This window comes from Lasioglossum baleicum, chromosome 4 (genome assembly GCF_051020765.1).
Source record: "Lasioglossum baleicum chromosome 4, iyLasBale1, whole genome shotgun sequence".
In the NCBI taxonomy this organism is placed as follows: Eukaryota; Metazoa; Arthropoda; class Insecta; order Hymenoptera; family Halictidae; genus Lasioglossum; species Lasioglossum baleicum.
This window is the reverse complement of record NC_134932.1, coordinates 1,026,449-1,170,627: the sequence shown is the minus strand read 5'-3', so window position 1 is coordinate 1,170,627 and position 144,179 is coordinate 1,026,449. Positions and strand designations below refer to the sequence as shown.

Sequence of the window (144,179 nt, the reverse complement as noted above, 5' to 3'; positions counted from 1 at the left end):
CCTTCAACCGGAAAAATGTTTGTTCCTCCGTAAAGAAGTTACCTATTTAGGCCACATCATTACTAGTGATGGTGTGAAACCTGATCCAGTAAAAATCGATGCTGTTAAACGGTTCCCCATACCTAAAACTAAGAAGAATATCAAACAGTTTTTGGGCCTCGTAGGTTATTATAGACGATTCATTCAGGATATGGCGAAAATCGCCAAACCTCTTACTCAGCTATTAAAAAAAGATGTTCATCTGGTATGGGACGATAAAGCTCAGACTGCCTTCGCAACCCTCCGGGACATTATCTGTTCTGAGCCACTCCTCCAGTTTCCAAATTTTTCACAACCCTTCGTAGTTACCACAGACGCTTCAAATTTCGCGTTAGGAGCCGTATTGAGCCAAGGGCCTATAGGGAAAGACCTCCCCATCGCGTATGCATCTAGGACCCTAAATGAAGCAGAATGCAATTATTCTACCATAGAAAAGGAACTATTAGCAGTTTGATTCGCAGTAGATCATTTTCGACCTTATCTCTACGGTCATCAATTCACTCTAGTAACCGACCATCGCCCGTTGGTTTGGTTACACAACGTCAAAGATCCCACATCAAAGATTATGAGATGGCGAATTAAATTAAATGAATACGATTACGACATCGTGTACAAACCCGGTAAGGTGAATTCCAACGCTGACGCATTGTCCCGAAACCCTGTTGACCTCCAAAATAATCCAACTCCCCAAACGAACTCAACCGATCCTTGTCCGGAGAATTCGGGGGTGGCCCTCGCAGGCGCCGGCGAGGTGCTGCTCACGAACCTTCAGACAAATCCAAACCCAGACAAAAGCTTAGAGTGGTACTGTGAAGAACGGGTTGCTTCTGTTTTCCTTGCGCGCGGGGAAGCAGTAGTTAGAAATGAGGTCGAAGACAGTTGCAGTAAATTCAATAATAAAGACAGTGATAATGACGACAGTGACGATTACCATACTGCTGACGAAGACGAGACGCCTTTGCCCTCAATGAAATTTCACGTAGGAGGGAAGGAACCACTCTCTGATCTGGACGAGGTCGTTGAAAGACACGGCAACCGTGAAGAGAGTGTAGATATTCGGATTCCGTCTCGGGCATCGTTGGCTTGCCGCGACTCGGGCGCCTGGAAAATCGGCTCCCCGGGAAACCCCCTGACCCCGTTCCAGGACCCGTTAGGGACAAGTCCGATGCTTTCTGATCAATGCTCTGGTTACCCTGAGAAAATCGGCTCTCCGGGAAACCCCCTGACCCCGTCTCAGGGAGCCATCGTTGGTGGTGTGTTGCGTGGTAAAGCGCTGGTTTATTGGGCTGACGAGCCGGTTGTAATAGGGACGCAATCCGGAATAGGGACGACCTCATTAGAACCTGAGATAGAAATGGAGAATATTTATGATACAACGCCAAAGGCGAATGAAGTATTACCTGTTAGAGTCACGGACAGTATACTCAACCCTCACCCCACTCCTCTCCCAACTTTGAAATATTCTAAGGATTACCTCTACATGCGTAAGGACAACCTTATACACTTCATCCCCACAGATTATTCATGTGCTACAGAAACTACCAAAGATATCATGAAACGGGAGAAATCGCTCATCCAAAGTTTAAAACAGTACAATGTCAATGTTGGAGACGCCTTAACCATACCCGGAGATAGATTTCACATATTTCACTTGTTCGTAAAAGCTACCTCTGAGGAAAGATCTGACCTTCAGAACATCGTAGCCTCATTAAAATCCCTCAAATGGCTCGTAGACAGGACAAACACAAAAACTCTCAGCATTTCTAGAAAATACAATGGACTCGAACCTATCGGCTGGGACCTTCTAGAACAGTCAATAAAATCCATATTTACTGACCCCCAATACGTCATAACCATTTGTTCCGGAGAAATAATCACCCCCGCAGTATCAGATAGATTAAAAATCATCGAGGAACACCACAATTCTACCATCGGTGGTCATCATGGCATGACCAAGGTACGTGACAGTATTAGGGAAAACTTCTATTGGCCTGGGATGGGAAAAGAAATCGAAGATTTTGTGAGATCTTGCCCTTCTTGTCAACAGAACAAAGTACTTTCCGCGAGAACTAGACAACCCATGCGCATCACTGATACCCCAAGTAGAGCTTTCGAAAAGGTACAAATGGATATCGTAGGTCCACTGCCCATTACCAACAAAGGCAATAAATATTTACTCACTCTACAGGATAATTTGACGAAGTATTCAGATGCCATTCCATTAGCCAGAATAGATTCAATAACCGTTGCCACTGCCCTGGCAGAACAATTTATTAGTAGATTTGGATGTCCCAGGACTATTCATACAGATCAGGGACGAAACTTCACGAGTGAAGTTATGAAGACCTTCTGCAAAATCTTCAAGATCCAAAGGATCACCTCCACCGCGTTTCATCCACAATCATTAGGGTCCCTCGAACGTGCCCATAGAGTCTTCGTAGAATACTTAAAACACTATTGCACAAAAACAGATTGGGATGATTGGATTAGATTTGGGATGTTCGCATATAATACTTCGGTACATGAAGCCACAGGATTTACCCCGCACGAATTAGTATTTGGGGTCAAGGCCTTGATCCCTTCTGAATTCAGCAAACAGAAAATCCCTCGTACATTCTTCCATTATTTGAACGAACTATTTACAAAGATTACTACTACTCAAGCGATGGCGGCAAACAATTTAAACCAAGCAAAAGAGAAAAGTAAACGATTGTATGATAAAAATGTTAACCCTCGTGAGTTTAATGTAGGAGAGTATGTTTATCTAGTTAGGGAACCAAAAACATCAAAATTCGACTCCGATTGGACAGGACCATACCGCATAACTAATGTATACAACGATTTAACAATAGAGATAGAAATAGGTAATAATAAATTTAAAACCGTACATGCGAACAAATTAAAACTAGCCTGCATACGATTAGATTAATAGAAATGATTGTATTTACGAATAAACTTAACCTCACCTAAATAATTGTAATGCAAACATACATAAATATATGTACACCAGGAATTCCGAGTCGTAGGTACACATGCATTCTCACACACACGTTCGTATGCAGTTTTCAAACGTAGGTTATTGGAAATTTTACAGTAGATTCAAATCACACGCCGTGTAATTAACTATTTATACAAATAGCATAGAGTAGTAAAAGCTGTTCCCATAGGAAACACCTTTTCAATAAGGGGGGAGGTGTAGCGTGACCCGTTGATCACGCGAACATAGCCGCGAATAGCGCTACTGCCCTGTATGTTCCATTAATGGCGCTGAGAGGGAAATTTGAATATAAAACGTAATGTTTCAAAACCGTATATTTCATATACATATATTTTATTCAGGCACGATAGCTTAGGCTTAGAATAAGTAAGGGAAACAAGGGGCTTCCACAGAGATCCTTGACGAAACCAGATGGGCGAGACTAATCGAGGAATTTGGGTAAAGTCACGTAACCTCTTGGAGGAGTTCTCCAATTTCGCATAAAGAGACAGTCGAAGTCTAGAATCGGTCGAGGACAGGAAGTCGTAAATTCACAGTCAAGGACCTCTTGGGACTCCCTCGGACCTCTCTCTCGCTCGGTCCCACGACCCTTGTTTTGGCGGGCTTTCACCCTCGCGCGTACCCCACTCTCGTGCGCGCGCTATTGGGGCACCTCCACCACCAATCACCATCGAGCTGCAACCGAGGACGAGCCACCCGACGAATCAACGTCCAGCTGGAAGATCCGAATTTTCCTATTGGCTAAGGAAAAGGAACCTGGAAGGAGAAAACTTCAGGACGAGAAAAATACGAAGCAGATACACGAGGATACGAGCAGATTCTTGTCTGAGATCTTAGAGTCAACAACGTTTCACTATTAAATAAAGTCTTTTTTTCGTTACATCTTCTTGCTAAGAGTTTGTTCTGAAAACCTTCCACGAGCAGAGTGCTTTAGCGCTCCACGGGCACCCGAACCCTGTAAATTCCCTAATCCCACCACACTGCGACGTAACAGTAGTATGTAATTTAAGGGGGTACTATACCCTCGATTTGTAACTAGAAAATAACTATTTATCAATGTTGCCAACCTCTGTGCATAAAAAAAATTTGGTAACACTGATAAACACGCAACTGCTTAACGAACACGAGATGGAGTTGCTTGCTATTTCCATATTCTGTTCAGCTCGGTCCTGAATCCTGCCTTCGTAAGAGGGCAGCACGGTCCCATTAATATGCCGAATGCCGTTCTACAGGGCAGGTCGCACTAAATTAGTGCCTAGAAAGCGATTGAAAGCGATACAAATGCGCGAACTGTACCCCACTGAAGTAACTAGAAAGTAAGTAGAATCTTACTAGATTTTTGGTCTAAACATGGGTTTGCGCGCCTCGGTCTTTTGTTCTTATTTGATCATATTTTGGGCTGTGTGAGGACTCATTCTATAGAGGAAGGTTAAATACAGACCGCTCTTCTATTAATTTAACTTGATTATGCTTATATCTAATAATATGAGGGCCCAAAGTATAGAAAAAATCTTGAAAAACAACCGTAGATTTCAATGTATTTTTCTGTCTCAAAGAGACTTTTTTGACTGATATGATGAGAAGAGCGCCTCGTGATGAACCTTCCTCTATCAAATGAACCTTTGTGCAGCTCAAAATATGCTCGTATAAGGACAAAAAGTCGAGGCGCGTGATTTCATTCACATTAGCATAAATTTCTCCATGAAGACAGAGGTCCTCTCTGATGCAGAGCCAGTCTAGAGCCAATTTTAGTTCAGTTCGCTTAGACGAGATGGCGCCTAGTCAGGAGTACTGTTTCTTTACTCTACAAGTACATATAGATGGCGTTGCAGAGCCGGAGCTCTATCTGCCCAACAGGAGGACTGTCAACGTTGAATCCATGACGTAAGAGGTGAAATAATCTGGAATAGTCATAGCAAAACTGAAGCGTTAGGATGATACATATGTATGCCACAGTGAAAGCTTGACGAAGTCAATGTATGCATACGATTGTAGGTTGGTTTGGTCATGGTTGGGTCAGCGGTTTCCAACATGGAAGGCGCGGACTATTACCAGGAGAGGCGCAAAAATTTCTGAATAAAAAATTAATTCTCATACCATGATATTTACAAATAGTTATCTTTAATATAAAATTTTAACACTAATGATAACAGAAATGATGACAATAATTTAATAAATATTAATAATATGCCCTCCTCTTCTCATCTGTCCTCGTCCACCTCTTCTTCTCTTTCCTCCTCCACCTCCTCTTCTCATCTGTCCTCCTCCACCTCCTCTTCTCATCTGTCCTCCTCCACCTCCTCTCCCCCTTCCCTGTCGGCCCCTCTGCCCGTATAAAATTTTCTTAAATTTATTATTAAGTTGTTGCAGCTGGAACACAAAAAATGAAAATTATATAATTTTTTATTTACTACTCTTTTTTTTTTTATTTGTGGTCGGGCCATTATATACGTACCTTTAATATTTGTAGCTGTCTGATATCTATTATTGACCTTCTACTATTGGTATTACCAATTGTTGGCGAACCCATAACGGCTCTTGTCGACCGATTTGTCGACCGTGATCGCCGGTGATGCCGCGGTGTCGATCGGGACGATCGGGACCGTGACGACGGCCGTCGGTGCGACCGCGATCGCCGATGAGACCGCGGTGTCGATCGGGACGATCGGGACCGTGACGACGGCCGTCGGTGCGACCGCGATCGCCGATGAGACCGCGGTGTCGATCGGGACGATCGGGTCGACGACCGTCGGTGCCACATCGATGGCGACTTACAATCATAGTACCAATTAGATACTGATGAGCGCCCGTGCGACCGCGAGCGTCCAATCTCCATGGATGCTAGATTTTTCGCTAATATGGTAGATGTCGACATCTGAAAACAATTTTTCAAATTATTATAATAATATCATAGTAATCTTGATAAAAAGACATCATGGTACTTACCACGCTTCCTCTGCAATGTACAATAATTACGTTATCTGACGATCGAGTTCTCCCGCCGCGAGCAGAGATATTGGTGCAAGACTTCACGCGTATGCGCGTATGTACTTATGTACTTTGTTTGGCCGCGCATGGCGGGATAATTAATATTATTTGAGAGGACTAATATTATTAATATAATTAATTGAGTAATATTTATATATAATTAATATTATTTGAGAGGATTAATATTATTTATATAAAAAAACAAAAACTGTGATTGTAAGAAATTAAAAACACGAAAACAATCTAGAAAATGCAGATTTCATATATAAATATAAAAGATACTATCACAAATTTAATTTAGCAATGAGATATTACCGTAAGTATTATGCTAAATTTTTTTCAAATTCCTGAGAGTGGTGCGTCATAGTAAAAAAATAAAAAAAATAAAAACCACATTTTTCGGCGTTTTTCCTAAGTTGTACTTATATCTTGCAGACTTTAAAACTTGCGTAGTACAAAAGATGAAACGATATTGTTTTATCTCTTTCTGCCAAGTGAAAAGGTTATTGTCATACATATTACAAAGGATATTATAAGATCGAGGTTTATGCATATTTCGAATATATCTGTCCTTCTTACAATCTCTTTTGTTCTGCCACCCACCCCCCAACATCTATAACAAATGCAATACAACGCTAGCTGATTTGTCATCACTGCTACGGTGAAAACGCATAGTTTACTTTTTTTTACGGAATTTCAATTTAATAGTTCGCGAATAGTTTGCGATTTGTGATAAGTGTGTGTTTGATGGTACGTTTGCATCCGTGGCGATGGAGATGGAAATTGAAAATTTAGTACAAGATCCAAAATTTAAACGCTACCTGAAGAGAAATTGTAAATGTAAGAAGACAGTGGTAGCTTCAAGGCGTATGTCTAAAAAGTGGAAGTGTCGCCAAAGGTAAGTTACGTTTTATGATACTAAACGCGACATATATATTTATACGAGAGTTCTATGTATAATAAACGAAATTTCGAGGCAGTTTATACTAATTTACATCTAATGGCCTCAACGCCCGCTGCTCGCTGCTGCTCGCTCTCGCAGCCGCTCGCGTTTGTTTTTTATTTGTCGTGGTTGCAAACGCAATACCGTCGGCGCTCACGCATACACACACGCTTGATCGTACGCAGGAGAGTTCAAGAACCTCGATCAGGTGTTTTTCTGTAATCTTCAACTCTCCTTTTCTACGCCTGCCTTCTACAAAATTGTCTCAAAATTTTTTTGCACATCATTTGCTGAAGTTCTTCTAATTGTTCTAATTGTTTATAAAACGCCAGGTCGTTTGGTCCGACTTTTCAAATGCTATACTTTCGTGTTTCAGTGTATGCATGGTTTATGTATAATTTAGTAAATTATAGAGGAAAGGGTGGTAACAAAGTTTCCCAATTATGTACAGTTACTCGAATTAATATTCGAACACTCTAAACAAGACGATAATTTTTTTAATATTTTTTTTTTAATCTAAGGACTCCCTGTCGTTTTTCCCGCATCAACAGATTTAGATGAAACTTCGCGTGCTTAGGTGAAAAAAAATGTGTATAGAATAGTATAGATATTCAGTGTAGCCATTTTCTGATTTAAACATTAATAAAATGGGTCATTCCATGCCAAATAGATCACTCATCGCCGATTTTGTCCTAAATGAAATATGTTGTAGCCCATGTGAAATTAAGGGGGAGGGTGTGGGTTAAGTCATCATTTTGCCGGTTTGAAATTCTTTAGAAATGGCAGGCTCTATAAAATTTAAATTTTTGCCCATTTTTGCGAAAACGGGCCTCACAAATTTTTATCTCAGGAACTGTTTGTCCGATTGAGCTACATTTTTTTTTTAATTTAAGGATTGGGCTATAATGTTGAAAAATTTAAACAAAATCACTTTTTACGTTTCTTTCGAAGAATGCCACTTTTTTGTAATCATTACAATTATTATTAATATATTTTTATTATTATTTTTTACGTGCAGACATTTTAAAAATACAGCGAATTTCACGGTAAGTCAAGGTACCGTGGCCGAGGCAAGTACCTCAGACAAAGTACTTTCATTTGTTAATGAAAATGATTCTCCGAGAGTCGATGAAGATAACTTGGAATACGCAGGACAAACTGTCAGAGAGCTGCTAGAAGTAGCAGATTTCAATTTAGACGAAAACCAGCTGACAGACTTCATCGAGGAGAAAAATGGAGACTTTGGAGACCAGGTAAATGAAGAAGAAGATAGTACAGATGAAGAAGAAGATAGTACAGATGAAGAAGAAAATAGTACAGATGAAGAAAACATGGAATACGTAGAAGGACAAACTGTCGGAGAGCTGCTAGAGGAATCCGATGCAGACGACGAAGACCAGCTGACAGACATCATCGAGGAGATAAATGAAGACTTTGAAAACCAGGTAAATGAAGAAGAAGATAGTACAGATGAAGAAAACGTGGAATACGTAGAAGGACAAACTGTCGGAGAGCTGCTAGAAGGATCCGATGCAGACGACGAAGTCCAGCCGACAGACATCATCGAACCACAACCGGGGAATAAAACAATTTGTAAGGGAATAGACTTCACCGATTTTGAGTATATTTTCAACAAGATACAGAAAATTGAAGTACATTCGAAAATAGGTTGTGGTATCCAACATTTCAAAATAGTTGGATATAAACGGAGAGGTTTAGAGAAAACCTATAAGGTGCAATGCCAGATGTGCATGTTCAAAACACGCATACGATGTCTTCCAAAAAATGACAACTTTATGAACATAAACCACAGCGCAGTTCTCTCAACAATACTCACAGGAGGCGGATATAATCAATTAGAAGACATTCTGTCTATCTTGAACGTGGAGTGCATGTCTTACAAATTGTACATGAAATGTGAAGACGTAATAAACGATGCCTTCGGAAAGACTGCTGAACGAGAGATGGAAGCTGCTGCAAAAGAAGAAAGAGATTTAGCCATTGCAAGAGGCGACGTTCATCGTGAATGGAATCTACCGATGATTGAAGTAGTCGCAGATGGTACCTGGATGAAAAGATCGTACCGTGGCGGAGCCTATAACTCCTCTTCCGGAGCAGTAGCCATCGTTGGAAATAAGACAAAGAAGGTCCTGTACGCCTGTGTTAAAAACAAGTTTTGCATAAAATGCAAAACAGCGGCTAAGAAGAACGAAGAGCCACGCGCCCATCGTTGTTTCAAGAACTGGAGTTATGAACAGAGTTCGACATCAATGGAAAGCACTGCTATCCTCGAAGGATTTCAATGCAGCGTACAAATGCACGGCCTAATATATTCGATATTAATTGCCGATGGCGATAGCAGTGTGTACAAAAAAATACTGGACAATAATCCGTATGCAGAGTTTCTGGTGTATGTGCTTAAAATTGAATGCGTGAACCATTTGCTACGCAATTTTAGCAAGAGAATCGACGAAATAGCTGCAAAAGGCCCCTTTAAGGAACTGAGAGCTATCGTGAAGAAAAATGCCTACCGTCTGCGCACCGGAATACTGGCAGCCGCAAAAAAAAGATTCGAAGAAGATCTGAGCAGACCTGATCAAGTCAGAAAATTGATAGGCGACTTGAAGAACGTGCCAAGTCACGTGTTCGGGGAACACAAAAAGTGTAGGCAGTTGGGATACTTTTGTAATAAATTTGATGACCCCGAAGAAATTAATTATGTCCCGCTATTGAAAGAAGCGGGCATATATCAAAGAATCGAAGATTTAATACAGCTGCTAATTGGTCATGCCGGAAGTCTGCTCCATAGGTACAACAACAACATTGTAGAATCTTTAAACAGCCTAATAGCCAAATTAAACGGTGGGAAACGGATAAACAATGGACGAAAAGGCTCATATCAAGCAAGAGTCAATGCTGCCGTCGTCCAATTCAATTCAAAGGAAGTGGTTAGTCGATTGTGCGCTGCAATGGATAAAGAACCAACAGCCATCGTGAAAAAGCTTGAACAGAAACGGAAACATAAAGCGGAAATGGCGAAGAAGTATAAAAAAGAAGCAAAAGCAGCGTCCTACCGACCAGAAGCACAGGGATGCGATAAGGACTATGGCCCCAATGCTCAGAAACCGGACATGGATGAAGCAGAGTATAATTTAAAGTTGGCGGAACACGTGGAATTACTCTACAATCAGCAAACGAATAGAGAAAAGATCCAAGCTGAAACTCATCATCAAGCGAGCAGCGAGAAATGGCTAGCATACCGAAAGAAATTATTAACGGCTTCTAATTTCGGCAAAGTATGCAAATTTCGAAGGAATACACTACGTTCAAGTGCTGTAGGAAGGATTATGTATCCAAAAGTATCGCGTATAGCATCCGTGGTATACGGAAAAGTAAACGAGATAAACGCCCTGAAGCAATTAAGAAAGGAATTAAAAGTCAAAAAAATTAAAACGTGTGGGCTCTTTATTGATTCCGTCATACCTTATTTAGGTGCTACACCAGATGGATTGATATATGACGATACTATCGTCGAAGTCAAATGTCCGTACTCGGCGAGGAATATGACTCCCGACGAAGCAATAGAGAAGCTTCCTAGGATAAAAAACATTTTCCGGGATGATGCACTGAATAAAAAACATGAGTATTATTATCAAGTGCAAGGACAGCTGCACATCACAAACAGGCAGTTAGCATATTTCTGTATGTGGACACCCAAAGGAATGAAGTTTGTCAAAGTCCCAAGAGACGACACATTCTGGAAAACAGAAATGGAAGACAAATTGATGAAGTTCTACGAGGATTGTATGCTACCAGAAATAATAGATAGTAGATATAATAGGACTATGTCGCTCAGAGATTAAATAACAAAAGGTTGTGCTAGAGAGCAAGGTACATCCAATGATAGCTATAAGGCCCATAGCGACTGCACCGGCGCGGCGAGTGCAACACAGCGCATATGAAGAGCTGTTCAGCGCACATGAAGAGCTGCCTTTTTTTGCCTATCACGATTGCACCGGCGAGTGCAACACAGCGCATATGAAGAGCTGTTCAGCGCACATGAAGAGCTGCCTTTTTTTGCCTATCACGATTGCACCGGCGAGTGCAACACAGCGCATATGAAGAGCTGTTCAGCGCACATGAAGAGCTGCCTTTTTTTGCCTATCACGATTGCACCGGCGAGTGCAACACAGCGCATATGAAGAGCTGTTTTATGGCCTAATGCGACAGCACCGGCGAGCGCAAGATCGTCTACATAAGACGGGACTCTTTACACTCTCCTAATAATATTTTTAATTGCAACTATAATCTTTCATGGATTCTTCAGGAAATGTAGGTATTAGTTTCGACATTCAATTGGTATAAACTCAAAAAGTAATTTTTACTAAACTCGTCCATTATTTTCTTTTAGATCAAACCAGGGTGTACAGGATGACTGAAGTATAGTCTATCGACAGTTCCGGTCACAGCCCCCATCAACGTGGAGAGGACAGTAAGTGTAGGGTGAGTTTTAGTGAGGTATACCCCGTGAAATCCTGTGTATTGCACTTTCCGCACAGATCTCACCTTTGGGCCTTGCACGAGCTCCTCGATGTTTTCGGGGTCTCAGCCGGGGAGAGTCCCACACACCCCGGGGTTGCGATGATCCCGGGGCACGTCATGAAGATTCAACACCCTATACTCAAAACAATAAAAAAAAAAAAGAAAAAAAGGTGTACTCATTTTCAATTTAACAACAAGGAATCTTTTTTGTAGATGTTTTTTTGCCGTGTCCAGATAATCTAATAGTCAATTTAAAGGAACGAAAGGAATTAGTCAGGGACTTGTTGACTCAGTTACCCACCAAATTCCAAGGACCGCACGATACTAACAGTGCTTTGGGCGCTGCACTGCAAGCTGCGTATAAACTTATGGTAATTTCTATTTCTTGACAAATTATTTTTTAATATCTTCGTAAATTTCACGAATTTTGAAATAAATTTTTAGTAGAGTGTAGTCTAAATGTAGTCCATAGTCTGGAATGTTATAAGCCAGAGAGGACCCTAATAGCAAAGCGAGCAAGGACGTACCACATTTGAACCCAGCTACGGACTTCTACAAGAGATTAGCACTGGACTGCAGAGGACAGCAGATTGCAGTCGATCTATTCCCACTAAATAGCCAATATGTATTGTGATTTAGCCACACTTTGTATGCAATTTAAACATTCTATTCACACGTTACTCTTAATTAAACTCCGGATTTTTATGTGTTAGATATTAAAAACAAATATATTTGTTTTATTTAGTTTTTTCATAATTGTATAAAGATCCGCAGTCGGGTACGTGTATGATTAATTATTATGTAAAGAGATCTTCTAGTTGCACAACAATTTTATTATTCTTTCCGGTATCTTTTTTATGTTCCAGAGCTGGTATGTGTAAATTCTCCGGTGGTTGCATATAGTAAGTTCGAGGATCGAAACCGCAGAACGCAGAAACTCTCGACAGAATACTCGGACGTTATCTCACTAGAAAAATCGGTTTCGAAGCGGTGATGAGAATACAATGCACGCGGGGCTTCAGTATTCACACTTTCCACGGATCTCCATAGTTTGCCTAATGTCAATCCGAACGCCGGTTTTGGAATGCAGATCTCCATCGAGGAGAATCTCTCGGACGTCCAGAACGTGTGTTTCCAATGTTTACATGCAGCTTTGCTTTACACGTCGAGTACAGGTATTTACAAATTCTAGAATTTATGAGTTTGACCACGGTATGAATAATGATTCGGATCTGTTCCAGGCGAGAGAAAAATCAGGGTACACACGCTGAGTTCGCCAGTCGCTAATATAGTTTATCAGACATTCTCCATTCCGCTAATCAACAATGCATAGTAGGCCTATTTTTGAAAATAAGTAAGATCGTTTCTCCAGGACGAAAAGTAATCCATTAGTCTCTCTCGACTCACATTTATAATGTATTTGGTACACTTTCGAGAGTTAACAGTTAACTGGGATTGTTATGAATATTTTCGCAGTTGTGGACAGGTCTCAACAGTCCTCCATTATCCAACGCGAGGGACGCTTTGATAAACGTGGGCATAGACGTGGTGTCAGCTTACAAGTTGTCTCAGTCAACGATGACTGGCGGTCTAATGGTTCCAGGAAGCTTGAAACTACTACCTCTTCATATTATTTCTCTGCTCAAATGTGTAAGTGTTCCTTAACACGCGATAATGATGAGATGTTACCGATTCAACACCGATTCAATTGATTTTCTGTTTTGTAGATTGCCTTCAGGTCGAGAATAAGTACGCGACTTGACGACCGTGTGTTCGCAATGTGCCAGTTGAAAACTCTACCCAACTCTACCGTTGTTCCAACTGATCCAGATGATCTATCCGGATCTGTAAGCGGTGCACGCGCTCGAGGATCGAAATGGATCGAAACGCGAAAGACGTTGATGGTAAACGTTGCCCGCAACCAGGCCTGGCCAGCAATCCAGCTGCATCTCTCTGCTGAAAACATATATGTACTCAAGAGAGCTTCATAAAATGAAGCAGTTTGCTCCAGTTTGCTCTTCCCACCATACGTGTGTGTGCGTGCGTCCTAAATACGTGCGATGCGTGCGCAATCTACTTCCTTATTCTTGCGAGCATGTGCTCTCTCATGTGCCGCGTGCTCAATGCTGCAATAAATGGATATGCACTTGATATGCACTCCATACCACGGAATCCTGATTATTTTACATAAAATGCTTGTCTCGGCACGAGAAAAATCTTCGAATTTACGAAACACTATTACCACGAAAAACTTCCGTCATGCCGTAGAAAAATTCGATTGCAAACTGAATCTGTAGAGATGTAGAAAAGTATTTACAGAAAAAAAGAGACAGAAATCTTTATAATATTCATTTTACCTAATTTGACAAACCTTAATTGTTATAATAATCATTGTGATAGAAAAATAATAATAATAAAATTAAATTCAATTTAAATGCTTCACAACACACTTTTCTTAAAACAATATATATAACATTCAGGAATATGCGCGTATATACGTATCAAGAATTATTCTAAACAAATGATTTTATTTACATATCTGATTACTTTCCAAATGTAAAAAAATTGAGGAAAATAAATATGTTTTTTCATACAATTACAAATCAATTTTATTAAAGATAATATGAAAATGACAGGATAATGCATTGTATTATACAAAACTTATTATAATATAATATAATAAGTATTATATTACTGCTTATTTTTATCTTATTACTTTTCTTTATAATATAATATAATACAATATCCCAGTAAACAAAATGCTCGATTTTGCGACCTGCCCTGTAGAACGGCATTCGGCACATTAGTGGGACTGTGCTGCCCTCTTACGAAGGCAGAATTCAGGACCGAGCTGGACCGAGCTGAATAGAATATGGAAGTAGCAAGCAACTCCATCTCGTGTTCATTAGGCAGTTGCGTGTTTATCGGTGTTACCAAATTTTTTTGCACAGAGGTTGGCAACACTGATAAATACCCAGAAACTGGGGGTACAGGTCCACCTCTTACGTCATGGATTCAACGTTCACAGTCCTTCTGTTAGGCAGATAGAGCTCCGGATCTGCAACGCCATCTCTATGTACTTGTAGAATAAAGAAACAGTCCTCCTGACTAGGCGCCATCTCGTCTAAACGAACTGAACTAAAATTGGCTCTAGACTGGCTCTGCATCCGGGAGGACCTCTGTCTTCATGGGGAAATCTATGCTAATGTGAATGAAATCACGCGCCTCGATTTTTTGACCTTATAAGAGTATATTTTGAGCTGCACAAAGGTTCATTTGATAGAGGAAGGTTCATTACAAGGCGCTCTTCTCGTCATATCAGTCAAAAAAGTCTCTTTGAGACAGAAAAATACATTGAAATCTGCGGTTATTTTTCTAGATTTTTTCTCTACTTTGGGCACTCATATTATTAGATATAAACATAATCTCGTTAAATCATGAGAAGACCGCCCTGTATTTAACCTTCCTCTACAGAATGAGTCCTCACCCAGCTCAAAATATGCTCAAATAACGCCAAAAAATCGAGGCGCGCAAACCCATGTTTCGACCAAAAATCTAGTAAGATTCTAGTTATTTTCTAGTTACAAATCGAGGGTATAGTACCCCCTTAAATAAAAATATTAATTTTTGTCAGTAAAAAGAAAGACTGCTGCTGCTGCTGCTACACATTTGTACAATAGACATTTACTTTACCGACATCTTAATGTGGAAGATCCACATCAGCGCGACCAGCTCTGTATCACCTTACCGTGGCGAGAGACCCCCTGCTCCCTAGTACAAGGCCTGTACGTGCCTGTATGGCGCTGCGTACGGCATTCGAAACATTGGCGCGACTGTGTTGCCCTCTTACGGTGAGGCAAAATCCCCCACCGTTTTCCGTGCAGCCTCGCGACAGCAGGGATCCAAAACGCGACATTGCTGCCCGGTGCAGCCCTGGTTGTCTGGGATGAATTGACAAATAAGGTTCTTCCGACCGACAAAAACTGTAAAGGGAAATGTTGTTCAGAATCATGGTCTTGACAACATATCCAAAGCTCATCCAAATCGGGGAGGATTCACATAATCTCGAGAAACTCTTGTTCGTTACGGCATCGCGGCGTTACACCACGCTCGTCTCCCGGCGCGCCGGGCTGAACGTGCCATCGCGCGTCTAGATCGCGCTCTGATTGGTCCGTGTTTTTCGTTAATAACTCCTAAACAAAGCCCCGGCTGACATTGGTGCAAAGGAAAATGTTGCTTCAAATGACCTAAGGAACCTCCCATTTCCCGGAGTCGAAGGGGTTTTGGGACACCCTGTATATGAAACAGCTTGATTTTTTCGATCACGCGGGTAAGCCGCATTTCGCGAAGAAGCAATATTTTTTTATGCTCTTTGTGTTGAAATATTCTCTGCATTATTGCGGGGTCCCGTACAGAGCACTTTTTTGGATTTGGCTCTTGGAACTTTGTAAACAACAAAAGTGTACATTTTTATGGAAGAACTTTTTTTCTGTACACTTTTTCCAAATGCTCTTTGCGTTGAAATACTCTCTGTATTATTGCGGATTAGCATGCAGAGCTCTTTTTTCGAAAAAGTGCACAGAAAAAAGTTCTTCCTTAGAAGCTGTATCCCCCTACTCCACCCCACTCTTTACCGGCGGCGTAGGAAAAACAACGTCTCCGGAAAATGTCTCTCAGTCGTCAAAAAGACATGATTATGGAGACGTCGCTTTTACGACTGAAATGAGACAGCTCAAAGACGTCACCCTCTGCTGTGAAAACGACGTCTCCATAAACATGTCTTTTTGACGTCTTAAAGACATCTCTTTGGGACATAAGACGTTCAGACGGGAAAACGACATGAAACAGACATCTATGAGACGATGTGTGCTGGTTGGGTACGTTGTGAGTTGCATTTCTTTAAAATATAACGTTACAAATAAAACATAATTTGTCAATTTATCGTGTAGAAGAAAAATGAGTGAATTTATTATCCCAGTCTCTTTTATGCAACTATTTTTGAGAAGCGTATGAGGGTTAACAGTGTTAAAATTGTAACGGTTACATCCTTACCGGCGCGAAACTATCCCCATCAGAGACCACCGCCGGAACCCCGCGCCCGCCGCACCGACAAACACGCCGCGAAACCGCGAGCGCAACTCGTGGCCGCGAGAGGGCCGCCGCGGCGAACCAGTTTCTCGCGAGAGAAACTGAGCACGCTCGGGGATAATTACCCCAAGCAATCAACGATAAGGCAAGTCAGTGCACCACCGTCTACCGACCAGTAGTCCTCCGTGACGAACACCGACCGACACCGTGTGCCAGACTTTGGAAGCGAGAGTGAGTGAGCGAATGAGCGAGCGACTCCCTAATCCTGTGATCATACCTTCACCCGACCAACCGTCCTTCCTGGCCCAAGTGGTGAAATACCGACGGGAGTCCCTCCACCTCAGTGGCGAAACGCCGAGTAGGAATCATCCGGCCCAAGTGGTGAAACACCGACGGGAGTCCCTCCACCTCAGTGGCGAAACGCCGAGTAGGAACCAACCCGGCCCAAGTGGTGAAATACCGACGGGAGTCCCTCCACCTCAGTGGCGAAACGCCGAGTAGGAACCAACCCGGCCCAAGTGGTGAAACACCGACGGGAGTCCCTCCACCTCAGTGGCGAAACGCCGAGCAGGTACCAATCCAGCCCCAGTGGCGAAAGCCGAGTGGGAATCCGCCGCGAACGCCGAGCCACAGCGCCTCCGCTACCCCGAGCGTCCGCCACACCGAACGTCCGCCACACCGAGGGTCCGCCACACCGAGCGTCCGCTAAACCGAGCGTTCCGCCAAACCGAGCGTCCGCTACACCGAGCAAGCGCTAGTACCGGCCGTCCACCGCGACGTAGGTCCACCTTGGCTCTTCGAGGTTCCGCGACCTTGGACAGCCGACTGACGCGGCAACGCCTTCCAACGCACCGAGTAACCGTCACAAATGGCGCCCGAACAGGTTTGACATTACGGAAGGGCCACGAATGAGCGATAAAGTAGGCTGGGTCTACCTGTTACGCAAAACAGAACTGATAGAGGAGGCAGAGAAGCGAGGAATCGACGCCACCGGAACCGTCGAAGAACTCCGAGCACGGATTACCGCACACCTCCGCACTGAGATGTCGAAACAGGAGGAGAAGAAACAGGAGACCGCCGACCCCACACACTCCATGATGGAAAAGATGCGGAAGTGGGGAATCCACTACGACGGTGGGAAAGGAGCTGAAGACTTCCTTGACCAATTGGAGAGCTTCCGGAAGGGGTACGGGGCAGATCCAGAGGAGGTCCTACCGGGGCTAGCTATAGTTTTCCGAGGAAATGCACTCCGGTGGTATTGGAACAAAAACGACCAATGGAAAACGTGGAAGGATTTCTGCCAGGACTTCCACCAGAGGTACCTACCACGGGAGCGGCTCCTAGATTTGGAGGACAGAATACGTGACCGACTCCAGAAGCCAGGAGAGGCGGTAGAGGAATACTTCGACGAGATGGAAACGATGATGCGTAGGCACGGAGGTTTAAGTCCGGAACAACGTCTGGAACGGACATACAGGAACCTACGGGCGGAGTTCAGGAAGTTCATCCGTAAGACAGATGTCCGCTCAGTAGACGAGCTCACGGATCGAGCACAGGAGCTCGAAAGAACGCTAAGGGAGGAACGCCAGCAGCAAGCAGCCTACCAAACAAGGAAAACGCCAGACAGCATCGACGAAGTCAGCAGCAGTTACGACCGCGCTACATGCTGTTGGAGGTGCGGCCAGCGAGGCCACAACCGAAGGGAATGTCGAAGGACACCACGGTTATTCTGCTCCTACTGCGGGAAGGAAGGCCGAACAACCGCTCGCTGTCCGTGCAATGACCTGCCGGGAAATGCCAACCAGACCGGAGGGAGAGGCACTGTCCGGTCATACCCCAGCTTTATGCCTCGCAAGGAACCGGCACCGACGACCGAATCTTCGTCAAGGTAGAGGCCTATGGCCAACGATTCACTGCGTTGGTAGACACCGGGGCCACCCGGTCATACATACGGCAGGACGTAGCAGAATGGTGCCGAAGCCAGGGCGCCTACGTCCGGGAAAAAAACCGGTCCGTCCGAATCGCCGATGGATCCTCCGTGGCCCTGAAGTACGAGCTCGAACTCACACTCAAGGTCAACGAGAGGACCATCAACCTCTTTTGCCCGGTCCTTCCCACGCTCTCCCAACCGGTGCTCCTAGGAGTCGATGCACTACAAACATTGGGAGCAACCCTCCTCATAGGAAAACAACGGTGGGCATTCCAAGAGGAATCGGACAACGTGGACAGGCCAAAAGGCCTCCTAGGATGCACCGAGGAACAGGAGAAACAACTCCAGGAACTCCTCGACCAGGAGTTACCCCGGTTTGGGGCCATCCGAGGCCCCACGCACCTCACCGAGCATCACATCCGGGTAGGCACCGCCGAACCCATCAAACATAGGTACACACCACGGAACCCGGCCACACAAGCAATCATCGACGAGGAAGTCGACAAAATGCTCAAGGAGGGAGTAATCGAACCGTCTACCAGCCCGTGGAGCTCCCCGGTGGTCATCGTCCGAAAAGCCAGTGGAAAGCCTCGGTTTTGTATCGACTTCCGAAAGGTAAACAGCGTTACCGAAAAGGACGCCTACCCGCTACCCCAGGTCCAGGCCACATTAGAGAAGCTGAGGGGAGCCCGATACCTCTCAACGATAGATTTGGCGAACGGGTACTGGCAGGTACCCCTGGCAAAAGACAGCCGCCCGGTAGCCGCCTTCACCGTACCGGGGCGCGGCCTCTACCAGTTCAAGGTAATGCCGTTCGGGCTACATTCCGCGCCGGCCACATTCCAGCGCTTGCTGGACTCCGTCATCGGCCCACGAATGGAGCCACGAGCCTTCACCTACCTGGATGACATCATAATACTGGGAGCCACATTCGAAGAACATCTAGCTAACCTGCGGGAAGTGCTACGATTGCTACGCCAAGCCAACCTCAGGATAAACCCTGAGAAATGTCACTTCTGCCGTACAGAGCTACGATACCTTGGCCACCTGGTCACCAGCAAAGGTGTCCGAACCGACCCCGACAAGGTGGAAGCTATACGTAGCATTCCACCACCGACCACCACAAAAGATCTCCGCCGATTTCTAGGGATGGTATCATGGTACCGCCGGTTCATCCCGCATTTTGCAGATACCGCCGAACCACTGCACCAGCTACTGCAAAAGCGCCACGGATGGCACTGGGGAGAGACCGAAAACCAGGCCTTCGAAGTTCTACGGACCCAGTTGGCCACCGCCCCCGTCCTGGCCTGTCCCGACTTCAGCCAGGCATTCACGCTACAAACCGACGCAAGCCAAAGCGGACTAGGCGCCGTTCTAACGCAGGAAGTTGACGGGGAAGAACGCGTCATTGCGTACGCCAGCCGAACGCTCAACGGAGCCGAACGAAATTACTCAGTTACCGAGCAGGAATGCCTGGCAGTGGTCTGGGGCATTAGGAAAATGAGGCCATACCTGGAGGGCTACAAGTTTACAGTGATTACCGACCACCAAGCCCTCAACTGGCTGCAGAAAATGGACAACCCCTCGGGGAGACTCGCCCGCTGGGGCTTAGAGCTCCAGCAATACGACTTCACCGTACAATACCGCCGGGGCGAGCAGAACCTAGTGGCGGATGCGCTATCACGCCGACCGGAAGAAGCCGGGCCCGTAGAGCCACCGACCGACACCTGGTACGAGCACCTCCGAGCTGCCGTACAGGAGAATCCGGGGAAACACCCAGAGTACCGGCTACATGAAGGCAAGCTGTACCGCCACATCCCCGACAATATCGGACTCCAGCCGGAGTGGGAGTGGAAGCGCTGCATTCCGAAGGGGGAACGCAACCGCATCCTCCAAGAAATGCACGACGACCCCACGGCCGGGCACCTGGGGCGAGCCAAGACCATAGCGAGGCTCGGGCAGCGGTACTTCTGGCCCCGGATGCGCCAAGACGCAGCCCGGCACATCCAAGGATGTCGCAGCTGTCTACAATACAAGGCTATCCAGCAAGCGCCAGCCGGGGAAATGTTCACCGCCCCGGCGATGGGCCCATGGGATATTGTCACCGCCGACCTAATAGGACCACTCCCACGAACCAACCAGGGATACACCACGCTCGCAGTATTCCAAGACAAGTTCACCAAGTGGGCAGAGGTACGACCCCTCCGGCAGGCGACCGCCCCGGCGGTCACAAGGGCGATGGAGGAACTAGTAATTCTCCGACACGGTTGCCCCCGCATGACCATTACCGACAACGGCCGACAATTCGTGAGCCGAGAGTTCAAAGCACTACTACAGCGATACGGGGTAGAACAGCGGACAACACCACCCTACACCCCACAGTGCAATCCAGTCGAAAGGACCAACCGGGTCCTCAAAACCACGATCGCCCAGCTGACCGCCGGTAACCACCGGACTTGGGACCAAAGCGTGGCGGCCGCCGTGTTCGCCTATAACACCGCCCGACACGAAGCCACCGGCCAGACACCGGCGTACTTAACGTACGGCCGGGAATTGGCAACCAACGGTACCGACCGAGCACCGACCGAGGCTCACAGAGAAGAGGCCACCACCGACGACTACCGAATCCGCAACGACACCATCTCCCGGCTCACCGAAGGTCACCAGTTCGCACGAACCGCGCAGGCACGGGCCACCGAGACGCAGAGAAAGCACTACAACCTCCGTCGCCGGAAGTGGACACCGCGGATAGGAGAATCAGTGATGCGCCGAGAGCACCCGCTATCGTCAGCAACGGCAGGGTTCTGCGCCAAACTCGCGCCAAAATTCTCCGGCCCGTACCAAGTCCGCGAAATCCGCGGGCCAACGGTAGTCGTCGTACAAGCCGGGAGAGGAACTCGCCACAAGGTACACCTACAAGACCTGAAACAGTGCCACCAAGAAGGGGACAACCAGGTATCGACAAGTACCACGCACGACCACCAGAGGGCCACCGCAACGAAACAGGTGCTCGAAAGTAAAGTAAACAACACCGATCATATAATGAGCACCGAATCAGCCGAAAGGATCAACTCAGTAACAATGAGAATCAAAGAGTCTCACGTACGGAGCAAATCCTCGGCAACCCCTCTGAGAGGGGACCATGCCCGCCGTCCGCTTGAAGAGCGGACACGATACCGGCCATCCGCCGGAAACAAAAACACGCCAGCAACCCTACCAACCCGGCGAGGACCGCCGGAGCGTATGCGGCCACCACCGAGAGACCCCGACGAGGTCACCGGGAGACATCGGGTCGCACACCAACCCAAAACGGGGTCCCCATTAGCACCACCAGCAGCGACACTGGCAGCGCCACCACCGGCGCCACCACCAGTACCACCACCGGCGACACAGGACGAGTACCTGCATGACCTCAGGGAGCTCGATGAGATAATCGCCCTCTACGAGGCAAACCCCCTCGGGGCACCCGAACACCGTGCTACACCCGTGGTAGAAACGCCACCAAAGCCCACCACCAGCCCGGTAACGGCAACGCCGGTAACGGCCCGCCCGGCCCCCACCACCGTCACACCACCCACAACCGGCCACCGACCACTACCAGCAGCAGCAATGGCGGTGGAAGACAGCCCAGGCGGGTTCAACATCAGGTTGGACCAGCTGCGCCCAGGACGCCGACACCGCATCCCACACCGGGGGGGCTGGCTCCACCTACGGGTCACCCAGGAGGGGATCCTGAACATCCAGTTCAAAAACCTGTAAAAGATTCCACGGAAAAAAAAAAAAAAAAAAAAAAAAGAAAGTTTGTCTGCCAAAGTATGAGAACACATTACTCACAACCGCACACACCCAACACTAGGGAAAGTTTCGCGCCCCGAAGTAAGAGGGGGATGTAACGGTTACATCCTTACCGGCGCGAAACTATCCCCATCAGAGACCACCGCCGGAACCCCGCGCCCGCCGCACCGACAAACACGCCGCGAAACCGCGAGCGCAACTCGCGGCCGCGAGAGGGCCGCCGCGGCGAACCAGTTTCTCGCGAGAGAAACTGAGCACGCTCGGGGATAATTACCCCAAGCAATCAACGATAAGGCAAGTCAGTGCACCACCGTCTACCGACCAGTAGTCCTCCGTGACGAACACCGACCGACACCGTGTGCCAGACTTTGGAAGCGAGAGTGAGTGAGCGAATGAGCGAGCGACTCCCTAATCCTGTGATCATACCTTCACCCGACCAACCGTCCTTCCTGGCCCAAGTGGTGAAATACCGACGGGAGTCCCTCCACCTCAGTGGCGAAACGCCGAGTAGGAATCATCCGGCCCAAGTGGTGAAACACCGACGGGAGTCCCTCCACCTCAGTGGCGAAACGCCGAGTAGGAACCAACCCGGCCCAAGTGGTGAAATACCGACGGGAGTCCCTCCACCTCAGTGGCGAAACGCCGAGTAGGAACCAACCCGGCCCAAGTGGTGAAACACCGACGGGAGTCCCTCCACCTCAGTGGCGAAACGCCGAGCAGGTACCAATCCAGCCCCAGTGGCGAAAGCCGAGTGGGATTCCGCCGCGAACGCCGAGCCACAGCGCCTCCGCTACCCCGAGCGTCCGCCACACCGAACGTCCGCCACACCGAGGGTCCGCCACACCGAGCGTCCGCTAAACCGAGCGTTCCGCCAAACCGAGCGTCCGCTACACCGAGCAAGCGCTAGTACCGGCCGTCCACCGCGACGTAGGTCCACCTTGGCTCTTCGAGGTTCCGCGACCTTGGACAGCCGACTGACGCGGCAACGCCTTCCAACGCACCGAGTAACCGTCACAAAATATATTATGATTTATTGATTTTACTGGAATGTAACTCAGTACCACATAAATACATACAGATTTCAAGATTTTTCAATTGTACATATATTTAGTAAGCATTCATACTTCGCTTCACGACTGAAACTCCCACCTGTTACAATTCATTTTATTTATAATAAAGAATGTTTACAATGTCTATTTAGAACGATTCATACGATTTATTTCATTAAGTACGTATATGTACACGAGTACGATACGATACGCGGCAATAACCTAAAACCTGCGAAATGTCATGTCATCTCATCTGTCATCGTTGCGTCCCCATCGCGCACGCGCAACGTGTCTCCCATTTGCCCCACTCAATCCTAAAGCGATGGAATAGGATAGTGGAAGGGGAAAAGGAGGAGAGTACCTGGTTGCAATCTTACAACCATCTGGCACAGAGTTGGGCAGGAATTAATTACATGAGTAATTAATTACATCTTCAATTACAATTACATGTAATTGTATTTCTGCAATTCCAATTCCAATTACATGTAATTGTAACTGTAACTGTTAGTAGCAGTTACAAGTAATTGTAGCCGGTAGCTGCAATTACTTGTAAGTCTTGTAACTGCTACTAACAATTACAGTTACAGTTACATGTAATTGGAATTGGAATTGCAATTTGTAATTGCGGACCACAATTACAATTACAGTGATTCGTCAAGTAATTGCAATTACCAATTACAATTACATGTAATTGTAATTGTATTTCTGCAATTCCAAATTACAGTAATTGGCAAGTAATTGTAATTGTAATTGAAATTACATTTTGCCCAACTCTGATCTGGCAGCACTGCTGTGGTACTAAACCATACCCCCACCATAGCCTACTATTGCCCCTACGTTGTTTTCCAACACGCCCGCGCGCTACACTCACCAGCGTACCTCTATGGATACAGTAGAGGTAAGCTGGTGCAGTTATGCCAGAGCTGTGGTACTGTGGTACTAAACCATACCCCCACCATAGCCTACTATTGCCCCTCCGTTGTTTTCCAACGCGCCCGCGCGCTACACTCACCAGTGTATCACTCTATTGTATCCGTAGAGGTACGCTGGTGAGTGTAGCGCGCGGGCGCGTTGGAAAACAACGGAGGGGCAATAGTAGGCTATGGTGGGGGTATGGTATAGTACCACAGTAGCACAGCTCTGGCATCACTGCGCTGGTGAGTGTAGCGCGCGGGCACGTTGGAAAACAACGTAGGGGCAATAGTAGGCTATGGTGGGGGTATGGTATAGTACCACAGTAGCACAGCTCTGGCATCACTGCGCTGGTGAGTGTAGCGCGCGGGCACGTTGGAAAACAACGTAGGGGCAATAGTAGGCTATGGTGGGGGTATGGTTTAGTACCACAGTACCACAGCCTTGGCATCAGTGATTCCAGACGGGTCACCTTTTTTCGCGCATGCGCAGCGTTTTCAGCCTCAGTAAAGTGTGCTTCTCGAGGAAATGTGGCACCTTGAGCGCCACACAGAACGTTAAGAAATTGATATAATCTGATTTTGAAAAACGAATGTATGACAAGTGTATTTGTATATATAACCGTATATACATATGAAATATTGAAATGTGATATATCATATATATCATATATATTATATATACTATTTCCTACAACAAACTTAAAAAATAAATTTCTTAATATTTCCTTGAGAAGCGTTATTTAAACAGTCCCTAAAAATCGTTTTATTTTATTTTTATATCTATAGCTATTATAATTAAAATCAATATTAACGTTCTAAACAATAAATTACAGGTGAAAAGGATGTCCTTTATTTCGATACAATTTTTCATACTGCTATTTTCAACGCTTGTCACGTTTAACAATAATTGATTTGAGAAGTAAAATTGTCGATAACTTCTACAGACATGCGTGTTGATATAAGAAATCGTATTAAATGCCTACTTCATGCTTGATTCTTTGACTTTTGCAATCCTAAGTCGTCCATTTGGACCACTGTGCGTCCCGTCAATTATATCGGTACATTCCCTAACTGCCTCAGGGTTCTGCTACATCGTCGCCTGGTCGCCTCATCATAGGTACGTTACTGTTTTGGACGCGCATGCGCGAAAAAAGGTGACCCGTCTGGAATCACTGCACGTATGAGGTGCTACGGGCAGTGATGCCAGAGTTGTGGTACTGTGGTACTAAACCATACCCCCACCATAGCCTACTATTGCCCCTACGTTGTTTTCCAACGCGCCCGCGCACTACACTCACCAGCGTATCACTCTACTGTATTCGTAGAGGTACGCTGGTGAGTGTAGCGCGCGGGCGCGTTGGAAAACAACGTAGGGGCAATAGTAGGCTATGCCCTAGTAGCATTTACGGTTGGCCAACGGTGGCCAACGGTTGGGAGTTTGTTGGGGAATGGTGGGGCATGGTTAGTGGTTTTGCCGACAAATCCCCAACCTAGGGCCAACGAAGAAAAATTACGTCAGTTTGCCGACGAATACCCAACCTTGGGCCAACGACGAATAACCAACATAGGGCCAACGACGAATACCCAACATAAGGCCAACGAAGAAAAATTACCGTCAGTTTGCCGACGAATACCCAACGTTGGGCCAACGACGAATAACCAACATAGGGCCAACGACGAATACCCAACATAAGGCCAACGAAGAAAAATTACCGTCAGTTTGCCGACGAATACCCAACGTTGGGCCAACGACGAATAACCAACATAGGGTCAACGACGAATACCCAACATAAGGCCAACGAAGAAAAATTACCGTCAGTTTGCCGACGAATACCCAACGTTGGGCCAACGACGAATAACCAACATAGGGCCAACGACGAATACCCAACATAAGGCCAACGAAGAAAAATTACCGTCAGTTTGCCGACGAATACCCAACGTTGGGCCAACGACGAATACCCAACATAGGGCCAACGACGAATACCCAACATCCCAGACAACCAAGCGGGTCGAAGCCACAAATGCGCGTGTGGGCTCGTAGTGTTCCCCTGGACACAATCTTGGCACATGATGTCGTTGCCACAATCCGGGATATCGTGTCCAGATTAACGATCGGGCCGTTGTAAGATGGCAGCACATAGCCGCACTAACTCTTCCTTTTTACTTATTTTGTACGCATTCGAGGCGGGAAAATTAAATGATAGATTTTATTTATTGTAGTATTTGTAGTAGTTTTCCTAGACTGCGGATCTTTATGCAAAATAAAAATTGTCTGCATCGATTGCAAGAGATAGAAACTAAATTGAATGTTACTTTTTATGCAAAAAAAGAGTTCTCGTCACAAAAGCTACATTTATTTTATAATGCTCATATAAATATTCATTAGAAACGAATCAAATTTTATTTCATTTAAAAAGGAAGGCGTGACAATCTTATTTGTTAGCACAGCACAGTCGCACTAATGTGCCGAATGCCGTGAGTTATACAGGGCACTCTCTTCCTTTTTGTTATCTCTTCCTTATGTTACTTCTTCCCCCCTCGCCGTTCCATTATCTTTACAGTTACATTAAGAGTAAACCTACACATAAATCAATAAACTAGTAATACATTAATTATCCCCTAATACGTACAGTTACACGAATTAATATTCGGACGATCTAAAAAAGATGATAACTTTTTTAATATTGTACTATACGATTCGAACTTTTTTGGGGAGCTAGAGCAATTAGTTTACTACATCATGTGAAAAGAAATTTTTTCAAAAATTGCATTTGGTCGGAATTGCAGAGAAAATACTAAATCTTACATTTTACAACTTTTTCGTGCGGGCCTATATTGAAAATTTAAAAAGTACGTTTTCTAGGCCTGCGTAAATAATATGCACTGTGAAAGTTTCATCGAAATCGGTTGATGCGGGAAAAACACGACAGGCCTTGAAAGATGTAAGAATTCTTCGATATAGGCTGAAAATCTGCGATTTTTACCATTTTTAAACGTTTTAAACGTAGCTCATTGCAACGTTAACCGATTTTGACGAAATTTTCAAAATATGTTTAGTCGACACAGACCCAGACAGCCAAAATCCTTGATTGTGTCCAGGCCACAAATGCGCGTGTGGGCTCGTAGTGTTCCCCTGAACACAATCTTGGCACATGATGTCGTTGCCACAATCCGGGATATCGTGCCCAGATTAACGATCGGGCCGTTGTAAGATGGCAGCACATAGCCGCACTAACTCTTCCTTTTTACTTATTTTGTACGCATTCGAGGCGGGAAAATTAAATAATAGATTTTGTTTATTGTAGTATTTGTAGTAGTTTTCCTAGACTGCGGATCTTTATGCAAAATAAAAATTGTCTGCATCGATTGCAAGAGATAGAAACTAAATTGAATGTGACTCAGGGGAACGACCCACGGCCCACGAATATACCATCACTGGTCCCAAGTCCCAAACAGTCCCAAACCTTCGCGGAAAAAACCGTTACGTTTATTACTCAGGTATAGATCGTGGGGGAGAAGTAAAAGAACGACTGGCGACGAGAGCCCTTGACGAAGGCTAAATAGGCATAGTGGCTCTGGAAGTCAATGCGAGCAGATCGAACTGCACAGCGTGGAACAGCTTAGTACCGAGTGGACTTTTCTTTTCGATATAGTTAGTTTAGGTTAGCTTAGTATCGTTAGATCTTAAATAAAGTATATTTAATTTTACGTTATCTTACCCTTGCAATCCTGGAAAAAGGAGATACTGGAACTGCAGTTACTCGAATTAATATTCGGACGTTCTAAAACAGACGAGAACTTTTTTAATATTGTACTAAACGATTTGAACTTTTTGGGGAGCTAGAGCAATTAGTTTCCTACAAGATGTGAAAAGAAATTTTTTCAAAAATTGCAATTGATCGGAATTGTATGGAAAAATACTAAGAGTTGCATTTTACAACTTTTTTATGTGGGCCCATATTGAAAAATTGAAAAATACGCTTCGTAGATCTGTGTCGACTAAACATATTTTGAAAATTTCGTCAAAATCGGTTAACGTTGCAATGAGTTACGTTTAAAACGTTTAAAAATGGTAAAAATCGCAGATTTTCAGCCTATATCGAAGAATTCTTACATCTTTCAAGGCCTGTCGTGTTTTTCCCGCATCAACCGATTTCGATGAAACTTTCACAGTGCATATTATTTACGCAGGCCTAGAAAACGTACTTTTTCAATTTTCAATATAGGCCCGCACGAAAAAGTTGTAAAATGTAAGATTTAGTATTTTCTCTGCAATTCCGACCAAATGCAATTTTTGAAAAAATTTCTTTCCACATGATGTAGTAAACTAATTGCTCTAGCTCCCCAAAAAAGTTCGAATCGTATAGTACAATATTAAAAAAGTTATCATCTTTTTTAGATCGTCCGAATATTAATTCGTGTAACTGTACGTATTAGGGGATAATTAATGTATTACTAGTTTATTGATTTATGTGTAGGTTTACTCTTAATGTAACTGTAAAGATAATGTAACGGCGAGGGGGGAAGAAGTAACATAAGGAAGAGATAACAAAAAGGAAGAGAGTGCCCTGTATAACTCACGGCATTCGGCACATTAGTGCGACTGTGCTGTGCTAACAAATAAGATTGTCACGCCTTCCTTTTTAAATGAAATAAAATTTGATTCGTTTCTAATGAATATTTATGTGAGCATTATAAAATAAATGTAGCTTTTATATGACGTGAATTTTTTTTTGCATAAAAAAGTAACATTCAATTTAGTTTCTATCTCTTGCAATCGATGCAGACAATTTTTATTTTGCATAAAGATCCGCAGTCTAGGAAAACTACTACAAATACTACAATAAATAAAATCTATCATTTAATTTTCCCGCCTCGAATGCGTACAAAATAAGTAAAAAGGAAGAGTTAGTTGTAGGGATTATGGCGCTCGTGTCGCCATTCCCCTAGGTCGCGCCTAGGGAGATCACCGATAGGGAGTTGGCGGTCCTACTCCCAACCGTCTCTCGTAGCGACCGTTACGCTAGGCATCCCTAGCAGTTCAAAATAGTCAGTTCGTAGAGTCAGACGTATTGAACACCAATATCCAGTCGTACTGTGTTTTGAGGCTTACCTCTTTTTGTAATATATTCTCCGTCGTACGGTTACGACGGACGTCACTACCGGGTGAATAAAATATTATTAAATGGTTCTCGTTGAACTACAAATTCTGCAGTGAATTTTATCTCCAAGTCCTAACCACGTGTTGCAAGTAAAACGTAGAGTAGGCTACGTTCTTCGGTACCTTCCCCGAAGCTTCTGATTCTCTCCGAGAGTATCCATCTACATCCATCCTACAATTGGTGACCCCGACGTGATCTGAATCCGTCGGCCGTCGTGATCTCGCCGATCACCAGAAGGAAGGACGTCAGCACGCGGTCTTGGGGACATCCCGTGCCTGCAGCTATTCTGGCTGGCACGCACCTTCATCGAGGAGCGTCGAGGATCCAGCCAAGCAGAGTGCAGCGTCACGCCGACGCCACGATCTCTCGAGGAGGACGCACTCGAGTACCGGTTTGCTGTTTTGCCAGGCCACGCGGTCGGAAGGACGTTTCCTGTCCGCCATCTTTGCTGCTGCACGAGGCACGCCGCTGTGAAGCCGCCATCTTGGTCCTCGAAGGAGCTGTTCCACAGTTGGATTCCGGCGTGCATAGAAGATTGCGAGCGACTTCCGTAAGTGCGAGCGTCTAGTTTAGCCGTTAACATTCGTTATCGCGATTCCGGTAGAGTCCATGGCACATTGCATCTCCGACGCGCGTTCAGTTCCGTCGTGATAGCGTAAGACCCATCGCCGCGGGTCCTGTGAATTAGCATCGCGTGCGCGCGCAGATAATCAAAATGACCGCGCCGGCACCACTTCCGGGTACTGAGGAAATCTTGAAATCGCTTCTCGAGAAGCACGTCGATACATATCGCGTACCAAAGGTACCTTCGTTCTTTCGGGAGGATCCTTCACTATGGTTCATGCAAGTTGAATCGTCCCTCTCCGCTGCCCGCATAACCACACAAAAGACGATGGCTGACATTGTTATATCCGCGTTAACGTTTGAAGAAATAGCCGCGATAAAAGATATTCTCTCTTTGTCACCGCAGCCTCAGAATCTTTACGATCAGGTAAAAGCGCGTATAATTTCAAACTTCTCCACGTCGGCGGAAGCGCGTTTACGCCGACTTCTAAAGGGCGAGGTGCTAACGGAAGGAAAACCTTCACAAATATTGATGCGACTTCGCAACTTAAACGACGGGTCGTGTTCGGATGACATAATTCGCACGATTTTCATGGAGCAGCTTCCTGCTCAAATCAGGACAGTCTTGGCCATGTCCAAGATTACCGACCCGCAAGAATTCGCTGAATTGGCCGACAAAGTTGTCGAAGCATCGGGTTCCGTCGCGATTTCATCAATTTCGCCGCGAGACTCTTCTAGACGCGATGTCGAGGCATCGGATGCCGTCGCATCCGCAGTTTCTTCTCGAGGTTCTTCAAATCGCGAGCTTGGAGCAAAAGTCGACCGTCTCGCGAATCAATTGGCCGAACTGACCAGTATCTTGAGAAGCAGTTCCCGCGACGGGCGCCGTAGAACTACTTCCCGTGGGAGACAAAGTTCACGTTCCAAGTCGCGCGGTTCCGCATTGTGCCGTCTGCACCGGAAATACGGAAGCGATGCACGTCATTGCATACAAACCTGCTCGTGGCAGGCGGGAAACTAATATGCACTAGCCGCGTGGAGGCGAGCGCGCTGAGTGCTACATCACATCGTCTCCATGTCCGTGACCGCGACCTCGGTCTTACGTTTCTGATCGACACGGGAGCGGATATCTCTCTGTTACCGGCTGATGAGGCCGCGAAAAAACGTGCGACCGGTTTAAAATTGTTCGCGGCAAACGAGACAACGATCAATACATACGGAGAGAAGCGACTCAATTTGAATCTAGGCCTTCGCCGTGCCTTCTCTTGGAACTTCTGCGTCGCCGCGGTACCGTACCCGATTCTAGGCGCGGATTTTCTCAATCATTTTAGCTTGTTGGTCGATCTGCGTCATCGTAAATTGATCGATCCATTGACGCGAATTTCCACTGTCTGCACAGTCAGAACCTCGCCGGTGTTCAACGTGAAATCGATCGATCCCGCATCTCCGTTCGCGGGAATACTCTCCGAGTTTCCGGGAGTTATAGGACCATCGCAATCGAATTGCGATTCGCCGCGCGACGTCTTACATCATATTGTGACCGAGGGTCCCACCGTAGCCGAGCGTGCGCGACGACTGACGCACGATAAACTGCAGGTGGCTAAGGCCGAATTCCGACGGCTCGTTGCTGAAGGAACATGTCGTCCATCGAGTAGCCCGTGGGCTAGCCCCATCCATCTTGTTCCTAAGAAAGATGGGGGTTGGCGGGTATGTGGCGACTATCGTCGTTTGAATTCGGTGACTGTTCCCGACATGTACCCAGTTCCTCATTTACATGACTACTCAGTCAATTTACACAACAAAACGATCTTCACCAAGCTCGATCTTCAGAGAGCGTATCAGCAGATTCCGGTTGCGCCGTCGCACATCGCGAAAACTGCTGTGATAACACCTTTTGGGCTCTTCGAGTATACCGTGATGCCTTTCGGCCTCCGTAACGCCGGGCAGACATTTCAACGGTACATCCATCGTGCCCTCGGAGACCTCGACTTCGTCTTTGCCTACATCGACGACATCCTCATCGCTTCTTCGAACCTCGAAGAGCATGAGCGTCACCTCCGCATTGTTCTGCAACGTTTGCAGGAACACGCGCTGCACCTGAATCTTGCCAAATGCGAATTCGGCAAGTCCCGTCTCGAGTTTCTGGGACACGTAGTTGATCGGAACGGGTCTGCACCTATTCCCGAAAAAGTCAAGGCCATTCAGGACTTTCCGAAGCCCAAAACAGTCTCTGACCTACGCAGATTTCTGGGTATGGTCAACTTTTACCGACGCAGTCTTCGTCGCGCCGCTGACGTGCAAGCACCCTTGCACGAATATCTTTGCGAGTCGAAGAAAAATGACAAACGTGAGATAGTCTGGACTTCTCAAGCCGAGGAAGCGTTTGCACGAGTCAAATCTGACCTCGCCAACGCGACCTTGCTAAATCACCCTGGTCCTGATGCAGTAACGCGTCTCGTTACCGATGCGTCCGATTTTGGAATGGGAGCGTCGTTAGAACAAAAATTCCAAAATTCGTGGAAACCTTTGGCATTCTTTTCTCGCAAGTTTACTCCATCTCAAAGAAACTACAGTGCGTACGATCGCGAGTTAACCGCTGTTCACGAAGCGCTCAAATATTTCAGGCATTTCCTCGAAGGTAGAAATTTCGTAATTGTGACTGATCACAAACCACTCGTGTACGCGTTCCGGCAACGCGCCGATAAAGCATCGCCTCGCCAACTTCGGCAATTATCATTCATATCACAGTTTACTACTCATATCGAGCATCTCCCTGGCTCCGAAAACGTCGTCGCCGACTCGCTGTCGCGTGTAGATACCTTGCACCTTGCCGCAGATATCTCCTTGGAGGAGCTCGCGAGATTGCAGGAATCCGACGACGAATTGAAAAGTTTATTGGCCTCTACCGATCACTCGTTAGCTTTACGGCGAATTCGGTGGGGACCCTCTCACATTGCGATTGTATGCGATTTAGAAGGAGAAGTATTGCGTCCATACATTCCGGGCCCGTCACGCAAGGCCATTTTTGATAAATTTCACAAACCCGCGCACCCGAGCGCGAAAATTACCGATCGCGTGATCCGAAAGCGGTATGTTTGGCCGCGAATGCATCACGACATCGCGAAATGGTCGAAAGAGTGTCTAGATTGTCAACAATCTAAGATAACGCGCCATAACCATGTAAAGCCAGCGGAATTCGTTGCTCCCGATGAGCGTTTTAGTCATGTCCACATGGACATTATCGGCCCGTTGCCGATATCGGAAGGCTATCGTTACTGCCTGACCATGATAGATCGTTTCTTGAGATGGCCAGAGGCGGTTCCGCTCGCGAATATTGAAGCTACTACCGTATGTAGAGCGTTCGTAGATCACTGGATCTCACGTTTCGGCGCCCCTGAAACTCTCACGACCGATCAGGGCAGCCAATTCGAATCGAGACTTTTCACCGCGCTGCTACAATTATCCGGATGCCACCGTATTCGGACGACCGCTTTTCATCCAGCGTCGAATGGAATGATCGAACGATGGCACCGATGCCTCAAAACTGCGATTATGTGTCACGCAAACCCTACGTGGTCACGCGTGTTATCTACCGTAATGCTTGGTCTTCGAAATAACGTTATGGATTCGGGCTCGTCGCCCGCCGAATATCTATACGGCACCTCGTTGCGAATTCCGGGCGAGTTCGTACTCCCCGATGACGGTCCCGCGGATCCGCAAATGTTTATTGAAGAATTTCGAGACCACATGCGCAGTGTTAAACCTGTTCCCGTAGGACAGCGTCATAAAAAGCGTGTTTTCTTATTTAAAGACATAGACACCTGTTCACATGTATTCTTGCGCGCCGGTACGAATAAAAAGGCGCTCGAACGGCCATACTCAGGCCCGTACAAAGTAATAAGCCGCCCTACCGACCGCGTTCTAGAGATCGATGTCAACGGAAAACCGCGTTCCGTCTCGATAGAAAATGTGAAACCAGCGTATCACTTCCGAGAGGAATTAGCAACCTCGTCTAGCGAACCCTCCGACTCGAATCAACGGAATGCGCTGCGAACATATTCACGGGCGAAAACTGTGCAAACAGTCCCGCCGAGTTAATATCGCCGATTTAGTTGTAAGCCTGTTGTATATATGTAAATAGCAATCGCGTAGTTTGTAAGAACAACTTGTATAGTAGATGTAGTGCGCACTCATTGTAAATAGTTTATAGTTATAATATTGTTATATTGTTGCTGTATCCCCAGCGTGGCGAGCTTGTATATCGTTGTGTAGCGTCATAAGTTTGCACGTACACACTCGGGGGGGAGTGTGTAGGGATTATGGCGCTCGTGTCGCCATTCCTCTAGGTCGCGCCTAGGGAGATCACCGATAGGGAGTTGGCGGTCCTACTCCCAACCGTCTCTCGTAGCGACCGTTACGCTAGGCATCCCTAGCAGTTCAAAATAGTCAGTTCGTAGAGTCAGACGTATTGAACACCAATATCCAGTCGTACTGTGTTTTGAGGCTTACCTCTTTTTGTAATATATTCTCCGTCGTACGGTTACGACGGACGTCACTACCGGGTGAATAAAATATTATTAAATGGTTCTCGTTGAACTACAAATTCTGCAGTGAATTTTATCTCCAAGTCCTAACCACGTGTTGCAAGTAAAACGTAGAGTAGGCTACGTTCTTCGGTACCTTCCCCGAAGCTTCTGATTCTCTCCGAGAGTATCCATCTACATCCATCCTACATAGTGCGGCTATGTGCTGCCATCTTACAACGGCCCGATCGTTAATCTGGGCACGATATCCCGGATTGTGGCAACGACATCATGTGCCAAGATTGTGTCCAGGGGAACACTACGAGCCCACACGCGCATTTGTGGCTTCGACCCGCTTGGTTGTCTGGGTATAACTGCGAAAAACAGTTGTATTTTAAGTACGTCGTTATCCGATTCTTGTTTCACCATTTGCTATTTACTAGGATCTTACTAGATTTTGGGTCGAAAACATGGGTTTCCTGGTTTTCACTTAGTGTCCTCATTTGAGCAAATTTTGGGCTGGGTGAGGGCTCATTCGAAAGAGGAAGGTTCACCGTATGGGGCTCTGGTCATCCCATCAGTCAAAAAGTCTTTTGGAGACAGAAAAATGCATTGAAATCTGCTGGTTTTTTTTCCTAGATTTTTACTCTACTTTGGACACTAATATTATTAGATATAAACACATTCTCGTTAACCTCATGACCAGAGCCCCCTGCGGTGAACCTTCCTCTTTCGAATGAGCCCTCACCCAGCCCAAAATTTGCTCAAATAAGGACACTAACTGAAAACCAGCAAACGCATGTTTCGAGCCATTTTTCTAGTAATATTCTAGGTATTTTCTAGTTACAAATCGAGGGTATACTACCCCCTTAAGCGGAACTGTTGTAATTACACTGTCCAACAAATTTCAACTTTTTTTGTGATTTCAATATACTGTTGGGTCCTTCTTATAGAGTTTTTTGCGCTGATTCCGAATCTGGTTTTAATTTTTTTCCTATACGTCCAGTTTTTGAAAATCATGGCTTTGAAAAAAAAACATATTTTTCAACTTTAAACAAATATTGTGATGTTATTATAAAAGATATTGAATTGTTGTTTACAGCAAACGATTCTGTAGACTTTCCTGAATACAGTGATATCCAATATTAATACATTATGATTGTTTAAACATGTTTAAACAATGATTAAAGACGGAGATGCACCACTTTTGCACCAATCTTTGCGGATATTTTCAAATTTATCTCAAAAAATAAGGGTCCAGCGAAAAATTGAACTATACCACGCGAAAGAGCAGACTTTTATCTTGAGAAACCCCCCTGTGAAGTTTGCATGGTCGACGTTTTTACCGAACCAGAAAGCAAAATATCTTCGCCCGACATGCGTTGACGCCAGTGGTGCTCTTCCACTAGCGCGGTCGTTCGTCGGGATACGGCGCGGCGCGCTGCGGTGAAACGGCGCGTGGCTATAAGCGCGCAATTATGTCAGCTTACTTAAATGTAATACTTTATTAAATGTTATATTATTGTTATTTATTATTTATTAGTATATTTATTCTGTATAAATTATTTTATGTATTTTTTAATGTTAGTCTCTCGTTTATAGTATATTTAATACAAAAAATACCTTTTGTAACAAAAAAATAATTTATTCACACACTACACTATTACACTATTTACAATTGTTGCGGATCGCGCGAGCTCCGCGACGGCACGCGACTTATTATTGGCCAGGGGAGAGAGAGGTGACGGGGTTGCCAAAAATCATAACATTGATTCTCTACCATAGAGGCCCCTCTTCACCGCTCCTCCCATCGTTCTGACTCCTCGGGCACAGCTGATTACCCGAAGAGTCAGTTGCTTTTCGAACTCCCGCTTCGCTTGAGCGGTTAACACTTTCGCTACTGGAAAACAATCGCTTTGCTTGAGCTATTAAAATACTAAGGCCTTTGCGCTTCTCGGGTCTTCTAGTTTCCAGCCTACACTGGATTCTAGCTTCTCTTGTTTAAAGTTCTTTACGTTCTAGTTTAAGTTAGTTCTAAGTGGTGACGGTTCCTTTGATTTCCATTTAAATAAACTGGACAATGACTTGTGCTTTATACACTTAACCAACAGTGCTAGTGACATTGATTTTCATATCCTTCCACGACCCTTCTATTCCTTTACATAAATTAGTGGTCCTTCGAGCCGGATTTTGGTGCTAAACGTCTAAAAACGTGTCGTGGAAGTGCTACATTTTGAATTTAACGGTCACTAGTTCGGTTCGTGCTATTCGACCTCGTACCAAAACAGTCGTGTGAACGGTTCTCGGTGTACTTGACCCAACGCTTACATTCGAAACCAAAGATGGATGTTGTGCTCAAAAAGCAGGAAACGTTGGCGACACGAATCTCTCGTATTATCGATAACCTGAAGAAAAAAGGAGCGGACAACATCAATCGGGAGACCGTCGAAGTTCGACTAGAATTGCTGGAGTCGTACTGGCTAGAATTTACTGCAAACGATGACAAGCTTCGCGCTAAAGAAGACGCCGCGCTTCTTAAATCAAATTATTTTGCGAACAACCTCTACGACGAGACGGAGGAAGCCTACGTCATGGAGAAGGCTGATTTGAAGAAGCTACTGAGATCAACCGCTGTGCCACAGGGAACATTTGCTGCACCGCCACAACTAAAAAGGCAATCTCTGCCCAAAATTGCCCTCGTACCTTTCGATGGCAACTTTACGCAATGGACCAGCTTCCGAGACCTCTTCCGATCGTTGGTTATTAATAACCCGAACTTAACCGATGTCGAACGTCTACACTACCTAAAAACGAACGTTTCTGGGGAGCCTGCTGAACTATTAAACCACATTCCCGTCACCGATGAGGACTTTCCTCGGGCTTGGAAGTTGCTCGAAAAGGAATATGAGAACATTCCAATTCTGGTAAATGCACAACTTGGCGTGCTTTTGTCGCTACCCGGGATGAAAACGGAGTCGGCTGCCGAGCTAAAAACGTTGCTGCACGGAACGAAAAACGCCGTTGAAGCGTTAGCTGCTCTCAAACGTCCTGTGGAACATTGGAACGATTGGCTCAACTTTATCACCGTGCAACGGCTGGACCGAGAGACGAGACTGAGCTGGGAGACATCGCTGGAGGGGAAAGAGGAAATGCCTACTTTTTCCAAGTTATCCGAATTTCTGGGGGCACGATTGCGGTCTTTGACTGTATCCTCGCTGCCCGCTTGCAACTTGCTTGCCACCGCTGCTGCATCGCGCCTTGCTGGTTCATCTGCTGAGAAACTACCGCCTGACCCCCGTGTCGACTAAATACTGGGCGAACTACTCGTACAATCTTGCTGGGATTACGGCTGTCAGGCTACCTCGCTGGGGGGGGGGGGAGAAATTGAAGTAAAATATATTTGTTGATCTTTGCGTCGATCAACAAAGGCGGGCGGAATGTTGCGGATCGCGCGAGCTCCGCGACGGCACGCGACTTATTATTGGCCAGGGGAGAGAGAGGTGACGGGGTTGCCAAAAATCATAACATTGATTCTCTACCATAGAGGCCCCTCTTCACCGCTCCTCCCATCGTTCTGACTCCTCGGGCACAGCTGATTACCCGAAGAGTCAGTTGCTTTTCGAACTCCCGCTTCGCTTGAGCGGTTAACACTTTCGCTACTGGAAAACAATCGCTTTGCTTGAGCTATTAAAATACTAAGGCCTTTGCGCTTCTCGGGTCTTCTAGTTTCCAGCCTACACTGGATTCTAGCTTCTCTTGTTTAAAGTTCTTTACGTTCTAGTTTAAGTTAGTTCTAAGTGGTGACGGTTCCTTTGATTTCCATTTAAATAAACTGGACAATGACTTGTGCTTTATACACTTAACCAACAGTGCTAGTGACATTGATTTTCATATCCTTCCACGACCCTTCTATTCCTTTACAACAATGCTAATATATATGTGTACACTATTCAGATATAATACACTACTAAAATACATATATTATATACACAACAACTAAAATACTATAAATAACTATAAATGTTTTTTATGAAGTTTTATACGTAGCAATGCAGATTTGAAATGCTTGACACGACTGATTTCAACAAACACAAAGCCGAAACTGAACTCTGGCATCAGTTTTCTTAAGAACCAACACGATACATATTTTGAAATAAATGACGGTCTACGGACAACGGAATACATACAATGTAAGTCTGCAATGCGGTGACTGAAAAATTCTATTTTCAGTAATTGTCGTCTTATCTATGTATTGTAATTATAGTGCCAATGAACACTCGAGATTCTTCCGAGTAAAATAAGTCCAAACACAATATAAACGGGACTATTTTTATTGACTAAAATACATAATTAAAATAGTTTGCTCCATATTAAATCGATATAGTGTATTATATCTGAATAGTGTACACATATATATTAGCATTGTAAATAGTGTAATAGTGTAGTGTGTGAATAAATTATTTTTTTGTTACAAAAGGTATTTTTTGTATTAAATATACTATAAACGAGAGACTAACATTAAAAAATACATAAAATAATTTATACAGAATAAATATACTAATAAATAATAAATAACAATAATATAACATTTAATAAAGTATTACATTTAAGTAAGCTGACATAATTGCGCGCTTATAGCCACGCGCCGTTTCACCGCAGCGCGCCGCGCCGTATCCCGACGAACGACCGCGCTAGTGGAAGAGCACCACTGGCGTCAACGCATGTCGGGCGAAGATATTTTGCTTTCTGGTTCGGTAAAAACGTCGACCATGCAAACTTCACAGGGGGGTTTCTCAAGATAAAAGTCTGCTCTTTCGCGTGGTATAGTTCAATTTTTCGCTGGACCCTTATTTTTTGAGATAAATTCGAAAATATCCGCAAAAATTGGTGCAAAAGTGGTGCATCTCCGTCTTTAATCATTGTTTAAACATGTTTAAACAATCATAATGTATTAATATTGGATATCACTGTATTCAGGAAAGTCTACAGAATCGTTTGCTGTAAACAACAATTCAATATCTTTTATAATAACATCACAATATTTGTTTAAAGTTGAAAAATATGTCTTTTTTTAAAACTCAATTTTCTCAAAAACTGGACGTATAGGAAAAAAATTAAAACCAGATTCGGAATCAGCGTAAATGCTACTAGGGAATTCAGCTTTGACCCATTCAGATTAGAATTACTTCAATTACTTCTTCACTTGCTTCTCATCATGGAATTTTTTCATTTCTGGTAGTACATTCTTTTGTTTGTCGTTCAACTTTAATCGATTTTTTATTAATATCATTGCTATATTTGAATCAGTTAGATATATTAGTTGATGAAAAACATCAGAAGACCTTTTGTAATTGTAGCACCAGAAATTAGAAAATTCGTTGAGATGAGAAATAAGCGAAGAAGAAATACTCACATTTACTCACTGTGTAACTGAAAATCTAATTTACAGAACGGAGGAAAAATATAATGTGCTATCCAAGGAAGGAGGAGAAGGAAGCTGCGGCAACCGGGGAAGAGGAAGACCTCTAATTTTTCGCGTGGTACGTATATCTAATTATGCCATTCAACGCACATACATATATTGTACATTACTGATTTTCTTTGTATTTTTGAGGTATCCCGCCTATGCCAGAACGTACTACGGGCCACAAGTTTGGGGAAGCAGAGGCAACAACGTGTAATAATCACAATATATCCAGGATGAGTCACCTAACGTTTGTACCTCAAATATCTTTGTTGTTTCTAAAGATACGTAAAATATGGTAAGGACAAAGTTGAATGGTACAATGGGGCTGACACGATGCCAAAAAAATTTTGTTTTATGTCATTTTTTTAGAGATATCAAGGTCATCTTGACTTTTTTAAATGGTATGAGGTAATTTTTAATACATCAATCGATCCAGCTGGACATTTGTTGTAAAAAAAAGTACTAACCTATGTATGTCGAAAAGTTAGTAGTTCACGAGATATTTCAATTTAAATAACTCTAAAACACCATTACTGTCGTACTAAGACGTTAGCGTTTACATACTTGTGTAACGTTTACAAAATATTAAAAAATGATGTTTTGTCAACTTTTTTATCTGGGCATGTAACGATAATTTAAAAAATGCGTTTTATAGATTTCGGTAACTTATATGCATACTGAAAATTTCATCGAAATCGGTCAACATTGCAATGAGCTACAAACGTTTAAAGATGATCACGTAAGGGCGAAATGCCCTGGCAAGGCTGAAAATCTGCGACTTTCACCCTTAAGCTCTCATCTTTAAACGTATGTAGCTCATTGCAATGTTGACCGATTTCAATGAAATTTTCAGTATGCATATAAGTTACCGAAATCTATAAAACGCATTTTTTAAATTATCGTTACAGGCCCAGATAAAAAATTTGTCAAAACATCATTTTTTAATATTTTGTATAATTACTAACAATTGCAATCGTAATAAATTTTTGTTTACTTATTCTCTAGCGAACTAGCCGGTCTAACATCTTAAAAGAATTCAAGTCCTTTGGACCAATTTCTAAAAAGTTGTGCGATTTTTAAGGGTGTCCATTTATTATTGCCGCTGACTGTACATAGGTTAGTACTCTTTTATAACGAATGTCCAGCTGCATCGATTGATGTATTAAAAAATACCTCATTCCATTTAAAAAAGTCAAGATGACCTTGATATCTCTAAAAAAATGACATAAAAACAAAATTTTTTTAGCATCGTGTCAGCCCCAATGTACCATTCAACTTTGTCTTTACCATATTTTACGTATCTTTCGAAACAACAAAGATATTTGAGGTGCAAACGTTAGGTGACTCACTCTGTAGATTTAGGTCCATGTAAAGATTGTAAATTTTTGTAATTTCCAATAATAAAGCATAGTATATAATAATAAAAAATTATAATATTTATTATTCCTTATGTCATTGTCCCTATCACAGTCCCTATGTCTTCACCAACTCCCCCTGCGGCGTATTAAAAAATAAAAAAATATCAATTTTCTTTTCCCTTATACGGGGGGTAGTATACCCTCGATTTGTAACTAGAAAATACCTAGAATCTTACTAGAAAAATGGCTCGAAACATGGGTTTGCTGGTTTTCAGTTAGTGTCCTTATTTGAGCAAATTTTGGGCTGGGTGAGGGCTCATTCGAAAGAGGAAGGTTCACCGCAGGGGGCTCTGGTCATGAGGTTAACGAGAATATGTTTATATCTAATAATATTAGTGTCCAAAGTAGAGAAAAAATCTAGGAAAAAAAACCAGCACATTTCAATGCATTTTTCTGTCTCCAAAAGACTTTATGACTTATGAGATGACCAGGGCGCAGCGCGTTGGACCTTCCTCTTTAGAATGAGCCCTCACACAGCCCAAACTTTGCTCAAATAAGAACAAAAACCGACAGCGCGCAGACCCACTTTTTCGGACCCAAAATCTAGTAAGATCCTAGTAAATAGCAAATATCTAGCAAATAACTAGAATCTTACCAGATTTTCGATCGAAAAAGTGGGTCTGCGCGCTGTCGGTTTTTGTCCTTATTTGAGCAAAGTTTGGACTGTGTGAGGGCTCATTCTAAAGAGGAAGGTTCAACGCGCTGCGCCCTGGTCATCTCATAAGTCATAAAGTCTTTTGGAGACAGAAAAATGCATTGAAATGTGCTGGTTTTTTTTCCTAGATTTTTTCTCTACTTTGGGCCCTCATATTATTAGTTATAAACATAATCTCGTTAACCTCGTAACCAGGGCGCAGTGTGTTTAACCTTCCTCTTTAGAATAAGCCCTCACTCAGCCCAACATTTTCTGAAATAAGGACGAAAACCGACAGCGCGCAAACCCATGTTTCGAGCCATTTTTCTAGTAAGATTCTAGGTATTTTCTAGTTACAAATCGAGGGTATACTACCCCCTTAAGAGGGAAGAAGTAACATTCAATTTAGTTTCTATCTCTTGCAATCGATGCAGACAATTTTTATGTTGCATAAAGTCTAGGAAGTCTAATACACACAAGCAGTCTAGGAATACTACAATAAATAAAATCTATAATTTAATTTTCCCGCCTTGAATGTGTACAAAATAAGTAAAAAGTAAGAGTTAGTGCGGCTGTGCTGCCCTCTTACAACGGCCCGATCGTTAAACCAGACACGATCGGCCCGGATTGTGGCAACGACATCATGTGCCAAGATCGTGTCCAGGGAACACTACGAGCCCTCACGCGCATTTGTGGCCTGGACAGAATCAAGGATTTTGGCTGTCTGGGTATCTTTTTATCACTGATAGAGTGATTTCCTCTCTGCTACTTACTATTATGGAAATTTACCAATCACGTAATCAATGAACTTATTATTACTAATCGAAATAAGGATATAGCTTTATATTCTTACACTTTATTAAGCTTGATATTACAAATTTTGTCAACATATAAAAGAAACAAAAACTGCATACATTTATAGAAAAAATTAATTTAACTTGTATGAAGTACTCTTTACATACAATACTATATATATATATGTATATATATATATAATTTTATGCTGCTTCAATTTGTTATATCTTTTCTTTGCTTATACAAGAACTTAAAAAGTACAGAACATCTTTTCAACAACATATTACACGTCTACATTTAATTACACACATTCCATTTTATCATCTGCCTGCTTACTTTCTTTAAGTACATTAGGATTAGTTGTTTCTTCGTCTTTTATTTCAGAATTCTTTTCTTCGTCAATGCTCTTATTATCTTGTGCACAACTTCCTCCTTCAGGTTGTGTCTGATCTTTTGAAATATCACAGTTTTCTGACTCGGCATTGCATGCTGCAGATTGAGCAGCTTGTGCTTGCGGAGATGTATCGAATTTCAAAATTTCTCGCAATGCCATTGTCGCGTATGTAGATGATTTTAAAGACATTTCAACAATTAAAGCTTTATACTGCCCTTCTGTAAATAAAAAAGAAATCGTTAGACCTTATTTATTTTCCTCTCAGATTAAAAATAATTTAATACATCTTTTAAATTTCTAATTGCAAAGAAGCTGTATACCTGGGTTATCCTTCGGAGCTGCCAGCTTTCTCATTTCATCGATATCACATGAAATAAGATCACTATGTTTTTCTTTATAATGCATAATTTTCCAAGATAAATTTGTAGGGATTTGCAATATTTTTCTATAAGCACCACCTAAACTATATTTCCTGAAATAAAGTAAATGTAATATTGAGCACCTGCAATAATACTTTCAAATATTATCTATGTATGTAAGTATATAGATTTCTTCCAAAGCTTACTTATTTTTTTGTCTAAGGTCTGTAGTCAATCCGTCTTTTGCTAAAACTGCGTCATACCATGGTTTAGCGTAAGGTGGGTATGTGACTTTCCAACCAACTTGAGGCATTAATACATCTGCCAATGTATAGTTGGGCAAATCTTCTTCTTTGAGAATCTTTACTGTTGGAAGGTTGGGCGAATCCTCGACTTCATCTTTCTCATTGACAGTACTATCTTTTTCAATATTTTCATTTATTTTTAGACAGCACTCTGTAGCATCTGTTACTTCTTTAATTGGACTGTGTGTTGCATTCGCAGATACTTCGCTAACTTCTTCTTCTTCTTTGCCCACATTTGTAGTCTCATGTCTAAGTTCATTGACTTTTTCATCAGACACTGCATTATTTTCAGTTTGAACTACATTTTCATTGAGAACAAGCTCCTCATTTTCATCATCACCTTGCCTGCTATTACTTTCATATACTAAATCTCCCACGATAGGTTTTTTTCCGAATTCTTTTATTCGTTTTGATACCATCTGATTCCATACCAAACTTTGATATGCATGGATATACATTAAGCGCGCATTTCTTGGTAAGGCATCTAAGGCTCCTTGAGGATTACTACTGCCAGATATACAAATACCTTTCAACAGTGATGCCTCTATTTTATCGCATCTCTTAATGTTCCTGTAAGCAGCATCTGCATTTTTGGTTGTTGCATATATCCTTCTAGCTTCTGCTAAATCTACATCTTGTTCCCCTTCTCTAGGTTTCAAAATTAATTCAATTGCTTCATCCCATTTACCTATATTTCATAAATAAAAAATAAACATTGAGAAATATTTCAATAAGCGTTTCAAAAGATAGAGTACTTATAACATTTAAAAGGAATAATTACTCTGAAGTAAAGCTTTCCCTATTTCATGAGTTGGAATTTCAACCACAGAACCAAACCTCTGTAGACCATAATAATTAATGAAACCATTGTCCCTCAACGAAACCATTGTATTTTCAATTTGTTCATCTGTTCCATTTACATTCCTTATAGCAATCCTAAAATGATTGCCACTGAGTAGGCCTAGTTTTAATTGTTCTTTCATAAATTTAAAGTTGCCCGCATATGCTCCACGTACATTTTTTGCTGCTCTCAATATGTCTGATGGTTCGGTCTTTCGCAAACTAACCCATTGACTAGTCCATGCTCTACGATCTTTTGTTCCAGCATAATTGAAATTATTTGCTTTCATACGTAAGTTTATAGCTAACTGATTTAAAGCATCCATTGTATCCATATTCACTTTGTGTAATACAAAGTAACAATATTCACCATTTTTTTTCCAATCTATCCGGTTATCTCTCCGTAAATAACGATCTAGTAAAAGAATGCAATATATTAAAACAATTAAAGAAACTATGTTTCAAGAATTATTTGAAACATACTAATTCTATTGTCCTGTTTATCTGGTAAAATCATCATAATCTTCTTATTGTCTTTGTCTATTGTCTGACTAATGACATTTGTTATCTTTTTGGTAATTGTATGAATCGCTCTACGTTGATCCTTATCTATATTTGTTACGTCTATCTCTATAGGAGAGGACTCTGAGTTTTTTAGTGTTTGCAGTTGATCCCATATTGTATCTGATATTGTGTGCCTCAAGTCTTCTACATTCTGATTTTCTGTCGGATCTTCTGGAATGTCTTGATTAGTCAACTTAACTATTTCTCCATCGAGGGTAATTTCATTAACATGGAAATCTGTGTATCTTTCTTTGATTACGCCAAAAAATCCTTTATCGCCGATAAATTCTGTGATACCAACTTCGTGTTCTTTTAGTCGTCTTCCGACATCTAATCTTTTCCTTTTTCCATCATTCTGAGTATTTGACCAGTTGCGTTTGAAAGGTTTCTTACTAAAACTATCTTTCTGATGCCCTTGAAAAATGTATACAATATAAAGTCAGATACATTTTCATAGAGTAAATATTAAATAAATTTCATTTCACATTTTACTAAATACCATAGCGTGAATCTCGATTGTGTCTGAAATGATTATTCTTTCTGAAGCCTTTTTCATATCTACCACGAGAAGTATTGCCTGAGTTGTCACTTTGTTTCTCCATGTCCGGTATGATCGTTTATCTAAATAATAATTAAATTTGAAATGCAGCGAATGTTTATTTCACATTTATAAAACATTCTATTATTTACTGAAAATCATATTTGGTGGGCCCTGAAGATTGGAAAATCACCTCAAGTATTCGTAAATAGTTGCTCTTCAATTACTTCCAAAATCGTATTATTGTCAATAGATTCCCGTGGATTCCCGAATGACAACACGTGCTTTAGACTGTATTTAGACCGGTGTCCGTGTCCACCAGTGTCCACCGCCGGTGTCTCCCAAATGCTCCAAACAACCAAAGTTTCTACTGTATATACATACAGGGTGTTCCAGGAAGACTGTACTTGACTACTGACTCAGCAGTAGACTGACTGTAGTCCACTGTAGTCATGTAGGAAAAAGAAATGGGTGATTCCTACGGTAATTCTGTAGCAGCAAATTATAAAGGTAATTCTCGGCTCGGCGACAGACAGCAACAGATTCCTTTGAACGTGGCGTTGCCGTTGGACTAGCCGGAATCCGCCCACTGTAGCTGCGCTTTGATTGGTCCGTGTTTTTCGTTAATAATTGTTCGCAAACAAAGCGTTTTGACGTGAATTGGCAAATGAATAAAGTGCTTTGAATTACCTCGAGAATCACCCATTATGTTTTCTTACACTCTTTCTGGGACACCCTGTAGCTACTTTAGTAAGGAAGTTTGATATGTATCCATAATAAATAATGCTATACTATATTAGTAAAATAATATAAACAATTTTGCTGAAACTACTTTCGATTGGAACAATATTCGATTTATTCATTTTTTAAATTGTAATAAATTCTTTTTCTTTCAAGAATTATAAAATTTTTGTTATTTATTCAGTGTGACGCAGGTATTAGAACCTTGACAAAGTAAATTTTTATACATGTAGCGTAGGTATTATTTTAAATATATGTACATACAGAGAGGAAATACATGTAGATTTTTTATATCATACGACATACGATTTGTAAAATTAAATTAATTGATTCGACGTTCGAGAATAATCGACTTTGGTATAGTGCAATGTAGTCGATACTCAAAACATTCATTTGCAATCGTATTTTTACCTGTATGTGACTATAATTGTAAAAATTTTCTGTCACGAGAATTAGTAGGAACTTTATTGTTCCTTCATAAAAAAGCACTCATTTTGATAAATTCAGCAGCCGAGAATTAACAAAATGATTTTCGAAAGGGTAATTAGCGGAAACATTTTCAGAAAGGTTAGACAATTAGGTAAGTACATTTATAATTTGCGGAAATGTTTAAATCCTCTCTCTTCTCGTTTACATAATCTTACCAGAATTCATATGTATATAATTGTATACTGGCAAGATCTTTTTATACTTCTCATTTAACCTAACATTACACGTTACTATAAAATTAGCATTCAATAAATATCAAATAATATTTAACTTATTATTATATGAGAAAAATAGTGTAAAATAAAAATGTTAATTCTAATTTTCGATGTATTTTAAAAGTTTTGAAAATTACTTTATTTTTAGTTTTTTATTTTTATGAAATTTTAATTATATTATGTTTACATTTCCAGAATCTCTTTCAAAATCTAGTGTATTCTCAAACTCATGTAAAGCTCCTCAGTTTACTAGAACATCAACAAGTTTATCTGGTATAAATCGATGTTTAAATTCTAATACATTAAATAACGGTGGCAATCGTTTTCTGGCAAAGGTAAATAAACTTTTGTAGAATGTGAGTATAATTAGTGAGTAAAACATGATTAATTTATAAATATGCGCAGCCATCAATGGTATATATATATATATAATATAATATGAAAATAAATATTAATTTCACTTGTAGTTTCCAAAGACTACAACTATTGGCTTACAACAAAATCGTAATGCAGCCACACCCACAGGTGATCATGTACGACTGTGGGTTATGGAAAGAGCTGTGGCTCTGGCACTGCCCTTCGTAATTCCTGCTGCTTTAATAACAGAAAATGCAGTCCTTGATGGAGCTATGTCTCTTTTAATTGTTATGCATACTCATTGGTAAATAACACATTGTATAGTTTTGCTTTACACACATAGTTCAAACACTTTTCTGATAACTTTAATAATTACTTAAATATTGTTAAATAGGGGTCTGGAGGCTATTATCGTAGACTACGCTCGTCCCAGTGTTGTCGGAACAATACTACCAAAGGTCTTACATGTTACATTGATTTTGCTTTCTGCAGCTACTTTGGCAGGTTTACTCGTACTGATAAATAGTGGCCCAGGTGTTTCAAAGTCTATTAAGAATTTCTGGGCAATTGGAAAGGAGAATTCCCCGGAAGTAAAGACCTCGGAAGAATGAGACCCACAGTAATTTTCATTATCTGCTTTATTTAGGATAATTTAGGACTCCATAATTTAATATCATGTAAAATATACAAAAATAAATTATATATCTCTCTAAATCTCATACTGTACTATTTAAAAACACATTATGAAACACAAATAGAATTTATTACATAATACATCTTCAACAAGTGTGAAACATTCAATAGGTAGATTTAAGTAAAGAAACATGACTTACACAAGCTTGCGGATATTAATTATTATATAAGTTTTAATTTTGATCCAATTTAGCAACATTATCAATAAATGTTGCAAGTTTAACATCCCTTTGTGATAAACCATTCACATCATGGGAGGAGAGAGTGATATTCACTTCATTGTAAACATTAAACCATTCTGGATGATGATCCATTTTTTCTGCTTGCATTGCCACTCTAGTCATAAATCCGAAAGCCTACCAATGAAATTGTACAAATAATATAATAATTCCATAATAGTAACTGTTCTCAGCAATATTAAATATAATATTATTTTACGACAAACCTGATTGAAATTTTTAAATAAAAACTCCTTGTAAATGGCATCCCTATCTGCTTGAACAGACCAACCATTAGTCAATAATGGTTTTAAATTTTTTTCTCTTTCTTCTTCAGTGAGTTTTCCCTAAACAATAATAGATTATTAAAAAATTAAGTTACAAAAAGAAACATCATTTCTTAACGAGTGTCAGTGGATAGTGTTTAAAAAAAGGTACGAGGAAACTTTGTTCAAGGATCATGGTGACGGGAAAACTTTATCAACACGATCAGAGGAAATATTTAGTTCGATCGTCCTTCAGTGTGTAACATATGATACGAAAAAATGAACATTATTTCATAAGTATTCATTATCTCGATTTTCCACAAATACATTAAAGAAATCCGTTATGACTTTCGTCTAAGTTTGATTGTTTTTATACAATACGAACAGGATAATTCGGGTAATAAGCAACATAGAATTTCAACCACTTGTTACGCCCAAACAGCACGCAATTGTGTCGAAACACACGATATTATTTCACATATCATTTTTCTATCGTAAACGATGAACATTTATCAAGTATCAACGATAACAATCATAATAATAATTTAAACACAAAAATATTTAACGTTAAACAATTTGTAAAAAGTAATTTTTTTACGTTTAAACACACAATAAATTAAATACTTTGTTCTTTATCTAATAAACTATTTTCAACGTGTATGTCTTCTCTAAATTCACAATAAAAAACGTACCATTTTGCTTCTTTTCAAAGCAGGAGCAGATATTCCTCTTTCACTAAAATTATGGAATATTTTTCCCTGAAGAATCCCCCCACCATTTATAAAACGCATGCGCGCTAACATCGACATGGTTTTAGATTTCTTGTTTTCCGATTACAATTCGTCTGCCGTTGTAAAAAATAAAAGAACATATCATTATTATGTAACTGTTCATTACTGAAAAAGAATATTTTATGATTAACATATGACAAACAAACTACATAAGTATAATATGATCGTACGTAATGTATGCATTAGAATCTGTTGAATATTTAGTTAATGAAGTATTTTAAATGTATATACGTTATCAGAATAATTTCAGGATTTTTAACATCCTATAAAGCCAGCTGATACTCTATTAATGTGTGTGATACGAATCACCATTGAGAGATTATGTATATTTTGCACAGTGAGTCCATAACCTTACCGGTGAATATGTGTCTCCTTTTCCGAGACGAAGAAAGCGCATATACAATTTTAGTATTAGTATTACAACATATATATTAAAAAGTGTAATACCTTTATAATTATTTGAACTATATTTAGATAGTTCTACATAGTATTTTACTAGCGTCGTTTGAGAAGCACTATTTACATTGATGAAATACTTGTTTTGAGCGACTAAATGTGGCGGTTTATTTGAAATTATTTTCTATTGCATTTTCATTTTCACACATTTTTTCAGATAAAATTTATAGTATCTAGTCAAAGTTTGTTCCTGTACATAAACGGTTAAATTTACACTAGTTTATTTTTATGTAGTTTCTATAATAGCCATTACTATATAGACAGCGGATTTTATGCACTTATGAGAAAAATTAAAATAGTGAAAACATTAGAAGAATTTAAAACGACTGTTATATTGTTTTCAACCTATTAAACATGTTTTGAAAAAAATAAATTTCTAATTCACTCCACTTTGTTACAATGCAGGTAGAATATTTTGCATAAAGATCCGCTGTGTAGCCATTACACTTTTTATCAGATTTCCTAATTGCTAAATTAATGTTCGTCACAAATTTTCTTTAGTAAGGAAGTTTGACATCCATAATAAATCATGCTACTATGTTAGTAAAATAATATAAACAATTTTGCTGAAACTACTTTCGATTGGAACAATATTCAATCGATTCATTTTAAATATTGTAATAAATTCCTTTTCTTTCAAGAATTATTAAATTTTTGTTTCAAAGATTGATCCTTTCATGTATTCAGCGTGACGCGCGCAGGATGTTGGCAACATTTTAATCCATTAACAATATATTAAATAATAAATTCTATTCATTGCAACTCTTACTTTCATGTATACTAGAAATGCGTTTGTGGTTATATACATTTTGTTGTACAATGATAAAACGCGTATACAAAAGATGAACTTCGCGAATCTCTGTATTCTATAAAATCGTTTGGTTGCAATTAGGGATTGCAATACCGGTACCGAATACCGGTATTTCGTTCTATTTTGCAATTTCGTGAAACCGGTATTTGCTAAGGTAAACTACCGGTATTTTCGGTATTAGCAATAAATAATAAATATTTTTTTGGGGCATCTACTCTTATTTGAAATACACGTTCGCCGCTGAAATCTGGATTTAGAAACTTCTGATTTTGATTTCGAAGAGAGTGACAATGAAGAAAATAATAATACAATTGTTGAAAGTACCTCATTTGAATATGACGAAGATAATGGTAACGAGGACGAAAATTAACTTACCAAGGATTGCTTCCTATAATTAAGAAAATTCGAAAGTTTCCTGCAGTTGAAAATGCTCTTTCCGCATCCACGCTGGTTGGTGGTACTGTTAATAAATGAGCGATATGCTTTCTCTAAATATTTTGCCTCGATGTCCTTCATCTTCTAACAACTCGGTCTCTCGTCTGACGGTTTTGGATAAATCTATTTTTTGTATTATTGTTCGTGGCAATTTTTTTATTTATAGCTAATTGTAATTTCTTCTCGGGAGACAATTCTTTTTCCATATTAACATCAACATCATCTTCAACAAATTCTTCTGGATAGGTTTGTGTTTGGCTTTCAGAAATGTTTCTGTGGAAATTGACGACGAACTTAATTAAATTTGACTTTGTTAGCTTCTTTTCTTCCTTTCCGTTTCCTTTTTTAAAGTCTTTATAATTATGTAAATACTATGATTTACGTATTTACCAGAAAAAAGTATATGTGACATGTGGCGTTCTGCCTGACAACTACAGATATAATATTATAATATAGTAAATAATATTAAAATATACATTATAAAATATAGTACATATATTATTATAATAAACTATTTGTTCGTTTACTTTAAAATATTATCGTAAATTGATTTTTCCCTCCCACTCCCTTTTCGCATAAATACGTCTCTCTAACAAGCTCAAGAGACATCTGAAAGTCGCCTAAAAGATGCCCGACAGAGTCGTGGAACATGTCTCTACAATGCCTGAAACACGACTAACAGTCGTTCTAAAGACCACTTTAAGACAGGCAAATTTGTAACAAACGACCTTCCGGAGCCCCTGTAGAGACTTTCCGGAGACATTCGCAGACATCTTTCAGACATCTGAATGTCTAGCGGCAGACATCTTTCTGCCATCTTTGAGCTGTATCTGTGCTGGTTGGGTAGTATTTACATAATTATAAAGACTTTAAAAAAGGAAACGGAAAGGAAGAAAAGAAGCTAACAAAGTCAAATTTAATTAAGTTCGTCGTCAATTTCCACAGAAACATTTCTGAAAGCCAAACACAAACCTATCCAGAAGAATTTGTTGAAGATGATGTTGATGTTAATATGGAAAAAGAATTGTCTCCCGAGAAGAAATTACAATTAGCTATAAATAAAAAAATTGCCACGAACAATAATACAAAAAATAGATTTATCCAAAACCGTCAGACGAGAGACCGAGTTGTTAGAAGATGAAGGACATCGAGGCAAATATTTAGAGAAAGCATATCGCTCATTTATTAACAGTACCACCAACCAGCGTGGATGCGGAAAGAGCATTTTCAACTGCAGGAAATTTGTGCAGAAAAATACGTTCAAGGCTTAATCACAGTTCAATATTGAAGTGTGTTGCATCTATAGATGCATTATGTTTTTTACAATCACATTTCAAAAGTATGAATTCAATAAATTAGTTAATGTTTTTTTCTATTAAACAACTGTGTTTTTGTTAATACAGGTATACATACCGGTACAACGTTTAAAAAAATACCGAATACCGGTATTGCAATCCCTAGTTGCAATTAAACGGTTTGAAATTTAATTATGTATTCGTTTCATCATTCAAATATGTTTGCCATCTTCACGGGGGTAATACACGTTACAAGATGCTCGGAATTGGCTTTTAATAAAACCTCTCGATTCTTCGTTTCACGCATACCGTTTCCCACAAGGACTTTCATTCTCGCACGTGCTTCACTTCTAGGATAACGATCGCGATTACGATCCTTTTACTCACTCTCACTCATCGTGATCACCCGTTTTACGTTCACATCGTCGAGGAGGGAATGTTACGTTAAATGCTATAATCTGTTTACAGATATAGTTATCAAATATTTCACATAAGCAATAAGCCTTGATAATAAATTCATCATTACCCGAGGTCGTGCGTAATCTGCGGATTATAATTGCAATACATTCAAATATAAAAATTGTAAGAAATTCTTTGGTATTTCTCATATTCTTTGTAAAAAATGTCTTCGCTTCACTCCGCAAAATAAAAATATTTCTCTCTTTCGGTCTATAAAATAATTTGTAAGCTGGAAAGAAATAGAGTTCTTAAACTCTTTGAATTTTTTACTGTCTGAAATTTTATTCACCCGATTTTTGTGATAAATGCATTAAATCCGTAGTCTATTAATGATGTACATACTTGATGCATGAACCAACATGGGTAAAGAATGAATTTCAACAATTTTTATTTCGCATAAAAACCCGCAGTATAGTAATATACGGAACAACATACGTGAATATTATTATCCTTAACATGAATCGTACTTGTACGACCAGTCATGCAGTTTCGAATTTTTTATTTCATAATTATTAAAATTACAAAGATATTTCAATTAGAAATGACTAAATAAATTTCTTGATACAAGCACATGTTGTTTATAAAGATTACGAGCAATCGAAATACATAAATTCATTCTTGTAATTTTTATAAAACAACGAATATCGGTTACATTTTGTGCTCGGCACGTTTAGTGTTAACTCTAAACCTACCGAACATTGAAAGCGATTAAAATCTGTTCCATCTGATAAAAATGACAAGACTCTATTTATTTAGATTTTGTGCAATTTCATCGAAATCAATTTCCCTGTAAGCAACGTCATCGTTTCAATAATTATAAAATTAAAAATCTAAGATCGGTTATTTGACTGGCAGTGGTAGGTTTAGTGTTAATATATAAAATATAAACCATGCCAAAGAGTATTTTCTTGTGGTAGCTAGAGCAGTTCGGTGTTTCCCGAGCGAAGAACAAAAGTTATAGGTCGCCCGTCCAATTTCTGCATAACTTTCTGATTAGAACTCGAGCTGTCTCGTCTTCGAAAATCGATGAATTTCATTTCACTTATCCGTGTCAGCGTCGAAGCGATCCACGATCGGGCAACAGTCGGCTACCGCTTCAGATTTACTCTCTCCTGTCACGGATATCCAGTCGCCGTGCCGACACATTCTGCCGTTGTCTGCGCGGCAACGTTGTTAACATGGTATATTTCTGCAATATATTTTCAGATTGGAGACTGCATCCTCGGAGCCGGCTTGCTCGGGTTATTCTGGCCCCGATGAAAAATAAGATTGCGCAGTCCTTACGCTCGAATATTAGCTCATCGAACGATCCCGATGCTACCGTTTCTCCGATCCGTGATCTCTGCAGCGTATCCGGATACGCTGATTGTCGCTGATACAAATCTAAAAAAATAGATTATGCTAGTCCTCTGATTTACATAGTCGACGAACACATACTTTCTGCAATTGTACACATTACAGTTGTATAATATATTATTTTACTAAATCGGTCGACAACTTTGAAAAGAATTCAAGCTCCAATGCGTTATAATTATAATAAATAGGCTGTGGCAGGGCCGGCCTTCTCTATGAAGGAGCCTGGGTGCAAGAAACCATTTGGGGCCCTACATTTTTTGTACAGTAAAAAAAAATGTACAAACACGAACATACAGGGTGAGTCCGAAGAAACAGAACACCTAAATATCTCCGTTACTTTTCGTTGTACAAAAAAACTTCTTAGGACAAAGTTACACTGTTTGAACTAGTTTGAAGGGCCTCATGTAACGACGTAAGGGAACAAATTTTCAAGGTCATTTTTAAATGGAATGAGGTATTTTTTAATACATCAATCGATGCAGCTGGACATTCGTTATAAAAAAGTACTAACCCATGTATGTCGAAAAGTTAGTAGTTCAGGAGATATTTCAATTTAAATAACTCTAAAACACCATTACTGTCGTACTAAAACGTTAGCGTTTACTTGCTGGTGTAAATTGAAGAGTTGAAATTGAAAAATTGAAGTTGAAAATGAAGTTGAAGAGTTGATATTAAAATTGAAGTTGAAATTGAAAAATTGACATTGATATTGAAATTGATGTTAGCGTTTGCTTACTTGTGTAACGTCTTACAATTAGTACTACAGTAATGATGTTTTAGAGTTATTTAAATTGAAATATCTCCTGAACTACTAACTTTTCGACATACATAGGTTAGTACTTTTTTATAACGAATGTCCAGTTGCATCGTTTGATGTATTACAAAATACCTCATTCGATTAAAAAAAATATCGATGACCTTAAAATCTCATTAAAAAATGACCTCGAAAATTTTTTCCCTTACACCGTTACATGTGGCCCTTTAAAAAGTGTAACTTTGCCCTGAGAAGTTTTTTTGTACAACGAAAAGTAACGTAGACATTTACGTGTTCTGTTTCTTCGGACTCACGCTGTATATTACCAATGCATGTTTGTTTAATGCGTGATTTTGTTTTTGCTAATACATTAATTACTTCAGAATAATTACATTATTTTAGTTCTTGATCGTGTTGGGGCCCTCTCAATCGCGGGGCCCCGGTGCATAGCATCCGCCGCACCCCCCAGATGGCCGGCCCTGGGCTGCGGATCTTTATGCAATAGAAACCAAATCTATTCTAATGCTATTTCCTCCCTAAATAATTTTAATAGATGAGAAATCATATATTGACATTAACAATTTTCAAAATTTTCCTACAATTTTAAATTTCATCTACTCCATTTTCCTACAAATGAATAAAGATCCGCAGTCTAATAATTAATTATGATTTACTTAATGATTTATTTTGTTATTGTATAGTCTTCCGAATTCATTCGTGTTTTGTTTTAAGCATTTTCATAGAACATTTTTACATTATATCAAATGTGTATGTGTATAATATATCTATCATTCATACCGTTATTTTACCGAGATAACTATAATAAGATTGTTACAAGCGATGATATCTACGACTACGAAAATTATAATTAGCAGCGTAGAATGATAACCGCTCTATTTCCGCATTGATATAATTTATGCTTAGCGTAACATTGAAAATCGTTTCCGGTCGCTTTGCGATTACTAATATCAATTTTTATATAAATTTAACAATACTTGTAAATGTACGATCGAGTATTCTGTTAATGATTGAATTGTGTACATTAATGCATACCTATGCATTAATATGTACTTAAACAAATGAAATCATATAATAGTTTTGCCATGTTAGAAATAAAATGTATCGTATATAGTTTAAATTTGTAGATATAACTGTGTTTTAGACATTAAGAACCACTGTTCAATTACAAATAATAATCCTCTGTATTCTTCTATGGTATTTTTATTTAATAAAAACTTTGAAGGACACTTAATTAAATTTTGTTATTACTATAATTACTAGAATCGTAACAACAGTTACTGTAGGCATTTAATGTATCGAATACAACAAGAATAAGATATGTTAAAAAATTTGTATTTCTATAGTATTTAGTAATTAAATTATTAAAATGTTTTTACTATATTTGATAAATTCAAAAGACTATTTTATTCGGCAAAAATATTTTTTAACACATTCATTCGTGGATATCAAAACTATAGTTTCAGTTTCAATATTACACTGTTCAACAAATTTCAACTTTTTTTATGATTTCAATATACTGTTGGGTCCATCTTATAGAGTTCTTCGCGCTGATTCCGAATCTGTTCTTAATTTTTCTCCTATACAGTTTTTGAGAAACATGGCTTTGAAAAAAAAATTTTTCAACTTTAAACAAATATTGTGATGTTATTATAAAAGATATTGAATTGTTCTTTACAGCAAAAGATTCTGTAGACTTTCCCGAATACAGTGATATCCAATATTAATACATTATGATTGTTTAATCATGTTTAAACAATGATTAAAGACGGAGAGACACCACTTTTGCAGCAACTTTTCAGGATATTTTTGAATTTATCTCAAAAAATAAGGGTTCAGCGGAAAATCTAACTATACCACGCGATAGAGCAGACTTTTGTCTTGAGAAATCACCCTTTGAAGTTTGCTAGGTCGACGTTTTTTCCCGAACCAGAAAGCAAAATATCATGTCGGCAAAAAGCGGCAACTGTTGTCGGGCGAAGATATTTTGCTTTCTGCTTCGAAAAAAACGTCGACGTTTCAAACTTCAAAGGGGGGTTTCTCTAGATAAAAGTCTGCTCTATCGCGGTGGTGGTATACTTCGATCTTCCGCTTGACCCTTACTTTTTGAGGTAAATTTGAAAATATCCTCAAAAATTTTAGTGCAAAAGTGGTGTCTCTCCGACTTTAGTGATTGTTTACACATGTTTAAACAATCATAATGTATTAATATTGGATATCACTGTATTTGGGAAAGTCTACAGAATCTTTTGCTGTAAAGAACAATTCAATATCTTTTATAATAACATCACAATATTTGTTTAAAGTTGAAAAATGTGTTTTTTTTTCAAAGCCATGTTTCTCAAAAATTGTGCGTATAGGAGAAAAATTAAGGACAGATTCGGAAGCAGCGCAAAAAAACTCTATAAGAAGGACCCAACAGTATGTTGAAAACAAGTTTGGTGTTGGACAGAATACTATTATAATACTGCAAGAGTGATTATGCTAATGTAGGAGGCTTACATGGACGGAAAGGATGCACTTATGGACACTCGTGCAAATATTGATACAAAATGCGTATTATCAGCAGCTTCAGGGTCCTTCCGTTTTACATAAATATGAAATCACTACTGGTTGTGATTTGTTCTTCACTCTATACGCAGGAAGATTGCGCGTTCTTTCCGTAGCGAAGTGTCATATTTTATGTGCTACTGAAATGACACGAATCGTATGGATACTGTAAGCGAAATTATTCGTCTTTTATCGTTTAAGTCGGCGCTCCCAAAGTATTTCGTTAATAATTGTGTTTATAGGACACTTGTCGGCGTCCTTACCGGCGCGACTGCCTTTATGAAGGACCATCCTCGCAATTTAGGAAGGTTGTTCAGCGCGGATGGTACATCAGATATGAAAAAATCGACAGAACGCTCACTTTGTGAAACTGCAGAATGCGTTGCACTTGGTAAGGGAATAAATGTATCTTCATTTTATTATGCGATGAAATTGTCAGTTACATAACTCACAAGTAACCAATTGAGGTCAGTTTGACTATTATTCAGCCATTAAATAACCGGTTTCGCGTAATGAATTCAGTAGTAAAAATATTGATGGTTGAATATGGTTGTCACTTTTGGGAACAGAAGACAACTCTAACGTCTTCATTATGCTCCATATTTCTGAATTTTGTCGCTATAATTACACTACCACAATTTGTTCAATAAATTGTTTTTATTATTTCACGCGGTAGAATTTTATTGTTAGAGTAAAACGTACGCCGACGTTTCGTTAATGGTTTTATATCGCACGTTTTTCAATATTTACACATACTATAAATACAGAAATTTCCTCTACTGAAGTGTATGAATAATAAATGTTCGGTGTAATGGAGATTCTTCTGCGTACAGATTTGTAGTTTCAAACCTGTTTACCGTGCTCGTTCTGTAACTTCAGGTGCTCGTAACAGAATAGTTCTGATTTGCATAAAATCATATTGTTCCTGTAATTTCGACAGCAAAAATAATGACCGAGAGCATGAACCCAGACGTGGATCCGTGTGAAAACTTTTACGAGTACGCGTGTGGGAATTGGGAAAAACAGAATCCCCTCCCCGAAGGCAAAGATGCTTGGAGTCCATTGAATAAGGCGAATGCTGTAGTAGAGCAGCGTCTTCTAGGTTTGTTAATTTTTGCTTAAGCTATTCATTAAAACTAATTAATACAATCGTTTTCTTTGAAACATTACAAAGATATGAAATGTTCGTAAGAGATTTTACCTTTAAAAATATATTAAATGCAAAATTCATTTTATATGTGATTTTACACACTTTTTTCATTATTAATGTCTATTTCCATAGTAATTTGTTATTATTAGCAAATAACGAAATTGAGAGAGCAAAGAATATCTACTTCTGATAAGTAGAAACGCTGAGCAATGACCAGACATTGCGTCAAGTAGTATAAACGTATATACAGTGGATAACAAAAGTAAGTTATTACTCACATTTTCAATAATCAAATCACGATAACAGTAGTATTTATTCACTTATAAAAATAAACAAGGTGATTACATATTTAATGGTAATGTTGAAAACAGTTTATCATGATATTGATCTTTCTAACTAAATATACAGGTGTGCCAAAAGTAAGTTAAAGTATCGTTTAATAACACTGGCCAACATCAAATTTGTTTCACCATTACATTGTGATGGTGGTACTTATAGACTTTTATGCCCTGATTCCGAATCTGCCCTTAATTTTTCTCCTAGACGAACAGTTCTTGAGAAACAAGACTTCGAAAAAAAAATATTTTTCATCTTTGAACAAATATTGTGATGGTATTATAAAAGTTATTGAATTGTTCTTTACAGCATAAGATTCTGTAGACTTTGCCGAATACAGTGATATCTAATACTAATACATTATGAATGTTTAAACATGTTTAAACAATCATTAAAGACGGAGAGACACCACTTCTGCAGCAACTTTTCAGGATATTTTTGAATTTATCTCAAAAAATAAGGGTTCAGCGGGAAATCGAACTATACCACGCGATAGAGCAGACTTTTATCTTGAGAAATCACCCTTTGAAGTTTGCAACGTCGACGTTTTTTCCCGAATCAGAAAGCAAGATATCTTCACCCGGCATGAGTTGGCCAATTTATGTTGAGATCGCGCTAGTGGTGAGCGCCACTGTGGCGACAACTTATTGTTAATGTTGTAATGGCGATGATATTTTGCTTTCTGATTCGGGAAAAAACGTCGACGTAGCAAACTTCAGAGGGTGATTTCTCAAGATAAAAGCCTGCTCTATAGCGTGGTATACTTCGATTTTCCGCTGAACCCTTATTTGAGATAAATTCAAAAATATCCTGCAAAGTTGTTGCAAAAGTGGTGTCTCTCCGTCTTTAATGATTGTTTAAACATGTTTAAACATTCATAATGTATTAGTATTGGATATCACTGTATTCGGGAAAGTCTACAGAATCTTTTGCTGTAAAGAACAATTCAATATCTTTTATAATACCATCACAATATTTGTTTAAAGTTGAAAAATATATTTTTTTTTCGAAGTCATGTTTCTCAAGAACTGTTCGTCTAGGAGAAAAATTAAGGGCAGATTCGGAATCAGCGCATAAAATTCTATAAGTACCACCGTCACATGTAATTGTGAAACAAATTTGGTGTTGGACAGTGTTATTAAACGATATTTTAACTTACTTTTGGCAAACCAAATTTTGTATATTTAGTATAGAAAGATCAATATCTTGATAAATCTTCAGATCACTGTGATTATCGTGATAAATTTTATTTTCAACATTACCATTAAATATGTAATCAACTTGTTTATTTTTATAAGTGAATAAATACTACTGTTATCGTGATTTGATTATTGAAAATTTGAGTATTGACTTACTTTTGTTATCCACTGTATATTCATGTATAAAAGAATAAATATGATTATGAGGTTGATTTTTGAAGTGAATTTTATATTTATAATATGATTAATAAAATTTTTTACATTCATAGATATATTACAAGAAAAATCGAAGCCTGACGATCTCCTGGGCTTGAAACTGTCTAGGCGAGCGTTCAAAGCTTGTATGGACACAGGTAAAAAATATAGTTAATGTTTTTTGTTATCATTTTCTAAGGTAATTAAAATATATTTGCGAATGCAATATTCTGATTTACCGAACTGTCTAAATTGCAGACGAGGTGGAAAGAGTAGGACTTGATCCGCTCATTACTTCGCTATGGAGAATCGGTGGCTGGCCACTAATAATGGAGGACGACGAATGGGATGATGAATTGTACACCTGGCAATACGTGGATGATTATTATGCTAGTTTAATTGGTTTGAATAGTTTACACGATGTGAATGTTGACGTTCCACGAAATTGGGATAGTAATTATACGTACTTAACGGTGATTATATTTATATGCATAATTTATTCTGTTTTTAGGAAACGAATGTTTCAAAATAATTTATTCTATCGATACAACACTAATATCATCAATCGTTTGTGAAATGATTGGAGTGGCAAGAAAGTAATTCCGGTATTTTAATAGGTGTGAAATAGAGAGCCCCATTATTTCATTCAAGCAATCGACTTTAATGAATTAGATATTTTCCCTTTTGTTCGATGATCTTTTGCAAAAACGAATATGCCAACGAAGAAGAATATTGATAAGAATATTGCCAAACCAATGATAAATACCAATATTTATAAGAATATTGCCAACCCAATACTATAACAAGCAATGCTGTTTCAGATCTCCATACCGGACTTACCATACAAAATGTACAGGCTTGTCACCAGCGACGAAATCACTCCACCAGACTACAATGAGAACGAAGGTAAAGATGGCAGTCAAGAACATGGCAGCGAAGAGAGGCCAGAAGATAACGACCATAGCGAGGACGATGACGAAGAGGACGAGGACGATGAGGAAAATGACGAAGATAACGAAATTCCGCAAGATAAAAGGATAATTAAGAGAATTAACAAACGATTAGGTCGCAAAATGAAAAAGTACAGCAACGCTAAACTGAGTGATAAGAAGAAGCATGCTAGCAAGAAAAGAACGAGAAGAGCTGTGTCTCTATCAAAGGCTCATTACAAGTCAAACCGTAAACAGAGGAAAGCTAATAACCAGAGAATTGTTGATAATAAGAGGACTATTAACAGACCATCGCATCATTCAAAAATGCCTGCACGTCATCATGTCAAAATACATTCGAGAAAGGGCAAAGGCGATGAGAAAATGAATAGGTACATATACATCGATGATGACGATGATGATGATGATGATGATGATGATGATGATGACACTGAAGATGAAAACGTTGAAAACGATCTTGGTAATTCTGGTGATTATGGGAATTATGATGACGACTCTGAGGATAGCGGCAGTGGTAGCGGCGATGCTGACGATGACACCGAGCAGGATGATGAAGAGGGTAGTGGTGATTATGAGGATGAAGAAGAACGAGAAAAGGAGGAAAACAGAAGACGATGGAAGGAAGAAGAAAGGGAAGAAGCTGAGAAGTTGAAAAAAATATATAAAGAATATATGTTCAACGTTACAATGGCGCTTATCGAATCCAGAAATGTCGAAATACCAAGGGAGAGGATACAGAAAGATATTGACGATGTACTTGAATTTCAGCTGAGGATTATAAAGGTAAATATACATTTTTTCTAAATTTATTAAAGGATTTATATATATATATATATATTAGTTGTTTCTTACAGCTCCTATATCAAGATTACGACGTGTCGAATAGTACACTCAAAGCTATGCAGAAGAAATATGATGATTTGGAACCAACCACAATGGATGGCCAAGTGAGCAAATTTTGAACTTTTATATTGTTCGAGGTATTTTTTGATGTTCGAAATATTTTATTGTTAATCTCGCTAAGCAACAAGATATTTGAAGTTGATGGAAGTCGATGGTATATGCAATTGCTAATTAGCAATCATTGCTATATTAAATGTTTCACTTTCGAAATATTCTTAAATTAGCTGTATTTGTAAAATTACATGCTAGCTATTTTAAACTAAGAATTATTATTTTGTGTTAGGAATTATTAAGTGCATGGTTTATTTTTCTCGTAGATAAATTGGGCCAAGAAGGTAGGAAACCTACTTGCAACGGCGGGAATGCAAATTGATAGCGATGCGATGATCATAATTCCGTCTGATCCTTATTTAATAGGACTTCGAAAATTACTGGATGAAACATCGAGTAGAACTATCGGTATGCAAATAGAAATAATACACATATTGCGTAGATAATAAATATTTCAATAATAGCAATCAGTTATTAATAGACTGCGGATCTTTTTATGCAAAATAAAAATTGTTTGCATCGATTACAAGTCACAAGGTCGAAATAAAAATTTCTTTCTTCGTTTAATTATCTAATTAAATTGAAACCAATACGCTGATGTCGTTAAATAACTGTTTACATTGATTGCAAGACACAAGAGCGATATAAATATTTCTTCCTTCGTTTACACATAATTATCTAATTAAACTGAAACCAATACGCTGACGTCTTTAAATAACTGTTTGCATTGATTGCAAGACACAAGAGCGATATAAACATTTCTTCCTTCGTTTAATTATCTAATTAAACTGAATCCAATACGCTGATGTCTTTAAATCTTTTTAATATGTCCACTGCTTTAAATGGTGCTTACCCATTTTTCTCATAAATGCATAAAATCCGCAGTCTAGTTATTAAGAATATTTGGATAATGTATTTCAGTGAATTACGTTCATTGGAACTTCATCAGATTAACGATAAAAGCCACTACTGCAGACATGAGAGAGCTTTATTTCGAGTGGAATACTTATGAGCGAGAATCCGATAAGAGGTATTGCAGATTGTATCATAGAATTTTTTTATTGTAAAAAATTTAAAGAAAATGTGTAATAGGTGTATCGTTTGTTAATTTAATTTCATAGTAACGATTTTACAAATAATTGCATTTCTTCACAGGTCCATGCAATGCATCGACGAATTAGAGGCGAAGTACTATTTAGGATATGAATACGTAAAACGACATTTCTCTGATGATTGGTTGAAAACGGTATTATGTATTTATATATCTTTGATTAAGAAGTCCATAATTTCTTGTCTTTTACGGTGGAATTTCCATTAGTAATACTTATTTGAAGAGAAGCGCATCTGCACACAACGAGTAAAACTAATAAACTCTTATTAATTATTCGAGGCTTCGGATATGATCGATGATATTCAAAAGGAAGTCGAACATCAGATCGAGGAATCGACTTGGATGGACGATACCACCAGAGAATTTATATTGAGCAAATTGGTGTTTATGGATAAGTTAATTGGTTATCCGCCTGTCTACCGAAACCATACGGCCATGAAAAAACATTTTAAAGGAGTAAGTACAGTTCAAATTATATATTTCATTGTTCACGCGTTTATATGAAGAGATTTAGGTACCGCGAACATCCCTCCTCGTATAACTTTATTTGTGAATATTTCGTCGATCTGGTAAGCATTTTGAATCTCATTTTACAAGCTACTTTTTCCGGCCTCAACTGCTTTCTAGCAAAGTATTCTTGTTAAAGTGCTTTTAGATATTACTCATTATTTTTCGAAATTACGTATTAAACGAGAAAATAAACTTGTTTGAATGATCCTCTAGCTCACTATCAGCAAGTCTCATTTCGAGAATATGTTGGCTGTAATGCGATATTTGAAAAGAGTAAATCTGAAAAGCCTTCACGACGATGGAAACCCTACCGAAAAGTAAGTTACTTGTGAACTGGCTTATTTCTTGAACAGTTTATCGTTCGCAAAACAGAAGTAAACGTTTTGAAATCGCGCTCGTTTTATAATTACAAGAAATGTTTATTTGTAGATATTATATAGATCCTTTGGTCGTGAACGCCTTTTACATACCCAGTCAAAATACTTTTGGTAAGTTCTGAGATCATAAGCAAATCTGTCGATTGTGCTAAATCACTATACTTTTTACAGAAATAACAGCGGCAGACTTCCAAAGCCCATTTTATAGCCCTAAACAACCATGGTGAGCATGAATTATTTCTTTTTAGTGTAACATGACTGCAGCCCGAAACGTATCATAGTAAAAGTAAAACCATTAAAAAATGATAATCTTTTTATTAAACACAGGTACACTAACTTTGGTATCATAGGATTCATAATGGCTCACGAAGTAAATCACGGATTCGACGATATGGGTAAATCAATTACGAAATGGTATTTTTTTGTAAAATAAATATTAATCTACAACCGTTCATTTTTAGGTCGCTTGTTCGATAGACATGGCGAATACTCGTCATGGTTGTCTGCCATGGCAGACGAAGCATACGAAAAACGGGCTGACTGTTTCAGAGAACAGTATACCAAATACAGCGTGGTGGAAAATAGAACGGCGAATATTCCGATAAAGGTAGAATTCCTAATTTGCCTTCAGCAATCAACTTACAGATTGCTTATTACGGTACACTGTCCAACAGCCAAAAAGTATTTCGATTCCCACTATACGATTCTTGTGGAGTTTTTCGCGCTGATTCCAAATCTGTCCTTAATTTTACTCCTAGACGTACAGTTTTTGAGAAAATTGAGTTTAAAAAAAAGACATATTTTTCAACTTTGAACAAATATTGTGATGTTATTATAAAAGATATTGAATTATTCTTTACAGCAAAAGATTCTGTAGACTTTCCCGAATACAGTGATATCCAATATTAATACATCATGATTGCTTAATCATGTTTAAACGATCATTAATGACGGAGCGACACACCACTTTTGCACCAATTTTTGAGGATATTTTTGAATTTATCTGAAAAAATAAGGGTCTAGCGGAAAATCGAACTATACCACGCGATAGAGCAGACTTTTATCTTGACAAATCACCATTTTAAGTTTGCGACATCGACGGTTTTCACTCGACGAAGATATTTTACTTTCTGGTTCGAAAAAAACGTCGACCATGCAAACTTGTTAGGGAGGCTTCGCAAGATAAAAGTCTGCTCTTTCGCGTGGTATAGTTCGATTTTCCGCTGGACCCTTATTTTTTCAGATAAATTCAAAAATATCCTCAAAACTTTTTTAGTGCAAAAGTGGTGTCTCTCCGTCTTCAATGATCGTTTAAACATGTTTAAACAATCATAATGTATTAATATTGAATATCACTGTATTTGGGAAAGTCTAAAGAATCTTTTGCTGCAAAGAGAACAATTCAATATCTTTTATAATAACATCACACAATATTTGTTCAAAGTTGATAAATATGTATTTTTTACAAACTCAATTTTCTCAAAAACCGTACGTCTAGGAGAAAAATTAAGGACACATTTAGAATCAGCGCGAAAAATGCTAGAAGAATCGCGTAGCGGGAATCGAAATACAAAAAAAAAGTTGAAATTTGTTAGACAGTGTTATTAGACTGCGGATGTTTATGCATTTTTCAATTTTTATTGACAAATTTTAAGAAAGAAGAATGAAATAAAATTCAATTTTTAATGGGAACGGCCTTTGCAGATCCAAAACAAAATTCTATGATATTTTATATTCTAGCCTTTTTTGCGTAAAGATCCGCATTCTACTTATTATACAGTTGTTACGCGAATAATATATAATTATATGTTACAAACTCTTCTCCAAAAATATGCACAAAGTTTCAGGAGTTCTAAGATCGACAAGTTTCTGTCATTATTTACCAATCCTTTAATTTTGTAGAGTAGTGTAAAACCGAAGATATATACATAGATCGAAATGTAATTGTGATTCATACATGATTTTACATATATGTAATTATAGAATTATGGGGAACAAACGTCGGGTGAAAACATCGCGGATTCAATGGGCTTGCAAGCTGTATTCGGAGCGTATCAACGAAGGCAAAGAAATTGCGAAGTCCCGGACCCAATGTTACCTGGTTTACAGAATTTCACTAACAATCAACTGTTTTTCCTATCCGCTGCTAATGTAACGATATTACCATTTTACTCAAGTTATTTCATGAATTTTTCTATTTCTCAGAAGAGTATAACGTTTCTCTTTCTTTTTGAATTATAGGTGTGGTGTTCAATTTATGATGTAAACAAAATCAAGTCGCGATTAGAGCGTGATCCGCATAGTCTTGGTCCATTAAGAGTAATCGGATCTTTATCCAACTCCGAAGACTTCGCGAAAGCTTACGGATGCCCAGCAGGAAGCCCCATGAACCCCAAAAAGAAATGTAGCATATGGAAGTAACGAAGCTAATTTCGAGATTAATAGCTTTCGATATCTTTAATCCTCCGAAGCCTGTGTTTCCTTTGCAGTAGTAAAATTGCAGTAGTATGTATTCGCATTAGTATTCCACGATTAAGTTGATAATGAAAATGTGCGTGTGCAAAAAAAAAGAAATAAAGAACATTAATAATATTCATCATCTGTTAAATTAAATATTTACCTGTACTCTCGCGTCATTCATATGTTTCTTTTAAATGAACAATGTTCAGTTCATGTCTATTAAAAGTTTATAAGTGAATTAATAATGAAGTATTATAGTATTAGTATTATAATAAATGAAGTATTACCGATGTATAATTTGCACGAATATTAGAACAAAATAAACTCGTTTTCGAGAAAATCGAGTTTGAAAATGCAACGAATACACGTGCTATTGCAGGCCTGGCCAACCCAAATGGTTTCACGGGCCACTTTGATGACGCGTAACGTTACAGCGCAGCGGGCCGCACTTTAGGTAAACATGCTTTTAAAAAATGTAATACAAATACAAAATGAATAAAACTTTATTGTTATACTATGATTCAATATAATTAACTCTCGAGTCTTAATTAATGAGATATTCGTTTATCCTTTCTTTCACTTAATTTTGGTAAATCTATATTTATGTTCGACGTTGCACATCTTTTGTTAGCTGATTTTCTAAATTGGCATCAGTTAATGAAGTGATGAACTCTTTGTAAATTTCATCTTCGAAAAAAATATTTCACAGACATGTGTGGATTCAAAAGTAGCTACAACTTGTTGTAAGTTGTGCAAAATATCTTAAGTTGGAATATCTCTCGGATGTAATATAGGTATTGTAAAAATTAAATTTTGATGTGGACGCACAAAAGTTTGTTTCATTTCATTGTTGCACTGTAACTCAATTATATCAAAGATATCAAATGTAGAACTGAAGTTCATAGTCGCACTTGCGCATTATAACAATGACACTTCGTTTATTTAATATGTTTTGTATACATACAGTGGTCGAAATTTCTATAAAGTCATCTTCTTTTTCATAGATATTTTAAAAATATCACCATTTTTGTTGATTTATCGTATCTGGTCTTGTGCCTTGTAGACACTCGGATAGAGGGACTGCGTACTCTAGACCGCTATGTTTACTATTTACGTTTGTTTTGATTTTTTTCTGTGTGGTGCAGAACACACGTGCGAAGTTTCTATAAAGTCACTTAGTGTTTCTCTGTATTCTGAGCAGAGAACTACGGAAAACTGCGAATATTCTAAAAGTATGTATTAGTTTTAGAACTCACAGAAATCCTGTTTGTTATAATTTGATTCACGTGTATGAGAATGCCGAGAGGAAAAGTACTAACAAGTAAAGAAAAAGCATCAATCGATGCTTATAAAGATATGGGCTGCTCTAATCGCGCAATTGCTAAGAAAACTAATCGGTCATATACTGTGATTAATAATTATATCAATTTACGTGAAAATTACGGAAAAAATCATCTTAAAGGTAGTAATAAAAAATAGTCAAAGAGACAACATTCAATATTAATGGGGTCTGCAGCTAAGGAAAGGAAAAATGCAGCACAATTTCGAGCTGAATTGGAGCTCCCAGTAACAACAAGACGTATGCAACAACTTTCAAATTCTTCTGGACAAAAATACAACGTAAACCAGGCCTTAAAGAAGTACACAAACCGGCCCGTATTGATTTCGCACGGGCACAAAACACAGTGACTTTATAGAAATTTCGACCACTGTATACAACAAGAAACAAAAGTTTCAATAGAAATATAAAATCGCATGGCGGGCCGCACAATTTAACATGGCGGGCCACATGCGGCCCGCGGGCCGCGCGTTGGCCAGGCCTGTGCTATTGCATAGGAATCGTTTGACGCGACTGACCATGATCAACCAATTCTACTTTGTGCATATGTATACTAAAGCGCGCGAGAACCTGGCCGAACTTTTAATTTCCCAAAATTTCTATCACACGGGATATCTCTTTATCCATCATATTGAGATACAAATACTTCCACTGAAATATCTATGGGTTTGAAAGCTCTATAGAAAGGTGCATTTTTTAAATATTTTATTCGACGTGTTGAAGGTCATTTTACGGTAAGTTCACTTTTTTAAATGGAAATATATAATTCTTTTATTACGCCAACTTATTTTATGAGAAAAAAGTAAGTAAGTTTTATTGGAAACGTTTTTTAATTGGACATCAGCTTTTTCAGTTATTCAATGATAAAGACACCAGAAGAGGTGCCTCTGGGCCAGCGCGCTCTCCTGATTTGACGACATTAGACGATTAGACTCTATGCACTTCTTATGATTTTATCATTGAATAACTTATAAAGCTGATGTCGAAAAAACGTTTCGAATGAAACTTACTTGTTTTTTCTCATAGAATAAGTTGGTGTAATAAAAACATTATGTTTGCATTTAAAAAAGTGAACTTGACCTTAAAATGACCTTCAACACGTCGAATACAAAATTAAAAAATTGCACCTTTCTATACAGCTTTGAAAACTATACAAATTTCATTGGATGTATTTTTTCTCAAGTACGATGGATAAAGAGATATTCCGTGGAATAGAAATGTTGGGACACCCTGTGTCCCATACATACATACAGGGTGGTCCACGCAACTTGCACACCTACATATAATAACTTCCAAAGCGTGCGTTGCACGAAAAAGTTTTGTATACAGAAGTTGCATGGTCTGAAGGGGTACATTATGTGGTCTTAATTGTTTTCTTATGGGTGGAGTGGTGGAGGAGATCTGAAGGTCAACTTTCTTTTTTTAAATGGAATGAGGTATTTTTGGTAAATCTTACGTTTTGGGAGGCAACTCCGATGACCTTGACCTCGACATATGTGATCGAGGACAACATTCTGAACAACTTTTGTCATTACAACTACCCGGTGCTCGCTCTTAGTTTTCGAGATATTTGCGAAAAATGATTGCAAATACTGTATTGAATTTAACGTATTCTTGCATGCTACGTGGCAACGTAAGCCTGTTCCTGGGCGGCATCTGTTTATTTTCTGTTTGTAAACACGTTGTGGGGATCAGAACAGAGTGTCACTCTATATAGGGTGAATTTTCAATTTTGAAATATGTACTACTTCTGGATTTTCGCATGCGTGGTTGGGCCGGCCCTCTCCGCCTCCCACCACCTAACCCTAACTAATTCTGATCGCATAATTTTTGCATTCTTCAGGGTGAATTCGATAAAGCAGGACACCTAAATATCTCCGTTACTTTTCGTTGTACAAAAAAACTTCGTAGGACAAAGTTACACTGTTTGAAGGGCCACATATAACGGTGTAAGGGAAAAAACAATTTCAAGGTCATTTTTATGAGATTTCAAGGATATCGATGTTTTTTTAAATGGAATGATATATTTTCGTTAACGTAATGTTGTAGCTGACAAAATAACGAATTCATGCATGTAACACAATATGACCTTCAAATGACCTTCAACCCAGAAAAATGGTATAAATAAAATTCAACGTGTAAGATTCATTTAATGTATTTCTGTTACGCCAAATGTTCAAAAATATTCCCTTGAGCTGCTATACATTCATTCAGCCGTGAAGTTACAGAACGTACTGCTGCGTAATTCATTTCTGAGGAAATCGACGCACAAGCCTGGACGATTCTTTCTTTCATGTCGTCTATAGTCGTTGGTGGTTCACTATAAACATCGTCTATCAGTTTTCCCCATAGATAAAAATCAAGGGGTGTAATGTCTGGTGAGCGAGCTGGCCATAATACGAGTCCGTTACGTCCAATCCAACGATTTGGAAACTTGTTATTTAAGAATTGTTACGACACGGGAAGAATGGGCCGGACATCCGTCATGTTGATACCACATATTTTCACGAATGTTCAAGGGTGTATTTTCCAGGAGAATTAGTAACGATTCTCGTAAAAATGCAATGTATTTTTCTGAATTTAATGTTCCGGTAATAAAGTGAGGCCCAATTATTTGGTTATCTAAAATTCCGCACCAAACATTGATGGACCATGGTCTTTGTTTGTCCACTGTCCGTAACCACCGCGGATTTTCAGATGACCAATAATGCAGAGGTTTTTTAAATTTATTTGCCCGTGATTTGTAAACGAAGCTTCATCGGTAAATAATACATTATTAAAAAATGCTCCATCGTTTATCAATTGTCTCAATCCCCACTGGCAAAAGTTTACACGATTTACAAAGTCTCTACCATGAAGTTCTTGATGAATTGATAGGTGAAAGGGGTGAAATTTGTGTTCCTGGAGTATTTGCACTACACATTTTTGACTAATGCCACTTCCTCGTGCGATTTGCCTCGTACTAGCATGAGGGTTTGTATTCACTGCTGCCAGAACATTAATTGTGTTTGCTTCATTCCTTACAGTCCTCACCTTTGTACGTTTTTTATTTTCGACACTACCAGTTTCACGGAATTTATTTAACAAATTGGAGTAAACGGAAACTGATGGACAACTACACGGTTTCACTTAAACACTGTTGACTTTCTCCATAAATGAAAATCATATCAATCTTATCTTTCTTCGAGTAACGCATAGTGAAACGTTCATCGATAAACTGATCGAGAAATCTTAGAAACTGTGGAAATCTGATAGCAAGAAGGTCTTCTGAGTAATTAGTAGTGAATAAACACGATTCTGTACGAACGTATAGGTGAAGGTATATCATAATTGTCCTCCTGTCAACACCGAATCTGTTATTATGGTGTGTATTGCGATACATTTGAATGTATAGCAGCTCAAGGGAATATTTTTGAACAATTTGGCGTAACAGAAATACATCAAATGAATCTTACACGTTGAATTTTATTTATACCATTTTTCCGGGTTGAAGGTCATATTGTGTTACATGCGTGAATTCGTTATTTTGTCAGCTACAACATTACGTTAACGAAAATATATCATTCCATTTAAAAAAACATCGATAACCTTGAAAACTCATAAAAATGACCTTGAAAATTTTTTTCCCTTACACCGTTATATGTGGCCCTTCAAACAGTGTAACTTTGTCCTACGAAGTTTTTTTGTACAACGAAAAGTAACGGAGATATTTAGGTGTCCTGTCTTATTAGTCCAGTCACCAGGTACTTTTACCTGGAAAGTATTCCGAACTTAATGAAATTTTGACACGTCATTTAGGGGTACTCTGGGGTGTCGAATCTGAGTTTTCGACCTCGAGGACCCTGTGCTAACTTGGGGAGGGGGAAAAAACCACGATTTTTGTTACCTGTTCTTGGTATTTCGCCTATAACTCAAAAACTATGGGTCCTACAAACGTTGTTTTTTCATTTTTGGAAAGAGCATTAAATTTACTTCAAATTTCACTAGTCAAACGTATTTTTTTATCCAATAGGTACCGAGAAACAGGCGTTCAAAATTAGGAAATGTTTCTCAAAATGTCATTTTGAGCCACACATTGTGACATTTAGCAGGAAATTGCAGGTTTTTGGCTCACAAATTTAGTTTTTCAACATATCTACATATAATCTACATACTATGTAGACTCTTATTTTTTTTTTTTAAATTGAAAAATATCCTCAAAAATGTGTACAAAAGTGATGCCTCTCCGTCTTTAATGATCATTTAAACATGTTTAAACAACATAATGTATTACTATTGCACATCACTGGATTCGGGAAAGTCTAGAGAATCTTTTGCTGTAAAGAATAATACAATATCTTTTATACTATCATCATAATATCTGTTCAAAGTCGAAAAACGTGTTTTTTTTTTGAAACTCAAATTTCTCAAAAACTGTGCGTGTAGGAGAAAAATTAAGACCAGATTCGGAATCAGCGCTAAAAACTGTATAGGATACACCCAACAGTTATATGGAAACATTTTTGTTGTTGGACAGTGTAATTTGCTCCGTCTTTCCCTATATTCGTCAGTTGTCACTTAATTTCCTAATTTTGAACGCCTGTCTCTCGGTGCCTATTTGGTCAAAAAAAAGATTGACCAGTAAAATTTGAAGTAAATTTAATGCTCTTTCCAAAAATGGAAGACAAAAGTTCATAGGACCCACAGTTTTTGAGTAATAGGCGAAAAACCAAAACAAGGTAATAAAAATCGTGGTTTTTTCCCCCTCCCCAAGTTAGCACAGGGTCCTCGAGGTCGAAAACTCAGATTCGACATCCCAGAGTACCCCTAAATGACGTGTCAAAATTTCATTAAGTTCGGAATACTTTCCAAGTAGACGTCTTTTTTTCGACCTGCCGCCTGGACTATATCGAATTCACCCTGTATATTTATAGCCTGCATACAGAATTTGAACTAGTAATGGAGGAAAAACATGCAATCAGAATTAGTTAGGGTTAGGTGGCGGAGGGGGGGGGGGAGAGGGCTGGCCGTAAGGTCGGCCCGACCGCGCAGACGAAATTGTGAATATTTCGAAAACTATCTATGTCAAAATGAGAATTTTATTCAGCATTTAAATGGTCTAATGGATACATAGAATTCATTATTTCGAATTATAAACAAAAATTAAACCGACTTCGAAAAACTCACTAAAAAGTATAAAATAATTTCCATTTAATTTATGTGAATACACACGAACTTAAATAAAATACAATCTTTGCGGAGGTGGCGCAAAATTGAAAATTTTCGACACTGGAAATTACGAAATCAGCAACATCTGTCATTTGGAAAATTTTTTAATTTTTGCGCCGCCTTCGAAAAGGTTGTTGTTACAGTTATATGGAACTGGGTAAGGAAAGTAAATACATTAGAGCTTCACGTGAAAGATACGATGTGTTTATTAGCTCATCTGATCTTGTACTGGCTAATAAGACGGAGAATCCGTGGCCACACGGGCCAGGTTGTGTGTTGTGTGTACATAAACATTCAGACTGGTGTGCTACACCATACATACAATATCCTCTGTGTGCACACATGCTTGAGGCACGTGTCGCACTCCTGTACATTCTAGAACAGTTGTATTGTATTTAAGTTCGTGTGTATTCGCATAAATTAAATGGAAATTATTTTATACTTTTTAGTGCGTTTTTTCGAAGTCGGTTTAATTTTTATTTATACAATTTTTTTTATTTCACACTTTTTATCTCTGTCAGTCGGCATATCCCAAATCGTAATTTATAAATATCTGAAAGCCGCAATCGATAACGGTAACGGCGACGCGACGCGACGCCGCTGTTTCTATCTAACATTCAGTGGAGTTCACAACGGCATCTCCACCATACATTTTCGCAAATAAAATCGTAATTAATAAAAAAAAAGTAAAATCTTTTTTGCACGGGACCATCCCGGGAACATACTCTACAAGATGTAAAAGGTTTCGTTCCGATTGGTCCATCCATCTTGGCGTAATCGGTGAACATACATAGAAAAAAAAGCGAAAAAAAATAAAAAAAGGCACATACAGATCGAAATGAGTAACCTCCTCCTTTTTCGAAGTCGGTTAAAAAAGCATCAGTGCGTTTATCAAAATTGTACGTTCTTTTAAATAAAAATTCGGCAATATAATTAGTACATATAATGATAGTCACTAGTCACGTATGCCATAGCGAGGAATGCTGTCTCTCAGATCTCTCCACAATCTTTCAATATTTTGTGTATGAACTCCAGTTTGGGGATCAACAAAATTAGTCGAATGATTCACTGTTTTATGTATATAATTTTCATTCGCCAGATATTTATTTATCTGAGGTGTAGCTCATTCGAAACTATGGCAGCCTTACGTTGCCACGGAGCGTGGAAGAATACGTAAAATTCAATATAGTATTAGCAATAGTTTTTCGCATATATCTCGAAAACTAAGACCCAGCACCGGGTAGTTGTAATGACAAAAGTTGTTCAGAATGTTGTCCTCGACAACATATGTCAAGGTCAAGGACATCGGAGCTGCCTCCCGTAAACGTAAGTTTTACCGTATTTTTTAATATATCAATCGATGCAGCTGGACATTCGTTATAAAACAGTACTAACCTATGTATGTTGAAAAGTTAGTAGTTCAGTAGATATTTCAATTTAAATAACTCTAAAATACCATTACTGTCGTGTGTGTGTACTAAGACGTTACACAAGTAAGTAAACACTAACGTCTAGCACACACACACACGACAGTAATGGTATTTTAGAGTTATTTAAATTGGAATATCTCCTGAACTACTAACTTTTCGACATACATGGGTTAGTACTTTTTTATAACGAATGTCCTGCTGCATCGCTTGATGTATTAAAAAATACCTCATTCCGTTTAAAAAAATGAAGTTGACCTTCATATGTCCTTTACGCGTCCATCTGTAAAAAAAATAAATACACTACATAATGTACCCCTTCAGACCATGCAACTTCTGTATACAAAACTTTTTCGTGCAACGCATACTTTGGAAGTTATTATAGGTGTGCAAGCTGCGTGGGCCACCCTGTATATTATATGTATTCAATTGAAATATATGTATAATAAATTGCAATATGTTGTCAAGGTCATTCTAAACAACTTTTTCCTATACATATAAAAGACGGTATCAAGTAAAAATATCAAATAAAAATACAAATAACAGTAGGATTTTAACACATTACCGACCGGTGATTATTGCATAATTTTGAAAAATCTATGGTACATGGCTAAACACTTTTTAATGGAACTTTCAATGGCAACAGAAATTTTCATTGTGAAGTAGCAAGTACACCCTGAATAACGTTATCTAATAGTTTCATTTAAGATTGCAATGTAAAAGAAAATTTCTATGCTTTCTTTTGGTACAGCAAAATTATTGAAAATCCTATTAATTGGCTTCCGGTAGGTAAAGTGTTAATAAAGTAACGTGGTTGGTAACTATTACAAAAAAAGGACCAAAGATTAATACGAATTGATTTCACAATAAGAACTAATTATGATGAGAATTGGTCTGACTTAAATATATAATGTGAATAACTATGAAATATTTAAAACTCTCATTATTTTATTACAAACATTACTGATCTCGTAAGACTACGGATTTTTATGCGAAATAAAAATTGTGTCCATTAATTGCAGGACACAGGAACCATACGGGAGTTGATTACTCTTCTTTAGAATTTTATTAGAAATAGGTTGTAAACAATGTGTGTGGATTGATATTCTGAAATTCTTCTAATCCTTCTTCTGTTTCGAATAACGCCCCTTTTATTTTTCTATCATAAATGCATAATATCCATAGTCTACTGATAACATACATGCTTTACCTTTGTTTTGATGATATAATGTATTCGTTATCATTTCATTGAATCCTTGGTAATGGACATAACCATCTTTATCAAAGCGGACGGAAGTAGCATTTCACTAACGGACAAAGGTGTTGGGTGGCAACATTGATATACTAGAATAAATTATTTATGGAATCCCCAAGGGCAGAGGATGCATTTTTTCTGTCTAGTTCGATGTGTTTGCATTATCAGAGTATATTGTTAACACTATCAAATCTTCTCCCCCGTATTTCACGCTTATAAAACGACCGCACACAATTGTCCCTGAAACACTTCACAAAAAGTACGACTGGTTGGTTCTTCGTTGAACCGACTTTGCTTTTGCGAAGATCGGCCTCAGTTACGTTCCGAAAATGATTCGGATTTTGATCTTGTAAGTAGAAGTTCTAATTATTATTAAATCCGGCCCTTCGAAATGTTCTTTCAATTCTCTATAATTTTTATAATTATAATTCGATCACTTTCAATCACCTTTGAAAGTAAGCTAACAAGTCGATAAGTTGTCAGCTAAAAATTCTAAGAACGGAACGATTAAAAATGCATTACTTAGAGTAAATGTTATGGTTTAAAAAATTTAAGAATGATAGAGCGTGAAGTGTTCGAAGAGCTGTAAATTTACTAATATTTTTCGCGAAGAGAGAGACTGCATGAAATTAATAATATAATTATTGTTTAACGTAAGTTTGTAATATTCTTTTTCTAGAGCGTCCCTAGGCGCTGTTGTAAGTGCTACTCCGTTTTTCTCACACTACCCTCTTGGTTTGGAAAGTTTGTTCGCCAGAAAACGCGAAGCTATCGGCGCAAATGAGGAGAAGCAGAGCACAGTATGCGACTCCGAAGCGTGCAAGTTGATCGGTAAGTTCTTTCGAGTCCGTCAAAAAGTAAGATAATGATACTTTCATTATTTTCTTGATATGTTATTTATTTATATTTCTTTGTACTCGGAAGTTTTATATATAATGTTTTCTTCGAAACAGCTAATTTAATCAAGGAAGGTATTGACGACTCTGTTGATCCTTGTGACGATTTTTACCAATATGCATGTGGGAAGTGGGATCAGAAAAATCCTGTTCCGGAAAATGAAACTACTTGGAGTTTGTGGGACATGGTCGACAATAAAATTCGTAATCAAGTTAAAGGTTTGTGTCTCCGTTTCAATCAAATATTGGTGCTCAACTGTGTGTGAGTTTAATATCCTGTGAAGAAGTTTTACGAATTTTACTTACACTGGTATTAAACTCTATCTGCTGTTAGTCCAGTCAACGAAAAGTTGTAGAGGGAAATGGAAAAAACACAATTTTTAACTTTGGATCTTTGTTTGGACTAGTGAGGAGGTAAACATACTAAAAGTTCCTACTAGTAGGAGGTGAGCGGGGTGCAGGGGGGCACGTAGAAGGTCCCCTTTTTCGGTTTCCGCTTATATCTCGGAAACTATGCGTTCTACCGATAAGACCATTCCATACAAAATTAAAGCTGACAAAATGTGCCACAATATTGATTGTATTCAGTTTTTCGCTATCTCGCATAGTTTCCGAGATATCCGCGCTCAAAGTTCACTAATTGTGAAAAAGAACTCTTCAGCACCCAAAGTTAAAAATTGTGTTCCTTCCATTTCCCTCTACACCCCCCTTATGAGCATTCATCGACTGGACTATGTATGCAATGCACACTTTTTCGAGGCAATCTGCAGACAATACACCACAATGTTATTATGAATATTTAACATTTTCAGGCCTTATTGAATCTCCAGTTGAACCAAATGACCTATTTGCCGTGAAACTGGCAAAGAAGTGGTACCAGACTTGCAAAAACGAAGGTATTCAATCAAATGTCATTAGTTATATTTGTACAACTTTGTATTTTGGATACGTTGAATACATATACCGCGCAAAGGCAAACGTTATCGTTAAGTTATTGTCTTTATAGAAAGAGGCGGAACCGAAGAACTTGAGCCAATCGTAGCAACATTGTGGAGGCATGGGGGTTGGCCGCTGATAATGGAGCAAGGGGAATGGGACGATCGCATATACAACTGGCAAATAGTTGACGATCACTTTGCTCGTTTAACGGGAATGAGTTCTTTCTACGACATATTCTTCGCTCAGCTAGATTATGACGCCAACGAAACATTAATCGTATGATCACAGTTCATGTATAGAACAATGTTAACACTTTACCTACCGGAAGCCTATTAATAGGATTTTCAACAATTTTGCTGTGCCAAAAGAAAGCATAGAAATTTTCTTTTACATTCCAATCTTAAAGGAAACTATTAGATGACGTTATTGACGGTGTCTTGTTAGTTCATAATGAAAATTGCTGTTACTATTGATGGTTCCATTAAAAAGTGTTTAGCCATGAACCACAGATTTTTAAGAATTAAGCAATAATCACCGGTCGGTAATGTGTTAACCATTTGCACTTTTTCAGGATTGCAAGGATGCGGGATGCGCCTTCTTATTTCTCGATAATGCAGAGTTTCTCAGTAGTCAAAAGCGCTAGATAAAAGATCAATCTAGACCGCGATCGCCCTCAAAAGTCCTATTTTTTCGTTTACGAGGCGTAATTTTCATCATTCGACGGCATGTAGCTATCGCAGCTTTATGAAAATAGGTACATGTGCAGCTTCATGCTTCCAAACAATGCAAATTACGACTTGTAAACGTAAAAATGGGACTTTTAAAGGCGACTACGGCCTAGATTGATCTTTTATCTAGCGTTTTTCACTACTGAAAACTAACTCAACACTACTGAGAAATAAGAAAGCGCATCTCGCACTCTTGCTATCCTGGAAACGAGAGTCTACCCCCTTAAATCTACACTAATTATACACTCATTATTTCTTAACATTTCAGTTGGATACACCCCATTTGCTAGTCGGTATATACAAACTTCTGCCGGAGCCCTACGAAGGCGCGGACGCCAGCGACGAGAACAACGAGAGTGGCGAGGGTAGTCAAGAGAATGGTAGCAAAGAGAAGATCCCTAAAACTGGCGAAGACGAGGAGGATGACGACGAGGACGAAGGGATCGAGGAAGACAATGAACCAGAAGACGAGGAAAAAGAAGAATCGCAGGCGAGAAGAGTGTCGAGAAGAAGGAACCACAAGAGCAGTAAGCACAGTGTAGGAAGGAAACACCATGGAATTCACCTTGGAAGAAGGCCGAAGAGAAACGTTATTCAGGAGATTGTTTTCCATAAGGTACGAAGCGTGAAGAAACGCGCTAAACACGGAGTTCATCAAAAGTCACGGAAGACCGGCAGAAAATCATCGAGGCACAGACACTTACCTATGGCTGTCCAGAAGAAGTCTTCTATGGGAAAGAATGATATGAAACGTAGTGAAAAAATCAATAACGGAAATTTGAAATCGGTGAACAAGAAGAAGCATGTGGTACACAAGCAGAGGGCGACGAACGATGAAGAGAATGAAGGGGTGCGAAGGAAGAACAGAAACCATCATCACGGACATGAAAGGAGGTCTATCCACGGAAGTCATCAACATAAGCAGAGGAGACTCGGTCATCACGCAGCGAGGAAGATGGAAGATAAGGAGACCGACGAAGCTCCGAATGATAATGACAATGAAAACGAAGATAATATCAGCGGCAATGAAGTTGACACTGGCAATAACGAGGATGATGATAATACCAACGATGAAGAGAGTGGCAACGATGATGATAACGAAAACGAAGAAGGGAATGACGATGGCGAAGGCGATGAAGACGAGGAAGAGGATGATGAAGAAGAGGATGAAAAGACTGTAGAAGAACTTACGGAGATATACCGGAAATATGTTGTTTCGGTGGCGGAAGCATTCGCGAAGGTCAGAGGCGTAGAAATTTCGCGTAATAAGTTGGAGAAAGATGTGGACGACCTCATCAAATTCGCGATTAAAGTGGGCGAGGTAAATAAATTGATTAACTTCGATTCATAGATGACTGTTTTCTCAGAAACTGACCGAAATTGTTTATCATTACTTCTTAGGCTTCAACAAGTGACTTTGGACTGGAAAACATGACACTTAGCGAATTCCAGGAATGGTATGACAGTTTAGGACATACTAAAAAGAACAGCAAGGTGAGAATCTCGCAATGAAACGCGCGTATAAAATGGCGGCGTGCCGCTTGTAGCAAACGAAACTTTCTTTATTTAAATATTCAGGTAAACTGGGAAAGGAAGATGTTGAAACTGTTTTCCGAAGCAGGATTGGAGCCCGAGGGTGATTTAAATGTTACGATACCCCGTACCGCGTATTTCGAAAAACTTCACGATATACTCGAGGAAACACCGGCTAATGTAATCGGTAAAATCATGAAAGATTGATCTACTATTGGCCATCCACCCGATTTATTCACTGTAAGCAGCGTCGTCAAATAACATCGTTGTTTGTTTGCTATAGTTAATTACATTCACTGGAGCTACGTCAATACAATAGGATACCTTTCATCTTCAGTAATACAAGAATTAGCGGAAGATTGGGACCCCATGCGTGCATCAGACAAGTAAATTCTAATAACTAGACTGCGGATTGCGGATCTTCATGCAAAATAAACATTGTCTGCATCGATTACAAACCAAAGGAACCAAATACAAAATTCTTTCTTCTTTCAATTATCTTATTAAGCTAATGCATAAAATCCGCAGTTTGTTAATAATATTTCAAAAAATCAGAAAAATATTACAAAGTTATTTGTATTTCACCTTTTCACAGGGAGAATATGTGCATGAATGTGGAGCTGTCTGACGTAATAGGGTACGAATATACCAAAAAACATTTCCCGGCAAAGCTGGAGAGAATGGTAAATGATCACAGACATAAATATTTTTCCATATTTTTTTCGTAACTCTCATATTCTTCGAAGAATTCTTATTCACTGAATTTGCAAATAATTAAAATCCGGCAGATAGATCATTACTAGACTGCGGATCTTTATGTAAAAAAAAATATTTTGCATTGATTGTGAGAGAAGCAGGATTAAAATAAAATCGACTTCATCTCTTAATAACTTTGTTACGTTAAAAACAACATTACAATATTCTTGAATTTTTCTAAACTATTGTTCTGTTTTTGTGAAAATACTGTTTCATATTTCACCCAACTAATTTCTTCATAAAAGCATAAAGATCCGCAGTCTAACCATTACACATATGTATATTATTTGTTGATGCTGTAGGCCAGGGACATGATTGACGACATTCAAAAGGAAGTTGAATACCAGATCAAGGAGTCCACATGGTTGGATGACAATACGAAGCATTTCATTTTGGATAAACTGGTGCATTTGGTACATCTTGTTGGTTCTCCCGATTGGTACCAAAATGCTACAATGGTTCAACGATACTTCCAAGGGGTAGCTAACTTGCCTTTCCAATAACAATTCATTTCATGAGAACTATCCACCGCAATTAAACTAAATTTTCATTCTCGTATACTACGTAAAAATAAATTACTCTCGGAGAATCTATTTGTTATTCATTAATGCTTTATTAATATGAGATTGAAGCTTGTTTGACAAGCAATAGTTACTTTATTAAGATAAAATACAGCAGATTAGTTGTTGATTTAATGTCGCAGCTCACGATTGGTACATCTTACTATGAAAATATAGTGAACTATATCAGATACAAGAGGTGGAAACAATTTCGAAGAGCATTCTTCCCAGAGGAGTATCCATCGTAAGATTTAATTTAGCAATTTGAACAACCATATTGTGATTGAATATTTTATAACTATATATTTTTGTAGACTATCTATGGATCCGCTAATGGTAAACGCGTTTTTCATGCCAACAGAAAATGTTATAGGTTTGTACACTTTACTATTACATATGTACGTACAGTGGCTCACGAAAGTATTCGAACGCCCTTTAAAACAGAATAACTTTTTTTTATGATCGTAACAAACGACCTGATTTTTTATATTCAATTAGAAGCACTGGTTTATGAAATGATATGCAAAAAAGATTATCCAAAAAATTATAATTTACAAAGTTACATGCAAAAATAAAAGCGTCATTTTTTTTAGCTTTTTTATTATATAGGGCCCTTAAAGAAAATTTGAAATATATGTTTTGTAGATCTATGTTTAGTTATACACATGCTGAAAATTTCATCGAAATCGGTTGACGCAGGAAAACACGACACGCATCGAAAGATGTACGATTTTGTGGATTTTAAGCAGAAACTGATCAAAAATCGTGTATAACTACGATTTTCAACATTTTTAATCGCTTGTAGCTCGTGTGTATGTTAATCGATTTTTACGAAATTTTCAGCATGTGTATAACTAAACATAGATCTACAAAACATATATTTCAAATTTTCTTTAAGGGCCCTATATAATAAAAAAGCTAAAAAAAATGACGCTTTTATTTTTGCATGTAACTTTGTACATTATAATTTTTTGGAAAATCTATTTTGCATATCATTTCATAAACCAGTGCTTCTAATTGATTATAACAAATCAGGTCGTTTGTTATAATTATAAAAAAGTTATTCTGTTTTAAAGGGCGTTCGAAGACTTTCGTGAGCTACGGTATATTTATGAAAAGTCTGGTATATACATATACAATCAGTCACAAAAATGCTACTTACATCAATCACATTGTCAGTTGAAATTCAATAAATTCTGAAAAAATAATTCTCAGTAAGTAAGGTATCACATATTTCATTATTTGAAAGTAAAATAAATTATTTTGTTTAATGCAGCAATATCTGCAGCTGATCTCCAAAACCCCTTCTTCGATGCGAACAGACCATGGTAAATAATTTGCGCATGTAGTTTCTATATTCTGGTATTTATGGCTTTTACAATCTCACTTCTATATTGTTTTACTATACATATATTTGATAGTAGAATGTAATTAAAATAATGAAATGTTAACAATGACACTTTTAACGCAGGAATGCAAACTTCGGCATCATTGGGAGCATAATAGCCCACGAAGTAAATCATGGCTTCGACGATAGTGGCAAGTTAAATTTCTTTTAGAACACATATATGTTGCATGGAACATTTATAATGTACAATCAATTAATGTATTGTTTCGTAGGCCATTTATATGATCGCACAGGCAAGCCTACGGAATGGTTATCTGCAATGGCGTCGGCTTACGATAAAAGAGCAGAATGCTTCGTTCGTCAATTTAACAATTATGATATCGTAAAGGGGGACAGTTTTAGAGTTGAGGTAAATGTTTCAGCATTTATTTTATAGAAGCCACGTCGTCCTTTCCTTCTTTTCCTGAATAAATTTAATAGTATATTATTAACACTAAACCTACCAGGAGGGGTGGTCAATTGACCCATTTTAGATTTTTTATTTGACAATTATTGAAATTGTAAAGGTATTTTCATAGAAATTTATTGAATATATTTTTTGACTCCAGTATATATTACAGTGTGTGTGTGTGTGTGTGTGTGTGTGTGTGAACATCGCACAAAATATAAATAAATTTAATCTTGTTATTTTTATAATACTATACACATCAGTCACTTTTGATGGTCGGTAGGTTTAGTGTTAATGAATGCATAAAATCCGCGATCTAGTTATTGTATAAGTTATTAATATCTTATATGTGTTTCGATAATTTTTAGAATTACGGTAACCAAACAGCAGGCGAAAATATCGCTGACACAATGGGTATGGAGGCTGTATTTAGAGCTTATCATCGAAGATTAAGAGCATGCAAGAATCCAGATCCGGCATTACCAGGACTAGAGAAATACAACAACAACCAAACCTTCTTCCTGTCTTATGCAAGCGTAAGACTTTGATATTTTTTAAATAATAGTTTAAATAACAGTAAGTTTCTTTCTCAATTACTATATGTTTAAAATTGATTTACAGTTGTGGTGTGAAGCCCAGGACCCAGAAAACTTGAAGAGAAGCGCAAAGTATGATGTACACAGTCCCGGACGTCTTAGGGTGATCGGTTCAGTATCAAATATGGACGGTTTCGCTAAATCCTTCAATTGCCCTGCAGGTAGTCCTATGAATCCCGAAAAGAAATGCAACATATGGCAGTAGTTGAAATAATTTCGAAACTGTCGATTAAAGCCATATCCGCGATTTGCCCTTATTATCGTTATGATTAGACTGCGAACTTTATACATTTATGACAAAAATGAGTAGATAAAATCTAAACAGTCTGTGATCGCAGTCTAGTGATGACGAATTTATCCACAAAAAAGAAAATATGTAGAGGAATTACAACTCTGAATTATAAATACTAATAATTGAGGTTAATCGAAAAATAAATTTTAAATATAATAAAACTTGAGAGAGAGAGAGAGAGAGAGAGAGAGAGAGAGAGACACTCATAGCCTACTCTGTTGTTTATTACCTATTCCCCCATTACAAACTGGTACTTACAAATAGTTCATCGCTGTAGGAAGTTATTTATGATACGAAGTATCCGCATAATTTATAATTAAGATCAAATTGTATTTTATAAGATACACGATTTTCAAGAGCTTATCATGGATTTTTCAATGAATCCGACGAAGCATAGATTGTGCATTACCGCAGAAATTGGATTTATACCATATTCGACAGTGATTCAAGTTCTCAATGTCAAGCTCTTCAATCGATAAATTGGTCTCGACCTTAGTTTTTCCAATCTCAAGTGTATCCCTTTCTATTCGCCACAATCACTTTTTATCGAACGAAACCGCTTGGAATTCAATATTACAAGAATGACGAAGGATTTGTAACATCAACTTCAAGGTAACTTCGATTTGCTTCATAAGTAGATGGTACAAACAATTTGTAAACCTTCGCGCAGGTAAAAGTAAGAAGAATCCTGTTGTTTGTTCTCCTTAATTGTACCTACGTGTCACTGGTACATATAACTTCACTGTAGAAAAGTCAGTGAAAGACCCTCGTCGAGATGTTGCTCAACGTGTGATTATAGAAATTAACAGTTCTGCACTCGAAACTGCAGCGGACGCATTAATAGGAATAGTCTCATTTCTTCATCGGCAAGTATGCTATCGATGCCCCCAGCAACGCCGATTCCATAGGAGGCTACGGTGTCCACGGCATGGGAATGTGTACTATGTATTAGTCCTAACAAGGGAACATATTCAGATTCAGATGCGAAAATCCGATTTTGATGAAACTTGTGGGAGTTTATAGTTCTTTGAAAAATATTTGATACGTATTTTTTTTATCGGCAACCATCCACTTTGAAGGGGTGAAAACAGCCCTCAAAGTTGGGGGTCAAAACCATATTTTTTGAGATATCTCGGAAACCAGAGGTCGAAAAAATTTGAATTTTTTTTTAAATTGTGTGTTTTCCAATGGGAAATGTATTCGCCCAAGAAAATTTTAACAAGAGTTTAACAAAAAAGTTTAACAAAAAAATCAAATTTTTAATATATTGTTTAAACAAAACACTTTTGTTAAAATTTTCCTGCGCGAATACATTTCCCATTGAAAAACACAATTAAAAAAAAAATTCAAATTTTTTCGACCTCTGGTTTCCGAGATATCTCAAAAAATATGGTTTTGACCCCAACTTTGACGGCTGTTTTCACCCCTTTAAAGTGGATTGTTGCCGATAAAAAAAAATACGTGTCAAATATTTTTCAAAGAACTATAAACTCCCATAAGTTTCATCAAAATCGGAATTTCGCATCTGAATATGTTCCCTTGTAAGATTAATTGTTCGGGAAGAAGCATCGCATAGACGAAATTCTTCAGAGTTTCATGAACAGACTGCGGATCTTTATGCAAAATAAAAATTGTCTTCATCAATTGCAAGACACGGAAGCCATATAAAACTTTCTTTCTATTTTCAACAATTTTAATAAATTGAGAATAACATACGGGCGTTGTTAAATTGTCTTAATATTTTTACTGTTTTAAATTATATTCACTACATTATTCATGAAAGTTTAAGTATGTTAAAAGATGTGCTATTTATTATATATACTCTCATGAGTATTTGATGGTCACATATGTCTGATACACAATAAATGCACGTTTGTTTCGTGAAAGAATTACAAATAGATGCTTGAATATTTAATACCAATTAATTTAAATTTCGTGTTAACGTATAATCATTATCATTTCTTCCAGTCATACAAGAATCATTCGAATAATATTATTTTAATGTTCCTAGCGTAAAATCAACGGTTGTTTGACAGTGATCCCATGCGTTCATAGTTTACGTGCAATGATCGACCAATTTCTTGAACCATAAGAGATATCGGGATGAAATTTGCACTAAAATTCATTTAAAAGTAGTCAATTTTAACTGTTAACAAATAAAACTTTTTCTATTTTGTTAGACCATAATTGTTAATTAATTTTCATTGTGATTTTTTGTATTAAAATAAAATTGTTTAAGTATAATCTTCCAAACTATTTTTTACTTACTAAATATGTATTTTATATTTACATTTCATACATGTAATGTTTTATAGAATACGTAAAATATAAATTCGAGAAATCTTTTTATAATCAACGCATACAAAATGTACCGGGGAGGTAAAAACGCCTCACAAGCGTATCAAAAGATATTTTTTTATAATAATTTTATCAATTTAATTGTTTTAAAATCATGTTCATTCTATATATTACAACCTTTGTTATTTCGTATTATTTCATGTATGTGTAATGGGTTTATAAAAGATAAAAATATGAACAAAAATATAACAAATATAAAAGATAAGCCAATTAATCCTAGCAAAACGTTTCTAAATTGATGTTAACAGGTAAACTTTTGGTTAATTTGTTTAGTTTAATTAATTATTAAATCTGCAGCTTCTGGATATCTGCAGGCATAAAAACTGAGATTAAAATTATTACATTCAACAAATATTGTCAGATATAAAATGTAATCTAAATAACATACTACTTTATCTGCATAGATAAAGTAGCATAAACATCTCGCGTCTCGTTAATCTAAACAGTTCGCTAGAAGAATCTCTTAATTGTTAACTATGATTCAATGACAGATATACTTACCCAAAAATAGTGATACTCACTAAGAAAAACTAAGAAACTCTTACTTAGTCCAGTTATATTATTACCGTTCATTATATTTTTAACAATAAAATTAACAGATTACTTATATTATTGTTAAAAATTACATACAACAATTGCAAAAATATTCATATTTGGATGGTACTTAAGTACTATATGTGAGTTGCTATGCGTCAGGTGATACGTCCCGATAACTTTAAACAATCATAATTTCCAAGATCGGATCGGTTCGGATATGATTTTTGTGGGGATACGTAGAGGAAGGTCTAATGAAAATGATCTGATTTATCCGATTATGTCCAGTTAGGTCCGCTAAAAGATACACCTTGCAAATTCTAAGAAAGTATATAGATTTTATTCATTTCATTAAATATTAATTTTTAATACATTGCGAGCAACCAACCTAAACTAACAGCGTTAATTGTTACCGCAAAGGACTGTTTTTCATTTACACAAAAGACCCAGAAGAAATATTAAATAGGGTAATCAGGACACCTTGATGAAAAGAAGCATTTTTTGGCTGAAAAATACTGCATCCCAAATGTCTATCTTTGTGAATTTATATTAACTGCAGTTTTTGTGAACGAACATTAATTTTTTCAGCTTCGATGTTGATGGACATTTAGGAAGCAATACAAATTTATTAGAAATCGATATGAGAAGGCGACTCTTTCGTGAAATGTCACTCTCGATCCAGCCCACGCTGCGGCGGCAGTTGAGCGTTAAATGGCGTGTAAAAGTAAGAATTCCGATAAAATCCCGGCGGTCTAATAATTGCAATTATCGTCGTCATCATCATCATCATCATCATCATCATCATCATTATCATCGTATTTGCGAGCACGTGAAAAACGATTCTCGTATCATCGGACCGCGGAAAACGAAACGAGACGAAACGGGACGAAATGAAGAGGAGCGCGTAGCCAGAGCTCGCCGGCAATAAGTTACCGGCGTTATATCAAAAGCGTAAGCGCCTAACCGCGCATTGCATCGTTAACGGCGCGGATGTTGCAACTCTGTGAGACAGTTGTAGATCGATGTAGGGACAGTAAATTAGATCGGGCAAAAGAACATTACCTAACTGTAGCACGAGCGCTCATCTTCAGGCCACCAACACTTTCACAGATCAAATAGGGAGAGAGAGAGAGAGAGAGAGAGAGAGAGAGAGAGAGAGAGAGAGAGAGGGGGACAAGTGGTGAAACTCCTCCGATTATGCCGGCGCAGCGTATCGGACAGGTATACATCGCGGCGTCTGCTCGGCCAGAGAAAGCACGCTCTGATTCATCGGAATAAATGGCCGCCGTTTAGAACGGATGCACCCCATTATAATGTACATATCCACCGATAAAACTATCACTCTCGACGATCGCTCGTGATATCGTGATAACGTGCGCGGAATTGCTAAATTTGTAGCGCGCGGCTGCATCGTTTCGGTCTTGCGAGACCTCCTCTTCTTCAGCCGCCATCTTGATTTTCGTCGCGTAAATAGCGCATGCTATTCCTCCAAAAAATGTCCCACAGATTTCTCAATTCGGTAGAATTCGGTATTTTACAATTCGATCGAAGCGAACGAATCGATTATGCTTATAGATACAGTGGCTGCGAAGTGTATTTAAAAATTAAATTTCAGATTTTTGAAAAATTTTTAGTATTTAAGCTATTATGATTTTGTAGAAAGGGGGAGCGCATGACAATACACCTGGGCTCATTATAAAGATTGAAACCTTTATCTTTACACGCCATCGTTTAGTTTTGCATAATATAGCGGGTGGGAAACTGACGACACGTTGTTTCTTGGGAACGTTACAGATTTGAACGTCTCGAAAAGCATTGGAAACTTTTTCTTGTGACCGAATCTATCATAGGCTTGAAGAGATTGAGGGATCCTCTTTGCAACGACTCCCCAAGCCCTAAAACTTGATAGACGATCTTGTTTAGTCGTTTTATCGAGCTTCGAATGAAAGGTGCAACGCCATTTTTACAATAATTAAGTACACCACGAGGGCTCCGTACGATCGAATTTATTCCTTATTTTGTTCTGTAAAAAAGCAAAAAAGAATTACGCGAAACATTGTAAAGGGGAAGCTCCACCCTTCGGATCTATGTATGGTAGATTATTATCAGTTATGAAAAAATTTTCTGAACAATATAAATAGGAAAAACAGAAAATATTAGCTAATAAACATATAGACAGCAATATTATTTACGGAAGTGCAGTATGAAATTTTAGCGCGTACGAATTAACTTCGATTGCAAACAATTAATCATACAGATAAAGTAAATATAAGGTTAGAGCCAAATTATTTCATTAACCTGGGAAGTATTTATTATAGCGAATCAATCACAGCACGAGAGAAAGATGAAATTCATGGTGAATTTAAGAGATAGAAACGATTAGGGGAATTGCGTTTTGCGGAGGAAAGCATGCACGATATAATGAGCATAATAAATTGCTTGTTTGAGGCGAGCCGAGATGTCACGGTGAAATAATCGAACTGCATAAAACTGCAAAAGCTGTGCACGCACGTAAGGCAGAGCAATAGCTTTACGCAACGGTTATCTCCGAAACTAATTTGCTATCTTTCCTCGTTGACACTCCGCCGAGGAGATAATCATCGGAAAAACTATTAAGTAAGCCCCCTCGAGTTAATTTAGCCATTCGTAATTTCATTTACTCTCGCTCATTTACTTTTCTCTTGGGCATGCTTGTTGTCTTTCTACGGCAAGCCCGATAAGCATTTATCTCTCGGTGTGTCGTAAAATACGTCACAAAAGTAATGAATCAACCTTTATTTCATAATACCTTAAGTGAAATCTAATACTATGTAAATTTTGAACTGCAGAGAGCAAATTTCTTATAGTCCACAAATATAATTAACCTTTTAGGAACGAACGTTATCACATCGACGGCATCGTAACTATGCTATTTTTCTATGATTCAATTCCTAACGTTGCAAGCAAATTATGTAATCTCGGGTACATGATAAAATATTAGTGTACATGTTCCATTTTTCCCAGCACTCAAGACTTTGATGCATGATCTCCTTCTCCGAGTAATATATTCTTTAATGTTTTAAGAAAACCTTTGTCCGCAACGGGTTAACCTCACACCACTACTTCGTGTTAAAGTTTATTGAAACCTCGAAGTGAGAGACATCCTCTAATTATAATCACGAAATCACAGTCTACCGACAGGTAATCGACGGTCATCGGTGATTTGTCGGGCGACAAGCGAATATTAATTTCACTCGAAATTTCGAGGAAATTCCGGTCCAGGTTTTCCCGGGACGCGATGCATCAACGTCGTCGTCCGAAGAGAATCGTCTTTATCAAGTGTAAACCAGAGTGTTCGCCTCCGGTCATTTATATTAAATCTGAATGCTTTCGCGGCGGCGCACAGTGGTCTGAAAGCGGCAAAAACCCCATATTTTCAAGTTTCTTAAAAAACCAAATTTTTTATATTTTTGACTAGTAGGTGAGTAAAACTTTGTTGTAGAACGTCTTAAAGTTGGCCATGCTAAGCATACCTAGTTTTCAGCATAAATTCAAGCGCATGTTTGAAGAAACCGTATGAGCCTGTAAAAATAGTAATGTAAATAATGTTTTCTTTTCTGACTTCCTTCAAGTACGAAGACCCGGAGTAAATCGCAAAAAATGTTTATTTTTAATTTTTTCGAGTAGTTTTATAGATAATGCTATTAAACGGGGAAAAGAGCAACGTTCATGAAGTTTGAAAGACGATATCTCTCTTGCGCCAAACTGCGCCAAGGTGCCAATGGAAAAATAACGTTTGTAGATGTCTACGTAAACAATAAATGCAAAGTTCATCTGCGGTAACCTGCGGCTTTGGGTTTTATCTCTTGAAATGTCGGTGAGAACGCGTCAAAGAACGCTGCGCTTTCTGGAACACTTGACGTTCCGAACGTTGACAAAACTATTGTAGCGTTATTTGAAGGTTTAATGTTATATTATTATAGGTCGTTGGATTCGTCTTGATACCAGTTAAAATATTATGAAGTAAAAAATATATGTTAATATTTAAAAAATTGAGATTACCTTCATTTTTTATACAAAAAGAGATTTTTCTTTAATTTTTTGTATTGAAGTTTGTAGAAAAGTGAACACTGATAAACTTTCGTTTGAAAAATTTTTTGTCAGATCATCGGAAATATTTGAAAAATCGTGTTAACAATTCTCACAATGCATACTATTGAAAGAACCTGTGCGAACACGTTACCCACTGTATGTAAAAACAAGTGTAAAATGTATTATTTATTATTATTTTACTAATTATTTTTTAATTTATTTACTATTTTTCGTGACCAAAATGTAAATAAACCTTACCTGTATACTGTACATAATAAATTTCCATGAAATTATTTCATTTTATTTTAATTGACATGAAATTATTGGTTTTTAAATTAAGTAGTTATTTTATATGGAGAGGAATCATTTTTTATTATCTTTAATTTAAATTGAATTATATTTCATTTTAAATTTATTTTATACTCACAATTTAAGTGTAAAATTTATTATTTATTATTAATTTATTGCTTATTTTTTAATGTATTTATTATTTTTCGTGACCAAGAACGGTTACAAACATTTTTTGTCGAGATTTTCCCCGAAATAAAGCTTTCCTAGGGTTTTTACCCTAGTAGGGTTTTTACCCTAGTCTCGTAACGCGCGAACAGCGTAACTTTAGCCCGAGCATAATAAAAACGGACATACTAACCGCGATACAATCGGAACTGTATCTAATTGTAAAACCGATTAAGACGAATTTCAGGATTCGCGAACACTATAAATCTCCGGTCGTGAACAAAAATAAAAACGGTCCATGGTGCCGTGTGTCCGCTATCTCACTCGTGTACGATGAGCTGCTGATACAATAAACCCGTGACGCAATCTTGCATAATGTATCCCTATCTTAACCAACATCCCACGTTGCCACCACCTGTATTCAGCACGAGTTCACTGATTGCACAAACTCTCTGCATCCAGGATGCGAGCGTGTGTACACGTTGGACAGTTGAATCCGTGTGTCTGCGTGCCCTACTAATTCCGTGACGCGACAGTTCTTCGTCTTCTTCTTCTTCTTCTTCTTCGTCCACTTCCGTTTTTTTTCTATTTCGGGAGTAATTAAACAAATCAGGCTTAATTAGTCGGGCGAAATTAATTAACTTCACGCGGAGATGATGGACACGCGGAAATTCATTGTCGCACGCTTTCTATGGGATTACCTCTAGACATTGAAATATTAAGATGACAAGCGATACGTAATCCGTGCACGATTATGGATTTATAGCACGCTTTGTCGTACAAAATGGATCGATTTTCCGTACTATACTTGACGGTGGGAGGTGTAGAGCTCGGCGATCCTTAATAAAGATATGTGAAAACAAATATTATCACAGAAAAGTAACATTCATTTGATCTTCTTTAGGGAAGTAAGGAGATCCACCCCCTGCGTGGGCGATAAAATATTATACCTTCGCAAAACAATATAAAAATTATCACTGTCCAACACCAAATTTGTTTTCAATATACTGTTGGGTACTTCCTATAGAATTCTTTGCGCTGATTCCGAATCTGTTCTTAATTTTTCTCCTATACGCACAGTTTTTGTGAAACATGGCTTTGAAAAAAAACACATTTTTCAACTTTAAACAAACATTGTGATGTTATTATAAAATATATTGAATTGTTCTTTACAGCAAAAGATTCTGTAGACTTTCCCGAATACAGTGATATCTAATACTAATACATTATGAATGTCTAAACATGTTTAAACAATGATTAAAGACGGAGAGACACCACTTTTGCAGCAACTTTTCGGGATATTTTTGAATTTATCTCAAAAAATAAGGGTTCAGCGGAAAATCTAACTATACCACGCGATAGAGCAGACTTTTATCTTGAGAAATCACCCTTTGAAGTTTGCTACGTCGACGTTTTTTCCCGAACCAGAAAGCAAAATATCATGTCGGCAAAGAGCGGCAACTCATGTCGGGCGAAGATATTTTGTTTTCTGGTTCGAAAAAAACGTCGACGTTTCAAACTTTAAAGGGGGGTTCTCAAGATAAAAGATAAGATATAGATAAAAATCTATATCGAGTGGTATAGTTCGATTTTCCGCTGGATCCTTACTTTTTGAGGTAAATTCAAAAATATCCTCAGAAATTTTTTGGTGCAAAAGTGGTGTCTCTCCGCCTTTAATAATTGTTTAAACAATCATAATGTATTAATATTGGATATCACAGTATTCGAGAAAGTCTACAGAATCTTTTGTTGTAAAGAACAATTCAATATCTTTTATAATAACATCACAATATTTGTTTAAAGTTGAAAAATATGTTTTTTTTCAAAGCCATGTTTCTCAAAAACTGTGCGTATAGGAGAAAAATTAAGGACAGATTCGGAATCAGCGCAAAGAATTCTATAGGAAGGACCCAACAGTATATTGAAATCATAAAAACAGTTGAAATTTGTTGGACAGTGTTATTATGAAAAATGACATATAGAAACTTGTACACTATCCAAGATCGGCAATTTCACATGCACCAATCCCAATACGCTGCTGCATCTCGACTACAGTCACGATTATGTGTCTAAATGGAAGATAAGGAGATAACAAGTTACAGGTGATAGTTCTCAGTGGGTTGTTTCACACTAGAAACAATGAATGAAAATCATCGAAAATATGCAAACTAATATTATCACAGAAAAGTAACATTCATTTGATCTTCTTTAGGGAAGTAAGAAAGAAGATCCACCCTCTGCGTGTACGATAAAATATTATATCATAGCTACGCAAAAAAATATAAAAGTTATTATGAAAAATGCAGTGGATTAACCGGTAGTTCGTATAGGAATTTCAGTTAATTAAGAGACAGCGATGTGACGTTGCGTAATTTTAATAAAACTCGTTGAATCTCTTCATTCGGTCCTCTCGCTAATGCAGCCTGGCCCATAATCCGATGGTAAAGTATATGATGAAAATGCATCGAATCGACATACGATCGGGATTCACGTATGTACATTTTAAGCAGCGATGGTCTAAACCCCTTCGTGCATCGGTGACGTGTGCATTCGCAAAAAAAGAACCATGGATGAGAAAGTCTCGCCGGCAGAAAGCATACCGGTTGCCTTAACCGTACGGGACATAATAGGTTTAATTGCCATCTCTCCTTTTCCAGTACTCCCCACGCACGAATTACGCGGTCTTATCTTTTATAGGTTGTTTCGGATCGTCCCGTGTACGTAAATGGCGGAGTTTTTACCGCTGAATGTTAAGGGGACGATATATCTTATTTCGTGAATAATGGCAGATAGTTGAAGGCTTCGATATCTCCATTTCAGACGACCGAGGCGAACACTTTTAAGGGATTCTTCTATTCTGGAGGTGTGGAATTGAAACGATATTGAAACGAAAGCCAACTATAACGTTCTCTTATTGAACTAATGTCGCGATAACAACTCAAATTATTTTGATTAAATTCGTCGTAACCTTGATAATGCACGCGAGTTAAAGAATATGTACGCATCTGCTCAAAATAACATACTATATCATTATTTATTATAAATTTAAACACAATGGAATTGTTCCCAAAACGTTTTAATGCGAAATTAAGAGAAGGTAGATGATGCTTATTATTATAATTACGCTTTAAACGGCATACATAAAAATCAAGCGGAGCAAAGAAGAATGAAAACAATTAATTATAATTATATTCAGAAGAAATTATTAAGAGAGTTCTGTGGTTATAAATTTCGTAGACAATTATGGTACATTTTGTTTTAGTTAATTGCGCTTGTAGATGTGTGTGTGCTTTATCTGAATTAATTTCCTCCGCCAGTGATCATTCTTGTTTTCACACGACTCGTTTACAATCCAACAGAAAGCAATTATGTTGAGACGTCTCGACAGGCAAATCAAAAGAAATTGGTATTACGAAGAGATAATAGCGAAACGCTGATCCCCAGCGTTATACATTGCGGAGGATCATCAAGTTGAAAGTATAAGCATATTACCGCTACGTGGAAATTGGACTGTATCAAATCCGTGACATTCATGTCGAAGGCTACTTATCGCTTGCGAAATTAAATAGATGATCGAAAAGAGCGAAGTATTTTGAGGGCAAGTGGCCATTAACGCTCGTTAAAGATATACCAGTCATATTTCCTTTCACAATGGTTTAACCTCAGACGCTATAATTCGATAAAAATAAAGATTACATTGACGGGAGGCTTTCTTAACTGGAACAAATATTTTGTCGACATTATCATTCTAATTGTACATTTGGTAACATTATGTAATCTCATCTTTTATTTACTATATCGCGCCGCTTCGCGCGAAGAAATTCAATGAAAATCATTTTTGTTTTCTATAATTAAATGTATTTCTTTATTGACTTTAAATATTTATTCAAGAACTTGCACGTTTTATTGTCTGATTCGGTTATTTACCTGTCTATAAAATAGATTCATGTGTCCCAATGAAACAAATTGCTGAAACTTTGAAATCTAGCTTTGTTTTTTAAGTAAATAGAAATTCAGTGAGAATATGATGTGTTAATAATTGTCATTGTATCCTCACTCTGACATACTCAAAAACTTGTACACTATTGAAAGATAAGAAGATAACAAGTTACAGGTAATAGTTCAGTGGATTTTTTTCACACTAGAGCTGTTATTATATACGAATATTCGGCTACTCGATACACTTATTATCAGTCGAAATGGCTTTAAAACACTCCAGTTTTAAAAAACAAGAACGAGTTTGCGTAAAGCATTAACGCTAAACCTACCACTGCCGGTTAAATGTCAGGTTTCATATTTTTTATTTTACAACTACAGTAGAACCTCGATTAACCAGCTTGATCGGGAGACAAACAGCCCGGATAAATTAAGACCCGATGGATAATCGAGACCCGAGGGAAATAATTAAAAGGTACATTATATTCCAAAAAAAATTTCTTATTTTTGAAAATTTATTTCCCTTCATAAAATAATCATATTTAAACGTGTTTATAATCGGGATCCGGTTAATCGCGAGGTCCTACTGTATTAAAGTTATACAGCTACTTCTACAGGAAATGTTTAAATTCTATACTCCCAGCACATATGTATTGTGATAAAAATTGTACACAATCCAAGTAAATACAGTCTTGTCAGTTTTGTAAGGTAAAACATTTATAAGGAAAATCAACCCTTAGTACCTCGAGCATTTTCCAATGCCATCAGCAACATCACTTTTATAACAAAGCTATCGAGAACCCAACCTAAGAATTTATTCTATACTTTCTGAGAAAGCATGAATAAAAATAGAGCTAATAGCTATACGCGTTGCCCTGGAAAGAATAAGCGACTTACCTACGTTCATAGAGATTTCTTTACTAATTATACCTATTTTTCTAATTTACAATGTTACGAAAATCGATTTTTGTTCACCGTCAGATCGTTTCGTTTCACTGCGCGCCGGCCGATCTCAATTGAAATCGCCGAGCTACCGATAGATCACCGCGCCCGTTCAATCATCGGCCGACGAAGACCGCGTGGCCCAACATTCCGTCCGCTAATTATGTAGTTATCCCGTAATTAGCAAGCCGGCCGAGCAATTGCCCAATGTCTCTATTCACCGGCATATATCACGGAAGAGCCGCGGATACGTCGAACAATTTCGTGAAAGTCCGAATGCGAAGAAAAGACGAGCAGCGTAATAATCAAGCCGGTTAACGAAAACGAACGGTCGAAGTTTGCGATCCTTAGAAGGCCCGTAATCCTTACGGGAGTCCTGTATCCTTCTTCGGTCCGCTCGATCGTCCGAACGAAGAAAAAAGAAACGAGACGAGACGAAACGATACGATACGATACGATACGATATGATACGATACGATACCAGAAGAAAGAGAAGGACAGAGGGGGAGGGAGTGAAGAAAGAGAAGGAGAAGCAACCACGATGCTCTCGAAGTTAATGATGCGCCGCATTGCGTTACAATATAGGATTCGTAACCCGTGAAATATGGAACGAACCCGTACACTAGGTGGCTGTTGCCTGCGGTCCCACTCTTCTTCACCATTACCACCGTCACCGGCCGATTCAACACCACCGTGACACAGTTACACGGTGCCTCACCGGTAAATCCTGGCCGCGCGTTGCACCAAACCGTGATCTAGAAACACGGATGAATCTCAGGGATATATAAAGCGGATTAGAAGCAAACTTTGTCATTCCCTCGACACCGTGCCACGGTGGAAGAAGGTGTGCAAACAGTCAAGGTAGTCGTCGCAAAGGAGCGCAACACCGGCCACCTAAGAGGCGAACATCACGGTAGCTCGCGTGATCCCCGGGTTCGTCTCACCTTCTCAAGGATACAGTCGAACAACAAACAATAAGGACCACGGGAACGGTCGAGGTTTTATTGTTTCGACGGGACACAGTTCACCGACATGTCTAAGGTGAGAAAATATCGGGGCATCCGCGTGCGCAAGGGAAATTATATCTCTCGCAACTGATAACCATCGGAACGGAGGATGAAGCTTGCGGCGCGGCGGCGAAGGATTGTCTGCGCGGTAGAAATGTCGTCGTGGTAACACGTACGTTTCGAAACCGGGGCCCCGGGATTGTGCTGGTTCCCCGAACGCAATCCTAATCTTTTCAATTTCGGATCCGGCGTTGACTAGATCGTCGACGAGATCGGGGAAAATCCAGACAAGTAAACAGTGTTCACCGCTTCCGTTTGAACCTCTAAATCTTGTGATAACTCGACTGCGGATTTTATGCATTTATGACAAAAATGGGTACATATAATTCGAAGCAGTGGACATGTTAAAAATATTTAAGGACATCGATGTATTAGTTTCGGCGGTAGTATACCCTCGGATTGTAACTAGAAAGGGACTAGAATCTTACTAGATGTTGGGTCGAAAATGTGGGTTTGCGCGCTTCGATTGTTTGACCTTATTTGAGCAGATTTTGGGCTGAGTGAGAGCTCATTCTAAAGAGGACGGTTCATCACAATGCGCTCTGTTCATGATTTTAACGAGATTATGTTTATATTTAATAATATGAGGGCCCAAAGTAGAGTAAAAATCTAGAAAAAACCCGCAGATTTCAATACATTTTTCTGTCTCTAAAAGCCTTTTTTGACTTATATGATGACCAGAGCGCAATGTGATGAACCTTCCTCTTTAGAATGAGCCCTCACCCACCCCAAATCTGCTCAAATAAGGTCAAACAACCGAAGCGCGCAAACCCACATTTTCGACCCAACATCTAGTAAGATTCTAGTCCCTTTCTAGTAACAATCCGAGGGTATACTACCGCCTTAATAGAATAATTGAAAGAAGAATACAATTTTACAAATACAAATACAAATATCCGAAAATATCCGTACATTTTCATAGAAATAATACGCTCTTGTATCTACAGGCTTAAAAAGGCTGTCAACTTTGAGGATGAAACACATATTGCCCTTCGTAGGGTAATTGTTCCAGTAATTAGTTAAACGTTGCTATAATATGTATGGGGACAAATGTTTATATAATAATTTGTTAGTAGATATTTATTTTTGAGCAACTTGTTTCCAGGATGGTTGGCTGTTAGATAGGGGCTGAAATAAGCTACTCTACGTATATTGCGGACTATTTGGGAAAGGGATTATTTTGAAAAAAGTTATTCGATTTTAAATAGTCTTAACTGCATAGTTTTGCTTATTGTTAGATGTTGTTATTTCATTGTTGCGCGAGTTTCATGATTTAATGTAACCCGTGCTACATCAAGACGAAGGTTGATTTTACGCGGACAAAATTAATCGAGAGCGTGAAACATGTTCTCGTTCAAAAAAGTCAAATTTCAAAATTCATCAAGCTCTCGGTGCTTTTGGAGAGTTCCGTGCGACGTCTGACTATTGCTCGCTAGTTCTACTTGTAGTATCGCAATGTCTGTATTTCGTCGGCCTCTGTATTTTCGGTACCTTCATTTATTTATATATTTCTGGAATCTATAGGGCTAGATTTTCAAAAAAATGTCAACCAGAAAGTAATACAGACAGTTAACAAATTACGTATTAATTCAATATTACATTTGATTTTAAGTCTGCATTGACGAGGTCTGTACATCGTGCTAACTCGGAAGAATGTTTCAAAATTGATTGCATACGGTTCTATCATTAAGTTATTATGTCAAAATCAACAAGGGATTGTGGAAACATCTGTAAAGCTATGTCCACACCGAATGGCCTGCATTTTTATCGTATTAAGAAGGCAGCAAAGAGCGACAAAAACTGGCTCAATATTTATGCACATTTACCGAATGTATATCGATTTAACAAATAAAAAACATAAAGATCGAAATGTTTTTTGTTTGTTGACTTACACCACTATTATATAATATCACCGGCATAATTACGAAACTTGCAGATCGCGTTAGCAGTGTTCATCGTGGCCCTCAGCCTGGTGCGCTCGGAGCCTCCAGTGAACTCGTATTTGCCACCTGGAGGCGGTGGTCCAGGAGGTGGCAGCGGCGGAGGTGGCGGAGGTCCTTCGAGCAGTTATGGGCCACCCGATTTCGACGGTCAGAATGGCGTCGGTGGTAGCAGTGGTGGCGGCGGCAACGGTTTGTCGAACAGTTACGGAGTGCCAACTGGTGGAAGCAACGGTTACAATGGCGGCGGTTCTGGCAATGGGAGGCCGGGTTCGAACGGCGGAAGGAACGGTGGCGGTGGCGGTGGTGGTGGTGGTGGTGGTGGTGGTGGCAGAGGAAACGGTTTCGGAGGCGGCGGCCCACCGTCGAGCTCGTATGGGGCGCCATCGAACGGTTTCGGCGGAAACGGTGGTTCTGGGAACGGCAGGCCATCGAGCAGTTATGGAGCACCTGGTGGAGGAAACGGATTCGGTGGTGGAAACGGTGGAGCTGGCAAAGGCGGGTTCAATGGGGGACCATCGAGTAGCTATGGGCCACCGGAAGGTGGGAACGGTTTTGGCGGCGGCAATGGCGGCGGCCCTCCTTCCGGTCTTTACGGGCCACCTGGCAGAAACGGAAACGGGGGAGGAAATGGCGGTAACGGTGGTCGGCCATCGAGCAACTACGGTCCGCCGGATAGCAACAATGGAAATGGGAGGCCGTCGGGGCTTTATGGCCCACCTGGCAGGAATGGAAACGGTGGTGGAAATGGTGGTAACGGTGGCAATGGTGGATACCCGTCCGGAGGACCGAACGGAGGGAATGGTGGAGGTAGCAGGGGAAATGGTGGATACCCGTCTGGAGGACCAAACGGAAACGGTAACGGTGGATACCCGTCCGGAGGGCCCGGTGGAAACGGGAATGGAAATGGAAATGGAAATGGCAATGGCAATGGCGGTTATCCGTCTGGAAGACCTGGTGGGAATGGAAACGGTAACGGTGGCTATCCCTCTGGTGGGCCCGGTGGTAACGGAAATGGTAATGGTGGTTATCCTTCTGGTGGGCCCGGTGGAAACGAAGGCTACCCCTCCGGAGGACCGGGTGGAAACGGAAACGGGAATGGCAATGGCAATGGCGGTGGTTACGGAAGCAGTGGGGACGAGGAAAGTAACGTGAGTGAACGTTTTACAAAACCTACTTTATTCTTAAACAAACATTTTCTAATATTCGCTGTGAATATATGCAAGTGCGCTTCAAAGATACTCCTCAATATAGTCCTCCTCTTTTAAATTAAATAATCTATGAGGTTACTACTTTTAAAAAATAACAGCAAAGCATTATGAAAGTGCATAAGATGCTAGTTTTATTATAAATACTTCATAAAGAATAGTTCCCTTCCGGAGAGATATACTGTTCACAATTACTATCCGAACTGTGAAAACATTTGTTTCACGATAGTGAAGTTCATGAGAGCTCCTTTTAGTATCAAAAAGGAATGATAGTGACAGGAAATTAAATCAGTTGAACGTTGTTGTATAAAAAAGTTATATCTTGCCAGAAGGAAACCATTTTGAAGAATTCATACTAGATATTGATATAATATGAATATCCAAAGACTTGAATATTTACGTAAAGAAACATTAGTCTGCGGATCTTTGTGTACTTTTGAACCATAAAAACGTTTAAATAAGAATACACTAGGAAATTTAGAATTACAAAGTATGTTCTCTCAAAACCGCAAACTGCCGTAGACATCGTCCGCAGGCTAATTATTGCAACTCGTTCTAAACTCTTTCTCAAGAAACCAATATGAATGCGAAGGTCAAATGTAATTATTCTCTACCGAATGCTATAATGCAAAGTTGAAAGTTTATCTGTTGCGTGAATTTTGGCTGAATGACAATAAAATTAACGTCTAAGTAAATGTCAGTCGGGAAAATGGAGATTAATGATCTAGGAGCCGGCAAAGTACGAATTCTCTTATGAGGTGAAGGACGAGCAGTCCGGTGCAGATTACGGACACACGGAGACCCGAGATGGCGATCGCGCGCAAGGAGAATTCAACGTTCTGCTTCCTGACGGAAGGAAGCAGATCATTGAATACGAGGCCGATCAAGATGGATTTAAACCACAGATTAGATACGAGGGCGAAGCAAACAACGGAGGATACGGTTCCGGTGGACCCGGTGGAAACGGTGGAAGTGATTTCGGTGGCAATGGCTACCCAAGTGGCGGTCCAAACGGGAACGGTAACGGAAACGGAAACGGCGGCAATGGTAACGGTTATCCGTCAGGAGGACCAGGCGGCAACGGTGGTGGATCTGATTTTGGCAATGGTAAATGAAGCAATTCCTTCTCTAATTTTGTAACACTAAACCTACTATCACCGGTCAAAATGACTGTTTCCAGATTTTTTATTTCACAATTATTGAAATAATGAAAATTATTTCATAAGAAATGAGTGTATAGATAGCTCTAGTAGAGCACGTATTACAATAGGAGCCGTACAAAGTCTAAATAAAATCAAACTTGTCATTTATACAGGGTGAGTCACCAAACGTTACCACCTCAAATATCTTTGTTGTTTCTAAAGATACGTAAAATATGGTAAGGACAAAGTTGAATGGTACAATGGGGCTGACACGATGCAAAAAAAAAATTTTGTTTTTATGTCATTTTTTCAGAGATATGAAGGTGACCTTCATTTTTTTAAATGGAATGAGGTATTTTTTAATACATCAATCGATGCAGCTGGACATTCGTTATAATAAAGTACTAACCTATGTATGTCGAAAAGTTATTAGTTCAGGAGATATTTCAATTTAAATAACTCTAAAACACCATTACTGTCGTGATAAGACGTTACATAAGTAAGTAAACACTGACGTCGTAGTACGACAGTAATGGTATTTTAGAGTTATTTAAATTGAAATATCTCCTGAACTAATAACTTTTCGACATACATAGGTTAGTACTTTATTATAACGAATGTCCAGCTGCATCGATTGATGTATTAAAAAATACCTCATTCCATTTAAAAAAATGAAGGTCACCTTCATATCTCTGAAAAAATGACATAAAAACAAAATTTTTTTTTTTGCATCGTGTCAGCCCCATTGTACCATTCAACTTTGTCCTTACCATATTTTACGTATCTTTAGAAACAACAAAGATATTTGAGGTGGTAACGTTTGGTGACTCACCCTGTATATAAGGGAACATCTACCAGTTATTTTTAAGGCTCGGTAGGTTTAGTGTTAACTGTTAAGCTATATGTATAGCTTCGTAGATTGTAAGAAAAATAATGAGTAGACTACGGATCTTTATGCAGAATAAAAATTGTCTGCATCAATTGCGAGAAACAAAAGACACTTTCAAATTTCATAATTTCTACATCTCGTTAATCACATCAACTCCGGTTGGAGTTGAAGAACGCTTTTTGAACTAAAAATTTAATCGTATTATCCTGGTTCTTACTAGACTGGTTCCTTTAACTAGAATATTAAAATGTAAATCATTTGCTTTCACTCATTTCCCAACGATTTAACTTTTCTTCGGTCTTTTCATTTAAGTTAATACTGTTTGCCGTTTGTAGAAATTGGCCATGCTCTAATCGATTTTTAAGCATTTAACATTTATTATACATCGTTATGTTTTTGGATTTTATTTATTATTTTAAATTTACCTCTCTTAGGGTTCGTTTTGATGTCTGCTTATCCCAATTCCGCAAAATCTTTTAAGTCTCAATTGATTAAGAATGCATTTATAAGCGAAGTTCCAATTCACGATTGTTTCCTTAGTATTGATACATAATAATGATAATCATTTTTCCTTTTATGGAAGGCGGATATCCATCTGGTGGACCAGGCGGCAGAAACGGAAACGGAAACGGTGGCAACGGTAACGGCGGATATCCGTCTGGAAGTGGTGGCGACGCCGCTGCCAATGGAGGATACCAATATTAAATATTTAATTAGGCGTAGTGGTATATATATATACACATATGTATGTATATTTATGTATATTTATATATACATATATGTATATCGCGTGTATTACGAAAAGGGAATGCATAGGGCAACATTCTTCATAATACATAGAATAATCTTCGTCTGAAACAGAAGAAACGTGGCTTTCAATAATGATCGCAGGTGACAACTTGAACCACATCGATTCTCTCTCTATCGATGTTGAATGTACTCGGTCATGAAGAGTACATTCAGTCTCCGGTTCAACAACTACGATAAGGAGGACACGATTGTTCGCTTAAACGTAAAAGAGGATAAACTTTGAGAAGTCCACGTTTTGTTTTTTTCAGACGTGGTTTTCATACTATATAGTACTATTATAGCATAAATGGAAAATTTATTTATACGATACACATGAACACCTCACAGTCGATATTTAGGAACGAACGATACTTTTGGCAATTATGATTGCATACGATGACGATTACGGTGACGTGTACTTAATATACGTTGCAGTACAGGCGACGGTATCGTTCGAATCATTTAGCGATTGCAGCGTTACTTTACTGTCTCACTAACGCATTCTTTCAATATTTATATAAAAAAAAAAAGAATCTCATACACTGATTGGTTACTTTGACATATGTTCGTTGTTCAAGTACGTGAGTACCATTTTTGTATGCATTAAACAATTGCATTTTCCTTTTTGCATCTCTAATATATCTACCAGTTCATAACCATGATCAAATGTACGCTAATTTTTAACGTTTGTTAAGATATTGTATTTATTTACTATTTATCATACTATGTATATTTCGATGATGTTTAAAATGTAGCTGTTGAAACGAACGTCCGCATAAATAAATACTGCGGTAGGCCATAATGTGTTCAATCTTTCACTCACACCTTCATGACACAAGTCATTTACTTACAATTTACAACCTATATTATATCTCCCTGTAAATACACTTCGTCAAATGTTCTTAGCTTCCTTAGGACTACTAACAAATAGACCGCGGAATATGCACACAGTATTAACTGATAAAAGTTGAAAATAGATGATCATCAAAATAGATGATTTATTTTACTTTTAAATTACATGTTCGTTCAACTTGATACATGCAAAGAAAGAAAAATAATATTCATTTAATAAAACTAGATTATTATCAAGTGATATTTGAGTGTATTAAATCTGCTATGGCTTTCTGTCTAAGCGTATATAATTTCTTCACCCACTTGTCAAACCTTGCTTCTTGGTCAAGCATTATCTAGAAAAAAAAAGTGAACATGTAAATACAAAATATTATAGATGTTGAATTAAAAAAATTTAACTATAGAAGAAAATTAATTACCGATGAATGAAAAATACTTTCTGATCCAGACGGAATATCAGCTACTGCTGGAACTTGTATGGTATCTGCCGTAATGTCTATCACAATATTTTTGAACTTTCTTTCTTTCGTATTAGAAGATGAAAATTGCTTGGGTGTAAAACCATCCGCATTTATTTCATCTAATACACATTCTTTAAAACGTGGTTCAATTGGAAAGTCATCTGCAAATCAAATTTTATTGCATTTATTGATATGAGATAACGATTGATACTGATAACATATGACAATACAAAGCACTTTCAATGAATTGTATATGCACAAGTATCGCATAATGGAGATGACGTAATAATAATAATGATTAAAATAATATTTTGAATCTATCGCTTATACCTTTTATGACTACTACATTCTTAGATTTCTCAGCAACAGTAGTTTTCACATTAGACTGCGAACTGCTCGAACAACTGCTCGACTTCTCTCTTGATATGGACCTTACTTTTCTCTTTGAGCGATCTAATGATCGTGATTTAGAACGGTACCTATGCCTTTCTCTGCCTTTTGAATTACTATTCCTGGAGCTTTTGTAACTCTTTTGACTGCGCTCAGAGAGCGCTCTTCCTCTGCTTCTGGAATGGGAACGATGTCTACGCTTTGTTTTCGAATGTTTAGATGATCTTCTTCTATGCGATGATGAATCACTGGAATCGGAACTAGATGATCTGAAAAACAAAGTATAGTCCGAAGGTCCCAAATTTAACACTTTGGCACTTCGCATCATTTTTGTAAAAACGAATAAACTGTCAACATTCACGAGTTATCTATAAATTAATTTTTGTACCCGTTTCTTTGATATTATACTTACCTAGACCTTCGACTACGTCTTTTTCGATATCTACTGTTATTATCTGAATCTGATTCACTAGAATACCTTGCCATAACTGTCAAAGATCCCTTTGTTTACCTTGCGTATAGGTTAAGCAGAATATTGTTGGTAAACTAAATAGTATAATAAATAAATATAATAAATTATTCGATGAAAAGTGTACAGGAAATTTGTTACAAATGAAATAACCCAGACAACCAAGCGGGCCGAAGCCACAAATGCGCGTGACAGTGATGGGATTGTTGGCGCTTTTCGCGCGCATGCGCGAGTTTCGTCAGGGCCGTGTCTACGTCTACGTCCGAAAGTGGGGTACTACTGGGGGGGAAAGTACTGGGAGATTATATGGCGGGAAATTAGCAGGGCGACCAAGGTACCCGATCTTCGTACTTGACTGAGGCTAGAGTCGTCGCGCATGCGCGTGAAAAGCGCCAACAATCCCATCACTGGCGCGTGAGGGCTCGTAGTGTTCCCTGGACACAATCTTGGCACATGATGTCGTTGCCACAATCCGGGATATCGTGCCCAGATTAACGATCGGGCCGTTGTAAGATGGCAGCACATAGCCGCACTAACTCTTCCTAGTGATGGGCACTATCGACTAAATTCAACTATCGACTAGTTACTATTTATCCCTGATAACCAGGCCTGCCGAGGGATAATCCTACCTAGAGCTAAGAATTGGCCCGTTCCGAGCTGCGCTATTGTTCGAGTTGCTCAAGGTGGGATTAACTCGATTTTTGCCTGGGATTCTCCGCGCGTATTAGTAGCTATTTTTGCCGTCTAATAGCGGAGGGCAATAGCAGAAGGCAAATTGAAGGCAAATTGAAGGCAAATTGAAGGCAGCCAGCCGGCCGAAGCTGAATTTGTTTAAGAGGGCAGTACCGTCGAGTCGTACTGATGTGATGATGTGATTGGCGAATATATAACAGATCTGGGCGACGCTGGCTCGAAAAACACATGTTGCTGCAAGTTGCAGCCTGTTGCAGCCTGCAACTCCTTTGTCGGAGTGGATGACGTGGGGACTGGAACTGTCTTACTGAGTGTAATTGAGTGTTACTGAGCAAGAGAAGGTGAGAAGCAAAGAGGATTAGTCAGGATTAGTTGGGATTAGTCCTCTTCAGTCCTCTTTGGTGAGAAGCAGCAACAGCAACATGTATTTTTCGAGCCAGCGTCGCCCAGGTCTGTGCAGGTCTGTATAATAAGACAATCCTCTTTTCAACCATTTTCAACCAAGAAGAAATGCGGTGAGAGCAGCACTGTACTCGAGCGATTCACGGGAGGAGTTACGAAGAAAAGCTGATCATCCAGAACCTGTTTATCAGATTTGTCCTGCAAATCATCTTCTGTGTTCGCGCAAGTCAAGGTTTGTAAAAATTTGACTAATAGTTGACTAATAAAGAAAAATAATCAAACTAAATGAAAAAATATAATATTTATTATTTCCTACTTCATTCATTTATTATCCCTTCTGATATTGAGTAGTCTGAATTTAAAATTATTAATATTTAAACATTAAAATAAGTGTATAGTAGTCATAAAAAAAATATAAATTTTCTTTTCCGTCGAACGACACTTTTTTTCCATAAACACATTTCAATAAATTTCGAAATGTAATGAATTGAAATTGAACTGTAGAGAAAATGGTATGGCAATGCAATTTTTATAGTTTCCATCTCTTGCAATCTATGCAGACAATTTTTATTTCGCATAAAGATCCGCAGTCTAAGAAAAATAACATAAATATGAGAATAAGTAAAATTTGCATGTGCACAAAATGTGCATCTGTGCGTAGTGGGGAGCTGCCGCGCCTGCGCACGACCGTATGCGTTATTCCGAACGACACGCTGATCGTATCGATTGGTGTCGATCGATCTTCTTCCTCGTGCGCTCGATTACTTCGCTGCTGACATCTGCCACATCAGTGCGAACTACCCTCACCGACGATGCGGCCCTGTAAAACGATATTAGCCAATCAGATCAGTAGACGCGACGGTACTGCCCTCTTAAACAAATTCAGCTTCGGCCGGCTGGCTGCCTTCAATTTGCCTTCTGCTATTGCCCTCCGCTATTAGACGGCAAAAATAGCTACTAATACGCGCGGAGAATCCCAGGCAAAAATCGAGAATTTGGTTATCAGGGTAGTCGCTACATACTATCGACTATTTAGTCGATAGTTTTTAGTGGTTTTCAGTCGACTGAATTGCTTTACTAGTTATGTTCTCCATGTTCGATGAAGTTGATGAAACTCAGCTTTATTATTGAAATATTTAATGTTATTATATATTTTACATTTGTCGTAGTAGAGATTAGTAATAAAATTAAATTAAGGTAAAAATTCCAAAATTATAATTAACCTAACCTTAAATTATTATGGTCTATACTATTGAAATTCATCCAAATTTACTAAATGTTAACATTTAAAAACATTAATTGGTCTAGGTTTTTTGCTGAAAGTCGGTTCCTTCTTTCAGACATAATCTGTCCAGCCTTTGAAAATATTCTTTCTGATGGGACAGAAGTTGCTGGGAATCATAGACATATAGAGATAGACTGCGCGGCCTGTACGAAGCGCTGAAGCCCACAATGGCGGCAAAAAACAAAAATAAAACATCAATAAATACATCAATTAGAAAGAGAGCGCTATGGACCCCGACTAATGCTCTCTCTCTCACTCTTTGTACCGCGCGCCGCCATTGTGGGCTTCAACTCGCCCATAAGACGGCGCAGTCTATCTCTATATGTCTATGCTGGGAATACAGAGGTATTTACATATTTTTCTGCTATTTTGAAAAGCTGTGGCATTGTGTAATTGTGTTTATTCCAAAATGCGACTTCACAGCTCTTAATATTTGCGTACAGTAAATCTATATACATATTGACGAATTATGGTTGTTGCATATTCTATAGGTGTGGATTAGTTTGTCAACTGCGATACTTTTGTTACAAGAAGATTCTAAAATTCATTGTTTTCTTCAGATGATTCTTGATTTTCTGCTGCAGCTCTATTTGTATTAGTTTCATGACTATTGCGTGTTATGCACAAGGAACTTATTTCATCTCTAACATATTCTGCGCTGTCTGTGCAATCCTATCGACTTCAAATACAGCTGTTTTGAATCTTGGACCTAATAGTGTGGCTATTAGAGTAGTATTATTTTGTTCAATGTAGTCAAATCTTATCTCAATATTATTTAAAATGTTATTTTGTAAATGTAGTCCTGCTATGGTTTTTGGTATAATGATGTTTATGGCATTTTGAATTCCTCTTATTACAGGAATAATTTTGGATGCTGTGGGATATTTTTCTGCTGATAATTCAACTGTAACATACTCTAGTGGTTTCAACAACGGTATACCTCCCTGTGTTCAGCTATAAGTGATGTGGGACTTGTGGCTAATGAAACTGTGACAGCAGACAAAGGCACTTTTATTTCAAACAGTCTTTCCAGCGTCATGAAAGAAATGTTTAATTTTAAGTTAATGTATAATTTTCTCTATAGCGATGCTATGTTGCTGCAATTGTTTTTTTATTTTTATTTGATTTAATTTTATGTATGCATATTGGGTTTTACCTGTATAATAAATAAATAAATAAATAATCCTTTTGGTGTTATCGATATTACATAATATTATAGGATAGGATAAATATAATAATAATATATCAATTTTGTACTAAATGTAATAAATATTTTATTAACATAAATGAAATGCATAAATCATTCATATTTTCGGAGAATATTTGTAATAATTAATATTTAGTAGTAGAACAATTGAATTCCGTCCCTCGTGTCAATCTGACAGTTTTCTCGAAATATCGAATTGTTTGTAAGAAACACATAACCGAAAAACTTAAGATGTAAATTTTAACTCATCAATTTGACTAAAAAAACATCGAAAAATAATTAATCACCTACTTGTTATTTTATCGTTTTTTTTACTACTGTGTCAATTTGACACCGAGGGACGGATTCAGTTCATGAAATGAGGATTATGAATTAATTAATTTGATAGCGCTAATGAAATAGATAGTAGGATAGTAAAGAGATAGTAAATGTCATGATTGAATCTGATCGATTCAGTTGATATATAGCTCTACCCGCTCCATAAATCAGTCGATAATTCAGTCAGAGAGGTAACCTCTGATTTAGTAAAGCATTCGACTGAAAATAGTAACCCCTACCACTGCGAAATTCAGTCGTTCAGTAAAACAGTCGACTGAAAATAGTAACCCCACCACTGCGAAATTCAGTCGTTTCACTAAAACTAGTCGACTGAAAATAGTAACCCCCACCACTGCGAAATTCAGTCGTTCTACTAAGGCCGTTATTAGACTAGGCCACTGGTGGCGCAACTCGGTTGCGCCACCAGTGGCTCAGCACGTCGTGGGGCATTGAAACAAATGTAACCTATTAGACCACGGTAACTGGTGGAGCCACCAAAAATACCCTGATAGCACAACAGACTCCACGGGGAGTGACGAAAACGATTACAGGTAGACTCCACCTGGAACCAGTCCACGCGGAATGCAGCTTTCTGCAGTCCAGCTGGAACGCCACTCTATCCTGGATTCCGCTTCCCCGCAAGATGGCAGCACGGTCGCACTGATTAATGCGGCGAATGCCGTTATACAGGGCAGCGCCGTCGGTAAGGGCAGATCGCACTAATGTGGCAGATGTCGATAAAGTAGATTTCTATTGTACAAATATGTAGCAGTTTTCCTTTTTACCGACAATACTGATTTTTGAATGAATATTCAGTCATATGCAACGAGAGAAAACGAAAAAAAAAATAATTTGTGCAAAATAAAAATTCTCTGCATCCATTGCAAGAGATGGAAGCTAAGATTAAAATGTCCCCATGCAAAAAAAGACAAAGTGTCGTATAAGGGAAAAGAAAATTTACTTTTTCTTATTTTTTAATACGCCGCAGGGAGTTGGTAAAGACACATGGACAATGACACAAAGAATATATATATATATATATAATAAATATTATAATTTTTTATTATTACTATGCTTTATTATTGGACGAACACCTAAATATCTCTTCAGGTTATTGTGATGCAAAAAATATTTGTTACGTAACGTGCACGGTGTGCCAGATATTTGGTCCATTGACACCATGCGCATTACGTAACAAATATTTTTTGCATCACAATAACCTGAAGAGATATTTAGGTGTTCGTATTTAAACGGAACACCCTGTATATTGTGATTATTACACGTTGTTGCCTCTGCTTCCCGAAACTTGTGGCCCGTAGCACGTTCTGGCATAGGTGGGATACCTAAAAAATACAAAGAAAATCAGTAATGTACAATATATGCATGTGTGTTGAATGGCATAATTAGATATACGTACCACGCGAAAAATTAGAGGTCTTCCTCTTCCCCGGTTGCCGCAGCTTCCTTCTACTCCTTCCCTGGATAGCACATTATATTTATCCTCTGTTCTGTAAATTAGATTTTCAATTACACAGTGAGTAAAGGTGAGTATTTAATCTTCTTCGCTTATTGCTCATCTCAACGAATTTTCTAATTTCTGGTGCTACAATTACAAAAGGTCTTCTGACGTTTTTCATCAACTAATATACCTAACTGATTCAAATATTGCAATGATATTTATAAAAAATCGATTAAGTTGAACTACAAACAAAAGAATGTACTACCAGAAATAAAAAAATTCGATGATGAGAAGCAAGTGAAGAAGATTAAATACTTGCCTTACTGAATTGGTTTAAGCCATCATTTTGCCGATTTAGAATATTGCTAAGCTAATTCTAATCTGGATGGGCCAAAGCTGAATTGTGTTGGATTTGTTTAAAGTGATAAATGATAATAATGATAATGAAAAGAGAGTGATAAAGTGATAAAGAAACAAACAATTTACTATTTTGGACTCTACATTGAAGTGAACATACTCGCCCCGTAGCACCTCATACGTGATGGCAAATGGCACTGTCGCGTGGTGTGCCGACAAGCGTTCTCACGCTTTTTCACGCGAAGATTTTGGGAGACATTTGAGCAAAATGAAACCGATTAACCAATATAAATATGTACAAATACCTTCCGTTCTTCCTTCCTTCCACGTAGTGCACGTAATCCAAGTAATCACATAATCCAAGCAAGTCAATCTAATAAATAGTCAAATAGTCAAATGCCGCAACGCAGACCGCACTCGCGAGTGTAACGTGTAACCACAGAGCGAAGCTATGTAAATATATCTGTGATTGTGTCAAGAAAAACGCTGCATGTCACAATTTCAAAAAATTTCAGTTTATGCATTTATTGAACTTTATAGTGTAGGATTAGGTATTTACCAGAAAAAACGTAACGAAAATCAATACAAAAGGCTCGAAAAAATAATACAATTTATAACCAATGTCCTTGTCAAAGCATTAGTGATCAAAACTTTAAACGACAATATCTCGAAAGTGAAAGTACAATGTGACATGCGGCGGCGTCCTCCTGACAACCACAGATATTACGACCGAGCTAAGCGAACGAGAACTTGCGAACTGTTGAGAGTTGAGAGAATAACTGAAAACTGCTGAAAACTGAACGGCAGTTTCCCCTTCCCTGACGTATCGTCGTATCCGTGAGCGGTGTCGACCGCGCTTGCCCGTGTTGGTGCATGTTCGATTGCACGCGCGCTACACAACAAACGTACCTCTACCATGTCCGTGTGACTACCTGCTCGACTGATCGACGCCGACGCGTTCCTTCGATTTTCACGTTGCCGAAGTTTCGGAAGCATGAGGCGAAAAGTCGGAATCTGGAGACGGCGCGCATTTGAATCTCGGGCACAGCACGCGGCGCGACGCACATTTTGCTATAACTTTTGATCTAAAAGAGATATCGAAGAGAAATTAGGCCTAATTTTTTTTGAAAAATCGGTTTTTACGATGTAAAAAGAAATATATTTTGTATTTTTTAAATAATGTTTTCGTTGATTCTTAAGGTATAGCCGGAAAAGATGGTCAGAAGTATCCAACCAAATTTGTTTTTAGTCACGTCATGTTCAACAGAAAATTATGAAAAAATTCATGAATATTCTACCGAATAGCATACACTACTGAGATTTTTTTCAAAATTTTTGGTTGCAAAATCGATTTTTAAACAAATCGGAAAACATAAAATTGCCGATTTTATGTATATACATACATCAAAGTCTTCAGTTGACCACATTTATATTATTACGTTAGTTGTGTCTCATCCTGATTATTAATGTGTATTTTTTCAGATTTTTCGGATTACGGAAACATGTTTTAAAAAATTGAAAACCTCCAAAAATTCCAAGAAAATGCATGTTTTGTATTGAAGTGTTAGAGACTCCAGTTTTATAAGAATTCAGTACTTGGATATTATTGAAGCAACCGTTCTTAATTTTTTTATAATTTTTTAGAGGTTGGGTAGCCGTTAACAAAACAAGTACATATATACGGCTGGGAATCTTCTGGCCCCGAATCGAATCCCGCATCTATAATCGTTTTGTTCGGTAAATACTTATTGCTTCGAGTTTTAATGAAAAGTTTAACCAAAAACATTTTTTAATTGTCTACATTTATTTTCAACTTAAAGAATTGATGCAGTTCGCGCTGTCGACTTTCGCTGTCCACTTTCTGTAATTGAAAAAAAAGAAACACAATTTAAGTTATGATTGCGAAGTGCAGAATGGTTTCGAGGTATTCGAAAATACCGCTACAGGTGGTCCCCTGTGTATCTATATCTTCGAGTAACTAATTACAAATTTTGTATCTATTATTCGTGATCCGAAATTTGTATCTAGGAGAAAAATTAAGGGCAGATTCGGAATCAGCGCAAAAAACTCTATAAGAATCATCCAACAGTAATTGTTGAAGAAATTTGGTGTCGCGGAGACTGTAAATCAAATGGGAAACTTTCTTCCAGCAGATCTATTAATGGGTCTATTAACTTTTTTCCGTGTAACATTTTGTTTATTTTCTCGTTTCTTTGTTATAATAAATGGAAGCTTATGTTAATTTGTTGTTCTTCATTCTTTAATAAGCCCCTTTTAATTTCCCATCAGTTTCAACTCCATAAAGTTATAGTTTTCTGTAAAATCCGTATCAATGCCTCCGGATCGGAACCTTTCTGCCAGGGGTTGTATTAATTCGAGTAACTGTAACTTTTTTAATGTTGGACTATATGGATTTGGTCTTTTCGTGAGAAGTTGGAGAAATTAGTTTACTGCACGATGTGAAAAGATATGTAGTGGACATGGCGCGTTGGAAAGAGGGACTTTCCGGACGCGGAAATTTCATCCTTCTCAAGTGCGCGCTGTGGACGGTTGCATTGAGGGTTCGGTCGTAAAAGTGACGATTACCAGAACCCTGACTCAACCGTTGCAATGTCCTTGGCAGCGACGACTTTGAATTGTTTTGGGGAAGGAAACTTTCTCCTTACTCTTGAGGAACGGAGAATTCCTCCCCTTATTTTAACGGTCTTTCTCACGTTGCTAATCCTCCCACCAAAAAGGATTTTTACCAGTGGAAAAAAAGCTTGTGGCACTCGTTGAGAACGCATCGCTCTAGAGTTGCCCGCGCTACGTTAATTTATATCTCTGTACTTTGTTAGTACTCGATAGTCATTAACGTTTATAATCTAGTTTTCTCGTTATTGTTATTATTATTACATCTTGTTTTGTTTTGTTATTGTTACGTGTTATTGTTTTAATAAATATCTATATCGTTGTCTGTTAACCACGCGAAACATCATAGACACTGAATTACCCGTCATCCTAAAGATATTTTTCCAGAAATTGCAGTTGGCCGGAATTGTAGAGAAAATAGGTACTAAATGTTGCATTTCACAACTTTTTTATGTGGGGCCTATATTGAAAATTTAAAAGATAGTTATAATAATTAACCATTTGCAGCTGTTTTAATTTCGGAGCTGTTTTAACTCGAAAATGAAACATCTCGTTCTAGGTAGAATAATTTCGTTCTATACGATTCTTTTCATTTGATGGATATGAAATTGATTGTAATACCTCATACAATAATTAAAGGTTTAGTAATTGATTAGCTACCAACATGTTTAACAATGTAAACAATATTTTGCATAATGGGACAGCAATTTTTAGTGGTGATTTCGAGTCACCACTGGAGTGCTAAGGGTTAAAGATGGTAGAAATTGCAGGATATTACAACAATGACAAATATTATAAAGCAGATACGCTAACGTTACCGTTATCGCGTCAGAAGGAATAGCTGCAAGCTGCAAGTACAATTGTATAGAGTATAGAATTTCGGGGAAAACTGGGAAGAGAGGCAGGGTTGCCGGAGGATTAATTATGGCGTGGAAGAACCGACGCGACGGTGCCCGTAAGGATAATTACGGTCGCTTAGAGTGGCCGGACTATGGCAGGGTAAGACGTGGTTTCCCTCGGGTCTCAATTATCCATCGGGCCTTAATTTGTCCAGGCTGTTTGTCTCTCGATCAAGCCGGTTGGTCGAGGTCCTGGTACTGTACTTTGGAAATGAAATGGATGATTATGTGAAAATTTGCTTGTCAAACGAACATTCCGGGAAAAGGTTCAGGTAATTTCGTGCAGAAAATCCAGAGTTGTTTTGGTAACTACCCAGGACTTATTGGCCTGAGTTTTTCGCGCTGATTCCGAATCTGTTTTCAATTTTTTTCCTATACGCACAGTTTTTCAGGAACAAGGCTTTGAAAAAAAAACATATTTTTCAACTTCAAACAAATATTGTGATGTTATTATAGAAGATATTGAATTGTTCTTTCTGGCAAAAGATTCTGTAGACTTTCCCGAATACAGTGATATCCAATATTAATACATTATGATTGATTAAACGTGTTTAATCAATGATTAAATACGGACAGATTTCGTCGCGTCGGCGCACAGTGGAAAATTTGGACCAGACTCGATTCAAAATCAAAGAACTTTCGATAGAAATGAGGTAGAGCGATGAAATTTTTTTAAAATGAAAGCTGAAACTTTGCAGAATATCGGAAAAATAGGGAAGTTATGGTACGAACGTTTTTTAACCGAGAAAATTCGTTAAACATGTAGAATTTAAAGAAATCGATTTTGCAATATCCTGAGGTCGTAGACAAATTTTGAGACCAGATTTGAAATCGGCGTGAAAAAATCTACGGGAAATGATATATAGCAAAAATTAAAAAAAAAATTTGCGCGCGTGGTATTGGAAAAACCACAATTTTCTCGAAATTGTGCAAGTTTAACGAATTTTCTCAACGTTAAAAAACGTTCTTACCATAATCTCCCTATTTTTCCCATATTCTGTAATGTTTCAGCTTTAATTTTTAAAAAATTTCATCGCTCTACCTTATTTCTATCAAAAGTTCTTCGATTTTGTCTCCGATTTGGACGAAAGGTCACACTGTGCGCCGTCTCCAGACTCTGACTTTTCGCCTCATGCTTTCGAAACTTCGGTAACGTGAAAACTCAGCCCGTCTGAGTGCCTGTTCAATTGCTTGCGCACTACACACAAGCGTACCTCTACTCTGTCTGTGTGAACTACCTGCTCGACTGATCGACGCCGACGCGTTCCTTCGATTTTTACGTTGCCGAAGTTTCGGAAGCATGAGTCAGAAAGTCGGAATCTGGAGACGGCGCGCATTTGAATCCCGGCACAGCGAGCGACGCGGCGATAACAGAACATACGGACAATAGGACGTCCTTATATTTAATCTAATCCTCTTTGCTTATATTAGGGTATGTATTCGGATAATGGGGGTACGGATACGGGAGTCTCTACTGTATTCAAAGAACAAGTAGACATAATTGAAATCGTAATTCTAATTGCAATATTTTGTAGGACTCAATATAAATAGTACCGTATACTCATCTTTTTTTATCGATGAATATGATCACTAACTAAAATAAATTCCTAATAAGATAAAAAAATGTTAACAACCCATTAAAAAGTGTTAAAAACGCGACTGAACATGTTGGTGAAAGTCCCATTTGGGGGTGAACGGAACCTTGAAGCGGGCCCTAGGATTCGGCAAGATCGCACATGTGGCGACCAGACCTTTGGGTTTCCCAGCCATCTGGAAACTATCGAAACGGTGTAGCTTCGAATAATTTTCTGCCAGGGCGGCGAAGACTTCGGTCACCGTAGCCAAGTGGTGCAATAAACACGGCCAGGTAACCCGACGCGCGTCGGCCAGCCAGACATATTGGCATGAAACCACTAACAAGTTAATTGCAGACCTTGTTTATTTTTCGTAATTGTTTCATGTAAATGACGCTAGCTGCTTCGTGTGGCGTTCTTCCGATTAAAAAAAGACTAATCTCAAGATAGAATTTGGACTGTGGATAGTGGATTTATTCAAAGTCTTCGAATAACGGCACAATCAATTTTCTACCGAAACCGAAATAATACCGGTATTCTTTCGGTTTTTCCAATGCTTAGGTTGTTCCAAATGAAATAGGAACTACAGGCCACTTAATGTTCCGTCGTAAAACCCTCCGCGCGAAGGAACAAGCGCGAGTCCGAATTCACAGGCGAGGCCGTCATAAAACATTCAGCTAAAGACCTTCCAGATGTACCTCCCAACAAAGTGATTTTTAGCCAGCCGAACATACTCCTTGGTTTCAAATCCTTGCTTTAGTTTATTAAAAGGAAGTAGACTCGTTTTCAGGATTGCAAGGGTGCGGGATTCGCCTCTTATTCTCATCTCTCGATAATAATACAAACACGGGGTTTTTCACTAGTCAAAAACGCTAGATAAAAGAACGATCTAGAACACTATCTGCCTCAAAAGTTCTATTTTTTCGTTTACGAGGCGTAATTGGCATTATTCGGCAGCATGTAGCTATGAAAATAGCTTGTATGCTCCCGAATAATGCAAATTACGGTGACGACTAATGCAAATTTCGCCTCGTAAACGGAAAATAGGACCTTTGAGGGAGATGGGGCCCTAGATCTATCTTTTATCTAGCGTTTTTAACTAGTGAGAAACCCCGTGTTTGTATTATTATCGAGAGATGAGAAGAGGCGAATCCCGCATCCTTGCAATCCTGGAAAAAGGCTATACGGGAACTGCAATTACTCGAATTAATATTCGGACGTTCTAAAAAAGACGAGAACTTTTTTAATACTGTACTAAACGATTTGAACTTTTTTGGGGAGCTACAGCAATTAGTTTACTACAGGATGTGAAAAGAAATTTTTTCAAAAATTGCAATTGATCGGGATTGTATGAAAAAATACTAAGAGTTGCATTTTACAACTTTTTTATGTGAGCCCATATTGAAAAATTGAAAAATACGCTTTGTAGATCTGTGTCGACTAAACATATTTTGAAAATTTCGTCAAAATCGGTTGACGTTGCAATGAGCTACAAACGTTTAAAGATGGTAAAAATCGCAGATTTTCAGCCTACATCGAAGAATTCTTACATCTTTCAAGGCCTGTCGTTTTTTCCCGCATCAACCGATTTCGATGAAACTTTCACAGTGCACATTATTTACGCAGGCCTACAAAACGTACTTTTTAAATTTTCAATATAGGCCCGCGCGAAAAAGTTGTAAAATGTAACTTTTAGTATTTTCTCTGCAATTCCGACCAAATGCAATTTTTGAAAAAATTTCTTTTCACATCCTGCAGTAAACTAATTGTTCCAGCTCCCCCAAAAAATTCAAATCGTATAGTACAATATTTAAAAAGTTATCATCTTCTTTAGATCGTCCGAATATTAATTCGTGTAACTGTACGTATTAGGGGATAATTAATGTATTACTAGTTTATTGATTTATGTGTAGGTTTACTCTTAATGTAACTGTAAAGAAAATTACGGCAAGGGGGGAAGAACGTAACATTCAATTTGTACATATAGTTTCCATCTCTCTTGCGATCGATGCAGACAATTTTTATTTTGCACAAAGATCCGCAGTCTAGGAAAAATAATATAGATATAATAGAAATAAATAAAATTTAATATTTTTTTATATCGGGTTTATTATTTCGTTTTCATTCAGAATCGGTATTTGGAATTGTCGGTAAAAAGGAAGACTGCTACATATTTGTACAATGTGTAGAAATTCATTTCACCGACATTACCAACATTACTGACATAACCTCACCGACGGTGCTGCCCTGTATAACGGCATCCGCCGTTCCACACAGACTCCACGAGCTGCCTTCCATCTGGAAGGAAGAAGCTGCCCTCTAGATGCTGTGACGGCAGACTTTGTACACCTGTAATCGTTTTCGGAAGCCCACTGGCATGCAACTCCACACTCTTTCTAGATGTACTCCCACCATTGCTCCGAGCAGCCAATAAGCGGCGTCTGGAACCATACTGCCCTCCAAATTCACTCCACGCTCTGGACTATTCCTGGCAGTTCCAAACTGTGCTATCAGGGTAGTTGCCGATCTGGTGGACGGCATCGGCAACCGGCCGGGCAACATTTGGTGGCGCCTCCACCAGCCGGGGTATTGATTTGAATGTAGCCTATTAGACAAAGCCACCAAGTTGCGCCACCAGCATCGCGAAAACATGAACAATTGACGTTCAAATTACCACCACATTTATCGTAAAATACATAAGAACACGACACAGCGTTACATCGACAGCGGGAATGAACGCTTGGTGGTACCACCAGTTACCGATTCATAAAAGCTCTTCAATTCGGTGGCGCCACCAAGTTGCGCCACCAAGTTGCCCACCAGTGGCCTAGTCTAATAACGGCCTAAAACTACCCTGATAGCACAATTGACTCCACGGGGAGTGACGAAAACGCGCATAAGTTGACTCCACTTGGACAACCTGGAACCGTCTGGATGCAGCCCACGTGAAATGCAGCTTCTGCAGTCTAGCTGGAACGCCACTCTATCCTGGATTCCGCTTCCCCGCAAGATGGCAGCACGGTCGCACTGATTAATGCGGCGAATGCCGTTATACAGGGCAGCGCCGTCGGTAAGGGCAGATCGCACTAATGTGGCAGATGTCGATAAAGTAGATTTCTATTGTACAAATATGTAGCAGTTTCCCTTTTTACCGACAATACTGATTTTTGAATGAATATTCAGTCACATGCAAGGAGAGAAAACGAAAAAAAAATCTGTGCAAAATAAAAATTCTCTGCATCGATTGCAAGAGATGGAAGCTAAGATTAAAATGTCAACATGCAAAAAAAGACAAAGTGTCGTACAAGGGACAAGAAAATTTACTTTTTCTTATTTTTTAATACACCGCAGGGAGTTGGTAAAGACACATGGACAATGACACAAGGAATATATATATAATAAATATTATAATTTTTTATTATTACTATGCTTTATTATTGGACGAACACCTAAATATCTCTTCAGGTTATTGTGATGCAAAAAATATTTGTTACGTAATGTGCACGGTGTGCCAGATATTTGGTCCATTGACACCATGCACATTACGTAACAAATATTTTTTGCATCACAATAACCTGAAGAGATATTTAGGTGTTCGTATTTAAACGGAACACCCTGTATATTGTGATTATTACACGTTGTTGCCTCTGCTTCCCAAAACTTGTGGCCCGTAGCACGTTCTGGCATAGGTGGGATACCTAAAAAATACAAAGAAAATCAGTAATGTACAATATATGCATGTGTGTTGAATGGCATAATTAGATATACGTACCACGTGAAAAATTAGAGGTCTTCCTCTTCCCCGGTTGCCGCAGCTTCCTTCTCCTCCTTCCCTGGATAGCACATTATATTTATCCTCCGTTCTGTAAATTAGATTTTTAATTACACAGTGAGTAAAGGTGAGTATTTAATCTTCTTCGCTTATTGCTCATCTCAACGAATTTTCTAATTTCTGGTGCTACAATTACAAAAGGTCTTCTGACGTTTTTCATCAACTAATATACCTAACTGATTCAAACATTGCAATGATATTTATAAAAAATCGATTAAAGTTGAACTACAAACAAAAGAATGTACTACCAGAAATAAAAAAATTCGATGATGAGAAGCAAGTGAAGAAGATTAAATATTAGGTTGTCCCAAAAGTTCCTTCCGCAATGCCTTTCTTTAATATTGCTAAATAAATATTAGGTTGTCCCAAAAGTTGTTTTTCGATGCATGCACATAATGCAAATTCATATTAAGAAGTACTAAAATATTAACATAAAGATTATCGTATTGTTTGTATTTATTTAGCTACATTAAAGGAACACAATGCGGAAGAAACTTTTGGGTCAACCTAATACTTGCCTTACTGAATTGGTTTAAGCCATCATTTTGCCGATTTAGAATATTGCTAAGCTAATTCTAATCTGAATGGGCCAAAGCTGAATTGTGTTGGATTTGTTTAAAGTGATAAATGATAATAATGATAATGAAAAGAGAGTGATAAAGTGATAAAGAAACAAACAATTTACTATTTTGGACTCTACATTGAAGTGAACATACTCGCCCCGTAGCACCTCATACGTGATGGCAAATGGCACTGTCGCGTGGTGTGCCGACAAGCGTTCTCACGCTTTTTCACGCGAAGATTCTGGGAGACATTTGAGCAAAATGAAACCGATCAACCAATATAAATATGTACAAATACCTTCCGTTCTTCCTTCCTTCCACGTAGTGCACGTAATCCAAGTAATCCACGTAATCACATAATCCAAGCAAGTCAATCTAATAAATAGTCAAATAGTCAAATGCCGCAACGCAGACCGCACCTGCGAATGTAACGTGTAACCACAGAGCGAAGCTATGTAAATATATCTGTGATTGTGTCAAGAAAAACGCTGCATGTCACAATTTCAAAAAATTTCAGTTTATGCATTTATTGAACTTTATAGTGTAGGATTAGGTATTTACCAGAAAAAACGTCACGAAAATCAATTCAAAAGGCTCGAAAAAATAATACAATTTAACCAATGTCCTTGTCAAAGCATTAGTGATCAAAACTTTAAACGACAATATCTCGAAAGTGAAAGTACAATGTGACATGCGGCGGCGTCCTCCTGACAACCACAGATATTACGACCGAGCTAAGCGAACGAGAACTTGAGAACTGTTGAGAGTTGAGAGAATAACTGAAAACTGCTGAAAACTGAACGGCAGTTTCCCCTTCCCTGACGTATCGTCGTATCCGTGAGCGGTGTCGACCGCGCTTGACCGTGTTGGTGCATGTTCGATTGCACGCGCGCTACACACAAACGTACCTCTACCATGTCCGTGTGACTACCTGCTCGACTGATCGACGCCGACGCGTTCCTTCGATTTTCACGTTGCCGAAGTTTCGGAAGCATGAGGCGAAAAGTCGGAATCTGGAGACGGCGCGCATTTGAATCTCGGGCACAGCACGCGGCGCGACGCACATTTTGCTATAACTTTTGATCTAAAAGAGATATCGAAGAGAAATTAGGCCTAATTTTTTTTTAAAAATCGGTTTTAACGATGTAAAAAGAAATATATTTTGTATTTTTTAAATAATGTTTTCGTTGATTCTTAAGGTATAGCCGGAAAAGATGGTCAGAAGTATCCAACCAAATTTGTTTTTAGTCACGTCATGTTCAACAGAAAATTATGAAAAAATTCATGAATATTCTACCGAATAGCATACACTACTGAGATTTTTTTCAAAATTTTTGGTTGCAAAATCGATTTTTAAACAAATCGGAAAACATAAAATTGCCGATTTTATGTATATACATACATCAAAGTCTTCAGTTGACCACATTTATATTGTTACGTTAGTTGTGTCTCATCCTGATTATTAATGTGTATTTTTTCAGATTTTTCGGATTACGGAAACATGTTTTAAAAAATTGAAAACCTCCAAAAATTCCAAGAAAATGCATGTTTTGTATTGAAGTGTTAGAGACTCCAGTTTTATAAGAATTCAGTACTTGGATATTATTGAAGCAACCGTTCTTAATTTTTTTATAATTTTTTAGAGGTTGGGTAGCCGTTAACAAAACAAGTACATATATACGGCTGGGAATCTTCTGGCCCCGAATCGAATCCCGCATCTATAATCGTTTTGTTCGGTAAATACTTATTGCTTCGAGTTTTAATGAAAAGTTTAACCAAAAACATTTTTTAATTGTCTACATTTATTTTCAACTTAAAGAATTGATGCAGTTCGCGCTGTCGACTTTCGCTGTCCACTTTCTGTAATTGAAAAAAAAGAAACACAATTTAAGTTATGATTGCGAAGTGCAGAATGGTTTCGAGGTATTCGAAAATACCGCTACAGGTGGTCCCCTGTGTATCTATATCTTCGAGTAACTAATTACAAATTATGTATCTATTATTCGTGATCCGAAATTTGTATCTAGGAGAAAAATTAAGGGCAGATTCGGAATCAGCGCAAAAAACTCTATAAGAATCATCCAACAGTAATTGTTGAAGAAATTTGGTGTTGCGGAGACTGTAAATCAAATGGGAAACTTTCTTCCAGCAGATCTATTAATGGGTCTATTAACTTTTTTCCGTGTAACATTTTGTTTATTGTCTCGTTTCTTTGTTATAATAAATGGAAGCTTATGTTAATTTGTTGTTCTTCATTCTTTAATAAGCCCCTTTTAATTTCCCATCAGTTTCAACTCCATAAAGTAATAGTTTTCTGTAAAATCCGTATCAATGCCTCCGGATCGGAAACTTTCTGCCAGGGGTTGTATTAATTCGAGTAAAAAAGTTATTTTTTAATGTTGGACTATATGGATTTGGACTTTTCGTGAGAAGTTGGAGAAATTAGTTTACTGCACGATGTGAAAAGATATGTAGTGGACATGGCGCGTTGGAAAGAGGGACTTTCCGGACGCATCCTTCTCAAGTGCGCGCTGTGGACGGTTGCGTTGAGGGTTCGGTCGTAAAAGTGACGATTACCAGAACCCTGACTCAACCGTTGCAATGTCCTTGGCAGCGACGACTTTGAATTGTTTTGGGGAAGGAAACTTTCTCCTTACTCTTGAGGAACGGAGAATTCCTCCCCTTATTTTAACGGTCTTTCTCACGTTGCTAATCTTCCCACCAAAACGGATTTTTACCAGTGGAAAAAAAGCTTGTGGCACTCGTTGAGAACGCATCGCTGTAGAGTTGCCCGCGCTACGTTAATTTATATCTCTGTACTTTGTTAGTACTCGATAGTCATTAACGTTTATAATCTAGTTTTCTCGTTATTGTTATTATTATTACATCTTGTTTTGTTATTGTTACGTGTTATTGTTTTAATAAATATCTATATCGTTGTCTGTTAACCACGCGAAACATCATAGACACTGAATTACCCGTCATCCTAAAGATATTTTTCCAGAAATTGCAGTTGGCCGGAATTGTAGAGAAAATAGGTACTAAATGTTGCATTTCACAACTTTTTTATGTGGGGCCTATATTGAAAATTTAAAAGATAGTTATAATAATTAACCATTTGCAGCTGTTTTAATTTCGAAGCTGTTTTAACTCGAAAATGAAACATCTCGTTCTAGGTAGAATAATTTCGTTCTATACGATTCTTTTCATTTGATGGATATGAAATTGATTGTAATACCTCATACAATAATTAAAGGATTAGTAATTGATTAGCTACCAACATGTTTAACAATGTAAACAATATTTTGCATAATGGGACAGCAATTTTTAGTGGTGATTTCGAGTCACCACTGGAGTGCTAAGGGTTAAAGATGGTAGAAATTGCAGGATATTACAACAATGACAAATATTATAAAGCAGATACGCTAACGTTACCGTTATCGCGTCAGAAGGAATAGCTGCAAGCTGCAAGTACAATTGTATAGAGTATAGAATTTCGGGGAAAACTGGGAAGAGAGGGAGGGTTGCCGGAGGATTAATTATGGCGTGGAAGAACCGACGCGACGGTGCCCGTAAGGATAATCACGGTCGCTTAGAGTGGCCGGACTATGGCAGGGTAAGACGTGGTTTCCCTCGGGTCTCAATTATCCATCGGGCCTTAATTTGTCCGGGCTGTTTGTCTCTCGATCAAGCCGGTTCGTCGAGGTCCTGGTACTGTACTTTGGAAATGAAATGGATGATTATGTGAAAATTTGCTTGTCAAACGAACATTCTGGGAAAAGGTTCAGGTAATTTCGTGCAGAAAATCCAGAGTTGTTTTGGTAACTACCCAGGACTTATTGGCCCTCGCGACGGTCAAAGTAATTGCCCAGTTTTATCGACGTTTTATTACTTCGTCGCGTACCCTGGTATAAAGCAGCGAAAGCAATTTAGATATCGTGAAACGGTTCGAATTTCTTTTCTTGCTGTTCTTGGAAATTCTGAAATTGTCAACTCAGTGGTCGGCACGTATGAGACTTTTCAGGCCGCCTCCTTTCACCGGCCGCACGTCTCGTTCTCCGTAACGGCCTTTATCCTCGAGACAGCTCAGGCCCGTATCTATCCCAGACCGTGCGAACTGCGTACAAAATTTCTGTTTATGAAACATTAGAAATTCCATTTCTTTATACACATATTTTTAGCGTGTCTTTCTTAACATGTATGAATTAAATGAAACGAGGCTTCATTAACTGATCTATTTTTATTGAATGGAGTAGAATTACACTGTCCAACAAATTTCAACTTTTTTTATGTTCCCCAATTACTGAAGGGTCCTTCTTATAGAGTTTTTCGCGCTGATTCCGAATCTGTTTTCAATTTTTTTCCTATACGCACAGTTTTTCAGGAACAAGGCTTTGAAAAAAAACATATTTTTCAACTTCAAACAAATATTGTGATGTTATTATAAAAGATATTGAATTGTTCTTTCTGGCAAAAGATTCTGTAGACTTTCCCGAATACAGTGATATCCAATATTAATACATTATGATTGATTAAACATGTTTAAACAATGATTAAATACGGAGAGATTTCGTCGCGTCGGCGCACAGTGGAAAATTTGGACCAGACTCGATTCAAAATCAAAGAACTTTCGATAGAAATGAGGTAGAGCGATGAAATTTTTTTTAAATGAAAGCTGAAACTTTGCAGAATATGGGAAAAATAGGGAAGTTATGGTACGAACGTTTTTTAACCGAGAAAATTCGTTAAACATGTAGAATTTAAAGAAATCGATTTTGCAATGTCCTGAGGTCGTAGACAAATTTTGAGACCAGATTTGAAATCGGCGTGAAAAAATCTACGGGAAATGATATATAGCAAAAATTTTAAAAAAATTTTCCGCGCGTGGTATTGGAAAAACCACAATTTTCTCGAAATTGTGCAAGTTTAACGAATTTTCTCAACGTTAAAAAACGTTCTTACCATAATCTCCCTATTTTTCCCATATTCTGTAATGTTTCAGCTTTAATTTTTAAAAAATTTCATCGCTCTACCTTATTTCTATCAAAAGTTCTTCGATTTTGTCTCCGATTTGGACGAAAGGTCACACTGTGCGCCGTCTCCAAATTCTGACTTTTCGCCTCATACTTTCGAAACTTCGGTAACGTGAAAACTCAGCCCGTCTGAGTGCCTGTTCAATTGCTTGCGCGCTACACACAAGCGTACCTCTACTCTGTCTGTGTGAACTACCTGCTCGACTGATCGACGCCGACGCGTTCCTTCGATTTTCACGTTGCCGAAGTTTCGGAAGCATGAGGCGAAAAGTCGGAATCTGGAGGCGGCGCGCATTTGAATCCCGGCACAGCGAGCGACGCGGCGATAACAGAACATACGGACAATAGGACGTCCTTATATTAGGGTATGTATTCGGATAATGGGGGTACGGATACGGGAGTCTCTACTGTATTCAAAGAACAAGTAGACATAATTGAAATCGTAATTCTAATTGCAATATTTTGTAGGACTCAATATAAATAGTACCGTATACTCATCTTTTTTTATCGATGAATATGATCACTAACTAAAATAAATTCCTAATAAGAAAAAAAAATGTTAACAACCCATTAAAAAGTGTTAAAAACGCGACTGAACATGTTGGTGAGAGTCCCATTTGGGGGTGAACGGAACTTTTAAGCTAGTGCTTGAAGCGGACCCTGGGATTCGGCAAGACCGCAGATGTGGCAACCAAACCTTGGGGTTTTCCAGCCATCTGGAAACTATCGAAACGGTGTAGCTTCGAATAATTTTCTGCCAGGGCGGCGAAGACTTCGGTCGCCGTGGCCAAGTGGTGCAATAAACACGGCCAGGTAACCCGACGCGCGTCGGCCAGCCAGACATATCGGCATGAAACCACTAACAAGTTAATTGCAGACCTTGTTTATTTTTCGTAATTGTTTCATGTAAATGACGCTAGCTGCTTCGTGTGGCGTTCTTCCGATTAAAAAAAGACTAATCTCAAGATAGAATTTGGACTGTGGATAGTGGATTTAATCAAAGTCTTCGAATAACGGCACAATCAATTTTCTACCGAAACCGAAATAATACCGGTATTCTTTCGGTTTTTCCAATGCTTAGGTTGTTCCAAATGAAAAAGGAACTACAGGCCACTTAATGTTCCGTCGTAAAACCCTCCGCGCGAAGGAACAAGCGCGAGTCCGAATTCACAGGCGAGGCCGTCATAAAACATTCAGCTAAAGACCTTCCAGATGTACCTCCCAACAAAGTGATTTTTAGCCAGCCGAAAGAAGCACAGCCGATGTAGCCAGATGTATTTGGACCTTTTATACCGTTAAAGTACTAAACTTTATACCGTAGCTACCTGCAACCGAACATACTCCTTGGTTTCAAATTCTTGCTTTAGTTTATTAAAAGGAAGTAGACTCGTTTTCAGGATTGCAAGGGTGCGGGATTCGCCTCTTATTCTCATCTCTCGATAATAATACAAACACGGGGTTTTTCACTAGTCAAAAACGCTAGATAAAAGATCGATCTAGGACACTATCTGCCTCAAAAGTTCTATTTTTTCGTTTACGAGGCGTAATTGGCATTATTCGGCAGCATGTAGCTATGAAAATAGCTTGTATGCTTCCGAATAATGCAAATTACGGTGACGACTAATGCAAATTTCGCCTCGTAAACGGAAAATAGGACTTTTGAGGCAGATAGTGTCCTAGATCGATCTTTTATCTAGCGTTTTTAACTAGTGAAAAACCCCGTGTTTGTATTATTATCGAGAGATGAGAAGAGACGAATCCCGCACCCTTGCAATCCTGGAAAAAGGCTATACTGGAACTGCAATTACTCGAATTAATATTCGGACGTTCTAAAAAAGACGAGAACTTTTTTAATATTGTACTAAACGATTTGAACTTTTTTGGGGAGCTGGAGCAATTAGTTTACTACAGGATGTGAAAAGAAATTTTTTCAAAAATTGCAATTGATCGGAATTGTATGAAAAAATACTAAGAGTTGCATTTTACAACTTTTTTATGTGGGCCCATATTGAAAAATTGAAAAATACGCTTTGTAGATCTGTGTCGACTAAACATATTTTGAAAATTTCGTCAAAATCGGTTGACGTTGCAATGAGCTACAAACGTTTGAAGATGGTAAAAATCGCAGATTTTCAGCCTACATCGAAGAATTCTTACATCTTTCAAGGCCTGTCGTTTTTTCCCGCATCAACCGATTTCGATGAAACTTTCACAGTGCACATTATTTACGCAGGCCTACAAAACGTACTTTTTAAATTTTCAATATAGGCCCGCGCGAAAAAGTTGTAAAATGTAACTTTTAGTATTTTCTCTGCAATTCCGACCAAATGCAATTTTTGAAAAAATTTCTTTTCACATCCTGCAGTAAACTAATTGTTCCAGCTCCCCCAAAAAATTCAAATCGTATAGTACAATATTTAAAAAGTTATCATCTTCTTTAGATCGTCCGAATATTAATTCGTGTAACTGTACGTATTAGGGGATAATTAATGTATTACTAGTTTATTGATTTATGTGTAGGTTTACTCTTAATGTAACTGTAAAGAAAATTACGGCGAGGGGGGAAGAACGTAACATTCAATTTGTACATATAGTTTCCATCTCTCTTGCGATCAATGCAGACAATTTTTATTTTGCACAAAGATCCGCAGTCTAGGAAAAATAATATAGATATAATAGAAATAAATAAAATTTAATATTTTTTTATATCGGGTTTATTATTTCGTTTTCATTCAGAATCGGTATTTGGAATTGTCGGTAAAAAGGAAGACTGCTACATATTTGTACAATATGTAGAAATTCATTTCACCGACATTACCAACATTACTGACATAACCTCACCGACGGTGCTGCCCTGTATAACGGCATCCGCCGCTCCACGCAGACTCCACGAGCTGCCTTCCATTTGGACGGAAGAAGCTGCCCTCTAGATGCTGTGACGGCGGTGGACGGCGGACTTTGTTACATCTATGCGCATTTCTGGAAGCCCAGGTGGCATGAACTCCACACTCTTTCTAGATGTACTCCAACCGTTGCTCCGAGCAGCCAATAAGCGGCGTCTGGAACCATACTGCCCTCCAAATTCACTCCACGCTCTGGACTATTCCTGGCAGTTCCAAACTGTGCTATCAGGGTAGTCGACTGAAAATAGTAACCCCCACCACTGCGAAATTCAGTCGTTTTACTAAAACTAGTCGACTGAAAATAGTAACCCCCACCAATGCGAAATTCAGTCGATAGTTTAGTAAAACTAGTCGACTGAAAATAGTAACAGCTACTATCGACTAAATCGATAGTTTTTAGTCGATTGCGCCCATCACTAACTCTTCCTTTTTACTTATTTTGTACGCATTCGAGGCGGGAAAATTAAATGATAGATTTTATTTATTGTAGTATTTGTAGTAGTTTTCCCAGACTGCGGATCTTTATGCAAAATAAAAATTGTCTGCATCGATTGCAAGAGATAGAAACTAAATTGAATGTTACTTTTTTATGGAAAAAAAAGTTCTCGTCATAAAAGCTACATTTATTTTATAATGCTCATATAAATATTCATTAGAAACGAATCAAATTTTATTTCACTTAAAAAGGAAGGCGTGACAATCTTATTTGTTAGCACAGCACAGTCGCACTAATGTGCCGAATGCCGTGAGTTATACAGGGCACTCTCTTCCTTTTTGTTATCTTTTCCTTATGTTACTTCTTCCCCCCTTGCCGTTCCATTTTCTTTACAGTTACATTAAGAGTAAACCTACACATAAATCAATAAACTAGTAATACATTAATTATCCCCTAATACGTACAGTTACACGAATTAATATTCGGACGATCAAAAAAAGATGATAACTTTTTTAATATTGTACTATACGATTCGAACTTTTTTGGGGAGCTAGAGCAATTAGTTTACTACATCATGTGAAAAGAAATTTTTTCAAAAATTGCATTTGGTCGAAATTGCAGAGAAAATACTAAATCTTACATTTTACAACTTTTTCGTGCGGGCCTATATTGAAAATTTAAAAAGTACGTTTTCTAGGCCTGCGTAAATAATATGCACTGTGAAAGTTTCATCGAAATCGGTTGATGCGGGAAAAACACGACAGGCCTTGAAAGATGTAAGAATTCTTCGATATAGACTGAAAATCTGCGATTTTTACCATTTTTAAACGTTTTAAACGTAGCTTATTGCAACGTTAACCGATTTTGACGAAATTTTCAAAATATGTTTAGTCGACACAGATCTACGAAGCGTATTTTTCAATTTTTCAATATGGGCCCACATAAAAAAGTTGTAAAATGCAACTCTTAGTATTTTTCCATACAATTCCGATCAATTGGAATTTTTGAAAAAATTTCTTTTTACATCCTGTAGTAAACTAATTGCTCTAGCTCCCCAAAAAGTTCAAATCGTTTAGTACAATATTAAAAAAGTTCTCGTCTGTTTTAGAACGTCCGAATATTAATTCGAGTAACTGCAGTTCCAGTATCTCCTTTTTCCAGGATTGCAAGGGTAAGATAACGTAAAAGAAAATATACTTTATTTAAGATCTAACGATACTAAGCTAACCTAAACTAACTATATCGAAAAGAAAAGTCCACTCGGTACTAAGCTGTTCTACGCTGTGCAGTTCGATCTGCTCGCATTGACTTCCAGAGCCACTATGCCTATTTTCCCTTCGTCAAGGGCTCTCGTCGCCAGTCGTTCTTTTACTTCTCCCCAACGATCTATACCTGAGTAATAAACGTAACGGTTTTTTCCGCGAAGGTTTGGGACTGTTTGGGACTTGGGACACGATTCTGCAGGCCATCGCCGCTCGCCTGCAAACCATCTGTGTCCCAAATGGTCAGGATACAAAATACTAGACGCTCTTAGACCTAATGTTAATTTATTCAAACCCCACAATAATAATACAAACACGGGGTTTATCACTAGTCAAAAACGCTAGATAAAAGATCGTTCTAGGGCTCCATCTCCCTCAAAAGTCCTATTTTCCGTTTACGAGGCGAAAAATTAAAAATTATTCGGAAGCATACAAGCTATTTTCATATACATGCTGCCGAATAATGCCAATTACGCCTCCTAAACGAAAAAATAGGACTTTTGAGGCAGATAGTGTCCTAGATCGATGTTTTATCTAGCGTTTTTGACTAGTGAAAAACCTCGTGTTTGTATTATTATCGAGAGATGAGAAGAGACGAATCCCGCACCCTTGCAATCCTGAAAACGAGTCTACTCCCTTTTAATAAACTAAAGCAAGGATTTGAAACCAAGGAGTATGTTCGGTTGCAGGTAGCTACGGTTATAAAGAATACATCTGGCTACATCGGCTGTGCTTCTTTCGGCTGGCTAAAAATCACTTTGTTGGGAGGTACATCTGGAAGGTCTTTAGCTGAATGTTTTATGTAGTTCCTTTTTCATTTGGAGCAACCTAAGCATTGGAAAAACCGAAAAAATACCGGTATTATTTCGGTTTCGGTAGAAAATTGATTGTGCCGTTATTCGAAGACTTTTAATAAATCTACTATCCACAGTCCAAATTCTATCTCGAGTTTAGTCTTTTTTTAATCGGAAGAACGCCACACGAAGCAGCTAGCGTCATTTACATGAAACAATTACGAAAAATAAACAAGGTCTGCAATTTACTTGTTAGTGGTTTCATGCCGATATGCCTGGCTGGCCGTGGCGCGTCGTGTTACCTGGCCGTATTTATTGCACCACTTGGCCATGGCGACCGAAGCCTTCGCCGCCCTGACAGAAAATTATTCGAAGCTACACCGTTTCTGGTTTCCAGATGGCTGGAAAACCCCAAGCACTAGCTTAAATTTTGTTCCGTTCACCCCCAAATGAGACTTTCACCAACATGTTCAGTCGCGTTTTTAACACTTTTTAATGGGTTGAATGGGTTGTTAACATTTTTTTATCTTATTAGGAATTTATTTTAGTTAGTGATCATATTCATCGATAAAAAAAAGATGAGTATACGGTACTATTTACATATATTGAGTGCTATAAAATTGCAATTAGAATTACGATTTCAATTATGTCTACTTGTTCTTTAAATACAGTAGAGACTCCCGTATCCGTACCACCATTATCCGAATATCCTAATATACGGAAGTTCTATGTATTGTCCGTATGTTCTGTTATCGCCGCGCCGCTCGCTGTGCCGGGATTCAAATGCGCGCCGTCTCCAGATTCCGACTTTCCGACTCATGCTTCCGAAACTTCGGCAACGTAAAAATCGAAGGAACGCGTCGGCGTCGATCAGTCGAGCAGGTAGTTCACACAGACAGAGTGGAGGTACGCTTGTGTGTAGCGCGCAAACAATCGAACAGGCACTCAGACGGGCAGAGTTTTCACGTTACCGAAGTTTCGAAAGCATGAGGCCAAGGCGAAAAGTCAGAATCTGGAGACGGCGCACAGTGGGACCTTTCGTCCAAATCGGAGACAAAATCGAAGAACTTTCGATAGAAATGAGGCAGAGCGATGAAATTTTTTTTAAATTAAAGCTGAAACATTACAGAATATGGGAAAAATAGGGAGATTATGGTAAGAACGTTTTTTAACCTTGGGAAAATTCGTTAAACATGTAGAATTTCAAGAAATCGATTTTGCAATATCCTGAGGTCGTAGACAAATTTTGAGAACAGATTTGAAATCAGCGTGAAAAAATCTACGGGAAATGATATATAGTAAAAATTAAAAAAATTTTTTTCCGCGCGTGGTATTGGAAAAACCACAATTTTCTCAAAATTGTGCAAGTTTAACGAATTTTCGCAACGTTAAAAAACATTCTTACCATAATCTCCCTATTTTTCCCATATTCTGTAATGTTTCAGCTTTAATTTTAAAAAAATTTCATCGCTCTACCTCATTTCTATCGAAAGTTCTTTGATTTTGTCTCCGATTTGGACGAAAGGTCCCACTGTGCGGCGCTCATGTGAATCCCGGCACAGCGCGCGGCGCACTGTGCTATAACTTTTGATCTAAAAGAGGTATCGAAGAGAAATTAGGCCTAAATTTTTTTAGGCCTAATGATGTAAACGGAAATATATTTTGCATTTTTTAAATAATGTTTTCGTTGATTCTTAAGGTATAGCCGGAAAAGATGGTCAGAAGTATCCAACCAAATTTGTTTTTAGTCACGTCATGTTCAACAGAAAATTATGAAAAAATTCATGAATATTCTATCGAATAACATACACGACTGAGATTTTTTCAAAAATTTTGGTTGCAAAATCGATTTTTAAACGAATCGGAAAACATAAAACTGCCGATTTTATATCGGTCTTCAGTTGTGACCACATTTATTTTATATTATTACGTTAGTTATGTCTAATCCTGATTATTAATGTGTATTTCTTCAGGTTTTTTTGATTATGGAAACATGTTTTATAAAAATTGAAAACCTCCCAACATTCGAAGAAAATGCATATTTTGTATTGAAGTGTTAGAGACTCCAGTTTTATAAAAATTCAGTACTTGGATATTATTGAAGGAACTGATCTTAATTTTTTAGAGATTGCGTAGTCGTTAACAAAACAACTATGCGGCTGCAAATCTTCTGGCCCCGAATCGAATCCCGCTGCTTGTGTTTCTTTCAATAAATACTTGTTGCTTCGGGTTTTAATGAAAAGTTTAATCAAAAACATTTTTTAATTGTCTACATTTATTTTCAACTTAAAGTACTGCATCAGTCCTTTAAGTTGAAAATAAATGTAGACTGCAGACAATTAAAAAATGTTTTTGATTAAACTTTTCATTAAAACCCGAACCAACAAGTATTTACTGAAAGAAACGATTAGCAGCGGGATTCGATTCGGGGCCCGAAGATTCAATCTCTAAAAAATTATGAAAAAATTAAGAACAATTGCTTCAATAATATCTAAGTACTGAATTGTATCTAATTGTAAGTACTGAAACTAAGTTTGTTAGGAGGTTTTCAATTTTTTAAAACATGTTTCCATAATCCGAAAGATCTGAAAAAATACACATTAATAATTAGGATGAGACACAACTAACGTGATAATATGTTTATATGGCAATAATAATATGTAATAATATGGCAATTTTATGTTTTCCGATTTGTTTAAAAATCGATTTTGCAACCAAAATTTTTGAAAAAATCTCAGTAGTGTATGCTATTCGGTAGAATATTCATGAATTTTTTCATAATTTTCTGTTGAACATGACGTGACTAAAAACAAATTTGGTTGGATACTTCTGAACATCTTTTCCGGCTATATACCTTAAGAATCAACGAAAACATTATTTAAAAAATACAAAATATATTTCTTTTTACATCGTTAAAACCGATTTTCCAAAAAAAATTAGGCCTAATTTCTCTTCGATATCTCTTTTAGATCAAAAGTTATAGCAAAATGTGCGTGCCTCGTGCTGTGCCCGAGATTCAAATGCTTGCCGTCTCCAGATTCCGACTTTTCGCCTCATGCCCAGACAACCAACTGCTCCGTTCTGCAGCTGTACTGCGCCGCACCTATGTCGCGTTTTGGATCCCTGCTGCCGCGCCACTGCACGGAGAACGGGGCTCGATTTTGCCTCGCCGTAAGAGGGCAACACGGTCGCGCCAGGTCGCATTAATGTAGGACGTGCTATGTGGTAGATGTCGCTAAAGTAAATGTCTATTATACAAATGTGTAGCAGCAGCAGTCTTTCTTTTTACTGACAAAATTAATATTTTTATTTAAATTACATACTACATACTATCAGGTCGTTCGGAAAGTAATTTCGTTTATCGTGTAGGGATGGCAATGCTTCCGTTTGTCATTACTAGACTGCGAATCTTTCTGCAAAGTAGAAATTGACTACATCGATTGCAAGAAATAGAAATCAAATTGAATGTTATTTCTTCAGCAAAGGAGAAAACGAAATGACTTTCCGAACGAGCTAATACATTAACATATTACAATAGGAGAGCTGCATAAAGTCTAAATAAAATCAATCTCATCATTTTCATACAAAGAAACATTTACCAGTTACTTTTAAGGTTCGGTAGGTGTAGAGGGTTGAAACGTCTTCGTGCAAAAAAAATGTGTCGTAGAAGGGAAAAGAAACTTAATTTATAATTTTCGGCTCGAGCGCGTTTCCAGCTACCCGAGTGCATCGGGCTGCCCGGGAGTGTCTCGATCTCGTCGGGCGGGTTCGGAAAGAATCGGACAAGTTCGGGCGAGCGAGTTTTCGCGCTACTCGAGATTCAATTCTGCGTTCGCACGAACTTGTCCGCTTCTGTCTGACGTCTGAACGCGCTCGACGAAGTCGAGCCACTCTCGGGCCACCAGGCCACCCGATGGTGTGTCACGGATAGTCTGCGGATCTTTCTGCAAAATAAAAATTTACTATATCGATTGCAAGAAATAGAAATCAAATTGAATTGAATTGTTTCTTCAGCAAAGGAGAAAACGAAATGACTTTCCGAACGAGCCAATACATTATAACATATTACAAGGAGAGCTGCATAAAGTCTAAATAAAATCAATCTCATCACTTTCATACAAAGAAACATTTACCAGTTACTTTTAAGGTTCGGTAGGTGTAGAGTGTTGAAATTTATAATTTTCGGCTCGAGCGCGTTTCAAGCTACCCGAGTGCATCGGGCTGCCAAGGGGTTTCGAGCTGCCCGGGAGTGTCTCGATCTCGTCGGGCGGGTTCGGAAAGAATCGGACAAGTTCGGGCGAGCGAGTTTTCGCGCTACTCGAGATTCAATTCTGCGTTCGCACGAACTTGTCCGCTTCTGTCTGACGTCTGAACGCGCTCGACGAAGTCGAGCCACTCTCGGGCCACCGGGCCACCCGATGGTGTGTTACGGATAGACTGCGGATCTTTCTGCAAAATAAAAATTTACTATATCGATTGCAAGAAATAGAAATCAAATTGAATTGAATTGTTTCTTCAGCAAAGGAGAAAACGAAATGACTTTCCGAACGAGCTAATACATTAACATATTACAAGGAGAGCTGCATAAAGTCTAAATAAAATCAATCTCATCACTTTCATACAAAGAAACATTTACCAGTTACTTTTAAGGTTCGGTAGGTGTAGAGTGTTGAAATTTATAATTTTCGGCTCGAGCGCGTTTCAAGCTACCCGAGTGCATCGGGCTGCCAAGGGGTTTCGAGCTGCCCGGGAGTGTCTCGATCTCGTCGGGCGGGTTCGGAAAGAATCGGACAAGTTCGGGCGAGCGAGTTTTCGCGCTACTCGAGATTCAATTCTGCGTTCGCACGAACTTGTCCGCTTCTGTCTGACGTCTGAACGCGCTCGACGAAGTCGAGCCACTCTCGGGCCACCGGGCCACCCGATGGTGTGTTACGGATAGACTGCGGATCTTTCTGCAAAATAAAAATTTACTATATCGATTGCAAGAAATAGAAATCAAATTGAATTGAATTGTTTCTTCAGCAAAGGAGAAAACGAAATGACTTTCCGAACGAGCTAATACATTAACATATTACAAGGAGAGCTGCATAAAGTCTAAATAAAATCAATCTCATCACTTTCATACAAAGAAACATTTACCAGTTACTTTTAAGGTTCGGTAGGTGTAGAGTGTTGAAATTTATAATTTTCGGCTCGAGCGCGTTTCAAGCTACCTGAGTGCATCGGGCTGCCAAGGGGTTTCGAGCTGCCCGGGAGTGTCTCGATCTCGTCGGGCGGGTTCGGAAAGAATCGGACAAGTTCGGGCGAGCGAGTTTTCGCGGTACTCGAGATTCAATTCTGCGTTCGCACGAACTTGTCCGCTTCTGTCTGACGTCTGAACGCGCTCGACGAAGTCGAGCCACTCTCGGGCCACCGGGCCACCTGATAGTGTGTCACGGATAGACTGCGGATCTTTATGCAAAATAAAAAATGTCAGCGTCGATTACAGGAAATAGAAACTAAATTGAATGTCATCTCTTCCCTTAATGATTTTAATAGAGGAGAAATCATATATTGACATCTTCAATTTAAAAAATTTTCCAACAACTATCAATTTCATCTACTCAAGTTTGCTATAAATGCATAAAGATCCGCAGTCTATTCGTGACATATCAAGCGGCCCGAGAGTGGCTCGACTTCGTCGAGTGATTTGAAAATTACAGTCAAAACGTGTTGGTCGAGGAAGTGTCGACTTCCAGCTCAATAGTAATGACCTGTCATAAATCTCCCTGTAGAGAACAGCCCCGGGAACGGCACTGAAAGAAATCGAGTCTACCGGGTTGGGTCTGCCTGGGTCTGCCTAGCCCGACCCCAGCCGCGCGCCCGTGGTCTGCCTAGCCCGACCCCAGCCGCGCGCCCGTAGTCTCAATGTGTTGACTTCGATGGCGCACGCTGCGTAGTATGTGTGACCGCTGTAATAAGTATTTCAATACAGCCGAAAATGCGTGTGAAACGAGTCCTGCCTCCTCCACTCTGATCCAATCGTCCGCGCATTCGCACCTAGACACGTCACCGTAATCCTGCCTGGGAACCTTCTTCTCAGGCTTACACCAAGTACAATGTCACCAGTTCGAATCCATGCGTGTTGGCGTCTTGCCGCCATCCCCTACAATTGCGTAGTATGTAGTGGGCGGTAACGGTATCGTATCCTAACCCACTGCTGTTCCGCTATCGCTCGTACTTACGAGGCAGTGTATTGGATCACTTGTTGGACATAGACAAATCTAAAATGTTTTTTCACTACGTGAATGAAATATGTAATTTCAGGACCGACGCTGTCGATCCTTACGTCAGAAAATGTCTGTTCCAGGGTTGTTACCTTTCACTTAAAAAGGCATCGTTGGTCAAGACTGGTTGCTAATATTATTCTCGAGGTGTAAATGGGGTTATTTAGTCGTATACAGCGTCCGTTGCCAGCTCCTTGTGACGCCAATTTTTATATCTCCATTTCTTTTGAAGGGCTCATTTTACAGTGGAAACTCCAAGGAATATAAACATATTTTGTTCAAAATTTAAATCACTGACGCACGTGGTCTGGATTGGAAAATCGTGTGCCATTTTGTTATAACTTTTGAACCAGTAGAGATACTGCAATGAAATTTTCACTAAAAATATTTAAAAAATAGTCATTTTTAACTATAGGTAATTAAATATTTTTTGCATTTTTTAAACAATAATTTTTTATAAATTTTCATTGATATTTTTGATTTAAAAAAAAATTTTTGGAATATAATCGTACATACTATTTTTTACTTTCTAAATATGTATTTTTTATATTTATGTTTCACACATGTGTAACGTTTTATGGAATACGTAAAATATAAATTTGAGAAGTCTTGTTGCAATCAACATACACAAAAAAAATTACCGTAAAGGTAAAAACGCATTACAAGCGTGTCAAAGATATTTTTTATAATAATTTATAATGATTAAAAAACGAAACGAGCCTACTACCTTATATCTTTATTTTACTAGAGGTGAGCGAAATATCAGAACGAAACAGAATTGAAAAACTTCTATTATATTTTAATACTAAAGAATTACCTCGGATGCAATATTTAACACTAAAATCTTACATTTTTCGCTATGTGAAGTCATCTGATAATAATTTGTACCAACAATATACCTCGCAAACATTCTATTACCAACTTTAATGGCTTTAAACAATAATAATTTGAGCGGGCGGAGAGGGGCGGAATTAATTTTTTCATGATTATTTAGAAGGAAGGTGTACTAAAAATATTCCAATTAATTAGAAAGCTAAACTCGGCTAAACTTTAAAGATATACCATCTTAAATGGAAAGGACTTCACAAATTTTTCTTACGGCATTGAGCATTATTATATAAATAGAGTATTTACGTTAATAAATAATAGAAAGATATGATTTTTATCACAAAAGTCTGCTCTTCAATATAAAAAAAAAAGCGAGAGATAATATTAAATAGGAACGTCAGGGCACCGCATCACAGAGAAGCAATTTTTCTCGTGAAAAATCCTCCTCTTAAAATGTCCTATTTTCAATGTTTATTGCAACTATTATATTTATTAAATTGTACTATTTTCTTCATTTCCGAGGTCTGTGAACATTTGGGAAGCAATGTTTATAGATATCGATACGAGAAAGTTCGTTTTTGGGCAGAAAGGCACACGATTTTCCAATCCAGACCACTGTGTGACGGCTCATCGAAAAAGACGTAAAAAACGAATTAGTTTAAATTTTTCGACTCCATACAGTTGATGGTCGAGGTTAAAAAAATAATTTTGCAATAGCCCAATCCTTTCCTAATAAAACCACCAAAAAAAAAGTGTAGCTCAATCGGATTTCAACGAAAATATGATTTCATGATGTTTCGTTGACAAAAAATTCGATTTTTTGGAAAATCCTGAGGTGGTAGACAAATTCTGAGACCAGATTTGAAATAAGCGTGGAAGAATGTACGGGAAATGATGTACAGCATGTTGCAAAAAAGTTTTATTGAAATTGTGCAGGTTTAACGAATTTTGTCAAGGTTAAAAAACGTTCGTACCATCATTTCCCTACTTTCCGCATATTCTGCAAAGTTAGAGCTTTAATTTAAAAAAAAATTCATCGTTCTATCTCTTTTCTATCGAAAGTTATTCGACTTTAACACAGAAACTTGCGGCGACCCGTGCAGCGACCCTTGCAGCGACCCAATAGCTGCACGGGTCGCTGCAAGGGTCGCCGCCTGGATCGCGACGGAATGGCCAAAAAAGGTGTGTCACAGCTCTGACCGACCAGTCCTGAACCGCTAGAGGACTCATCAGTAAGGCGGGCCCTGCCCGAGACGCTGCGATATCGGAAGGTGGTTTAAGACTGTATATATAGAGATCGGTGACGGATCAGGTAGCAGCGAGAAAGGTCTTTCTTTGACTATCTGTCCATCTTGTGGCAAATGTAGGAAATTAGCTGCCACAAAAGAGAGAGAGAGTTATTATTGTCCGCTTCTGTCCGAACGCGCCCGACGAGGTCGACCACGTTCGGGCCACCCGCCCGATGTGTTACGGATAGACAGCGGGTCTTTATGCAAAATAAAAAACGTCAGCGTTGATTACAAGAAATAGAAACTCAAAAGAATGTCATCCCTTTCCTTAATGATTTTAATAAAGGAGAAATCATATATTGACATTTTCAATTTTAAAAATTTTCCAACAACTATCAATTTCATCTGCTCAATTTTGCTATAAATGCATACAGATCCCAAGTCTATCCGTTACACATCGGGCGGCTCGAGAGCGGCTCGACATCGGCGAGTGATTTGAGGAGTTGGTGACAGATGGATAGACCGTATGGCCATTAACTTCATCAATCGATTGAATCAATTCGATCAAATTTGTTGCCGGTCAAATCTGGAGTCGGTGAAATGTCGGCGAAAACCGTGTGCGCCGTCCGGCGCAATGTTCGTCGAAATGTCATAACATCTCCAAAAATTCAAGTCTTTTAGTCTCGAATCTAATGTCGTTAATGCTTCGTACAGAGCTGAACATTTCGCTTTGAAACTTTAATTCACTGTGTGAAATCAGGGACTTAATCTCGGTAAAATATATATACATACCGAACAATACCGGTAACGGTACTATGCCAAGTGGCTGAAATAACACCGAAACCGTTAATATACTTTTTCGAGCAAAAGCTCTTGAAAAACGAAGTTTGGGCTTTTGTTGTGCCATGGCCGAACTGCAATGTGCCACCAGCCGTACCCTTAGGAGTTAATAGCCGTAATAACCATAAAGACATTAAAGACCAAATCGGTCTAACCAGATTCCTTGGGGTTACCGTGCGCTCGCTACCCCCGCCATATAAAAGATTCTGTAGACTTTTTCAAATACAGTGATATCTAATATTAATACAGTATGATTGTTTAAACATGTTTAAACAACGGTTTTGGAAACAGCGGGACAAACGATTTTTTCGAATCCATATTTATTAAGCTTAAGATTTTTAAAACTAAGAAAATGAAAAAACACTATCCGACTACCCGAAATGTCATCGAAAACGGTCAACACATAAACCAGATATACATAGTAGGCATTGAAAGATGTAAAGAAAAGAATCTTTGAATTTTTCTGCTCACGATTGATCTAAATCGCAGTTTCTTATAATTTTTAATTTTTAATTGTTTTCGAGTATCCATATTTCCATGCGAAATAGAACTACTGTTTCGGATTTTGTTCAAATTTGGATATGTTGCAGTCTTTAGTGAAATATGAGAAAACGTATCTCAAACAATTCCTTGAAGTCTTGAAAATTGTTGGTTTTACGGACGTGTAATATGAGGTGTCACAAGTTTTTCCTTAAATTATAACGGCCAAACTAACTGTTTACCACGACACGAGCACTTCGTTTAAAATCAGGTATGAAGGGTTGGATCAGTCCGGTAGTGGAGAAAGTGTAAGTGGGTGAATTAAAACCACTGGTTTAAACAGGGAAGCCGGGTTTCTGCGACTTCAAGATCACTTTTAATAATAATTTTAAACACGCGGTACAAATAACTGACAATTGAGATGTCGTTTCGGAGGAACGACTCACGGTTCTCGTTTCGGAGGAACAGAGATCTCTCTCAGTCATCAATCTCGACTGTTGCGGATCGGGGTCCTCGCGTAATACGCGGGCATCCCCACCATACTCTCATACTGGGGAGCTCGTTAGAAATCGTTCAAATTGAACGCGAACGGTAAAGACAATAACACGGGACGAGACGGTAGCACAATGCTTTGAACGTATTTACAATCGCGTGTCAAACACTAACAAAACGATGAAAATTAGTTTTTGGTGCTCATATACAGGGTGCTCGACATAATAAAAAGAGACACCTAGCACATATTTTTAAATTTCTTATATTTAAAGGTGGAAAGTGTACACTCCGTTATGAATAAAACCACTAGAAACGGTCCTAATTCCGTCGAGTTTAGGCTTTTCTTAATCGGCAGAACGCCACGAATTGGCTCGTGTGACTTTCGTGAGGGCAGCACGGAAAATAATTAAGTTCAGCATTCGCTCCTTAGCGGTTTCATGCCGAGCTACCTGGCTGGCCGGGGGATTGTCGGGCCGTGTTTATTGCACTACTATTGTGTTCTGGGCTCAGGCCTCAGTGCTCGACCCTCGGGCGTCGGTCGTGTTCATTGTAGCCTCGAGTTGGCCGAAAGTATTCATGGATTTATTCATTTTCGAGAAAATAGAATAAAAATAAAATCACTAACCAGTGTTGTGCAAAAATTCAATCGACGATTGACGACTAAATTTCTACTTCAATCGTTAATCGCGATTAACAATTAATATCCTCGTTTAGTCGTTAATTGTGGTTAACGAATAAATACCGATTGATCGTTATATTTGCGGATAAGATTAAATACTTATTAATCGTTAATTGAGGATAACGATTAAATTTCTACTTTAGTCGTTAATCGCGACTAACGATTATCAATCGTCAATCGGATGACCGATTAAATGCCCAACTCATCTGTCACCAACTCCTCAAATCACTCGCCGATGTCGAGCCGCTCTCGAGCCGCCCGATGTGTAACGGATAGACTTGGGATCTGTATGCATTTATAGCAAAATTGAGCAGATGAAATTGATAGTTGTTGGAAAATTTTTAAAATTGAAAATGTCAATATATGATTTCTCCTTTATTAAAATCATTAAGGAAAGGGATGACATTCTTTTGAGTTTCTATTTCTTGTAATCAACGCTGACGTTTTTTATTTTGCATAAAGACCCGCTGTCTATCCGTAACACATCGGGCGGGTGGCCCGAACGTGGTCGACCTCGTCGGGCGCGTTCGGACAGAAGCGGACAATAATAACTCTCTCTCTCTTTTGTGGCAGCTAATTTCCTACATTTGCCACAAGATGGACAGATAGTCAAAGAAAGACCTTTCTCGCTGCTACCTGATCCGTCACCGATCTCTATATATACAGTCTTAAACCACCTTCCGATATCGCAGCGTCTCGGGCAGGGCCCGCCTTACTGATGAGTCCTCTAGCGGTTCAGGACTGGTCGGTCAGAGCTGTGACACACCTTTTTTGGCCATTCCGTCGCGATCCAGGCGGCGACCCTTGCAGCGACCCGTGCAGCTATTGGGTCGCTGCAAGGGTCGCTGCACGGGTCGCCGCAAGTTTCTGTGTTAAAGTCGAATAACTTTCGATAGAAAAGAGATAGAACGATGAATTTTTTTTTAAATTAAAGCTCTAACTTTGCAGAATATGCGGAAAGTAGGGAAATGATGGTACGAACGTTTTTTAACCTTGACAAAATTCGTTAAACCTGCACAATTTCAATAAAACTTTTTTGCAACATGCTGTACATCATTTCCCGTACATTCTTCCACGCTTATTTCAAATCTGGTCTCAGAATTTGTCTACCACCTCAGGATTTTCCAAAAAATCGAATTTTTTGTCAACGAAACATCATGAAATCATATTTTCGTTGAAATCCGATTGAGCTACACTTTTTTTTTGGTGGTTTTATTAGGAAAGGATTGGGCTATTGCAAAATTATTTTTTTAACCTCGACCATCAACTGTATGGAGTCGAAAAATTTAAACTAATTCGTTTTTTACGTCTTTTTCGATGAGCCGTCACACAGTGGTCTGGATTGGAAAATCGTGTGCCTTTCTGCCCAAAAACGAACTTTCTCGTATCGATATCTATAAACATTGCTTCCCAAATGTTCACAGACCTCGGAAATGAAGAAAATAGTACAATTTAATAAATATAATAGTTGCAATAAACATTGAAAATAGGACATTTTAAGAGGAGGATTTTTCACGAGAAAAATTGCTTCTCTGTGATGCGGTGCCCTGACGTTCCTATTTAATATTATCTCTCGCTTTTTTTTTTATATTGAAGAGCAGACTTTTGTGATAAAAATCATATCTTTCTATTATTTATTAACGTAAATACTCTATTTATATAATAATGCTCAATGCCGTAAGAAAAATTTGTGAAGTCCTTTCCATTTAAGATGGTATATCTTTAAAGTTTAGCCGAGTTTAGCTTTCTAATTAATTGGAATATTTTTAGTACACCTTCCTTCTAAATAATCATGAAAAAATTAATTCCGCCCCTCTCCGCCCGCTCAAATTATTATTGTTTAAAGCCATTAAAGTTGGTAATAGAATGTTTGCGAGGTATATTGTTGGTACA

General features: G+C 38.7%; 8 protein-coding genes and 3 long non-coding RNA genes across 16 annotated transcripts; 5 read left to right on the top strand and 6 right to left on the bottom strand.

Annotated features, from left to right (window-relative positions):
- Positions 1 to 295: 295 nt before the first annotated feature.
- LOC143207789 (uncharacterized) lies at positions 296 to 4,023 on the bottom strand. Of its 2 annotated transcripts, XM_076421571.1 has the most exons (5): positions 3,006 to 4,023; positions 2,221 to 2,493; positions 971 to 1,382; positions 657 to 805; positions 296 to 436 (listed from the first exon to the last, which is right to left on the bottom strand). In XM_076421571.1, exons 2-4 carry the CDS (start codon positions 2,254 to 2,256, stop codon positions 798 to 800), a joined length of 456 nt encoding a protein of 151 aa, XP_076277686.1. In that variant the 5' UTR covers positions 2,257 to 2,493; positions 3,006 to 4,023; the 3' UTR covers positions 296 to 436; positions 657 to 797. The 2 variants fall into 2 exon arrangements, with proteins under 2 accessions (XP_076277686.1, XP_076277683.1); XM_076421568.1 differs by having other exon boundaries at positions 2,221 to 4,023.
- Positions 4,024 to 42,892: 38,869 nt separating this feature from the next.
- Positions 42,893 to 46,497, bottom strand: Pus7 (pseudouridine synthase 7). 2 transcript variants are annotated; one of them, XM_076421591.1, is made up of 7 exons: positions 46,002 to 46,497; positions 45,811 to 45,932; positions 45,231 to 45,725; positions 44,689 to 45,162; positions 43,809 to 44,595; positions 43,564 to 43,715; positions 42,893 to 43,461 (listed from the first exon to the last, which is right to left on the bottom strand). In XM_076421591.1, the coding sequence occupies exons 2-7, from the start codon at positions 45,911 to 45,913 to the stop codon at positions 43,151 to 43,153; spliced, it is 2,322 nt and encodes a 773-aa protein (XP_076277706.1). In that variant the 5' UTR covers positions 45,914 to 45,932; positions 46,002 to 46,497; the 3' UTR covers positions 42,893 to 43,150. The 2 variants fall into 2 exon arrangements, with proteins under 2 accessions (XP_076277706.1, XP_076277705.1); XM_076421590.1 differs by having other exon boundaries at positions 46,043 to 46,495.
- A 342-nt stretch (positions 46,498 to 46,839) lies between these two features.
- Positions 46,840 to 48,365, top strand: Sdhd (succinate dehydrogenase, subunit D). Its single transcript, XM_076421592.1, has 4 exons — positions 46,840 to 47,170; positions 47,490 to 47,629; positions 47,762 to 47,955; positions 48,046 to 48,365. The coding sequence occupies exons 1-4, from the start codon at positions 47,116 to 47,118 to the stop codon at positions 48,260 to 48,262; spliced, it is 606 nt and encodes a 201-aa protein (XP_076277707.1). The 5' UTR covers positions 46,840 to 47,115; the 3' UTR covers positions 48,263 to 48,365.
- Positions 48,272 to 50,184, bottom strand: Pcd (pterin-4a-carbinolamine dehydratase). 2 transcript variants are annotated; one of them, XM_076421594.1, is made up of 4 exons: positions 50,067 to 50,184; positions 49,521 to 49,672; positions 48,790 to 48,909; positions 48,272 to 48,700 (listed from the first exon to the last, which is right to left on the bottom strand). In XM_076421594.1, exons 2-4 carry the CDS (start codon positions 49,635 to 49,637, stop codon positions 48,518 to 48,520), a joined length of 420 nt encoding a protein of 139 aa, XP_076277709.1. In that variant the 5' UTR covers positions 49,638 to 49,672; positions 50,067 to 50,184; the 3' UTR covers positions 48,272 to 48,517. The 2 variants fall into 2 exon arrangements, with proteins under 2 accessions (XP_076277709.1, XP_076277708.1); XM_076421593.1 differs by having other exon boundaries at positions 49,975 to 50,167.
- A 7,626-nt stretch (positions 50,185 to 57,810) lies between these two features.
- On the top strand, positions 57,811 to 67,127 carry LOC143207942 (neprilysin-1-like). Its single transcript, XM_076421882.1, has 18 exons — positions 57,811 to 57,921; positions 57,996 to 58,144; positions 58,694 to 58,855; positions 60,708 to 60,791; positions 60,892 to 61,106; positions 61,455 to 62,366; positions 62,438 to 62,530; positions 62,804 to 62,945; positions 63,459 to 63,567; positions 63,693 to 63,783; positions 63,928 to 64,104; positions 64,372 to 64,475; positions 64,588 to 64,646; positions 64,707 to 64,758; positions 64,863 to 64,930; positions 64,997 to 65,142; positions 66,519 to 66,686; positions 66,777 to 67,127. The coding sequence occupies exons 1-18, from the start codon at positions 57,899 to 57,901 to the stop codon at positions 66,954 to 66,956; spliced, it is 2,934 nt and encodes a 977-aa protein (XP_076277997.1). The 5' UTR covers positions 57,811 to 57,898; the 3' UTR covers positions 66,957 to 67,127.
- Positions 67,128 to 76,416: 9,289 nt separating this feature from the next.
- On the top strand, positions 76,417 to 84,481 carry LOC143207852 (uncharacterized). The gene is made up of 18 exons (XM_076421703.1): positions 76,417 to 76,573; positions 76,904 to 77,055; positions 77,178 to 77,339; positions 77,933 to 78,016; positions 78,127 to 78,335; positions 79,056 to 80,108; positions 80,189 to 80,281; positions 80,366 to 80,507; positions 80,604 to 80,706; positions 80,916 to 81,003; positions 81,379 to 81,555; positions 81,780 to 81,880; positions 81,951 to 82,009; positions 82,913 to 82,964; positions 83,108 to 83,175; positions 83,257 to 83,393; positions 83,801 to 83,968; positions 84,054 to 84,481. The coding sequence occupies exons 1-18, from the start codon at positions 76,554 to 76,556 to the stop codon at positions 84,231 to 84,233; spliced, it is 3,048 nt and encodes a 1,015-aa protein (XP_076277818.1). The 5' UTR covers positions 76,417 to 76,553; the 3' UTR covers positions 84,234 to 84,481.
- Positions 84,482 to 97,414: 12,933 nt separating this feature from the next.
- Positions 97,415 to 103,710, top strand: LOC143207768 (uncharacterized). 2 transcript variants are annotated; one of them, XM_076421545.1, is made up of 4 exons: positions 97,415 to 97,658; positions 99,621 to 100,775; positions 101,738 to 101,939; positions 103,447 to 103,710. In XM_076421545.1, exons 1-4 carry the CDS (start codon positions 97,650 to 97,652, stop codon positions 103,566 to 103,568), a joined length of 1,488 nt encoding a protein of 495 aa, XP_076277660.1. In that variant the 5' UTR covers positions 97,415 to 97,649; the 3' UTR covers positions 103,569 to 103,710. The 2 variants fall into 2 exon arrangements, with proteins under 2 accessions (XP_076277660.1, XP_076277659.1); XM_076421544.1 differs by having other exon boundaries at positions 97,419 to 97,658; positions 101,561 to 101,939.
- Positions 103,711 to 103,943: 233 nt separating this feature from the next.
- Positions 103,944 to 106,155, bottom strand: LOC143207770 (uncharacterized). The gene is made up of 4 exons (XM_076421546.1): positions 105,768 to 106,155; positions 105,296 to 105,624; positions 104,924 to 105,126; positions 103,944 to 104,839 (listed from the first exon to the last, which is right to left on the bottom strand). Exons 1-4 carry the CDS (start codon positions 105,839 to 105,841, stop codon positions 104,738 to 104,740), a joined length of 708 nt encoding a protein of 235 aa, XP_076277661.1. The 5' UTR covers positions 105,842 to 106,155; the 3' UTR covers positions 103,944 to 104,737.
- Positions 106,156 to 106,406: 251 nt separating this feature from the next.
- On the top strand, positions 106,407 to 110,056 carry LOC143207773 (uncharacterized). Its single transcript, XR_013008748.1, has 4 exons — positions 106,407 to 107,151; positions 107,581 to 108,116; positions 108,228 to 108,549; positions 109,064 to 110,056. It is a non-coding gene; the product is annotated as an uncharacterized LOC143207773 (long non-coding RNA).
- Positions 110,057 to 110,781: 725 nt separating this feature from the next.
- On the bottom strand, positions 110,782 to 112,410 carry LOC143207772 (uncharacterized). The gene is made up of 3 exons (XR_013008747.1): positions 111,851 to 112,410; positions 111,147 to 111,237; positions 110,782 to 111,072 (listed from the first exon to the last, which is right to left on the bottom strand). It is a non-coding gene; the product is annotated as an uncharacterized LOC143207772 (long non-coding RNA).
- A 7,541-nt stretch (positions 112,411 to 119,951) lies between these two features.
- Positions 119,952 to 129,203, bottom strand: LOC143207771 (uncharacterized). Of its 2 annotated transcripts, none has more exons than XR_013008746.1 (4): positions 128,919 to 129,203; positions 121,000 to 122,904; positions 120,422 to 120,512; positions 119,952 to 120,347 (listed from the first exon to the last, which is right to left on the bottom strand). It is a non-coding gene; the product is annotated as an uncharacterized LOC143207771 (long non-coding RNA). The 2 variants fall into 2 exon arrangements; XR_013008745.1 differs by having other exon boundaries at positions 121,343 to 122,904; positions 128,919 to 129,200.
- Between the last annotated feature and the right edge of the window lie 14,976 nt (positions 129,204 to 144,179).

Excerpts from the sequence above, each read along its gene's own strand:
- LOC143207789 (XM_076421568.1), bottom strand. The coding sequence starts at position 2,256 with ATGGCATCTGAATACTTCGTCAAATTATCCTGTAGA. Across the intron at positions 1,383-2,220 it reads TCGTCAAATTATCCTGTAGA|GTTCTAATGAGGTCGTCCCT; the intron begins GTGAGTAAATAT and ends TTTCTATCTCAG.
- Pus7 (XM_076421591.1), bottom strand. The coding sequence starts at position 45,913 with ATGGAGAAACAAAGTGACAACTCAGGCAATACTTCTCGTGGTAGATAT. Across the intron at positions 45,726-45,810 it reads CAATCGAGATTCACGCTATG|GGCATCAGAAAGATAGTTTT; the intron begins GTATTTAGTAAA and ends ACATTTTTCAAG. Across the intron at positions 44,596-44,688 it reads AGGGAAAGCTTTACTTCAGA|GTAAATGGGATGAAGCAATT; the intron begins GTAATTATTCCT and ends TATGAAATATAG.
- LOC143207770 (XM_076421546.1), bottom strand. The coding sequence starts at position 105,841 with ATGGCAAGGTATTCTAGTGAATCAGATTCAGATAATAACAGTAGATAT. Across the intron at positions 105,625-105,767 it reads AGACGTAGTCGAAGGTCTAG|ATCATCTAGTTCCGATTCCA; the intron begins GTAAGTATAATA and ends TTTGTTTTTCAG. Across the intron at positions 104,840-104,923 it reads AAAGTATTTTTCATTCATCG|ATAATGCTTGACCAAGAAGC; the intron begins GTAATTAATTTT and ends TTTTTTTTCTAG.
- Sdhd (XM_076421592.1), top strand. The coding sequence starts at position 47,116 with ATGATTTTCGAAAGGGTAATTAGCGGAAACATTTTCAGAAAGGTTAGA. Across the intron at positions 47,171-47,489 it reads CAGAAAGGTTAGACAATTAG|AATCTCTTTCAAAATCTAGT; the intron begins GTAAGTACATTT and ends TTACATTTCCAG. Across the intron at positions 47,630-47,761 it reads GCAATCGTTTTCTGGCAAAG|TTTCCAAAGACTACAACTAT; the intron begins GTAAATAAACTT and ends TTTCACTTGTAG.
- LOC143207852 (XM_076421703.1), top strand. The coding sequence starts at position 76,554 with ATGATTCGGATTTTGATCTT. Across the intron at positions 78,017-78,126 it reads CCAGACTTGCAAAAACGAAG|AAAGAGGCGGAACCGAAGAA; the intron begins GTATTCAATCAA and ends TTGTCTTTATAG. Across the intron at positions 81,881-81,950 it reads TTCCCAGAGGAGTATCCATC|ACTATCTATGGATCCGCTAA; the intron begins GTAAGATTTAAT and ends ATATTTTTGTAG.
- LOC143207942 (XM_076421882.1), top strand. The coding sequence starts at position 57,899 with ATGACACGAATCGTATGGATACT. Across the intron at positions 58,856-60,707 it reads AGTAGAGCAGCGTCTTCTAG|ATATATTACAAGAAAAATCG; the intron begins GTTTGTTAATTT and ends TTACATTCATAG. Across the intron at positions 64,647-64,706 it reads ACCCAGTCAAAATACTTTTG|AAATAACAGCGGCAGACTTC; the intron begins GTAAGTTCTGAG and ends TACTTTTTACAG.
- Pcd (XM_076421594.1), bottom strand. The coding sequence starts at position 49,637 with ATGTCGATGTTAGCGCGCATGCGTTTTATAAATGGTGGGGGGATTCTT. Across the intron at positions 48,910-49,520 it reads CTTTGAAAAGAAGCAAAATG|GGAAAACTCACTGAAGAAGA; the intron begins GTACGTTTTTTA and ends ATTATTGTTTAG. Across the intron at positions 48,701-48,789 it reads TATTTAAAAATTTCAATCAG|GCTTTCGGATTTATGACTAG; the intron begins GTTTGTCGTAAA and ends TTTCATTGGTAG.
- LOC143207768 (XM_076421544.1), top strand. Across the intron at positions 100,776-101,560 it reads GTGGGGACGAGGAAAGTAAC|GAGCCGGCAAAGTACGAATT; the intron begins GTGAGTGAACGT and ends TTAATGATCTAG. Across the intron at positions 101,940-103,446 it reads TGGATCTGATTTTGGCAATG|GCGGATATCCATCTGGTGGA; the intron begins GTAAATGAAGCA and ends CTTTTATGGAAG.